Raw genomic sequence first — 112,319 nt, 5'->3', positions numbered from 1 at the left:
TACTCACCCTCTTTGCAGTCGTACTGATGATCCAATACAAGACACTGCGCATAGTGGCAATTTTTTTTTTTAATTTAGAGTACCCAATTCATTTTTTCCAATTAAGGGGCAATTGTCCTCGAACAATTATGTCCCTTCAATCAGAAAGGTTCCTCCAAGTAGGCCTCTTCTGAGCAAGGGTTTGCCAGGAATTGACGCTATGCTGCATTTCTTGAGGTAAGCCTTCAGGGTGTCTTTCTTTATCCTCCTCTTGTACTGGAACCTTCCTTGAGCTGGGTGAGGGTTTGTTTTGGCAGCAGGAAATCCATCTCAGACAGCATTTATTGGGACCGCTCCAGGGCCTTGAGGTGGCACCTGTACGTAGTCCACGTTTCTGAGCAGTATAGAAGAGTTGGGAGGCTGACTGCCTTGTGTACGAGGACCTTCGTGTCAGCACGGATGTCACAGTCATCAAAGGCTCTGTCCTTAGGCATCCGAAGGAAGCATTCGTGGATTGGACATGATATTGGATATCCGTATCAATGTCAGCCATTGGGGGTTGGTAAAGCTCTTTTCTTGAGGTTGAGGCCGAGACCGATTCTTCGGTTTGCTTCCGCAAAGGTGTCAATCACGGCTTGGAGATTCTCTTCTGAGTTTGGAGATGGCGATGTCATCTGCGGACTGAAGTTACAGGAGTGACTATACCTCAGAAATACTTTCTGAGACAGCCAGTGGTTCTGAAAAGCGCTGTGATTTTGAGCCTTTCTTTCTAAACTTAGCTGCCAGAATCTTGTCCCACATTAAGCCTGATCTCCTTTCTCACTGATCTACTCTGGTTCTCTGTCACCCAAAGCATGAGCCCACTCCAGTGCAGAAGGAGGCCATTTGGCCCATCAAATCTACACCAACCCTCTGAAAGAGTACCCTACCTAGGCTCATTTCCCCCGTCCCATCCCTGTAACCCTACGCATTGATAATGGTCAATTCACCTGGGAGGAAACCAGAGCATCTGGAGGAAACCCAGGCTGACATGGGAAGAATGTGCAAACTCCACGTAGAGAGTCACCCAAGGCCGGAATTGAAACCGGGTTCCTTTCGCTGTGAGGCAGCAGTGCTAACCACTGTGCAGCCTTCAGCCTTTTGCGATTGCCCCTATTCCCACCCCTTTTGACCTATCACTCGTGTCAAATCCTTCAGCTACCGCAGATATGCGGCTGGATTCTCCATTCCTGAGACTAAGTGTTGAGGCCGGGGCAGGATTCGTGGAGTTCCCCGACACCGAAACTGCCGCCACACCTGGACCGATTCAGCGACTGTTAAGGGGCCAGCAACAGCACCAGGTGGAACATAATCGATCCCAATGAAAAATGGTTCCGGATTCACCGGCTTCGCGATTGACACTCAGGAGACTGACAAGCTGCAGCCGCATATACACACTTTACTCCCCCCCCCCCCCCCCCCCCCCCCCCCCCACCACCAGCCCAGCCAACAAGATGGCAGCTAGGAAGTTGGCACCAGGCTTCACGGATGCCAAGCTGGGGCCCCTCCTGGACTATGTGGAGAGGTGGGCCACCTGTACTCCGGCCCGGGAAGGTGGCTGCCAGCCGCCGCGATTCGGTGTGCCTGGGCGCAGGTGGCAGAGGCGGTCTGCACCACCAGCCACACCATCTGAACTGGCCAGCAGTGCAGGAAAAAACTGCACCACCTCCTGAGAGCAGCCAGGATGAGTAGGCAGCACTGTGCCCCTGGCACCAACCCCCGTCACACACACCCGTGACCCCCCCCCCTCCCCACCCGCACCAGGAGAGCGGCCGGACACCCACCCTGCATCAATACAGGCCTCCATGGCCAGTTGCCACGGCCACTGAGATCACCAGAAACCCACCCCTGGGTTGCATGCATCGGACAGTCTAACACTAATTTTATGTTTCCCCCCTCAAGAGAACACCGTTCATAACCACTTGTAGCAGCTTGAAAATTGGAGGGGGACCGCCGGACCTGCGGCCCCTCTCAAGGCAGAGTAGCGGGTCCTGGACGTGATTGGCAGCCCTGAGGAAAAGGAAGTCACCGGGTGCAGGTCAGCCAGGCGAGGAATTGAGACCCCACTGAGTTGCGGTTCCATGTGACACGTGTGTTGACACTCTCCAACACCATCCCCACCCTCCCTCCTACTATCATCCCCATCCTCACCCCCACACTACCCTCACCTCCACACTACCCTCACCCCCCACACCACACTCACCTCCCCATCCCAGTCGGCGAACCTGGAGGCAATCAGAGCTTCTCTTGTGCGTTGGCCCTGGCGCACACGTCGTACGGCCTCCCGTGCCCCATGTCCTGTCCATCTCCCTCTCCCGCATCCTCCTCAGTAGACGAGGCGTGGCGTTCATCCTCCTCTTCCAGCACGTCGCCGCTCTGCTACGCGATGATGGCCTCCACGATGCGGGCTATCCTTCCAGCATCATACTGGAGGGCCCCTCCAGAGTGGTCCAAGCAGCTGAAGCACATCTTCAGGAGGCTGAAGCTGCACTCGGTCACGTCCCTGGTCGCTGCACGGGCGTCTTTGTAGCAGGTCTCCCTGTCGGCTGTGGCCTTCGTATGGACATAATCAGCCATGACTGCAGTGGAATACCCCTGCCACCCAGGAGCCAACCCTCCAACCTGGGGTGCGTTTTGAAGAGGCCGGGAATCATCAAGTGTGTCAGGATGAAGGCGCCATGCCCACTGCCCGGATATTGGGTGCAGACATGCATGATGCACAGCTGATGGTCACACACCAGCTGCATATTGATCGAGTGGAACCTCTTTCAGTTTGTGTAGAGTGGCCCGTCATCTGCAAGCGCTCATAGGGCAATATACATTCCGTCAATCACCCCCCCCCCCCACCCCCCCACCACCCCCCGCTGGACCCAGGGCATGTTGGTGATGCCAGCGAACCCCGCTGCCCGGGTATCTTAGAGGGCTCGGTCCACATTGAAGTGGATGTATTGCACGAACTGGGCATATAGGGCCTCCATGACAGCGCGGATGTACCTGTGCACTGAGCTCTGTGAGATCCCGGGCAGGACCCCACTAGGCACCTGGAAGTACCCCGTGGCATAAACGTTCAGAGGGACTATCACCTTGATGGCCACCGGAGCGGGTGTTCTCCCCATTCTCCCGCGGTGCCAGGGACGCCATGATCAGGCAGATATGTTGCACTGTCTCCCTGTTCAGCCGGAGTCTCCGACAGCATGCCCGGTCCGGCAGGTCCTCAAATGACCGCGCTGCCAATACACGAGGCCTCGTGCGGCACCTCCTATTGGGCGGCCAGCTCTCCACCTTCACGGCTGCCTCATGTTCCACTGCTACACGCTCCTCTGCTGCAGCTTCCTCCTCCTTGAGCAGTTCCAGCTAATAGAGCCGCAGGGCATCCCCCAGGGCTGCGGCGACTAGCGGGAAGGCCACCATTGCTGGTTGAATTCCAATATCAACTGTCTGCAGGGGGTGAAAGGCCAACATGTTAGCATGGTGCCTAGCCCCATGCCCAACCAGGTCCAAGAGGCTCCATGGTGCTCCCATTTGGCACTGTGGACTCTGACACTGTATGTAACCCCCACCCCCCACCCATCCCCACACCTCTGGCCCCGTCGGTGTCCAGCAGCATTGGGGGCCTCTAGCCCTGGCGCCCGTTCCTGCTGCCAGGGATACCATTGGCTGGAGTTGCCCTTGCCAGCAGTACGCTCCGCGGCATGGTTTGAGCCAGGGACAGAGTCTCACCAAGTTGAGTGTCCCTTCTTTAGTGGAGACATGGATTCTGATGGGGCAAGAGAAAGGAAGCTAGACGCAAATCCTCAATTCAAAAATAACTTGTAAAAATACATTTTGGTCAGAAGTATAAGGAGGCCACATACATTTTGGAAAAAATGTTTCGAAATGAGGACGTGGGAGAGGGAGATCTGGGGGAGATCTAGATACACATAACTAGAAGGAGCAATGCAGGTTACGGTGATCACCAAATAAAGAGCACTGGGCTTTATTTCCAAAGCTACACAGTTGATGGTCTAAGATATGTTAAACTTGTATAGAATCTTGGTTAGGCTATACTTGGGGGTTACTGTGAATAGTTCTGATCTCCATTTTATAAAAAGGATGGAAAGGCACTGGAGAAGTTGCAAAAAAAAAAAAAAAAGTTTGGGTAGCACAAGTGGATAGCACTGTGGCTTCACAGCGCTACAGTCCCAGGTTCAATTCCCCGCTGGGTCACTGTCTGTGCGGAGTCTGCACATTCTCCCCGTGTCTCCGTGGGTTTCCTCCCAATGCTCCGGTTTCCTCCCACAGTCCAAAGACGCACAGTTCAGGTGGATTGGCTATGACAAATTGCCCTTAGCGACCAAAATGGTTAGGAGGGGTTACTGGGTTACAGGGATAGGATGGAAATGAGGACTTAAATGGGTCGGTGCAGACTCGATGGGCCGAATGGCCTCCTTCTGCACTGTATGTTCTATGTTTACCAGAATGATAGCAGAGGTTATACCCATCAGGAAAGGTTTGCACAGGCTGGGGGTCTTTCTCTCATAAAAGATTGAGGGGTGATCAGATAGTGGTCAAAAGTGTGAACAGATTGTAGGGTTGAAGTAAAGATGTTTCCACTCGCAGGTGAGACCAGGGGGGGGTCCTAAACATTAGATGGTCATTAATAAACCAATGGGGAATGCAGGAGAAATGTCTTTGCCCAGAGAGTAAATACAATATGTTAGTGAGCTGAAGAGCAGTGGGAGGAGGTTCATGTGGACAATACACAATGGCATGCATCTGTTCACTGACCGGCCCATTTTTGCATTGCAAATATTGCATCACTTTGTAAATGTGTGAAGGAAAGCAGAGAAACAGCAACCTACATGAATGTCTTACAATGAGAAAAGTAAAGATTCACGAATGAAATTGGGATAAAATAAAAAGGGGACTTAAGTGCAGCTGTCTGAGGGGGTGATTTGATGTGCGAATTAGCATACCAGTGTAAACAGCAAGTGTTTACTTGTGTGACTTGGGGGGGAAATAATGGTGGATAGAATAGGTAACTTCTAAAGTGCAGAGATAAGGGAATTGGCACTTATTTGCTAAACAGCTGGATCCACAGGATTTGTAACATCAAAGGGAAAGAATAATGTATCCATAGCACAATAAATGAAGAAAGGGACACAATAGAAGCAGCTATCATCATAGCCAGACACCCAGATGCAGAAAGCAGGCTTTCCTGAAAACAAGTTGCTGCTAAAAGGTGCTGTGGAGAAATAACCTGTGGGTGGTAACTCCCTGCTGAATATATTTCAGAGTTCTATACTTTTGGATGATGTTATTTGGGAAAAAGGAGTGTTTCTCAGAGTTCAGGAAATGTAGGTAGTTGGGAACAAGGGGTAATTAATTTCATGAGATACCGTGTATCCAGCCACCAGTGTAGTTAAGTGTACTGTTGCAAAGCAGCCCCAACTTAATGGAGGAGGTCACCCTGCAATGGAGGGGGAGGGGGAGAAGAGGCAAATAAAATTGCAAAGAGGCCCCACCGTCAGCTGGTGCAGGCTTGGAACCTGCTTTTTGCCACAGGATCAGGGTCCTGACATCCGCATAAGTCCAAGCCATCACCTGCCCATCAGTAGAAATAAACAACAAAAGCAGGTGGGCCACCTTGCAAGTTGAGAAATTCTCCAATAAATTTGTGGGCAAGCTTTTATGCTCCAATCTTCCTCTTTGGAAAAATCTGAAGTTTTATTCAAATTGACTGAACTTCCAATGCAATTTATGTTTTTTAAAACACAACAGGCTAACACCATATTCAATTACATTTAGTCACATCTACAAATGACCATTTATAAGGGAACTGAAATATTTTGAATACTTTGAAAGTAGTTGATGGTACCCTGTTCCCTTTGCCCAATCAAATTTAAATGTAAAATTAATTTCCATTTTCTCCTGAAAATCGACATAAGCATTTTTACAGAATCAGTTGGACGAAAATCTCTTAAAAACATTCAAGTGTATTTTAAACTTCTTCCGCTCACCCAGCAGTTTCACAAGCCAAATACAAAGTGTTTTCTTCATTTTATGAAGCAGGATTTAATCAATCTCCAATTCTTCCATTTTACCCAATTCTTTGAACCCCTCAATCCCCACAATGTATTCCATCCATCAGTTTGCTTAGTTTCCGAGACTTTTAATCTTTAAAACCAAATGTAATATTCCAAGGATTGTCTTGACTTCATATGTCCTCCATATTTCTTACTCCACAATTGCAGCTGGCAGTCTACCAGTCACTCATGGCTCAGTCGGTAGGCACATTCACCCAAGTCAGAAGAATGTAGATTCAATTCCCACTCCAGAGACTCGAGATTCCACTCCTATGCATTAAGGGAACACTGCAATGCCAGAGGGGCTGTCTTTCATCAGATCTCTAATGGGTCACTCTGTGTGGAGTCTGCACGTTCTCCCCCTATCTGTGTGGGCTTCCCGGTCCGGGTGCTCCAGTTTCCACCCAACAAGTCCCGAAAGACATGTTTATTAGGTGAATTGGACATTCTGAATTCTACCTACCTCAGTGTATCCAAACAGGCGCCGGAGTGTGACGACGAGGGGATTTTTGCAGCAACTTCATTGCAGTGTAATGTAAGCCTACTTGTGACATAATAAATATTATTATTAGCAACAGAGTATTTGAGGCCTTTTACCAGAAACTTTAGCAATCAGAACCAGTGCCGGGGTCAAGGTGGGAAGGTTATTTCTGGATAGGTTGGAGTTTCTGAGAGTAAAGCAGATAAGTGTGCAGAGGCTAAGTGCCCCAATCGGGATGCAAGAGGTGATGACGTTTGTGGGGGAAATGCAGACTGGGAAGGCCCCGGGCCCAGCCAAATTCCATAAGCGGTCTGGGTTCCTTGGTGACGGGGATGTAGAACAAGGCGCTGGAGAAGGGCGAGCTCCCCCCCCCCCCCCCCCCCCCCCCCCCAGGTTGTCACAGGCATCTACACTCATCCTAAAGAAGGACAAAGACCCCTATAGTGTGGGTCATATCGGCCGATTTCGCTACTGAACATTGATGCGAAATGTTGGCGAAGGTGCTGGCTACACAGATAGAAGAGGGTTGTGTGACAGGAGTGATAGGAGAAGACCAGATGGGGTTTGTAAAGGGCAGGCAGTTTTGGCGAATTTACAGAGGTTATTGGATGCGATCATGATGCCTACAGTGAGGAAGGAGGTGGAAGTGGCGGTATATATGATTGCAGAGAAGGCACTTGACCAGGTGGAGTGGGCACACTCACTCAATCTGTTGGAACTGTTCGGGTTTGGACATGGATTTGTAGACTGGGTCAGATTATTGTATAAGGTCCCGGAGGGCAAGTGTCCTGACTAATGATGTCAGTTCAGAGTAATTTGCGTTGCAGCGTGGGACGAGACAGGGGTACCCACTCTCCCCATTGCTCTTTGCCCTTGAGATCAAGCCATTGGCTTTGGCTTTTCGGATCACTGGGAATAGAGGAGTGTTGAGCAGGGGGGGAGGGGGGGGTGCTGGCAGGATAACAGGGATCATGAGAGAATTTAGTACCTTCTTGGGATACAAACTTAATATGCCAAAACGGGAGGCGCTTCCGATAAAACACCAGGGGGCAGGATGCAAGTCCAAATAAGCTACCATTCCAGTTGGTGGGGTTGAGTTTCCATTACCTGAGGATGCATGTGGCAAGAAGCAGAGTTCAGCTCCATAAGTTGACGAGGCTTGTGGAGGGAATGAGGGTGGACATTAGGATATGGGATTTGATATCACGGTCACTGACTGGGAGAGTCCAGACAGTGAAAATGGCAGTCTTATGAAATTCCTGTTCGTGTTTCAAAATCTCCCAATTTTCTTCCAATGTCATTTTGTTAGGAAAGTGAATAAGATGAATGAGCTTCCTATGGGCAGGAAAGACACCTTGAACCAGGACAGTGTAAGGGAACCACGGAACATTGGTGTCAGCGCCTCTGCCGTTCTTGCCAGATACTCCTCAAATCCAATGGTGGTTTCTGCGCTGAGGGTGTGGAACCAGTGCCAGCAGCACTTTGGCAGGACACGTACATGACGGCACCAATCTGAGACAACTACAGATTTGTGCCATCAAGACGAGACACTAGGTTTCGAGCGTGGGACCAGTTGGGGATTGGGTGTTTTGGAGGCCTGTTTGTTGGGGGGGGGGGTTTGCGGACTTGTCAGAGCTAGAAGAGGGATATCAGTTGCCGAAGGGGAATGGGTTTCAAGTACGTACAGATCAGGGCCTTCCTGAGAAAGGAGCTGGGTTAGTTTCCGAGGACAAGATTGGGAAAGACAAGGTCTCGGACATTTATGCGGAGCAGAGTAAAACGGAGGAAGCACCAGTGGAGGAAATTCGGCAAAAGTGAGCGGAGGAACTTGGTGGGGTTGAGGGGGTCCCCACGCAGGATTAACGCATCCTTGTCATATGCAATATTAAACCTAATACAGTTTAAGGTGGTGCATAGGGCACATATTATAATAATAATCTTTATTAGTGTCACAAGTAGGCTTACATTAACATGGCAATGAAGTTACTGCAAAAATCCCCCAGTGGCCACACTCCAGCGCCTGTTTAGGTACACAGAGGATTTAGAATGTCCAATTCACCTAATAACCACTTCTTCTTCGGGACTTATGACGATGTCCAGGACGAGTCGATTCTTCCCGGGGGGTAGATGACCAATGTAGGCGATGTGCTGGGACACCAGTGAACCATACCCACATATTCTGGCCATGTCAGAGGCTGCTGGGGTTCTGGGAGGGGGTCACAGGAGTATTATCAAAGGTTTTGGGAGTGCTGGGAACATCAAGCCCGTGGGTAGCAATTTTTGGAGTGTTGAAAGATCTGGGTGCTCAGTTGGGGAAAGAGGCTGACGCAGTGGCCTTAGCCTCCCTGCTAGGTCGGAGGAGGATCTTTCTGAGTTGGCGGGATTCAAAGCCACCAAGAGTAAGGTCATAGGCGAGTGACCTGGCGGAATTTCTTCACTTAGAAAAGATTGAGTTTGCCATTAGGGAGATGGACGAGGGGTTCTGCACGTGATGGAAGCTGGTCATAGACTTCTTTAAAGTGTACCAAAACTTCAGCGGGGGTGGGGGGTCCTTTTTTCTCTCATTCTTTTCCTTGTTAGCAGAGGGTGGTGGTCAAAGGTTACACTGGATAAGAGGGGGTGAAGGATGTATGCTGGACTGTGTAAAGTTAGCGGTCGGCATGTTATTACATTGTTGTTGAGTAACAAGTCTGATTTTTCTATATATTTGAAAATACCTCCAATAAACTCTCTTTAGATTAGACTTAGGCATCGGTTTGTGATATCTTACGATCCATAAATTGGCTACCACATTTCCTACATTGCAACAGTAATTACAATTCAAAAGTAACTAATTGCCTGTGCACTGCTTTGGAATACCGTGAGGTTGTGAAAGGTGCTATGGCAAGAGCAAAACCACATGCTGCACAAGACCTTTATCCCACTGACAGCCCACTCTTCAAATACTTATATCGACGAATTGGTACAGTTCCCTTTGAATTCAAACTAGTTGTGGTAGCTAATAAAGTTACACCAATGTATTTAACACAAGTGTTGTAAACATTTATTTTGTTCTTTACAAATTCCCTTTCATCTTCAAATTACAGCAACTTTTTACAGTTTCAGGATTGATTGCCTCCATCTGGAAATTCTGGCTTTGGCGCTTCCAAATTGTTATTAACCCATCAAGTAGCCCCTGAAAAAAAAATCAGATAATTAAAAAAACATGATATCACATCAATATCATCCATTCCCTTTCTGTGGGGCGGCACGGTAGCACTGTGGTTCGCACTGTTGCTTCACAGTGCCAGGGATCCGGGTTCGATTTCCAGCTCCAGGTCACTGTCCATGTGGATTCTCCTCGTGTCTGCGTGGGTCTCACCCCCACAACCCAAAGATGTGCCTGCTGGTGAATTGGCCACGCTAAATTGCCCCTTAATTGGGAAAAACAAGAATTGGGTACTTTAAATTTATTTTTTAACAGGAGAGTCTGCCAAATCAGTAATACTTGGGATATTTGTACCATACAACCAAGCTCATTGGGAACTGGATGTGGCTGTCCAAGCTTGCTTTAGCTCAGATACTTTCATATAATTATATCATAACTTTCAACTTTGCTCCAACTGAGCTATCCTATTGGATGCTGAATATTTGACCAATTAACAGTAGAATACCCTATCACTCAATCCTAAAATTCGCGTGCAACAGCCGGCTTTTAATAATGCCAGCTGCGAGCGGCCTTCAAAATGGCCAGGAACAGAAAATAAATTTGGCTGCACTGCGCATGCGTGCCCGATCATTGGTGCGCATGCGCAAAACTATGCGCCCCGATGATCGGGCATTCATGCGCAGTGCGCCCGCATTTTTTTTTTTTTATATGGTCGCAGCCTTTTTTCCCCCTGGTTCGGGGGGCCAAAGGGACAGCCTGTGTGGGTCGCGAAGGTCGGCCGGTTGGTAAAAATAGGTCCCCAGAAAAAAAGTTTGAAAAACACTGCAAAACTGGATCCAATTATCCACTGCACCAAAGGTACAGAACTAACAATATCCTCCACAGTTAATTACTTAAGTATTTATTGTGGGGACATAGTCAGTATTTCCTGCCAATTGAAGCCTAAATTGGTCTTCACCTTAGCCTAACAGCATCTATCCAAACATTTGCACCGCTTCAATCTATAGATACAGCACCTAGCACAAACAGACAGACAGCCAACACAGAAACTCCTTCAAAATCCTATGTGCTTTGATATTTGGACTGGATGGGGAAGGAGGCTCTGTTGGCCCATCTCTCCTGTTTTCTCCACATTGGCTTCTCAAGAGGCAAATATTCTTATCAAATTCCTGGAGCAGATTGATGCTGGCAATCTTGCATGTGGTATTGTACTTTCTTTGTGGTTGAGACAATGTCATTGAAGACCACAGTGGCCTTAAAGGCTAGGGAAGTCAAGATTTCAGTTGGCTCTTCCATTTCTTTTGTGAAGTGGCAGCTGCTGGAAGATGATAGAGAGAGGGCACTGTGGTAACTTGACCACCAAAAGGTAGCTACCAAAAGTTCCCCTTCTTTAATAATATAAAAATAAAAAAGTTTAAAATATTGTATGGACTCAAAAATTGGAGCGGCTAGTTAAACATTGAAACAAGTTCTATGCCCGCTTTGAACAGTCAGCCAATGCATCAGTGCCACCTGCCCCAACAGCCATGGACACACCCATGTCCACTATTACAGCCTCGGTGGTAAGAGCTGCCTTCTTGAAAGAGAATCCCCGAAAAGCAACAGGCCCCGACGGAGTCTCTGGGTGAGCACTGAAGAGCCTGTGCAGACCAGCTGGCGAGTATATTCGCAGACATCTACAACACCTCACTCCTCCACTCCAAGGTCCCCACCTCCTTCAAGAAGATCACCATAATATCAGTACCAAAGAAGAACAAGGTCGCCTGCCTCAACGACTACCGACCGGTGGCCCTGACGTCTGTTATCATGAAATACTTCGAGCGGTTAGTCACTAGACGGATCAACGCCTGCCTCCCAGACGGTCTCGATCCATTGCAGTTCGACCATCATTGCAACCGGTCCACAGCAGATGCTATCTCCCTGGCTCTACAATCAACATTCGGTTACCTTGACAACAAGGACATCTACATGAGACTGCTGTTCATAGACTACAGCTCCACCTTCAACACCATTATCCCGACAAAACTTATAACCAAACTCTGCAATCTTGGATTTGACACCTCCCTGGATTTGACACCAGCTGGATACTTGACTTCTTCACTGACAGACCGCAACCTGTCCAGATAGGCAACAGCACCTCCTCCACAATAGTCCTCAATAGCCGCACAATGATGTATGCTCAGTCCTCTACTGTACTCCCTATACACACGACTGTGGTAAGATTTAACTCCAACTCAATCTATAAGTTTGCGGATGATACGATTGTGGTGGGACGTACCTCAAACAACGACGAATCAGACTGCAGAAGGTAGATAAATCACTTGTTTGCATGGTGTACCGAAAACAACCTCTCTCTAAATGTCAGAAAGACCAAGGAACTGATCATCGACTTCAGGAAGCGTAGCACGACACACACTCCCGTCTGCATCAATGGCTCCGAAGTGGAAATGGTCGATAGCTTTAGGTTCCTGGGAGTCACCATCACCAACAGTCTGTCCTGGTCCACTCACATTGATGCAATAGCCAAGAAAGCCCAACAAAGTCTCTACTTCCTACGGAAGCTAAAGAAATTCAGCATGTCTGCATAGACTCTCACAAACTTCTACAGATGTACCATAAAAAGCATCCTATCCGGCTGCATCACAGCCTGGTTTGGCAATTGCTCGGTCCAAGATCGCAAGAAATTGCAGAGTGTGGAGAACTCAGCCCAACGCATCACACAAGCTTGCCACCTGCACATTGATTCGGTCTACACCTCCCTCTTCCTCAGGAAAGCAGACAGCATTATCAGAGAACCCTCCCACCCAGGCTTTGCCTACTTCCAGACTCTTCCATCAGGCAAAGATACAGAAATCTGAAGACCCGCACATCCAGACATAGGAACAGCTTCTTCACCACAGCTACTAGACTCCTCAACGGCTCTCCCTCGGACTGATCGGTTCCCTGTAAGAACACTATTCATGACATCCTATGCTGCTCTTGCTCATGTATTTGCTTTGTTTGGCCCCTTGTTCCGCACTATAACCAATCACTTTGTCGATGTACCATTTGTCAATGCACTCTGTCGATTATTCTTTTTGTCTACTATGTACGTACGGTGTACATTCCCTTGGCCGCAGAAAAATACTTTTCACTGTACTTTGGTACAAGTGACAATAAATCAAATCAAAATAACAGTAACAGGATAGAATTAGAACTAACGGCAGTTAAATACAAATATACACAAGTAACAACTAATGACTTCACAGCACTTACTGATGACATGAGCAACAGATTTAAACAAGATGCAGCATAATAATAATGATTCTCTTAATGGAAAAGGATATCTCACCTCTCTTTATGGAGAGTATTTGAGAACCGCTACTGAACCCAGCAGGTCTCTCTAAACTAATAGTTAGGTTTGTGCCTACAAATCACCCAGGTGAAAGTTATACTGCCCAGAAATACATTACATGTAACCAATCAGTGTTACTTCTTTTACACAAACTTATCTGGCTAATTTTCCTTTAACATGATAAAAGTTCTAAGCTAGAAAAATTAAAATGCATTGAGTCAAAGGATAAACTGCAACATGTATCATCCAAAATAAAAAGGCAACTATACAGCAATTGGTAAAAGTTGGAAGACTACTACTTACGGCAGTTTCATTCTCATGAAGACTCTGGCCATAAAGAAGCTCAACAGCACACTGACGAAACCAATGAACAAAAGCAGGAATCTATTCAGTTTTGGAATGTTGGGGGCGTTTGAACGATCCAAGATTATGAATCCTAGTCCTCCCATTGTAAACAGAAAACTAGAAGCAAGACCTTCCATAATGTACTGTCCATTCACTCTGAAAGGGGAAAAGAAACATCTTCAGCTCCAATCTACTGTGGCTCCAAGACAAGAAAAGTATGGGAACAGGTCATTTTAAATGTAGCAGCAACTCTTAAAAGGACTTGCAAATGAAAGATTTAGGTGTGAAAGTAGCAGACCCATGTGGGCCCAATTTTGATTACAAATCACAAAAAAGGTTATTTTTTTCCGAATAACAATCTTACTTTGCAATATGCACAACGGCCCAGGCTCACGGACGGCATGGTGGCGCAGTAGTTAGCACTGTTGTCTCACGGCACTGAGGATCCGGGTTCAATCCCGGCCCCGGGTCACTGTCCGTGTGGAGTTTGTGCATTCTCCCAGTGTCTGCATGGGTCTCACCCCCACAACCCAAAGATGTGCAGGTTAGGTGGATTGACCACGCTAAATTGTCCCTTAATTGGAAAAACAATAACTGGTTACCCTAAAATTTATTTTTTTAAAACAAGGAGGCTGGGGAAATTTTGAAAAACTAGCAAAACAAAGGGGCAATGGGAAGGGGGAAGAAATCAGCTGCAATGATTTTACAACAAGGTGTTTCTTCACTGACCCAATGAGTTTATCAATCAATGCCCTCACATACGAACCAAAATAAAGGTCCAAAATTCACTGTTGGCCTCTGTGCCCTTGGGTAAGAAGAAAAATACAAGAGCCCTGCAAGATGGGATGTGTGCCTAGCCAACAGGCAAGAACAGAATCAGATAAATTGTGATGCCAATCTGAAATAAACAGCTGACACAAAATATTATAGGGTCATAGGATGTATATTAATCCATAATAGTCCAGTTAGGCAACAGGCATTAGGAAACCACAATCAAGCAATGGTTCAAAGTCTTCGGAGGAGAAAAGGGAGAAAACCGGGCAGCACGGTAGCATTGTGGATAGCAGAATTGCTTCACAGCTCCAGGGTCTCAGGTTCGATTCCGACTTGGGTCACTATCTGTGCGGAGTCTGCACGTCCTCCCCGTGTGCGCGTGGGTTTCCTCCGGGTGCTCCAGTTTCCTCCCACAGTCCAAAGATGTGCGGGTTAGGTGGATTGGCCGGGATAAATTGCCCTTAGTGTCCAAAATTGCCCTTAGTGTTGGGTGGGGTTGCTGGGTCGTGGGGATAGGGTGGAGGTGTTGACCTTGGGTATGGTGCTCTTTCCAGGAGCCGGTGCAGACCCGATGGGCCGAATGGCCTCCTTCCGCACTGTAAAGTCTATGATAATCTATGAAACAATTAAAAGGCAGTAGTGTCACTCAGACATACCTGTATGCTAGGAAAGCTACAGGCCTCTGGTGGCCATGTTCATCTGTCATTGATCCCACACTTGGAGGCTCCACAATAACATCATAAATGATACCTAATAAAGCATTAAATATTTTATAAACATAACAGCAATGTGCAGAGAACTCTATACACCCTTTTTGTGTATTTAAAATCAAAAGCAATATTGGGAGAAAACTTAGACTGACTTTCCCTGTAATTGAAAGCCAAATGATTCACAGCCCCAGTACTTAGTACTCTAGTATGCTGTGGAAATGTCTCCCCTCTGATCACACTGCTTCAGCAAGCACCAGCAAATCTTCATTCCCTCATCAAGAGATTGCAAATACACGTCTAGAGGTTCTTTGACCGTGGATGAGGAGAATACACTGAATCGCAGACAAGTTTAATTTATTCCTCACCCAGTGTGCAGACAGAAGTCCAGAGAAGCAGGCACCCTCTGCGCAAAATTATTATTTCCTGACCTTCACCCACGTTGAATCAGCTAAAACTGGCATAGTCAAGGACAGAAGTCAGGACCCTCCTGTTCAGCTATTCAATGCTTTAACCAACTAAGTCATCAACATCTCAAATACAATCACTTTAAAGGTCCCATTATAAATTGGTTTTCTCAAATGTGGAGCCAAAAGGAGGTTCTTAACAAAGACCTCCTCCAATAACTCATTTGGTAAAGACATTGCCCTATTTAGCTATCAGACCAGAATGTCCAAGGTTAAATCTCCATCTCTGCTGAGATGGTTGATCCGGGTTAATCGAGGGCCAGATTCACAGGTTGCGCACCCAGAGCTGGGAAAGGGAAAAGAACACTAATCAGTTATGGTGTGGCATTCAGCAGACAAGATCCAGCTCAGTTGTCAACTGTTTCCTCTTCTCAAGTTCAGCAGACTGTCAAAATGCACCATCTAGGCTGGCACCGTGAACTTTAGTTAAGCATCAGGCTGCAGCTTAATTTACACTCAGCCTTCATTTGATTGCTCTGTTAAGTAAAATAGTAAAGGTGGTTCCGACAGCAATTCTGTCTACGGGTGTTATTTGTATAGGCTTCTAGAGTGAATTTGTTAGTTGAAGCTCAAGGAATTGAAGATAAATTATTAACTGATTAGGGAATTAGCTGAATGGCTACTCTGGTAGGATGTGACAATGGTGCCCCACAAGAATCAGTATTGGGGCCTCAATTACTCACTTTCTACTAATGACTTAGATATGATAGAGGGCCACACACACCAACTTGTCAATGACAGATGGCATTGTGAGCACTTCAGCTGGAAGTAAAAAAACATAGATCATAGAATCATATAATCCCTACAGTGCAGATAACTTGATAATGGGCAAAACTATGGCAAATGGATTTCAAAGTAGGCAAATATGAAGTCATGCACTTTCAATCGAAAAGGATAAAACAAAGTATTTTCTAAATGCTGAAAAGCTACAAACAGTGCCCATTCACTGGGTGGCACAATAATTAGCACTTTTGCCTCACAGGGCCAGGGACCTGCATTCCACTCCAGCCTTGGGTGACTTTATGTGGAGTTTACATGTTCTCCCGGTGTCTACGTGGGTTTCCTTCAGGTGCTCCGATTTCCTCCCACGGTCCAAAGAAGTGCCGGTTAGGCAGATTGGCCATGCTAGAAAATTGCCCAAGTGTCCAATAATGTGCAGGTTAGGTGGGATTATGGGGATAGGGCAGGAGAGTGGGCCACAATAGGATGCTCTTTCAGAGGGTCGGTGCAAACTCAGTGGGCCAAATGGCCCCTTTCTGCATTGTAGGTATTCTATGGATCCAAATACATTTCAGAGTCCAGTTTTATATTTCATTAAAATGTCATAAACAGGTACAGAAAACGGTTAATGGGAGCAATCACCACATTGGAAGGTATGCACCATTTTACCATGGCTTTAACCTCTTCGCCCCCATTTTCTAGCTTATTCATCCACCGTGTTTTCCTTGTATAAACAGAGGCACCAAGTTTAATGATTAAGCTGAGCCAAATCTGTTGGTTTTCTCCTGTATTTCTGTACTCATGTCTGCTGAGGCGCTTGTGATGTGCTATGGCAGTTTTGAGTGTTTGTAACACTTTGTTAAAATAGAAAAACGCTAATAAAAATATTTAAGAACACTAATGGAATACATGCATTTAGATCCAGGGATTGGGAAGTAGTGGATAGAAGTCATATTCAGCTGTACAAAGCCCTTGTTAGATCATATTTAGAGCAGAGATGTAGTTCAGGGCAAAATATTTAGGAAAATGTATTGGCCTTTGAGGGCATGCAATACAGATTTAGCAGAACGATAGCTGGACTCCCATGGGCGAAATCATGAGGAGAAATTAAACAAACAAATATTGTAAATCCTGGAATTTAGATGGGTTATGAGGCCATTATTAAGGGGAACCAAATAGGCTTTTCACAGTAACTTCATTGAAGCCTTCTTGTGACAATAAGCGATTTTCATTTAATTTCATATCAGATAGAATCTACCAAATTGTGGAATCTAGGACAACATGATTACAACCTAAAAGTTAGGGCTCTCAGGAGTGAAATTAAGAATCACTTCTATACACAAAAGAGGTTTGGAAGTTTGAAACTCTCTTCCACAAATGGCAACTGGCTGAGGTAATTGTTAATTTCAAATCTGTGACCAAGATTCCTGTCAGGTGGGGGAGGCGCAGGGAAGAGGAGAGAGGAGGGGGTCATCACTCTCCACAAAGCACCTACAATGGTTAAATAAGTCACAGAAAAGGTTTGAATCTTTTGAGGTCTCATAAAAGACAAATTTAAATATTTCTCAAAAAAATTAAAGTCAATATCCAATCCTATAGCAAAACAACCTTTCAAGAACTAGCAATAAAGTTCCATACTGAATTAAGACACCATGGCACAGTGGTTAGCAGTGCTGCCTCAGAGACAGGAACCCAGATTAGATTCCAGCCTTGGGTGACTGCGCCGTTTGCATGTTCTCAGAGTCTGGGTGGGATTTCCTCCGGGTGTTCTGGTTTCTTCCCAGAGTCCAAGGATGTGCAGGTTAGGTGGGGTTACAGGGATGGGGGGAGTGGAATGGGCCTAGATCGGGTGCGCTTTCAGAGGGTCAGTGCAGACTCAATTGACTGAATGGCCTCCTTCTGCACTGTAGGGATTCTATGGAACTCACAAAGTAAGACTCCCTCCTTCAAGAGTTAATCCCCAATATAAGCAGTGTCAAGTCAGGTCTCAGCCCCAGGTTTATAGTATATACAGTATGCAGAAAATAAAATTGATTACATTAAAAACTAACTTTAAATAACACCAGTGTCAAAAAACTTCGGGACCGGCATCAATTTGAATCAGTTTAGTAAAATGCACTTCTATGGCAATCTTCACAAGAGGTTTCAACCCCCGGCTTCTCTGTCTTGGCGAACAGTGAAGGATGGGAAGGGTTTCAGAGCGGAGGGACTTAGTGGACACTGTTGCTGGGGACGGTCCCTGTGCGCTGCTGCTGGCTGGCTGGCTGGCTCACTCACCGCCGGTGATGAGGAAGTAGGAGATGATGACCAGCGCGTACACGGTCATGGCGGACGGCATGTGCAGCCATCCCGGCTTCTTAAGCTTCACATTGGGACACTCCAGCACTTTAAACGGCAGCCCGAACACCGTCTCCATATCCGAGCACTGACCCCCCCACCGCAACGTGTCCCGGAAACACCGACAATCAGTTCCGGTACGCTGCCCTGCATCACCGCCAGTTGGTGATCACGTGGGCCCGTCGGTGGCGATCACGTGATCTGCGCTTTACGACCGGGCGGGGCTGCCCCGTGATGACGTCACAATGGCTATTGACACTCCCTTCTCCGGCACTGAGCTGTCACGTGTTATCTGGGCTATTGGGTTGTTGATTCCAATCGTTATCAGATTCCATTCACAACCACAGGCAGGAAGATGTAAATTGTCCCAGGCTGCACCCCCTTTTTAGTTTTCTGAGAAATCTGTTACTTTTTGGCTGCACTTCAGCCTCACACTCCTGAACTTTGAGGGGAAGGAGGATGACCCCCTGGTGTGATTCCTCCTGGGCCTAGCCATGCTGACCATTAATAGGTCCAGGCAGTGGGCAGTTGAGGGGGTGATCCACCCCGACTGTCTCTTCCACAGCTATGTTCGCTGCTGGGTAACCCTGGAAAGGGAGCAGGCGGTGTGTCCTGGCACCATCGAGGCCTCCATGCCCAGTGGGTACCGTGGGGACTAGGGTAGATTATTTACCCCTTTCATGGCGTTTTGTTTTGATGCAAACTTCCATCCTAGCAGGGGTATGTTCAGAGGGGAGTCCATCGTACACCTGAGCATCCTCAAGACCTTGTGTGCCATTGAGGCAGAGCACCGCTGATTGAAGGCGATGGATGGTATTGGCCACAAACTGGATGCCCACCAACACATCTGTTCAAAAGGGGTCTCCGGTCTGCCAGCTGCGCTTTCCTGGTCGGCATGCCCTTGCCAGCTGCGGGATAGTCCATTCCCGCCACCTGACAAAGGGATTTCTCATTGTGGCCACCCCGCTGGGAGACCCGCGGGCATGGGTGCACTGCTGGTGCAACGGATAATCCCGCCCCACATCAGTACTTAGAAAATGCCTCACTCCACATGTTTTACCGGAAATACAATTCTCTTTAGTGACCTCAACGTTTTGTCATCACCAAACGTAAAGCAAGTAGTACTTTTATATTCCTTAACCCAGTATTAATCCTCCTCACTTCAGTGAATCAAGGTAATGTTTTAACCAACCTGTTCTATGTATTATCAAAGTGCAAGCACTATCGAACACTGCTCAGTTAAACAAGTCTGCAACTAACACATTCATCACAGGACTAAAACTTCTAGTGCCCAGCATAATTTGTTTGGGTTCATCATTATCTTCATCCTCTTCCTCAGTACTCTCTGTGTCATGTGACATTTCAAGGTCACTCGCTCTCATGTTTTGACAGTTCCAATGACACTTCAAGTCATTTCCAAAGCACGGATTAATTGTTCCTTGGGCATTCCTGAGACTCATTCACTTATGGCTGTACCAATTCTATTTCTGCCACTTTAATAAAGACATGGGGAGTCCACACCATGCAAAATAAGAAACAAAATTTTATTTACACAAACAAAATGAATAATATACACTCAGTAATCCTGAGCACTGAGATCAGTGCTTTACTGGCCGACCTTATATAGAGATCCTTAATTAGAGATCCCTTCCATATCAATGACCCTCTCCTCCATCATTCACCCCTGCTTGGAAGCTAAAGAGCAGTTCAGACAAAATCAGTGAAAAATCACTGCTTTCTCACTTACCAATCCCTTACACCAGCTGCCTCAGACAGATGTCTAGAAAGCAGCAGCTGTTAGAAAGTCAAAACACATCACAAGGTATTAAACCTTCTCCGATCCTTTGATCTGGATTGCTTCTATTCACTTTCAAAGATAAATAGCTTTTAGTAGGCTGCAATTGACAGGGTAATAGCTTCCAGACAGCCAGCGTCCAGATTGTTTATTTTCATTTTCCTTTACGCTTAAATGCATCTCAAGTACCCTGCTGTGAACCGAACCACAATGTTTATAAACATCTAGCTATGATTGACAGTTCCTGACCACATCAAAAGCAATTAAGTGCTTTCTGCTGAGAAAAAGTGGAAGCAAAAGCACTAAACTCCTAGATGTTTATAAACATTGCGGTTCGGGTGGCCTCTGATGGGGTGTCAGTTGGGGAGCGTGGAGTCAGGTCACTCTTCCGCATGTGTACTGTGGAAGGAATGACCCAGCATTTCCCGTAGTAAGGAGGGAGGATTCCCCTACTTGCCAATTGGGTGGGCAGGATTTGCACATTGCCGGGGGGGGTGGGAGAGGGTGGCGAGCTGGCGACCTGCAGCGGGCGCGCCGTACAACATGGCACCAACCGGGCGCAGACCCGACCCGCCATCTGCGACCCCACAGGCCACACCCTGGCCACCCCCTACAAGTCCCGCCCGTTCTCGCAGAAGTTCCCCCCGGCCAGCAGCACAGATCACGGCCAAGTGTGGCGGCACTGGACAAAGCCCGCAGCTGCCACAGCGGGTTCCCGGCCGCTGAGACCACACATGTCCCGTACCATCGGGAACTCGGTCCAACAGGGCAGAGCATCAAGGGAGGGACTGCCGATGACATGCCAACGCCGGTGCATGATGCAATTACGCCATTTCCAAGGGTGAAGAGGACTGCTGACCAGTGTCAAATCAGCGCCGGCCCCGATTTGGGCATTGGAGTCGATTCTCTGCCCGATCGGCGATTAGGATACGCCGTCGGGCAACGGCGAATCCAGCCCATAATCTCCCAAACGGAGAATCCAGCCCAAGGTGTGAACTTTACATTTACATCCTAAAAGGTAGAATGATATGAAGGCAATTAAGTCTGACCTCTGAAGAGGTTAGTTCAGATAAGAGAAGATCAAAACGGGAAAAAACGGAAAAGGTAGCTGTTTTGAGACCTCAGACAATAGCAGGAATAATTGTTTTAACTCCTAGCACAGTCATTTTCAAACCGAGGGCCGTGACCCAGGGGTGGGTCATGGGCAGGTGTCGGGAGGGTCGCGTGGCCATGCACTGTGATGTTCCTGATCACTGGAAGTAGTGCCCAACAGCCAGATTTGAAAATGCCAGCCGTCCAGCTCACGCATACCTCTCTCAGCAGTGTGCAGGCCCGGAGCCCACCGGAGCAGACCGCCTCCTCCACACATCAGCGTGCTGACAGGAGCAGGTTTTTTAAAAATCGATGCAGTCTTCCACTGTTCAGTTAAGCGTACTTCAAGTTGACTTTATTGTTCTGTATTTTATTGTTCAATAAACAGTTGGTTTTCCACACCCCCGCGTAATCACACCACTGTCAACGGGGTGTCTCGTTTTATGCATCCCCCGCTGCCAGGAAATCTGCGGTGGGTGTTCACCGTTGGCAGGACTGGAAGGTACCACTGTCGAGAACTGTCAGAAAATACTGGTCATTATGTTTTATTTAAAATCCTCACAAAATGTCTGGCACATCATTCTCTGGTTATCAAATCTTTCCTCACTTTATACCAAATTGCAAAATGCAGTTGAGGGTAATTGTCACAAGTTTTACTCTGGGATTTGGAATAACCTGATGTTTACCATCAGCCTTGTTCTTAACACTTGGCCACCACCCAACAGTAAAAGCCACCAACAAAAACCTTTCCATGGCATCTTTGCTTAACAACGCTTTCAAATATACATACTGAATAAATGCAACTAGTTTCTGTCTTGAGGGTACCTTTGCTTATCCTAGTGCTCCTACATAGTGCTCCCCCAGTGGCTCCAACATGGCTACTGGAAGGCTTCTGACTTTACCGAGGGAGACTGCAGATGACCTTGAAGAATTCCCTCAGGCAGCTCTGGGCCTTGAGGCTCCAACTGCAGATTGCGCCACCTCAGCATGGGTGACAACAATCTGGTTTGACTGGCTGCTTGTTAGGTAACAGCAAGGGCACTAACAGAATGGCAGTGGTGCAGTAAGACTGCAGTCATCCTGGAAGAAGAGAATACATTAGCACACCACAGATTACTGTCACTCATAGGGGTCGTTGAACAGAGATTGCGGGACTGCTGTGAGGGCCTGCATGTCCCTCTGAGACATCGGGTATCTTCCTCCTATGCTGCAATGGAAGCTAAGACTCTGACCTATCAATGTTACCCAGCACCTCGATGAGCAAATTAATAATAATATAATCATCTTTATTATTGTCAAAAGTAGGCTTACATTAACACTGCAATGAAGTTACTGTGAAGATTCCCAAGTCACCACACTCCAGCGCCTGTTCGGGTACACGGAGGAAGAATTCAGAATGTCCAATTCACCTAACATCACGTCTTTCGGGACATGTGGGAGGAAACTGGAGCACCCAGAGGAAACCCACGCAGACACAGGGAGAACGTACAGACTCCGCACAGACAGTGACCCTAGCTGGGAATCGAACCTGGGACCCTGGCGCTGTGAAGCAACAGTGCTAACCGCTGTGCTACATTGTCCTGTAGATCACCACGTCAAAGACTCCATCTGAATCCCCTGTAGCAGGACTCATCTACGATCTCACGCTCCATTAAGCTGTCATCCACTGCCATAGCTTATTCGTACCCTGAGATTCACCAAGTGCAGATTGTGACTCAATACTACCTTGAAACAGTTGCACTATTCCAGTACCTTGGCTGGTAGTGGAGAGTGCAATATCATGTGATGATTCTGCCTCATCACTGGTTTGGAGTTTCTCTCTCTTTTCTTCCTCTTGCAGTCATCCTCAGTGGTCTTGACAACACAAGATGGCACGGGCTCTGTTGCAGTCAGTCCCTTGATTTGCAGCACTATCTCCTCCATGGAGTCATGACTTCTCCACTTTGCTGCTGCTCCCTGTGGTTACTGACCAACTTGTCCTGTGAGAGAAAGGACAGAATGTCAGGGTGTGTACTGTATTTGGATGATGTGGCTGCCATTGTTGAATAGCTGGAGACATGTCCAGGCAGCAAGAGGTCAGTGTGAGGCTGCCAGCAAGCTAGAAAACATGAGGTGAGGCATGAGGTGCTGAGCGAATGTCACAAGATGGTGAGCCAGCTGATCGGGGTCAGTAGCCGTCGAGCAGTGAGAGGAGCAGGCGAGGGGTGACCCTCGGGGCTGAGGAGGGCAGGTCAGCCAGCAACAGTGAGATGAGACGCGAAGCGCCAGGCGAAAGCCACGGGTGAGGGTGAGCTAGCGGTCTGCAACCATCGAGCAGTGAACGGAGAAGATGATGGGCAACTCAACCCAGCCAGGGTTGAGGGCATGCTAGCCAGCAACAGTGGAGGCATGAGGCGCCGAATCAAGTCTTACCAGTATGAGGAGATGACACATGAGGCAGAAGGCTGCCTTGAAGACTCCAGGCGAGCGAGGTTAGTGAGACTGTGAGAATGGGAGACTGTGAGGAGTGGGGAAGAGACTGTGAGGGGATGCAATGAAAAATGAAATAAAAATCACTTATTTTCACAAGTAGGCTTCAAATGAAGTTACTGTGAAAAGCTCCTAGTCGCCACATTCCGTCACCTGTTCGGGGAGGCCAGTACGGGAATTGAACCGTGCTGCTGGCCTGCCTTGGTCTGCTTTAAAATCCAACTATTTAGTCCAGTGTGCTACACCAGCCCCAGCTGGAGAGGTGGAGGGGAAGAGTGTGAGGGAGGGTGTGAGAGGACCAGGGGAGGGAGTGTGTGTGAAGGCTAGGTATTTTGGAAGGAAGGAGACTTTGTGAGTTTCTGAGGTGGAAATGGGCAGGAGAAGAGTAAAGAGAGTCTTATGTGAAATCCAGGGCCACAGCTTTATAGTTAAAAGATGAATCCAATTTTTGTAGAGCTTGAATTAACAGGGGATTGATTGTGCAAAAGCCTGCTCTTTCAGAAAAGTCATTAAAATCAAGATCAGTTTCTTTCGCAATATGAAACGACCCTATCAATCGGCTGTCAACAATGCAGAAAATTGAAGGCAAGGCAAGAGGTCAAAGCCGGCAAAAAGACAGTTTGTCATTTCACATTAAAAAGTTCAAAATATTGAACAGTGCAAAACTGCACATTCATTGTCATCCACCAAAAGTATGGGTGAATTATCTGATGACAAGAAGTGGAATCTGAAATGGCAAGGGAACTACAAGATATTTCATCTGTTGAAGTGCGGGAAGAAACCTACCCCTGAGATATTGGGGCTGGTTTAGCACAGTGGGCTAAAGAGCTGGCTTGTAAGATAGAACATAAGCCAGCAGTGCGGGTTCAATTCCTCCCCGAACAGGCGCCGGAATTTGGCAACTAGGGGCTTTTCACAATAACTTAATTGAAGCCTACTTGTGACAATAAGCAATTATTATTATTGCCTTATGGCCAAAATCTGTTCCACTGATTATGATTGAATATTTCGTACGAAATAAACCAGAAAACAGATGAAAAGGAAAATTTAAGAAAAAAGTTTGAGGTTGGAGGCCGAAAGCAGGTGAGAAGTCTTCATAAGTCCCATTTTCAAAGGATGAAGAGAAATGGGATGATGGAAATTAGAAATTGGTTGCTTTTTTAAAAAATCTCTTAGGCAGTCTGCTGTTGTGTTTGTGAGTTATTCCTTGACCCTAGTAAAGGGAAACAATCATTTGTTGATGGGTACTCTAACTGGAGAAATGTTGGAAGAAATATTGCTGATCATGCTGAGTGGGCAGCATGGTAGCCTTGTGGATAGCACAATTGCTTCACAGCTCCAGGGTCCCAGGTTCGATTCTGGCTTGGGTCACTGTCTGTGCGGAGTCTGCACATCCTCCCCGTGTGTGCGTGGGTTTCCTCCGGGTGCTCCGGTTTCCTCCCACAGTCCAAAGATGTGCGGATTAGGTGGATTGGCCATGATAAATTGCCCTTAGTGTCCAAAATTGCCCTTAGTGTTGGGTGGGGTTACTGGGTTATGGGGACAGGGTGGCGGTGTTGACCTTGGGTAGGGTGCTCTTTCTAAGAGCCGGTGCAGACTCGATGGGCTGAATGGCCTCCTTCTGCTCTGTAAATTCTATGATAATCTATGATCTATGGAACTTCCAAAGCTCATATTAAAGCTATGTGTGCATTCATTCAAAGATGTAAATTATTTAGAATTGATGCTACATTATTGGCTTAGTTTCAAAAGGAGTGTTCTTTTTGGAGGAAAGTGCTGTTTCCTCAGTCAAACTGCTGTCTTCCTTGGGACTACCTCAAAGAGGACATAATGAGTCATCATTGTCAAGTCAAAGAGGTATTTTTTTAGCCTGCTTTGAATATCTCAGTGAATATTGTGACTCAGGGAAGACCAAATTTTTAAAACACCAAATCTACAATGACTTCATCATTATAATAGTAGAGCAGTTCAGAAACCAAGTAAAATATGTCAAATACAATTCCATAATAGTTGATACAACACCAGATATGAGTCACATGGACCAATTAACATTAATTTTAAGGTATGTGACAAGCGATGGTAAAATTGTGGAGCAACTTCTTTGTTTTGTCCAGCTACAATTCCACACTTCTAGAGACAACAATTTTGGAAATCATTGCAAATTTAGGTTTGGACATCAAAAATTGTTGTGGGCAGAGCTTCGATAATGCCACAAATATGGCAGGATAATATTCAGATCTACAAGCACTGAAAAATGAAAACCCTTGTGCATCATTCAACTCATGTTCCAGTCACTCCTTGAATTTAATCTGCAATGCTGCAGCTGAATCCTGGAAGGGAGCTGTCCAGTTTTTCAACTTTGTTCAAAACGTGTATGCCTTTTTGAAGATAAAGTGAAACAATTCATTCATTTCATTGATAATGATGAGCTCTGTGCTTCGAGATCAACAGCTGATTTGTACAAACTTGTACATGATGGTTTGCAGGAAACCTTTCCAAATGTGGAAACCATTTTGAAAATATTTTTAACAATACCTGTCACAAAGGCTTCCGGTGAACGTTCTTTTTTGTATTGAAACGAGTTAAAAATTATTTGCGAAGTACAATGACGCAGGAACATTTGACAAATTCAACAATATTGATGATTGAAAGTACATCTTTACAAGATTTTACCTACGATGATGTAATTGATGATTTTGGGAATAAAAGGTAGAGAAATAGTCTAACTTAGTCTAACTAAGGGCAGCACAGTAGCATTGTGGATAGCACAATTGCTTCACAGCTCCAGGGTCCCAGGTTCGATTCCGGCTTGGGTCACTGTCTGTGCGGAGTCTGCACATCCTCCCCGTGTGTGCGTGGGTTTCCTCCGGGTGCTCCGGTTTCCTCCCACAGTCCAAAGATGTGCAGGTTAGGTGGATTGGCCATGATAAATTGCCCTTAGTGTCCAAAATTGCCCTTAGTGTTGGGTGGGGTTACGGGGTTGTGGGGATAGGGTGGAGGTGTTGACCTTGGGTAGGGTGCTCTTTCCAAGAGCCGGTGCAGACTCGATGGGCCGAATGGCCTCCTTCTGCACTGTAAATTCTATGATAAATTGCCATGCCAGCAAGGGATGAAGCAAGAAAGTCTTAAAGATCTTCATATTCTCTTGCTTAAATTCAATTTTTCAAAATGGATCATTGCTGGTCTGATAAATTGGTTGCTGCTGGCCACATGCTGCTGGTTCTAACCACCATTGCTCTCAAGACTGGCCTTCTAGAACAAAGAACAGAATCCTGCAGACAGAGCCACTTATATTGGACTTGGACTCACTGGACACTCCACTCATTTATAGCAGTAACATCTTCGATTTTGTCAGGAAATGAGAAAGTAAAGTTTTGAAACTAAATGAGGCTCTAAAATATAGTGAATGGTACTGTATGCATCTTGTTGATTGGAGTAGTTGCTTCTGCACCGGACTGGTTCATTCTGTCCTGCACTGGCTTGTGCTGCAGTGATCCCGCCATGGCTGATGGTGAAATTTGAATTTTTGTTTTTCTTTTTTATTAGTTTAGTGTACCCAATTCATTTTTCCAATTAATTTAGCGTGGCTAATCCACCTACCGTGCACATCTTTGGGTTGTGGAGGCAAAACCCACGCAAACATGGGGAGAATGCGCAAATTCCACATGGATAGTGACCCAGAGCCGAGATCGAACCGGAACTTCAGCGCCATGAGGCAGCAGTGCGAACCACTGCGCCACCGTGCTGCCGGTGAAATTTGAATTCAATAAAAATCTGGAATTAAAAGTCTAAAAGGTGACCACGAAACAACTGTCAATTGTCGTAAAAACCCATCTGGTTCACTAATGCCCTTTAGGGAAGGAAATCTGTCATCCTTACCTGGTCTGGCCTACATGTGACTCCAGATCCACAACAATGTAGTTGACTCTTAAATGCCCTCAGGGATGGGCAATAAATGCTGACCCAGCCAGTGACACCCACATTCCATGAACGAATAAAAAAAGTGATGTCAGTGGCTGACTTTTATATCTCATTGCCCGTTGCAAGTTCCAAGCCTGCTCACCTCGAAACCCATATCACAATATCTTCAGAACAGTGACCACGACACCACACAACCCTGTCATGGGAATCTCTGCAAGACGTGCCAGATCATCGACATGGATACCACTATTACACGTGAGAACACCACCCACCAGGTACGCGGTACATACTCGTGCGACTCGGCCAACGTTGTCTACCTCATACGCTGCAGGAAAGGATGTCCCGAAGCGTGGTACATTGGCGAGACCATGCAGACGCTGCGACAACGAATGAACGGACATCGCGCAACAATCACCAGGCAGGAATGTTCCCTTCCAGTCGGGGAACACTTCAGCAGTCAAGGGCATTCAGCCTCTGATCTCCGGGTAAGCGTTCTCCAAGGCGGCCTTCAGGACCCGCGACAACGCAGAATCGCCGAGCAGAAACTTATAGCCAAGTTCCGCACACATGAGTGCGGCCTCAACCGGGACCTGGGATTCATGTCGCATTACATTCATCCCCCACCATCTGGCCTGCGAAATCCTACCAACTGTCCTGGCTTGGTACAATTCACACCTCTTTAACCTGGGGTTACCCCATCTCTGGATCTGTAAAGATTTAATCACCTGCTAATGCTCGCATTCCAAGCATTGTTTGGCATCTTTGAATTTGTCTATATATGTGTTTCTGGAACAGACCTCTTCATTCACCTGAGGAAGGAGCAGCGCTCCGAAAGCTAGTGACATCGAAACAAACCTGTTGGACTTTAACCTGGTGTTGTAAGACTTTGTACTGTGCTCACCCTAGTCCAACGCCGGCATCGCCACAATATTGACGATCAGGGAAGCTGATTTTCCTGGCGGGTTTTTACAAAAAGCACCGAAGCAGTGATCAATTTGTGTATTTTTGTGGCTTGCACCTTTGCGTTCTGTGGGACGAGGGTGGGCCGGGTTGGGTGTGCCGTGATGTCATGGGGTGGGGGGGGGGGGGCAGAACTGAAGGTGAACGCAGAGCCCCACAAAGTGTAAATCTGCCTCTGCCCCCACCAGCGTATTTGAAGGCAGTGGTGCTTATAAAGTACAGTGCATGGTCACCCCACTGCCTTTCAGCACACTCCGGACCTGTATCCCATATTACAGTGGCAGGGAAAGCCTCAGGCAGCCAACCTGCCGCTAAGCCTGTGGAGGCCTTTAGTGGCCAATTAATAACCACTTAAGGGCCTCATTTTTCTATCACCACTATTTTACCCCAGCAGGAATGGGCAGAGAGAAGGCGGATAGGCCGGTAGCTTTCACTGCGTGGGCTAACGACAGGCAAGATGGAGGTGATCACTTTTGTGGGTTACCCTGTGCCCATTTAAGGCACTGTTGCTCTTTTTAACCTTAGTCTACTTGCTCTGATTATGTGACCTTTGCTCATGAGTCGCCAGGTATCTTTATGATACCGTCACGTGGTTCAAGTTCAGGTTATGATTAATAATACAGCACACCGCTTAGTAAGGATTAAAACAACGGTCATTTATTATATACAACAAGCAATATTAATACCCTAATACTACTTTCTATATAATAAACCTATCACTACTGGCCAATACTTAACTTAGGAAGAGCCCACCAGGTCAGGGAAACAAATGGCTTGTCCAATCAGATCTGGCCCGCGGGATTCAAAAGGCTGCTACAGGTCGGTGGCTAGGTGTCTCTACCGGATAGCGATCGCTGGATTCAAACTTACTGTTGCCGGTTGCTGTTCTTGCAAAGGTCTCGAGCAGGCGAAGAGGAGAGAGAGAGAGATCTGAACTTGGCCCCTCACTTTTATAGGGCCCAGGGGCTTCCCGCCTCCCGGGGCGGCCCTTGACCCTGAGTCCCAAGTGATTGGATTTGTTCCCAATCCCTGGGGTCGATGTGTCCAATGGTTAGGCGATTCCTCGATCGGGGGGTGGTCGTTCACCTGTCTTTGTTTCGGCCACTGCAGGCGCCGACAGGTCTGGCCCGGTATTCAATTGCTAATATGTTGCAATTGTTCCTTGGGATAGCCGATTTAACTGCAGATGCCTGGATAGATGGGCTGCAAACAGTCCTGAATGTAACTGCAAATACCTGGGTTGATGGGCTGTTGATAGCCCTGAGTATCGATCTGGGCTAACTTCCCCAGAGCCGAATATGCAATACTGTCTGCAGCTGCCTGTTTGTGTCTTGTTAGCTGCTTTTCCCAGCAGTCTTTCGGGTTAGCCATTTCAAACTGGGTTTTGACCAGATTAATCAGAACGCAGCCATTTTACGTGGCTACAGCACCCTCCCCAAAGATAATATCCCCCTTTAGACTCACCCTCTGTCATCTCCAATCCAGTGACCACGGGTCCAGCTGCTACCCTGGACCTACCTTAAAGTCCAGCTCCGTTACCTCCTCTTGTTTGAGGATTGGCCGACAGCTCTCCAAGGCAGAAGATAAATGCTTTCACTTCCTCCTTTTCTCAGCAGAAAGCACTTAACTGCTTTTGATGTGGTGAGGACCTGTCAATTATAGCTAGATTTTTATAAACATTGTGGTTAGATTCACAGCAAGGCACTTGGGACACATTCAAGCATGAAGGGAAATGATGATAAACAGTCCAGACAGCTGGCTATCTGGAAGCTATTGCCCTGTCAATTACAACCTTGTATGACAAATGCAGGATTTTAGATATATTGGATGATAAGCATTTGGTAATTTACCAGTTTAAAGCCTGGGTTTAAAGTGTGTTTAACTGCAGTAGTCATGTTTTTTTAAACATGTTTCACAAGACCAGGAAGCTTTAGGAACCAGAGGTAAAATTGACCAGCGTCAAGGGCCTGGGCTAATGCAATATTATATATCTTGGGGGAGATCCTGGAGAGTTAATGTGTTTTCAGCCTGGGAAGTTGATTTGTTTTCAGCTTTGGGAGATGACATTGCTAATGTATTCAGACATTTTGAGAAAGCTTTTTGATGAGTTCTAATCTGGTTACCCTTTTAGACCACAAACAAAGTATTTTGCTCTCAATAGGATAGTTTAAAAAGAATAATAGTATTTAAAGCAGTGCCGACTTGTCTGAGGACAAGGTGGAAGCTGAAACAAACCAGTTGAAACAGCTTTTTGAAGACATCCAGCCAGAGTCTGCAGGGGTTCTAACAAGAGCCAAACCTGTTCTGGAAAGCAAGTTTTACTCTGTACCATTGGGATTTGTGATGGATTGAGAGCTGTATGTTTTTCCTTTCTTGTTGGTTAATTGGGAATAGAGATTGTAGTTCAGGGTATTGTATTTACTGTATTGAGTAGTATTGTTTATGGGGTAATTGTAAGCTATTTTTGGTTGTGATGTTAAAGATTTTAATAGTGTGTTACTAATAAAGTTTAGTTTTAAAATAACAAATCCCTATTTCTTTATGCAATCATTCCTGGACCGAAGTATTCTTTCATAATAATAATGATCTTTATTATTGTCACAAGTAGACTTACATTAACACTGCAATGAAGTTACTGTGAAAATCCCCTAGTCGCCACACTCCGGAGCCTGTTCGGGTACACAGAGGGAGAATTCAGAATATCCAAATCACCTAACAGGCACGTCTTTTGGGACTTGTGGGAGGAAACCGGAGAACCCGGAGGAAACCCACGCAGACACAGGGAGAACGTGCAGACTCCGCACAGACAGTGACCAAGCCGGGAATCGAATCCGGGACCCTGGCGCTGTGAAGCAACAGTGCTAACTGCCCCCACACAGACTTACAAAATAAATTAAAATATTGGGGTTTTGATTCAGTATCCTAGCTACTATTGGGCGCTGGTCCGGAATGTGATACTTGTAAAAGCTATTTCTGATTGTGGGATCTGATGGGGGGATCTGATATGGGGGTCTCTGTTGGGAGTCTGATGGGGGGTCTCTGATATGGGAGTCTGATGAGAGAGTCTGATGGGGGGTCTGAGTTGGGGGGGTCTGATGGGGCTCTGGTATGGGGGTCTGATGGGGACCATATGAGGGGTCTAATGAGGGATTCTGATAGGGGGCTCTCTGTTGGGTGTCTGATTGGGGTTCTGCTGGGAGGCTGGGGTGGGCAGGATTTGTGTTGTTGGGGGGGGGAGGATGGACTTTGGGGGCACCTATGTTACATACTTATCCCCTTGAACCACCACGCCAGTGCCACACTGGAAAATACTTGCACCAATCCACGCCCGTGTGAATCCCAGCTGAGAGGGCTGGAGCATCACAGAGTAATGGAGAATTGGGTTTCCAGCCTGTAAATTGGATGCACATGGGTTCAAATGACCCAGGCATGTAGCCCGCTGCTGCCAGTGGGGGGAGACCGGAGCATCGGAACTGGAACAGCGCCCAGTGCTGCATCTGGACCTCCGCTCCAGGCAGCGGGCGGCAGAGAAACGACCCCCCAATCTGCATTTGGATCCCATTGTAGAGGGGACTGCATCTGATGAGAGGTCCAGACCTGATGGTGAAATTGTCTTTCCACTGATATGCTTGACTGACCTGCAATTTCTGCCTTCATTTGAGATTTCCAGCATTTGCAATTTTGTTTTACTTGTTGTGGTAGTCACCACTGATGTATATATTAGGTGATTTGTGGTAAGGCCCTGTACTACAGGTAAGGGGGTAGTTCCCTGCCTGCTGGCTCCGCCCAGTAGGCGGAGTATAAATATGTGTGCTCCCCATACAGCAGCCACTTCGCCAGCTGCTGTAGGAGGCCACACATCTTAGTGTAATAAAGCCTCAGTTCATTCAACTCTCGTCTTTGTGTAATTGATCGTGCATCAATTTATTACACTAACGTTTTCAGAAGATGGACCTCCGCATCAAGTCGGATTGCCTACAGCTGGATCCGCAATCAGGCAACGCCAAAAAGGACTTTGAACATTGGCTAGCCTGTTTCGAAGCTTACATCAGGTCTCCACCAGACCCAATTCCGAAAGCTCAGAAGATTCAGATCCTCTACACGCGGCTCCAACGTCTTTCCGCTTATTCAGGACGCGCCGAACTACAATGAAGCCATGGCGCGACTGAAAGAACACTATGCTCAGCGGACTAACACGCTTTACGCCAGACACATCCTCTCCACGCGCAGTCAACTCCCTGGTGAGTCAGTAGAAGACTTCTGGCGTGCTCTAATTCCCCTACTCAGAGATTGTGACTGTCAGGCCGTCACAGCCTGGAATACTCAAACTTGCTTATGAGGGACACATTTGTTACGGGGATAGGGTCAGATTACATCCGCCAATGCCTTTTAGAAGGGGCCACGCTCGACCTCGCGGCAACCGAAAAGCTTGCGCTCCTGACGAATGTGATATAAAATAATCGTTTTAGAGATATTAGTTACTGTAATGTAGAGATAGGCCAGTCTCATTTTGGTGAGTTCACAGACAAAGGATTTCAGAACGCATGGCAAAGCAAGGAGGAGGTGTGTCCAGCTACGGAGGGGAAAAGGATGCTGGGTAATAGTGGGCCAGAGGAAGGGATTGGAAGTGAGCCAATTAGGATGTATGGCCAGGTCAGGAGGGGTATAGGATGACCTATGGGAATCGTGTATGTGAAACTTGATGCCATTTGTGTGTATCAGTAGAGATTCCTTTGTCCTACAGACTCACTTGATTCCGGAGGTACAGAAAGCAAGATGTGTTTTGTACCGCTGTGAATTGAGTCAGGCTTGCAAGTCAAATAAAATAACTAATGCTATACCTGCAAATCCATCTCGACTTTTATTGAGGCCAGACTGACGGGTAAAGAAATGTATGTTTTGTCACTCCCGCTTACGGTCGCCTCGCGCAACATCCAGGCCTACACCCCCGGCCGCGTGGCCCACCCCTCCTACGCATCGTGGACTCCGCAGACAGCCGCCCCATCGGGGACCCCACTCAGCCAACCCCACGCCTGTGCCACGTGGCAGCCAACCAACGCGGGCCCCAAATGTTACCTCTGTGGGCAGCCAAAACACCCCCAACAACGCTGCCCGGCCCAGAGCACCCTTTGCAAGGCCTGCGGCAAGAAGGGGCACTTCGCGGCGGTGTGCCAGGCCCGTTCAGTCGCCGCTATTGTTCCGCCCCCCCCCGTACAGCTAGTGGGCACTGCCATCTTCCCCTCCTCAGACCACGCATGGCCAGTGGGCACCGCCATCTTCCCCTCCTCAGACCATGTGCCGCCCGTGGGCGCCGCCATCTTGTTCAACCCCCACCACGTGCGGCCTGTGGGTGCTGCCATCTTGTCCTCCCCAGGAACATCAAGCGCCGCCATCTTGTCTCCCCCACGGCACGTGCGGCCTGTGGGCGCTGCCATCTTACCAGGACCCATGCCCCCCGGGCACCCCATTGTCTGCCACCATCGACGATCCAGCCGCGTCTTGCCTTGGTCACAATTGACCAGTCTCGCCCTCACAACCTAGCAACCGTGTCAACAAACGTGAAAATCGATGGGCACGAGATCTCCTGCCTGCTGTACGCCGGGAGCACCGAGAGCTTCATTCATCACGATACGGTAAGGCGCTGTTCCCTCGCGGTGCACCCCGCCAATCAGAGAATCTCCCTGGCCTCCGGGTCCCCCTCCGTGGCGATCCAGGGGTACTGCATAGCCACTCTCACTGTCCAGGGCTTGGAGCTTACCGGCTTCCGCCTATACGTCCTCCCCAACCTCTGCGCTGCCTTACTACTCGGCCTGGACTTCCACTGCAACATCCAGAGCCTAACATTGAAATTCGGCGGGCTCCTACCACCCCTTACTGTGTACGGCCTCACGACCCTAAAGGTCGACCCACCTTCCCTATTTGCAAACTTAACCCCAGATTGCAAACCCGTCGGCACCAGGAGCAGACGGCACAGCGCCCAGGACAGGACCTTCATCAGGTCCGAAGTCCAGCGACTGCTTCGGGAAGGTATCAGCGAGGCCAGCAACAGCCCCTGGAGAGCCCAAATGGTAGTGGTGAAAACTGGGGAGAAACACAGAATGGTCGTGGACTACAGCCAGACCATCAATAGGTACAGCAGCTCGACGCGTACCCCTCCCACGCATATCTGATATGGTCAATCAGATTGCACAGTACCGGGTCTTCTCAACTGTGGACCTTAAATCCACCTACCACCAGTTCCCCATCCATAAGGCAGACGGCCCATACACTGCCTTCGAGGCAGATGGCCGACTTTACCACTTTCTCAGGATTCCTTTCGGCATCACCAACGGAGTCTCGGTTTTCCAACGGGAAATGGACCAAATGGTCGACCGATATGGGCTGCGGGCCACTTTCCCGTACCTTGGCAATGTCACCATCTACGGCCACGATCAGCAGGACCTTGACGCCAAACCAACCTTGCCAAATCTCTCCGCACCGCCACTCTCCTCAACCTCACTTACAACAAGGAGAAGTGTGTGTTCAGCACGAACCGCTTAGCCATCCTCGGCTATGTGGTCCAGAACGGAGTTCTGGGGCCCGATCCCGACCGCATGCGCCCCTTCATGGAACTCCCCCTCCCCCACTGCCCCAAGGCCCTCAAATGTTGCCTGGGGTTCTTTTCTTACTACACTCAGTGGGTCCCAAATTATGCGGACAAGGCCCGCCCACTCATCTAATCCACTCTTTTTCCCCTAACGGCCGAGGCTCAGCAGGCCTTCAACCGTATTAAGGCCGACATCGCCAAGGCCGCAATGCACGCAGTCGACGAGACGCTCCCCTTCCAAGTCGAGAGCGATGCATCAGACGTCGCTCTGGCCGCCACCCTCAACCAGGCAAGCAGACCCGTGGCATTCTTTTCACGAACCCTTCATGCTTCCGAAATTCGGCACTCCTCCGTCGAAAAGGAGGCCCAAGCCATCGTTGAAGCTGTGCGGCATTGGAGGCATTACCTGGCCGGCAGGAGATTCACTCTCCTCACTGACCAACGGTCGGTAGCTTTCATGTTTAACAACACACAGCAGGGCAAGATCAAAAACGATAAAAACTTGAGGTGGACGATCGAGCTCCCCACCTACAACTACGAGATTTTGTATCGCCCTGGTAGGCTCAACGAGTCCCCCGATGCCCTATCCTGAGGTACATGTGCCGGACTCTGCACGCTAACCTTTGTCACCCGGAGTCACACGTTTGTGCCACTTCATCAAGGCCCGCAATCTGCCCTACTCCGTCGAGGAAGTCAGGGCAATCACCAGAGACTGCCAGGTCTATGCGGAGTGCAAACCGCACTTCTACCAGCCAGACCGTGTGCGCCTGGTGAAGGCCTCCCGCCCCTTTGAACGCCTCAGCGTGGACTTCAAAGGGCCCCTCCCCTCCACCGACCGTAACACGTACTTCCTCAGTGTGGTCGATGAGTACTCCAGATTCCCCTTCGCCATCCCATGTCCTGATATGATGTCTGCCACCATCATCAAAGCCCTCAACACCATCTTCGCTCTGTTCGGCTTCCCCGCCTACGTCCACAGCGACAGGGGATCCTCATTCATGAGCGATGAGCTGCGTCGGTTCCTGCTCAACAAGGGTATCACTTCGAGCAGGACGACCAGCTATAACCCCCGGGGAAGCGGGCAGGTGGAGAGGGAGAATGGGACGGTCTGGAGGGCCGTCCAGCTGGCCCTACGGTCCAGAAATCTCCCGGCCTCCCGCTGGCAAGAGGTCCTCCCCGACGCACTGCACTCCATTCGGTTGCTCCTATGCACTGCGACTAATGACACACCCCATGAACATCTCTTTGCCTTCCCCAGGAAGTCGACCTCCGGGGTGTCGCTCCTGACTTGGCTTGCAGCTCCAGGACCTGTACTCCTCCGTAAGCACGTACGACTTCACAAGGCGGACCCGTTGGTTGAAAGGGTACAGCTACTCCATGCCAACCCGCAGTATGCCTACGTAGCATACCCCAATGGCCGCCAAGATACTGTCTCCTCAGGGACCTGGCACCAGATGGTTCCACACACACACACCCCTACAACCCCGTGCCACCCTCCCCTTCCCCGGCGCACCCCACCGCAGCTCCCACCGCAACCCCCGCTCCAGGCCAATCCATCCTCCCCCTGCCCACGGCCGAAGATGACGAGGATTTTGGCACGCTCCTGGAGTCACCGGGGACCAGACCGACACCGGAATCACCGCCACCACTGCGGCGCTCCCAACGGCAGATCAGGGCTCCGGATCGACTGAAGCTGTAACTTGATCAGGACTCCATTTTTTCTCTGTACTTAAACATCTACTTGTATATAGTTCTCCACCACCCCCTCCGGACTCAATTTTAACAGGGGGGTGAATGTGGTAGTCACCACTGATGTATATATTAGGTGATTTGTGGTAAGGCCCTGTACTGCAGGTACGGGGGTAGTTCCCTGCCTGCTGGCTCCGCCCAGTATGCAGAGTATAAGTATGTGTGCTCCCCATACAGCAGCCATTTCACCAGCTGCTGTAGGAGGCCACACATCTTAGTGTAATAAAGCCTCAGTTACATTCAACTCTCGTCTTTGTGTAATTGATCGTGCATCACTTGTAACAACATTATTTACTCTAACTCTTGGAATTAGTTTCTTCCCTCAGCAGCCTATTTATATTGTGAGCTTTATCTAATCGGAATTGGAGAATAAACCTCTGCTGCCTGTTTACCTTTCCAGCTCTGTCGGACTAACTGTACAAAGTCACAGATTTCTCTGTCTCCTCAGCTTTGTTAGCTGCGTGTTTGTGGCTCCGCCATTCGGAAGGTGAACTTTGCCTAGCCCTTTCAATTCACTGGGGATTTCTAACAGGTGTTGGCTGGTGGCAGGTGGGAATCACAACAGAATAAATAACCAATTAGAATCAGCGTTGCCAGCAACAGCAGGCAAAGCCATTTTCTGAGGGTGGATCAGGGTGCACTGAAACTTGTTCAGAAACCCTCAGGTGTAGTAAACACCTGCAGCACAGGAAGAATCTCACCTGTTGTTACCTTGCTTTGGTTTCACTCAGTAACAGGCAGTGCCTGAACTGCTTCTGTATTAGCTTCAGTGCAAGCAGGAGGGGGAGGAATGTAGCATCAGCTCTGCTTACAGGTTGGCCATCGACGAAAATGTTGTAATCCAAGTTAAATATTAACCAGTCGTTTCAGCGTTTTGTCTTCCATTACACCCATCAGCAAAAGTAGGAGCAGCTTCACAGACAACAATGGTAAGCTTATTTAATTTGAATCAAAATATGTAATTTCTGGTCAAATCTATTCTTACCACAAGCGTTCCGATGGCTTTCAATATAGTGTACACACACAGCAGATTATTTGACGAAAAGGGTGAAGTGAAAGGTGGAGAAGCTGGGAACAATAACTGGACTGTAATCCAAAAAGGCTTGAGCTTTTGGCTCTACTTTAGTCTTCGCAGGGTTCGGTAAATTTTCTCATTGGTATTTACAAGTATGAAGAGCAGCATTGTAAAGTTTAAAGGACCCCTCACCTTGCCCAAAATATTTGGTAAGCACGTAGAAAATACGTTCAGCAAAGGCCTCACTGAGAAAATGTTATATAGCTTGGCTGCAACTTCAAACCCATCTACCTCCTCCGTCACAAACTATCGGGACTCTTTTCACAAACACCAACTGAATCACAATTTATCCCACTCTATTGTAATGCAATAAATGTCAAACTCAACAACAGTTATTGTTGCATTGGGAATTGCATTCTTTACCCAGTTTTGCTCCCCCTTTTCTTTCCTCTTCTTCTGAAGCGGGCTGATTAATACTGGGTGTGACTCCCAGTCACCAGCAGCCCTCCAGGACTTTGTCCAAGTGACTATTCTAGGTGACAGTAAATATCGGCAGGCTGTTTGACTACTGGCAGGATCACTTTCAACCCTGAGTTTGTGCTCACCTGAATTCCACACATACTTTCCAGCAGGTATTACTAAGTAGCGATAAGGGGCAGGAACTGTAGATAATTTGTTTTCCATCACCTGCCCTAGGGACATTGGTGCCAGAATGTCTCCCCACCCACAGACAATTCCAGCTGAGACCCGCTCAGCAACCACAGACTACGAACTAACGTGACTATTCTGTTCTATATGACCAAGAATCTCAGTACAGGGGGAGGTTATCACAAAGGCAGAGGGAGGGAAGGGCAGGGAGTTGATTTTTAAAAATCTACTGGTGGTAAATCCAACTTCCTGTAGGCTACACGGACCTCTCTGAAATATCTCTTTAAAAGCCATATCTGTTAAAATTGATTAAAAAGTGAGATTTCTCAATCATAAGTACAAACCACACCAGCAACATAAACATAAGCAGAAAGCTGTCTCAGTCACATAGACCACAGGGGCAGTTAAGTTAATGTGTTCTCTGTTCTAATCTCTCTTTCCCTACCTTTCGCTGCTTCTTTCTTTTATTCTGCATTTCTTTTTGTCTCTTCACGGTCTTTTTAAGTGCATGATTTGTGACATTAGAGCTGTAGCTCCATATACTTTCAATAGAGAACTTTCAGTATTACTATAAATGCTGGAATATCCTAGTTTTAGGGGTATCTCTTGCCTTTTGTCACTCTCCCAAGACCACGATGTAGGAGCGTTTCCAATGACTGAGAATTGAGCTAGCTTTTACGTGAGGTTCTTCTCTCTTAGTTACAGCTCAGCTGACCACGCAGACTGCAGACACATCAACTCCAGTTAAGACAGCTTTATTTTTCCAAGTTTGGTCCACGTGCGTGGGAGGGTGATCTGGATAAATGTCAAAATCACTCTGCTTGACACTGGTACAGACAACCCAAATATACAGTTTTCCAAGAATCAATAGCCCACCCCAGTTGGACTTTGTCCAATTCTTGGAGCTGTCAATTTTATATTGACCAGTAAAATTTACTTTAAGCAAAATGATGACTGTGATCAGCTCATGATTTAACCCCATCTTGCCACCTGTTGTTTATCAGGACACTGTATCCATTGTAAAGTTGTTTTTCGTCCATTCCCATCTTACTTATCGCAGTTAGTTCCTGCCCACCGCATTGTTCATTTAGGGGCAGGATCCCAAAGTTGATTCCTTTTTATACCATGGATTGTCTAAGACGGGCTGGATTCTCCGGTTGCCGACAACGAAATCACGTTTGGCCGGAGAATCAAAGTTCCTGACCAAATTGGGAGCGGCGCCGCTTTCGGAGAGTATGCCGCACCACGTATCGACGGCCTCAGGATATTGCGTGAGGCCCACCCCCCGATGCTCCGCCCCCGACCGGCCGGGTTCCCGATGGCATGGGTCTCACATAGTCTCACCCGTTGGGAACTCGGCGTGGCAGCTGTGGACTCAGTCCAGCCCCGCCACAGTTGGGGGAAGGCTGATCCGTGGGCAGGGCGGACTTCATCAGGGACTGGGGGCAATGAAGGGGTGATGGTCTGGGGCACGCGTAAAGAATTGACTGAAGTGCGGAGACATTTGAGGAAGTAAGCAGCATCTTCATGAAAAGTTGCTTGGGAAGTCTTCCATTTGGTGTGAAAAGAGCCAAATGAAGTAATGATAAATTGGTTCAATTTGCATCATTGCTTTATGTTTTTTTAAACGAGCCAAATAAAAAAGCTTTGACAAATGCTTCCTCAATAAGACAGTATTTCACAAGACCTTTGTCTATCTGTCTATCTTTCTTTCAAATATTGACATTGATCAATATAAATCTAGCAGCAGGGGTTTGGGTGCATTGAGAAACAAGTGAGAAATGCCATCAAACATTTCAGTATGTTTGGGGTTGGAAGTGGATGGGCTCAGAACTAGCTACTAGAATATAGAACATACAGTGCAGAAGGAGGCCATTCGGCCCATCGAGTCTGCACCGATCCACTTAAGCCCTCACTTCCTCCCTATCCCCGTAACCCAATAACCCCTCCTAACCTTTTTGGACACTAAGGGCAATTTAGCATGGCCAATCCACCTAATCTGCACGTCTTTGGACTGTGGGAGGAAACTGGAGCACCCGGAGGAAACCCACGCAGACACAGGGAGAACGTGCAGACTCCGCACAGACAGTGACCCAGCGGGGAATCGAACCTGGGACCCTGGCGCTGTGAAACCACAGTGCTAGCCACTTGTGTTACCGTGCTGCTAACTGTAGCCCCTTATTGATTTCCTCTTTCTTACTTTCTTTCATTTTGTTTTTAACCCCTCTTTACCTAGCCCACCATTTTTCAGCCCAGATGTCTGATCTAATCCTCTGCATCTAATAATCTGACATTGAGGAGAGAAACAGCAGCCACTGATCACGCTCCTTCACCTTTTTTCTTGCTTTTCCCTGCATCTATCAAGAGGGGCTGTAGATTTCATGAACCTTAACGACGCTGTTCGCAAGAGCAACTAACTGCACGAGGAATTGTGGATGTGAACCTACGATCTCTAGCAATGTGCTCTGTCACTGGACTGCCTTCCATCAGCAGTAATATAATCATACTTTAGTTTTGCACCACCATCCAGGAGATATCTTATCTCTTGAATTCTACCCTGACATTGATCCTACTTACACTCATACATGACTGACTTGAATTATTGATTAACTTCCATTAAAGTGACATCATTTCATTTTAACTTGACCAGCTGAAGAGCTGGTTTCTAATTTAAAATTATATATATTTTAAATAATTGATCTGTGAAAGAATCTTTAGTGATACACAGGATCAGTGTGCACACGCAGGCTTCTCTCTCTCACACTCACTCACTCTCACAAACACTCAGGGTGCGATCTATTGGCCGCGTTGTGTAACGGATGCGCAACACAGCAGGTAAAGGCCGGGAGAAACCTCCCGCAGCCAGTACGCCTTGCGAGATATATCCAGACCTTGCGAGGTGTTGCGATCAGTTCCTGCCCACAATGGCCGTGACCAAGCTTTGTGCACCTAAGTCGGTTTTAAACCCACTTAGGAATGCTCATCCAGGATCTACTGGGCTCCCAGAATCTAACGGCCTCCCCAGGGAGTCCCCAGCCAGGTGCCGTTCAGTACTGGTCCACACAAACATGGACTAGGCGGAATGGTACCTGGGGTGTCTCCAAGGCCATTGGTGGTCAAGAACAGGGCAGGGTAGCACCCTGGCCCTCCCCCTGGAACACGGGCACCTTGGCACTGCCAGGCTGGCATCTTGGCACTGTCACACTGACACTGTGAAAGGGTGCCCAGGTGTCAGGATGGCACCACCAAGGGCCAGGTTGTGGGGCAGCCATGTCCATGAAAGGAGGGTGGAAGCGGGTATGAAGGTGCCTCTGGATGATTTGGGGCGGGGGGGAGGTCCTGGAAGGGGGGTGCCAGAAAGGGGGCACAGGAAGGCCTGAAAAGCGACCCCATAGCGGAGTGTTATCACTTGGGAGGGGGGGGGGGGGGTGACATTGCCCGTGGGGGATGTGGAGGACCCACAAGCCCTCTTAGAAATCAGGGCACCCTTCAAAATGGTGGCCACAAAATCCAGCCCGAAGTGTGGTTAGATAGCGGTAGGGAACTCGCCGACAGAGCTGGCAGGAAACTCCCAGCAAAATCTGCCACAACTGACACTTAGAAACCTTTCTGTTTGACTGCACCCTCAGTTCATTCATTCACTCACTCTCGCTCTCATTAACTCACTCTCACACTCATTCACTCACTCTCGCATTTATCACTCAGTCTCACATTCATCACTCGCTCTCACACTCATTCACTCACTCTCACTCTCATTCACTCACTCTTACTCACTCACTCTCGCACTCATTCACTCACTCTCACACTCACTCACTCACTCTTGCACTCATTCACTCACTCTCGCATTGCCAGTGTTGTGGCTATATATGGATTTGATGGATATTGAAATTTCACACCCAAAATGATGCTATTGCCATCCTCAGTGCTTCTTCCCCGTGGTGTTCAACATGGAGAAGTACCAAGTAATCAGCTGAGGGAGGTCAGAAGGTGGTGATCTCTCGTAGATTTCCATGCCCATGTCTGACCTGATGTAATGAGATTTCATGAAGTTTGAAGTCAATGGGTGGAATTTAACGGAACAATTTCAAAGTTCATTTGTGGCGGGTTTTTTGGGGAGTTTCCCGTCAGCTCTGCCAACAAGTTCCTCACTGCTATCAAACGACACTTAGAGCAGGACTCAAGTAATTGAGAACCAAGCTCCAGAGGAAGCACATTTAGCTGCGTGTTTCCCAGCGCACACAGTGCCGAGAAACATATGGCTATTAAACGCAACACACGTTGTACAAGGGTCTTTAGCGGGGAACATGCGGTCGAGGCCAACATAGCCTCATTTTGTACACTCCACTTGCCAAAACTCCCCAGTGTAGTGAGAGCTCTCTGAGGCTCCCAAAGCGACTCCTGACCTCCTGACACCCCACCAACACCCACACAGGGCCCCCCTGGCCCAATCACACACATGAAAAAATGCCACCTTGGCACACACAGTGTCCATGCCAGCTGGCAGTGCCATCTGGGCATCTTGGCAGTGCAAGGCTGGCACCCAGGTGGCACTGCCACAGTTTCAGACTGGCATTGTCAGGGTGCCCAGGTGGCACCAGCAGTACCAGGCACCACCCTGCCCAAAAGGCATACAGCTGGGAGCCTCCAATCGCCTGGGGGACCCCCACAAGTGGCATTCTATCTGGTCCCCATTTGTGGAGGCCAGTGCTGAATGGCACTTGCCCAAAGTCTCCAAGGCAAAGGGGATGAAACCCAAAGCCTCGAGTACCTCGGGAATGTGCACATTAGAGTGAGACTAGCAGTCTCGTTCAAATATGCAAATTTGCGAAAACGTGATCCCGCCCACAATGGGCGAGATATATATCGCAATATCTTGCAAGATCATGCTGGATCTCGCGAGGCATTGTGAGCCGAGTACATCCCGGGAGCAGGGTCTCCCGACTTCCATCGGCCACGCTGCACCGCGGTGGCTGCTTTCCGAGCACAGCGTGGCCATTCGATCGTGCCCTTAGTCACTTTTTTGGGCCCTGGGAAGTTTCTCATAAGCTTAGCCCACACTTAGGTCGTGATTCTCCTGAAAGATTTCAAAGTGCTGTAGCGAGCGGGAAATGCTGCGGGTTTCCCGCCGCTCGGCCCAGCGAGGCCGGCATCGCTATTCAACATTAATTGGTCCACTTATCGAGGCTCCGCAGGCTTCTCGCCGCAAATGTCTCAACAGCCAATTCACAGGCTCCTCACTCGCCAGCACCCCCCCCCCCCCCCGCTAACAAGATCGAGCGGCACTTGCTCAGCGAACCCCAGCCAGCTCGCAACAATAGCGGTGAGAAGACCGGCCCCAAGATTCGGCAAAGCTCCTAGATGTGGAGGCCAGGAGAGAAGTCCTATTCCCGCAAGTGTCCAGGAGGGTGAGTCACAGATCTGCCTGGGACGAGGTGGCATCGGCTGTACACTCTGGGAGTGTGACCAGGAAGATTGGCCTCCATTGCCGTAAAAAAGGTCAACGACCTACGCAGGGCAGCACGAGTGAATAGACACCAACGCCCGCCCGCCACCGCACCCCCCCCCCCTCCCCAAGACCTTTCCGCTTTCCGCCCCCATGCAAATACCCTCCCCCCAACTCTCCATGCAGGCCTCAACCCGCCCTTCACACCCCCTCTCCCTTCAACCCCCTCAAACCCTTCAGCCCTTCCTTCACACCTCCCCTCCCACACGCGTGTGGCTAACGATGCCCTCCCGGTTTCCCCTCAGGAAAAGCTCTCATACAACCGTCGGGAGAGGGCAGAGACTGGCAGATGCATGTCGGACTTAAGAATCCTCACCTCCTTCGAGGAGTGGGCCCTGGAGGTAACTGGGATGGCCGAGGACAGGGTGGTCACCAATGCAGAGGTAGGCGGAAGCCGCAGAGGTGAGGAACCACTGGGCCCTTTCCAGGAGGACCTGTCAAACGTGAGTTGTTATTGCGTTACTGACTGACCCATCCCTCCCACTGACCACATGTCCATTCTCCTGCAGGTCCTCCAGCCGACATTGCCGGCCCATCCCGGGTGGCCCCCTCTCCAGCCTCCCTGGCGACAATCTCGGAGGGGAGCTCCGAGAAGGACACGATCGAGGCATCACAGTTGTCATCCCCACCCTCCACCACCGCAGATACATGCGCCTCGGTGGGAAACGTTAGTAGTCAGGCTTTTGGGGCACAATCTGGTGAGCACCACACAGTCGCTGATGCACATCAGGTGGAGGCAAGAATCCCCAGGTGGGACAGCAGTCGGCGGTCTGCTCGATCCCAGGACTCAGCTGGGTCACAGCCTGATGCTGAGCCTGTGTAAAAGGTATACCAGGAGCTGATGGAGACATTAGGGAACGGCCGGGACATTCAGAGGGAGATGTCAGCGATGCTCCAGCAGGTCCATAGCCGCTTGGCGGAGTCCCAGAGGCTACGGGCGCAGGAGGTGTCGCTGGCAATGCGTGGCACCGAGGCAAACAGTGCTAGGGTGACGACCGCAGTGAAGAGCCTGGTGCACGACGTCGGCACCATGAGTGAAGGTGGCCAAGGCGTTGCGCAGTCGGTGACGGCCATGGCTGAGGGTCTCGGCAGAATGTCCGACTCACTGGGGGCTGTCACCCAGTACCAGGCTGACCTTGAAGAGGTGCTGCATGGTCGACACAGGCTTGTGAGCCCTTGGCAGTGTCCCGCTGACCGTGCTGACACCTACCCTGCGAGGGTGTGAGATGGGGGTGGGAGATGGGTAAGGTATGACGACAGACCAGGCCATGTCCAAGTGAAGCAGGCGGGTATGAGGGCCTCCATGGCCCCCTGGCGTGCCGGACTCTCGCCGCTGCCACCTGTCCTGCAGCCTCCGGCTAGTTCTCCGGTTCCTACCTGGGCTCTTCCTCCAGCCCCTGCTGGTCCAGTACTGCCTCATCATCCTTCCCCTCATCCTGTTCCTCCTCAGAGGTGGCCACATGTTCCTCATCATCAACCTCCAGCACGCTGCCCCACTGCTGTACGAGGTTGTGGAGGGCACAGCAGGCTACCACAAAGTGGTTGACCCTCCGGGGGGTGGGGGGGTGGGGGGGGGGGGGGGTACTGCAGGGCACTACCGGAGCGGTTGAGGCACCGGAACCGCATTTTGAGTACACCAGTGCACTGTTCAATCACAGCCCTGGTGGCCTCATGGGCCTCGTTGTACCGGGTCTCAGCTTCGCCCTCCGTACTGGCGTCATTAGCCATGTCCTCAGCAGGTATTTATCCTCCAAGAGTCAGCCACCCGTCCTGGGGTGGTCCTCGATGAGGCCGGGGATGACCTACTGCCTCAGGATGTAGCTGTCGTGGACACTCCCCGGGACGTCATCATGATCTTCATGTGTTGGTCGCACATGAGCTGTATGTTGAGGGAATGGGGACCCTTTCGGTTAACGTAGGGCACTCCCAGATGGTCGGTGAGCACAGGGCAACATGCGTGCCATCTATTACCCCCTGGACCTGTGGCATCCCGGCGATGGCGGAGAATCCTGCTGCCCGGGCATCCTGTTGGGTTTGGTCCATGTCAAAGTTGAGATAATTTCCGCCCGATAAACAGGGCTACTGTGACCTGTCGGATGCACCTGTGGGCTGTGGCCTGCGAGTTATCAAACAGGTCCCCGCTCGAGCCCTGGAAGGATCCTGAGATGTGAATGTTCAGGGCTGCAATATCTTGATGGCCACTGGGAACAAATATCCTCCTCCTCCATGTGGTCCTAAGTCCACGAGGATGTGACAGAGGTGCCACCATGTCTCCATGTTGAAGCGGAGCCTCCTGCGGCACACACTGTCCGTCATCTGTTCAAACAACCAGCGACGCCTGTACACCCTGGGCCATCACAGGACTTCCCATTCACGACCCTCCCTGGCCTGATGGGTGGCCGGGTCCTAAGGATATGGGGGGGGCCCAGCACATGGGCCGCCGCCTCGAGCATCTGCAGATACTGCTGCTGCCACCATTTCCGGTGGCTCACACCCCGGGACCTTCAATGCCCCCACTGACCCAAACCCCCCCCCAATCTGAACATCCTACCCACACACTCCCAGCTGCAGCGGGCTCCCCTCACTGGACCCCAGGCCCTGTACCCCAGATGCCGACTCATGACATCACTGGACCGGGAGCTGGTCCCCTCCCTGTGGCACTGACACACCCTCCAGCCATGGACATGTCCCCGGAGCTGTGTTCCGATGTTGGTTGCTGCGTGTGTGGTGTTGCCTCCCGCAGTGTTCAGGCTCAGTGTCCAGGCATCAAGGTGTGATTGGGATGCTAGGCAATGACCCCCACATGCTACATGACCCGCCCACCCATGGGAATCCACTTGGGTTGTGTGAAGTGCCCACTTATCACGATTGGCAATTCCCTATCAGCAATAGCCCTCAGCTGCACGGCCAGAGGCCTCGGCATTTGGTGGAGGTAATGGGTGGTCAGTGGGCAGATAGGCAGGGACAAGAGTTGCCTCTGGAATGGATACACATGATCTAGGGGTTGGCATGATGGTGCTGCGTGCAGTTGCCACCCCCACACAGCGCCCCCCCAAATTGCCTCCCATGGTGGCCCGTCCCTGCCGAGGGTCTCCCACCCCCAGCCGAGGGTCCCCCACCCCCCGTCAAGCACTGGGGTGGCCAGTCCATAGCCTCCGGGCTCTTTGCGAGTGAGCAAAGATGGCTAATCACCTCCTCAGCTCCCCACAGAAGCCCTTCTGCCAGGTTCACGTCTTTCAAAAGGAGCACTAATCATCGCTTCTCGGCCTTTTGGCTAAGATCAACTGTAGTAGCCTTTTGGCTCAGATCTGGTATGTCTCTCTTGTGGGGACCATCAATTGGATACAATTTGAATGGGCTTTTGGAGCAGGCGAGGAGCTGGATTAGGGGTTAACCCCTGACCCACACTCTGAGCCCTGGCTTGGTAACTCAGAAAAAGTAATTTAAAAATAATTTTTTTAAAGGGAGCACTTATCGGCGCCGCGTGAGCACTTGCTGGGGAGGCCGCGGAATGACGGGAGACCGCTGGATATGGGGTGGCTCCTATTAGTTGTATGGAAATGAGGCTTAAGTGGTGAAAATTGGCTTCTCGCCACGCTACGGCAAGATCCCGATTTCGCCTGCGGGAGCGGGCCGGGTGCATCGCAAACTGTTTGGCATCTGGCACGATTCTCGTACCCAATTCATTTTTTCCAATTAAGGGGCAATTTAGCGTGGCCAATTCACCTAGCCTGCACATCTTTGGGTTGTGGGGGCGAAACCCACGCAAACACGTGGAGAATGTGCAAACTCCACACGGACAGTGACCCAGAGCCGGGATCGAACCTGGGATTGCGCCGTGAGGCAGCAGTGCTAACCACTGTGCCACCGTGCTGCCCTTGGTTCTCGCTTTTGGCCACTCTGGCTATTCACTGGCCTCATTTCGCTCGAGCGAGAGTGCAATGAGGCCGGAGAATCGCTACCCTTTTTAAAATTTTCTTTCAAATTTACACCCAATAATAAACAATAATCAGGAACGAATATGTCAATCCCCATATCAATAACAACGATCCTATCCTCCGACCAAACCCCCAAACATTAGCCCGCATGTTAACATAAACAAATGACAAAAAGGAATCAGGAATCACCCATAGTCACCATTAACACCCACCGCCCCCCTCCCCCCCCCAACCCTCCCAGCTCACCCCCCTCTAATGTTCAATGTAATCCAATTCTCGAAAGTGCCTAATGAATAACGCCCTTGAAGCCCATGAATTGTAGAACCCCTCTATCCTTCCCCTCAGTTCAAATTTGACCTTTTCAAGCATTAAGAATTCCAGCAGGTCCCCCCGCCACGCCAGGGCACAGGGTGGAGAGGTTGATCTCCACCCTAACAGGATCCGCCTTCGGGCGATCAACGAGGCGAAGGCTACAGCATCTGCCCCCGCGCCCGTTTCCAACCCCGGCTGGTCCAACACCCCGAATATGGCCTCCCGAGGGCCCGGGTCCAGTTTCACGTGCACCACTTTAGAGATTACCCAAAACACCTCCTTCCAGTAATCCTCCAACTTTGGACAGGACCAAAACATATGAATGTGGTTTGCGGAGTCTCCCCCGCAACGTTCACGCACAACTTCTACCCCCTCAAAGAGCCGGCTCATGCTCGCCCTTGTAAGGTGCGCTCTATACTCCACCTTCAGCTGTATCAGCCCCAACCTCGCACACGAGGTGGAGGCGTTCACCCTCCGCATCACCTCACACCAGAACCCCTCCTCCATATCCTCTCCCAACTCTTCCTCCCACTTTGCCTTGATCCCTCGTAGGGGTGCCTTCTCCTCCTCCAAAATACCAAATTAGCCCGTAAACCGCCGATACTACCCCCTTCTCCAGTCCCCCTGTCGTCAGCACCTCCTCCAGCAATGTGGAAGTCGGCTCTACTGGGAAGCTCTGTATCTCCTTTCTGGCAAAGTCTTGAACCTGCATGTATCTAAATATTTCCCCCTGCTCCAGCCCATACTTCGCTCCCAGCTCCTTCAATCCTGCAAAATGACCCCCCAAGAAATGAATCTTTTAGTGTCCTAATTCCTTTCTCCTCCCATCTCTGAAAATTTCCATCCCACTTCCCTGGCTCAAATCTATGGTTCCCCTGAATTAGCATTTCCCTTGACCCTGCCCCCAACCCAAAGTGCTGTCGAAACTGCCTTCAAATTCTCAACAAAGCTATTACTACCGGACTCCCTGAGTATCTCGCCGGGGCCGTCGGGAGCGGCGCTGTCACTAGCACCTTCAATCCCGACCCCCTACCCAAACTCTCCTCCATTCTGACCCGCAGGGAATCACCCCCTCTGACCCAGCTCCACACCTTCTCCACAGTCGCCGCCCAGTAGTAGCACATCAGGTTTGGAAGACCCAAACCCCCTGCCTGCCTTCCTCTCTGTAGTAGCACCTTTTAAATTCTGGACCCCCTCCCTCCCCATATGAACGAAGTAATCATCCCTTCAATCTCTCTAAAAATGCCTTTGGCAGGAAAATCGGCAGGCATTGAAAAATAAACAGGAGTCGCGGCAGCACATTCATTTTAACCGTCTGTACCCGACCCGCCAATGGCAGAGGGAGACCATCCCACCTTGCCAGATCAGCTTTCACCCTCCCACCAAACTAGAAATGGTGTACCTACAGAGCACCCACCCCCCCCGCCCTGCAGTCTCGAGCAACCTGCACCCGAGGTATCTAAAGTGAGTCACTGCCGACAGAATGGCGTAGAATCGCTCCCTTGGAATTTCTTTCAGCATTGGGGAGCTGAACTCAGAGATCGAGCCGTCATTTTGAGCCCCCCTCACACACCTGCGCACTCCCCCACGCACCCCCCCCCCCCCCACCACAAAGGGAGGACACCCTGCCATGGGGTCCCTGGGGGCCCCCCTTCTTCAGGCCCCTCTACACCCCTTACAGACCCCCACTTCAGGACCCCCAATCGCCACCCCACCAACCTTCCAGAGGCCCCTACTTACCTGCCCTGCAGCCCTCACATAGCCGTCTTATATTACTCGCGAGCTGCCTGCCCTTCAGAAAGCCTGTTTGATCTTCTGCAACCACCCCCAGGACACAGTCCTCTATCCTCCCCGCCAACAACTTAGCCAATACATTCACATCCATGTTCAGTAGTGATATGGGTCTATACAACCCACATTCCACTGGGTCCTTCCTCTTTTTTGGGACTAGTGTGATTACTACCTGCGTTATCGTCTCTGGCAACTCCCCCTTCTCCAATTCTTCATTAAACGCCCCCAACAGATGTGGTGCCAGGTTCGTCGCAAATTATAAAATTCCTCTGGGTACCCATCCGGCCCAGGGGCCTTCCCCAACTTCATACCCCTGATACTATCCAGCACATCCCTCAGCCCCAGGGGCTCCTCCTATGCCTGCCTCTTTGCTTCCTCCACCTGGGGAAACTCCAGCTCATCCAGAAACCGCCCCATGTCCCCCTCCTCTCCCCCTGGGTCCCCTTCGTAAAGTCCCTGGTAGTACTCCCTAAATGCCTCGTTCATCTTCCCCTGCTCCGACACCACATCCCCAGCCCCAGTCCGTATCCTCAATATTTCCCTGGATGCGGCCTGCCTACGCAGCTGGTGTGCCAGCATGCGGCTCGCCTTCTCTCCATACTCAGCATCCTTGAACGCCGGTCGTGGCTGACACTTTTAAAAGTCAGCTACGGCCATTGGGCACTTCTTCTTGCGATCATGAATGCTGTGACCCATCGCTCCGCGACCATCCAGACACTTGCCCACAACTCACCCGTGGATGGTGACTCTGAGTTTGAAAATGACTGGCCTAAAGGAACATAATAATAATAATAATCACTTATTGTCACAAGTAGGCTTCAATGAAGTTACTGTGAAAAGCCCCTAGTTGCCACATTCCGGCGCCTGTTCGGGGAGGCCAGTGCGGGAATTTAACCTGCGCTGCTGGCATTGTTCTGCATTACAAGCTAGCTGTTTAGCCCACTGTGCTAAACCAGCCCCTCAGAAAGTAGCTGCTGCTGAGAAACTCTAAAAACAGCTGTCGTCAAGGCTCAGACTTGCAGTGCTGGGACCAAATCAACAAAGGCTCAACATACTGTAACAAATGCGGTTCAGGGTCGATAAACAAAGGGTGAAGAGCTTACGGAAGATGCATATGAATGCTATGACAAAAATGAAGGTCAAAAGTATAAAGACAAATTTGGCAAGGATGATCAGAATGCATTTATCTGCTCCCTTTATAAATTCCAAACCACAAAGGAACAAGAAATTGTGGTGCATCTCAATTCCGGACCATAAGGAAACTCTCGAGTTCATTGGAAAGAATATTCAGTTTGGCAAAAGAGCTGCTGACTCCCTTCATGCATCAAGACTCAACAAGAATGAAAAGATCGCTGATTGTAAATAACGGTAACAGGAGCAAAAGGAGCCAGCACAGAATAATCATGAAGGATGTTTGGATGGGAGTTGCTCCAGATGACGAAATGTAAAGAGTTGGAGCTACTCGGACTGCAGTCTGCAACACCAATATTCCTTTCCTATTTCACTCTGTACAGCAGCATCTGAAGTACGATGAACAGACTGACAGCAAGAAGAATTACTGTAAACTGACCTTGCTTAACAAATCAATCGTAAAGGCTAAGTTTGATATGTTCTTAAAGGGTAAGAACCGTTTTGGAAATCCTCGGGAACAGCAACTCAGTAGGAGAGTTAGAAGTTGCATTCCAGAAACAAGATCTCAAACATGAGGGTGAATGCAGCGAGAATGAAACATCGAGGGAGAGATGCAGGGTGTGACAGCGAAACACCACAATCTGGAGAAGGCACCGCAGAGGCTGTGCCATGGCAGAGGGCAGCACAGTAGCACAGTGGTTAGCAGAGTTGTTTCACAACGCTAGGGTCCCAGATTCGATTCTCAGCTTGGGTCACTGTCTGTGTGGAGTCTGCATGTTCTCCCTGTGTCTGCGTGGGTTTCCTCCGGGTTCTCTGGTTTCCTCCTACTGCCCAAAGATGTGCAGGTTAGGTGGATTGGCCATGATAAAATTGCCCTTAGTGTCCAAAAATGGTTAGGTGGGGTTACTGGGTTATGGGGATAGGGTGGAGGCGTGGGGCTTAAGTGGAGTGCTCTTTCCAAGGGCTGGTGGAAACTCGATGGTATGAATGGCCTCCTTCTGCACTGTAAATTCTATGATTCTATGAGATTCAGGTAAAGGAGGCACTGTTCAGCCGTCTGGAGGGGCAACGGTTGGCAACTAAAAACAAATCAACAGGCTGGGGTAAGAACTAGCCTCTGAAGTGAATGATCTGAAAACACAGCTGAATCAGGTTTTGCAATGGGGCTGGGGCTGGGGATGTGGTGTCGGAGCCAGGGAGGATAAACGAGGCGTTTAGGGAGTACTACCAGGGACATTACGAGGCGGACCCAGGGGGAGGGGAGGGGGACATGTGGCGGTTTCTGGATGAGTTGGAGTCTCCCCAGGTTTTGCAATGTGATAACTGGGCTAAATGCCGTGTTTTTCAAAAAGGTCAAGAAGTATCATCAAGGAACTACACCAGTGAGTGGTCGATTAGCATAGACAGATCGAGGCAGCACGGTGGCGCAGTGGGTTAGCCCTGCTGCCTCACGGCGACGAGGTCCCAGGTTCGATCCCGGCTCTGGGTCACTGTCCATGTGGAGTTTGCACATTCTCCCCGTGTCTGCGTGGGTTTCGCCCCCACAACCCAAAAACGTGCAGGTGAGGTGGATTGGCCATGCTAAATTGCCCATTAATTGGAAAAAATGAATTGGGTACTCTAAATTTATTTTTAAAAAGCATAGGCAGGTCCAATTTCCTGCACTGTTCAAACTCGGGAGGGTGTAGTGTGGAGAAGGCACGCTGATCAACTTTTAGCAGCTAGTATAAGGTTGCCAGAGACGGAGCAAACTGAGAGTCCACATCAAACTGTACCAAGTGAAGGCCTAGACATTTCTGAGAACTGACAGTACCAGAAACAACTGTGAAAGACAATGGCTCTATAGGCAAGGCAAACAACAGTGTGGAGAGTGGACATCCCTCCCACATCCCCCGGCTCAGTCTGAAATACTCCAAGCTCACTCGGTTCGTCCGCACACTCATCACCGGCGCCTGGTACAGCAACTGGACCCAGTCTACAAAACCCTGCCCAAACACAAAGCGCCCCAGGACCACCCACAAATGCTTCCACTCCACCCGGTCGAAGGCCTTCTCCGCGTCCATAGCGACCACTACCTCCACCTCCCTCCCCTCGGAGTGCGTCATGATGACATTCAAGAGGCTTCTAACATTGGCCTTTAGCTGCCTTCCTTTGACAAATCCCATTTGGTCCCCCCTATCCACCCCCCCCCCCCCCCCCCCCCCCCCCCCCCCCGGAACACAATCCTCTATTCTCAAGGCCAAAACCTTGGCCAACAATTTGGCGTCAACATTTAGTCGGGAGATTGGCCTGTATGAGCCGCATTGTTCTGGGTCCTTCTCCCGCTTCAATATCAATGAAATCCAAGCCTATGACATTGTTGTGGGAAGAACACCCCGCTCCCTAGCCTCATTAAATTCCCTCATCAGCAGCGGGCTCAGCACCCCAGAAAGATTCTTATAAAATCTCACTGGGTATCCGTCCGTTCCTGGGCCTTGCCCGACTGCATGGCCTCCAATCACTCTACTACTTCCAAAATCCAGATCGGGGAACACCCCATTCACCCCTCTGGGTCCAAGACCATGTTCCCCCCTCCGTCCTTCACTCTTCTTTTCTCCCTGGCTGCCTTCCATTTCCTAAGCTGGTGTACTAACATCATACTGGCCTTCTCCCCATATTCATACACCACCCCGCTCACCTTCCTCAACTGCTCCACCGCCTTTCCTGTGCATATCAGACCAAAATCCATCTGCAGCTTCTGCCGTTCCTTCAACAGTCCCGCCTCCGGGGCTTCTGAGTACCTTCTGTCCACCTGGAGAATCTCCCTAACCAGCCTATCCATCTCTACCTGCTCCACCCTCCCTGCACCCTCCCTGTCCTCGAACTCGACCGATCTCAATGAGGACTTAACTAACCCTATCATCCCCCATCCACCCATCACTCTGTCCTGGCTCCACTCATCTTCATAAAATAAGGGGTGTCAAAAAGACACTCCCCTCCCACAACCACAAGGATTATAACACAATGACAAAAAGGAGTAAAACTGCACAGACCACATTTCAGATCAACTCAGTATGATTTTTGTTAGAACTGAATAACAGACACCACTCGCCCTCATGCTCACATCTCACATGCCCTTGCAGGAGAGAGGACAACATAAAATAATTAACAAAATAATCACAAGGGAATAGCTTGCAGGATTATAGAAGAATTGCAGGATAATGACATCATGTATATTGCTCAAGAAGGCCGATGCCAAGCCAGGGTCAACAAACATTTCTCGGGCAGCACACTGGTGCAGTGGGTTAGCCCTGCTGCCTCACGGTGCCGAGGTCCCAGGTTCGATCCCGGCTCTGGGTCACTGTCCGTGTGGAGTTTGCACATTCTCCCCGAGTTTGCGGGGGTTCCGCCCCCACAACCCAAAGATGTGCAAGGTAGGTGGATTGAACACGCTAAATTGCCCTTTAATTGGGAAAAATGAATTGGGTACTCTAAATTTATAAAAATGGCAAAATTAAAAAAAAACATTTCTCAGCATCTCTCAAGAATTCCAACAAACGAAGAACCTTTATTTCCACCATGTCACTGCCCTGATGCCCAGGCAACCCACAGCCTTGGGCCCCAGCTGGGACGATGACTGGAGGCTCGGCCACCTCCAACCCGTCACGGTGAACATCGACAATAGGACAATATAGGGCCAGTGGTCGTGGTGCCTAACCGACCCCAGGCTTCAAAGATCAAATACTCTGTGCTCCATTGAACCTGATACACCCAGCCTCCAATCAAGATGGCAGCCAGTTTTCAAACCCAATCGGGAACTTGCCTCCCAATTCTCACCAGGAACCAGGTTCACGGGCACACCTTGCCTGGCCCCTAGCGCCTGAACCTGTCAGGATAAAGAACACGCCATGCAGCAGGATCTCAAAGTCGCAATGTAAGTGTTTAAGGATAAGTGTTTTTCCGACTCCAACAACTGTCTCATGCATCTGCACCATTCGCCCAAGAACACCTCGCAAATCTTCAAAGTAAGCTCTAAAGACCTGCACCTCAGAGCCAAGATCTTTATCCAGAACAGTATTCTCAAGGGCAGCCATCATCCAGATAGACACAGCACCGCTAAAGTGCAAACCCGCTCACCAGCGACAAAGCCTCTCACTGCAAACTGGGACCCACCCCAGCCCACTCCAACTGCCATGGTCAACGAGAATTGTCTGCAATTTATCTCAGCTGCTCTTCGCAAAACACCAATCAGGATCCTCCAGGGACATAGCACAAGACATATATCCCAAGAAAAGACAAATATGTAATGTGCATCAGGATAAAATAAAGTATTACGAGATGAGCAGAGCCAGAGCACACATCACATGACCCTCAACATATATGGTTTAAAGGCTATTACCATCTCAAGGGTAATTTGGGTGGTCAACAAATATCATGCCAACGATGTTCACATTCCACAAATTGCCTCCATTGTTTTGAATTCAGTGGGTTTCCCCCACAATAATGTCAAATTTCCTGATTTAGTCAAAGAAAATGTAAGTAGAAAATAAGTTATCTTCTAATACAAATGTGTAATTATTTCACTGTGCTGCAAATTTGCATGTTTAACCAGAAGACTTACAAAGAAAATCTACTTAGGGCTAACAGTGTGGGGGAGCGAAACCAGTTTTTGAGCATACCGCCACCTCACAAACCCACTACCTTAGTATACATACAGAAGTGTTTCTCAGTACACTGTGGACGAACTGTTGGCAACATATTTTTATCGTCAGTGATTCAAAGGACTTCCTCTAGGACATCTCAATCTTTGTATCTCAAGTTTTCCTTTCTGAACTTTAAAACATTTGGGCTCCAAAATCCATGAACACCGGCTCCACTGGTACAAATACTCGGCATCTAACACCCTTGCCAGGCAAGCCCTGTCCAAAACAAAACACTTCTGTATGTATAATAAGGTTAACCTGTGGTGGGTTTGTGAGGCGACGGTATGCTCAAAAACCGGTTTCTCTTCACCTCTACTGTAAAGACTGTTAGCCCTAGTAGGTACAAATACAGTGGAGCAAAATTGCTATTCATCTTAACCTGAAGCTATAGAACCTCGGCCTTAAACACGGGGTCATTAACTGCCATTATGTCTGCAAAGCCACTTCAGTGCTGCTTACTCTAGTCCATCTGCAAGATGATGTATTGGTCCAATATTGCTCTACTAGAGCAAGCTCAATGCCTCCTCATTCCTAAAGAAAAAACACATCAAAAGGTCTTAAATTACAAGGGGAAACATGTACCTGTGTACCAGTCTGCACAAGACCTTTATGAACACTTCATTGGGCTGGCAGAACACTTCATTGGGCTTGCGTGGGGGCATGGTGCTCACCTACCCCTGGATTTAAAGGACCAATGCAAGTGGGGCAAAATCTTGGTGCAATTAAGCTCCAACCCATGTTGCTGCCACCCTTTCCCCACCTGCCCCAGGTGACAGAAACCAGGCGGTCCAGCCCCAGGCATCTCAGAGGTCCTTAATATTTATTGTTTTTAACAAAACAATGCTAAACAATGCAGCAATAATGAAAATAATCAAGGCTACTGCAAACAAACTCTTAAATTTAAACAGAGAGGAATCCATTTATGATTGGCTGTCCATTTATTGTTTCAACTTTATCCAAATTCATCAACTCAACTGGGGCAGGTTCACAGCATCAAACTTGTCAACCTTTTCCAGTCATTGATTGCAGATGGAAGATTTTTCTCATCCCTTTCCCCCAGTAGCCTTACATAAGAATATAAGAACTAGGAGCAGGAGTAGGCCATCTGGCTCTTCAAGCCTGCTCCGCCACTCAATAAGATCATGGCTGATCTTTTTGTGGACTCAGCTCCACTTACTCGCCCAGCCCTTAATTCCTTTACTGTTCAAAAATCTATCTATCTTTGCCTTAAAAACATTCAACGAGGTAGCCTCAACTGTTTCACTAGGCAGGGAATTCCACAGATTTACAACCCTTTGGGTGAAAAAGTTCCTCCTCAACTCAGTCTTAAATCTGCTCCCCCTTATTTTGAGGCTTTGCCCCCTAGTTCTGGTTTCAGTGTTGCAGAATGTATTTTTATACTTTGTGATGTTGCTAGTAGACACTTACCCTGGAAGTGACAATGGTAACAAACTCAAGTGTTCTGGTGGCTTCTTCCAAGATGGCAGATCATAAAATCATAGCTATTGCAGCATACAAAAAGACATTCATCCCACTGGTTACGTATCAACTGGTCTATTCTGAGCTGTTTGGTACTGTCAAAATCTTTAACACCCGAGTAAGACTTTTAGACTGAAAGAAGCGTAACAGATAACAACACAGTTAAAGTTAAATGATTTTACTTGTCACAAGGAGAGAGGCCGCTGGAATCAGGGGTTGCAGCAGGCACACTCTAAGGAACATGAGGGACGTAGAGATCTTAATACACAAAAGAACCCCATTCCCCCTCACAGGTGATACAGTGATAATTGCTGAGCCTTTCAGTTGGCATACACAGAGACAAAGGTACAATTCCGATACAAAGAAGAAGTGATCAGTGATGTCAATGTCTCCTGCAGTGATTTTACAGAGGTGAATACATATTAACAATACAAAGGCCGTGCTAATCGACTGACGTCACTGGCTCCGATGGTACTGTTTGAACAATGGTGTGTGCGTGTCACCATACAAACTGAATTGATCTCGTCAAGAGATCGATTAAACCCAAGACAATGTAATCAATTTACAAGGGGCCACTTGTCTGCTAACTGAATTAATGAGGTACAGAAAGCACTTTACAATGAGATTCTTTAACACATTATGTCATGTATCCCACGATGCTTCAGATGGTCAAGTTTAGGTTTCCACAGTAGCCATGATGTGGAGATGCCAGCGTTGGACTGGGGTGGACCAGTAAGAAGTCTTACAACACCAGGTTAAAGTCCAACAGGTTTATTTGGAATCACTAGCTTTCAGAGCACTGCTCCTTCATCAGGTGAGTCACGTGATGAAGGAGCTGCACTCCGAAAGCTAGTGATTCCAAATAAACCTGTTGGACCTTTAACCTGGTGTTGTAAGACCTCAAATTGTTTGGTGATATAGTTGTGCACACCAGATATCCTGTGCCATCAGCAAATACTGTTTGTCGCTGCCTTAAAAAAAAAGAGAACAAAAAATTAACATTAGTTTGTTTGAAATTTGTTGTCACCTTTGTTGAGTTTGTAGCACTCTGACTTCTGCTCCTATGTCTTATGGTTTTATAAAGGGGATCAGGGGTTATGGGGAGAAGGCAGGAGAATGGGGATGAGAAAATATCAGCCATGATTGAATGGCGGAGCAGGCTCGATGGGCCGAGTGGCCTAATTCTGCTCCTATGTTTTATGGTCTTATGGACTTGCGCTAGAAAAATGTGGGTTCAAGGCCAAGTTGGTTGGAGGTGTCAATGTCAGATACAACAACAAGCTGAGGCTCCCTCTATCTGCTCACATTGACACCACATGAAAAAAGGCAAAGAATCTCTTGTTCTCCTATCCAACATTGCACCCTCAGATAACACTACCAGTAAAATGTTATCTGATAATTAATTTGAAGTTTGTGGAACCAAACTGATAACTACTTGGCGACGGTATTTAACATTTACTACACTTATAAAGTAATTAATTGTTCTGCTGCCTTGATCATTTCCCTCCTGTGCCCTCTCGTGTTTCTGCCTCCCCTCACACCCTCTCCAAGTCAATCTTGACCTGAGACCACCTCCTGCTCCCTTGACTTTGCTTTCACTATTCTGCTGACATTGTCTTCCTTTCATGTCCTCTATGTTAGCTGACATTGTTAACAGTCGATTCCCCTCAGTTTTTTAAATTCTTTGATGGGATGTGGGTGTCGCTGGCAAGGCTTTGAACTTAGTAGCTTGCTCGGCTATTTCAGGGGCCATTTAAGAGTCAACAACATTGCTGTGATCTGGAGTCACATGTAGGCTTGTCCAGGTGAGAACAGCAGATTTCCACCCCTAAAGGGCAATAGTGAAGCAGGTGGGTTTTTGCATCAATCAATGATAGTTTCATGGTCACCATTATTAAGACTAGCTTTCAATCGCAGTCCACCTCCTCTTTAAACATGCCATCATCTAGCCCTTCTCAAAAGAACAATCCTTGACCCCACTGTCCTTTCAAATTCCAACCCCCCCCCCGCCCCCCCACCCCCCACCACCACCATTTCTTTACTTTCTCTCCAAACTTCTTGAGTGTAATGTCGGTTTCCTGATCCATGGTCATCTTTCCCATAGTTCCATGCTTGAATCCTCCAATCAAATTTCTGTCCTTACCACAGCACTAAAACAGTGCTTATCAAACTCTGGGTCCCTAGAATTCATTGGCACATCAAAATCAACTACTGGAGGAAGCCAACACAGTTCAGTGACAAGAGAATGTAGATTCTACTGCAGGTCCAGCTCAGCTTAGGGGACTTGGTATTTGGTTCATAGAATCATAGAATTTACAGTGCAGAAGGAGGCCATTCGGGCCATCGAGTCTGCACCGGTTCTTGGAAAGAGCACCCTACTTAAGTCCACGCCGGGAATCGAACCTGGGGCCTTGGGGTTGTGAAGCAACTGTGCCAACCACTATGCTGCCCGTGGTTCTAAATGGTGAGTTTAACATTCCCGCCCAACCTTGGATATACACGGTGGATAGACGTGGCATGGTGGCAGAGTGGATGCCACTGCTGTCTCACAGCACCTTGGACCCAGGTTTGTTTCTGGCCTTGGGTGACTGTGTGGAGTCTGCACATTCTCACCATGTCTGGGTGGGTTTCCTCTGGGTGCTCCAGTTTCCTCCCACAGTCCAAAGATGTGCAGGTTAGGTGGATTGGCCATGATAAATGCGCTGGGTTACAGGGATAAGGCGGAGGAGTGGGCCTCGATAGAAGACACTTTCAGAGGGTTGGTGCTGAATGGCTTCCTGCTGCACTGTAGGGATTCTATGCAGAGCATGTCAACAAATCTTCACTAGGGTCCGGTTACATGCCTCCTGTCCAGGTACCGATCAAAGGTACCGAAGGGAATAGAGAAATTAAACGTTTCAATGTGACAAAATTTAAAATGGGAAAGTAAAAACGTGCATGTATTTCTGCAACACTAGGACTATAAAAGGGTGAAATCGATAACCTCCAAAATATGAAGTTGCATGCTTTATCTCTGCAATATGTCACTGGTTGCATTTGGAAACTAGTAATATACGATTTGATATGATGAAAGTATCATACTGCTTAGAGAACTACGCAACAAGAAACATTTCAGGGTGGCATCATGGCGCAGTGGTTAGCACTGCCGTCTACGGCATTGAGGACCCGGGTTCGATCCTGGCCCCGGGTCACTGTCCGTGTGGAGTTTGCACATTCTCCCCGTGCCTGCGTGGGTTTCACCCCCACAACCCAAAGATGTGCAGGGTAGGGAGATTGGTCACGCTAAATTGTCCCTTAATTGGAAAAAAACAAGAAACATTTCTGAGGAACTTATCATAAATGCAAAGCATGTTAGCAATAAAGTGAAACATTCTACAGTATTCTCCTGGGCCTTGGAATCATGGAGTAGTATCAGGACCAGATCCATAAAATTTAGTCCAACTAGTATATCCCACTGTCCTTTAAGTTAATTGGGAGTATAGCTAATCAGAGACTGGCATGTGATTCTTGACATCTCACGTTAAAACCATGTCCGTATATTCCATCATTCCCAGCTTAGCTATTTCATTTGTAATTTGGTTATCCTTTTGCAAAGAATACAACATATTTTCTTACCGACATCGAATGAAACCATTAGGGTGGCACGATAGCACAGTGGTTAGCACTGTTGCTCCACAGCCCCAGTGTCCTGGATTCGATTCCCGGCTTGGGTCACTGTCTGTGTGGAGACTGCACGTTCTCCTTGTGTCTGCGTGGGTTTCCTCCGGGTGCTCCGGTTTCCTCCGACAAGTCCTGAAAGACGTGCTTTTTAGGTGAATTGGACAGTCTGAATTCTCCCTCTGTGTACCCGAACAGAAGCCGGAGTGTGGCGACGAGGGAATTTTCACAGTAACTTCATTGCAGTGTTACTGTAAGCCTACTTGTGATACTAATAAAGATTATTAATATCCTTATCCCAGCATATCAAAAGATGTTTAGACCAGATACATGGGGCTGGATTCTCCGGTCTCCGACGCCAAAATCCGTTTGGCAACAGGCCGGAGAATCCAAATTCCCGACAGAATCGGGGGCAATGCCTCTTCCACGAGGCTCCGCCCCCTCCAAAGCAGCTGTGGTGATATACATCACTGTTTATACACAAGGGATTCATGTAAATACACTACAACTAAGTATATACTAGAGGGAGCACCGGAGATGTCATGACATGCAGACATACAGCTAATGAACACATAGAATAGGACAAGACCAAAGGGCAGTCAAGACACCCAGAAGTGACACTACCACAAGGGGGGAACCCATATATAAGGACAGGGCACACATGCTCTGTCTCTTTCCACAGACAGACACGTAGAGAGAAGGACAGGGGCAGATCAGAAGCATCACACCCACCACGTGGCTTAGAGCAGACTGGTTAGTTAGACTGAGTTAATATAGCAAGATTAGCAGGAGAGTCGAACTCACAGAGAACTGCACTAATGGTTCAATAAATCACATTGAACTTACTTCAACGTCTGGAGTATATTTTGGTCAAAGCTGCATCAAGTTGCAGCCTGTGTTATCCCAGAGTACATAACACATCAGCAGCATAATTACAGAGTATGCCACGCCACGTATCCACGGCCTCAGGTCATTGCCTGAGGCCCGGCCCCCAATGCTCCACCTGTAGTGATCTGTACATCTGTACATACATCTGCACATACACCAGGCACTCCAGCACAGATGTAACAGCCACAGCATCACTAGAGGGCAGCATCAGAGACGGGTATAAAGGGTCCAGCCCAAGGGAGGATCCTCCTCTTTCAGAAGCACAGGGCTAGTGAGCAGCAGCAGACAGAGACAGCTCAGCATAGGCAGTTTACCTTAGCTTCACTGGTCAAACCTCTTGACTGTATTATATCTAGTTATGCTCTGGAAACAGAACAAACCCACTGAATAAAGTATTTGTGTTAACTGGAAGTCTACAATCTTTATTCAGAGAATAACATATCGCCCCCAATCGGCTGAGTTCCCAATGGCGCTGGACACGTGTAGTGTCACCCGTTGGGAACTCAGCGTGGCGGCTGCGGACTCAGTCCAGCGCCGCCACAGTTGGGGGAGGGCTGAACTGCGGGCAGTGGTGGACATATTCGGGGCTGGGGGCACTGTGATGGGGCGGTCCGGGACGCGCGAGCCGGCCAAAGGGGGGGGACTATTTTGTGGGCCGGGTCTGCAAACTGCATCTGCCACGAAGCACGGCACGGCCGCCGCCATGTGCATGTGTGGCCACGGACCCTGCAATTCTCCAGGCCGTATCGGCAGCTACAGCCGGGTGCTCCAAGCTGCCTGGCTGCTAGCCCCCAGCAAAACGGGGAATCAGTGCCCGTTTTGCAAAAGGTTTTCCTGCTGTTCCCACGTCGGTGTGGCGACATCGTCTCCAAATCGGAGAATCCAGCCCATTATGTATGTGAGCTAAGATAGACTTTAAAAATTCTCTAAACTTGTTGGTAATTAGTTATCGTTCACAAGGGACCATGGACATCTCTCTAGAGAGAGAGCATTGGATATACAGCTTGAGGAGCACCACTCCACATCAAGCATGGGGAAACGTAAGGATCAAGCCTCTGTGAAGCCAGCATGGGGATCGAACACGCACAGTTGGTGTCATTCTGCACCACACTCTAGCCAGCTAACCAACTGAGCTAACTGACCCAAACAAATAAAAGTAAAATCGCCATAGTCCCAGATGACCATAGATTGCGTTCCTCTTTGAGGGGGAGAGCTGACTGTTGGCGGTTTAACCTGAGGATCACCACACCTCAGGCGCGGTTGAGAAGGCGGGGCCTTCATGAATAACCTCAGCTGGTATGGGAATGGAACCCGCACTGTTGGCCTTGCTCTGCGTCACAAACCAGCTGTCCAGCCAACTCACATGTTTCATACACTCATTTCTTTTATAATACATGTTGCTAAAGGTATTTTTTTCAAATTCCTTAAATGGTTTGAACTGTTTGATTTACACCATAATATTTGACTTTCCATTGGATAAATAAGGATGATATGCAACTTAGTGGTATTGATAAAAATGGAAGTAAATGCTGCTGCTGATTGTCACCTTGCATTTGCTCTGGGTGCTCTAAGCCCGTCCTATCCCCAAAGCACAATGCATGTGAGATTCAGCGCCACCTCCTGTATGGTAGTTGTCATTGGCTGGCATGCTTGCGATCCATGAAATTTGAAATGATGCAAGATCCGTTTTTCTTTCCTACTTTGTTTTTAGCATCAGATTAACACCGATCTCTGGAATAATTAATTTAAAAATATTTCCCCACCTGCCCTCCCCTAATATTCTATGCCACGCTGTCCCGCCAATGATTATGTAACCGTGTAGTCATGGGAGGCACCTGGTTCTCTGAAACTTCTGCTAACTGTGTTTCAACAACAATCACCAGATTATGTGCTGGGGTGGTCAAAGATAGCTCTCATCTTTTCTCATTAATGCCAATAACAAACACTAACTAATGGGTTACTAACATCGATGTTGAAATGTGATATGTAACTGTGATCTGATTCCCGCCATTTCCCTGCAGTCTCACCAGTCTCTTATGAACTTATAGGTTCTCTTTTTATCATACCACTCTTTCCCTGAACACAGTATCTCTAACTATCTTTCCTTCTCTCAAATTACATTCTATTGCCATCCTGCTCAGCTTATTATGTTTTCTGATGTTCATAAGATGTCAAAACAAAAGCCATGAGTAATTCAACCAGATCATTTTCCCACTTTCATTAAAAGCACCTTCTACATACATTTTGTTTCGATAAAGCTTTTGAAACTTGACCTCTATTTTTTATCAAATAATATTGAAAACAGCTGAACAGAGAACGCTAGGAAACATATTATCAAAGGAAATTAGGTACACTGTGTGTACTCAAACTGTCTGGTCGTCAGGTAACTTTTTTTCAGTGAGTAAAAATGCTAGTGTCTAACATGAAGGTTTAAACAAAATATTAAAAATATGTCACCATTGTTCGATTATATTTATCCACTGAGGTAAAGTTTTGTAGGTTTTGGCTTCTCCTGAAAACCTAAGTCGCGATCTAACCAAATTGGAACACATTCCTGTGCAAGCACGTTTAGCCGGGTGTTACCCCGGTGCTGGCAGTGGCAAGACACACCACGCTATCTATCGGGACTCTGTTTTATTTTGGGGCCTCAGTGGGGAATTTCCCACCGAGACTGCACTTAGTCCCATTTTCTGCACTGAAGAGTTCCGCTCGCTGAAACTCCTCAGCGCAGGACGAGATCGGGAAGTTAATTTTAAACAGCGTCCCGATCTCTCGCACCCCCCCCCCCCCCCCTTCGATGCAGCCCCCGAACTCCCCAAAGCCCCAACTCACCTAGAAGAGGGTCCCCTCAGGCCTCCCTACACCCCACCTCACAAGCAGAGGGCACCCCAGTGCCTGATCGCTCTCACAGGAAAATATCAGCCTGGCAGTGCCACCTGGGCACATTCGTAGTGTCAGTCTGGCAGTGCCAGGGTGCCATCTTGCCCAGAGAGCAAGCAGGGGAGTCGATCAAGGGAGTGTATATTAGAGTGAGACAAGCTGTCTCACTCTAATATGCAGATTTGCAAAATAGTGATCCTACCCACAATGGGTGGGATTCAGATCACGTCTCATGAGGTCGCATTAGATCTCGCGAGGTGTGGCAAGCCGGGTAGATCCCAGAAGAAGGATGTCCTGGCATCTACCGATTGCACCGCCTTTCGGGTGCAACGCTGCCGGTAGATCGCGCCCCTAGACTTCGACTTACTATTTTTATCCACAACTGTGGCAGTGAGAGCTGAAATTGAGTTGGATATAAATGCAGTGTGCTCTAGCCTGCCCTTTGTTGTTCCTTGTCTGTCGCTTCCACTTATTTGTCCTCACCCAGTCCTCCTATTTGAAGCCTGTGCCGCTCATTACCTCCAGGATCTGTGCTGCTGCTAGTGACAGATGGTAGCTGCTGCCTTGACATTGCCGCCCACATAATCACAGTTCATAAGTCCAGGTCCAGCCAGTTGAATCAGCTGCACCAGCATGCTGGGCCACCACTTGCACCGGTTCACTCTGCGGGGTTATGTGACACTTTGAGCTGGAATCTCCGGTCCCCCAGCTGTGTGTTCCCTTGCCAGCCACCGGCCAATGGATTTTCTATTGTGGCCACCCCACACCACGGGAAACCCACAGCCATGGGTGTTCCAGCAAAAGGTAAATTGGTCATAGGACCAGTAGGGACGGCCAGTACCATGGATGCTATTACTCATACTGATCCAAACTTGGTTATTATTCCAACTTATCCAGTGGTCTTTATTGCTGGTGAATTTGGAATAAACATCAACAAATGTGAAAAAAACTGGAAGTACACAGTCCCTTTAAAATGTATATTTGTGTGCATGAAAATGATCAAGATGAATACATTGATTCTGCAGATCTGGAGGTTATGGCCTGATAAACTCTGAACAAAATGTTGCATGAAAACTATGCAAATCTTTTTGTGACGAAATGGCAATGATACATAATTAAAACACAGAATTGGCCCTTGAGAATAAGGGTTTCCATACAAATTGCACCAATTCCATTGTTGGAAAAAAGGAAACAAGCACAAATAGCTGCACGTTCTCACTACACTGCACTGCTGATTGAGTTTGGGTCAATTCTGATTTTCTGTTAAAATCCACAATCTTCTCCGTGATGTAATTATCCAGCCTGCCTAGCTCCTTCGAGATCTCCGCCTCACTCAACACCTTTGTCTTCAATCGATGGGTGAAACATGTGTCAGATGGGGAGGGAAGAGGAAAAATATGAGCATCAACTCATTGAAACCATTAAAGTCACAACTGAGATCACAATCGAGATGGCACAGACATCTATCGCAGGGAGAGGTGTGATGTTAAAACAGATGGACATCTACAGTGAATTCAATTTAAGATAAATAATGCTTTCAGAAGGCTACCTTTGAAAGTGTTCATCTTCCCGGGTGAGAGTGGGAATTTTGCTGTGTCATGTGTGCCAGTGTTTATGAAGCGTGGACCATATATGAAATGTCTCTGAGCGCATCTGACCCCCATCCATCAGTAGCCGGGGGCTGAACAAACAATGTGTCCTCTGGTCTGTAAACTTTGCCTATTGCCAATGGTGATCATCAAGTCGCCCTGCAATTGAACCTGTAAGGGAAATCATAGATTATCATAGAATTTACAGTGCAGAAGGAGGCCATTCGGCCCATCGAGTCTGCACCGGCTCTTGGAAAGAGCACCCTACCCAAGATCAACACCTCCACCCTATCCCCATAACCCAGTAACCCCACCCAACACTAAGGGCAATTTTGGTCACTAAGGGCAATTTATCATGGCTAATCCACCTAACTTGCACATCTTTGGACTGTGGGAGGAAACCAGAGCACCCGGAGGAAACCCACGCACACACGGGGAGGATGTGCAGACTCCGCACAGACAGGAAGGAACATATCTGTGCCTAGGGGCACTAAACTAGATGAGCTCCCAGTTTGTTATGATCGGTCCCTGCAAGTTCCCCTAAATTTGTTATTCCAGCCAAGTTCCCCTCGATTTTTTAAATTCTGGATGATATACCCCCAAATTGTTGAGGAGGGATGAACTGGTGCACTTTCTATATTCAACCCCTTCAGTTGGTCGCAATCCGATTATTTCAAGAGGATCCCTCCCCTTGCGGAATCCTTTTTCCAGTCCCAATATATTTATGTTTTAAAGGAGCCAATTTAACCAGGCTTTCTGGAGTTAAAGAAAGAGTGGGTTTATTAGCTACTAAACACAAGAAATAAAATTACAACACATGCACATTCATTCACACAGATTAGAGATGAGAATTGAGTCCAAAAATAAGTTAAAACAAAATATACACATCAGTCTTTGACTTGCATCTGAGGAGTAGGTGGTAAAATGTTGCAGCCACTTGAGATTCGTGATTCCAAAAGCACTGACGTCAGCAGTTGAGTAGCTGTTTGGAGATTCTGCCGTCCTGCAGTTTATCTGATAACTTGTCCTATTTCCCTTTCAGCTGTGATTGCTTCATCACAGAGAGAGCAAGACTTGTATTTGTACCTACTTTAGAGCAGGGATGACTACTGCTGACTTTTTGTTTCTGTGTCACACACTCTGGACACATCCTGCACTAGGGCCACATTGACCAGGTTTTGCAGCTGGTTTTTAATCGCAGTTTCTTGTGTATTCCAGAAGGCAAAAAAGACACAAACCAGTCTGGGACATCATTTACAGGATATAATTCCTGCTGAGATGATGATCAACTTCCATTATCTCCACAGGAGATGGCAGATAAATTTCCCCATGCCTTTCACGCCTTTGAAATGTCCCTGTCCAGAAAGAAGGCGTGATATTCTTGGGTACGATTCAACCAAAACATTTTGAAGTGTCATTTTTGGTGAGTTTGGTGGAGTGTTACCTGTCGGCTTCTTGGGTGAAGTCATGGCATGAGATTTAGGTGCAATTTACTCATTTTTGTGGGCCTTGCGGATTCTATTCCTGGTCTAGCCCACACTTAAAACTGTTTTCATTAGTGGGGAGCTGAATTCGCCAGCGGGAACGGCTCCTCAGAGATCGGGGCACCATTTTGAAAAGATGTCCCAATCTCTAAGTGAGCTTGAGAGTCCCCCACCCAAGGGCAATGCCACCTGCCACAAATATGAGCATTACCCCCCGCCCAAATCATGACATGCTGCTATGGAGTCACTGAGGGTCCCCCTTATCAGGCTCCACATCCCCCTTTGGGCCCCCCTCTTTCATGAACCCCATCACCATTCCAATATTTATGTGGCCCCTTCTTACCTCCCTTCAATCCCCACCCATCATACCCCCCTCATGCCCCCTTTCATGGGCTTGGCCTCCCTCAGATCCTGACACTTGGTAGTGCCTACCTGGCATTTGGGCACCATAGCACTTCCAACCTGGCACCCGGGCACCCAGGTCGGCATTCCACTTGTGGAGACCAGTACTAATCGGCGCCCGGTTGAGGCCTCGCCGGTGTGGGCGGTGACTCCCAGGCACCAGGTGAATGCGGCATCAAGATGGCCGCGCTTATTTAAATGAGCCTCATTTAAATATGATTATCTTGATCATACCCAGCAAGGGTGTGATCCAGATCCCGCCGGGCACCCTGAATCGGGTTACTCAAGCCCGATTTGGGCCTCTCCCGTGATTCACCCGTCGCACCTGACTCAATAATGGGTGCGACGAGGTGGTTGAATCACACCCCTTGACTCTCTCTTAGTATCACCACCACAAGGGCAATTCAGACAGTGATGGAGTTTACATTCTGAGAATTTGCATCTTCAGCCACCTTTGGATTGTATGTTTATTCTTAATGCAATTGACTTATTTAAATGGCCAATATATCTGAACACAATTTGCAGTTTTATCTCCATCATTGTGACAGTCACTACGAAGGGCATGATTCCAGGCTGCAACACATCTGCACACAAGGTTGTTGTGGTCCTCATGCTGCACCAGTAATCAATAAAAATAATAAATCTTCTATGATTTGCCAGCACTAAGATAGCTGTGGTATGTAACATGAGGGTTGCAGTTATATAAAATATTACTATGCGAATGTGGTGAGAAATTGATAATGGAGTCTGCAATTGTGCCTCAATAGATCCTCCAAACTCACTTTGGGGCCCTGATTAATCACAGAAACCGCCCCTATCTTCTACTGGAGGGCTGCTGTATATGTCTGCAGTTTCTGCTGGAGGCCTGCCTTCTCTGCCTGCAGTTTCTGCTGGAGGGCTGACTTCTCTTCCTCCAATTTCTGCTGGAGGCCTGCCTTCTCTGCCTGTAGTTTCTGCTGGAGGGCTGACTTCTCTGCCTGCAGTTTCTGCTGGAGGGCTGTCTTCACTGCCTGCAGTTTCTGTTGGAGGGCTGACTTCTCTTCCTCCAGTTTCTGTTGGAGAGCTGCCTTCACTGATTCCAGTTTCTGCTGGAGGCCTGCCTTCTCTGCCTCCAGTTTCTGCTGCAGAGCTGCCTTCTCTGATTCCAGTTTCTGCTGGAGAGCTGCCTTTTCTGCTTGCAGTTTCTGCTGCAGAGCTGCCTTCTCTGATTCCGGTTTCTGCTGGAGAGCTGCCTTCTCTGCCTCCCATCTCTGACTGGTCTTCAGCTCCTGTCACTGGGTGGGGTCTGCGACACCCTCCAGTGCATTGGGGCCCAGAAAGTGCAGCCTTTTGTTTTCACCGTGAGCCACTAATGCATCATGCTGCTCAGCCACTTGCACAGAACAGTATATGTTCAGGCAATCTTATCCTCTGTCAGGATAAAGGAATTAGATGTCAACAAGGTTTGATGTAAGCTCCTATCTCAGCACACACTTTAGAATGGAGGGTGTGATCCCCAGTGCCCTCATTGCACACCTTATCAAACCTAACAATATACACTTCATCATAGCAACGACAATTCTTGTACAGCCCAAGTCCATTTACAATAATGACCCACTCCCTTTTAAATGACAAACAGCCAATCATGTGATAGGCCTCTCCCAATGAGCATGTTTTTCACGCAGCATGAGAGAAACAAAAGCAGGCTAGGGCCTCTTGGACGCGAAGGGAATGATACTCACACTAAGGGAAATAAGAGAATTAAGGGGTATGGAGACCAAGCAGGAAAGTGTAGCCACGATCATATTTAATGGTGGAGTAGACTCAAACAGTTTGTATGTTCTTCTCCTGCTTTTATAATCTTTTAAAATAATCTTTTTATTATTGTCACAAGTGAAGTTACTGTGAAAAGCCCCTAGTCGCCACATTCCGGTGCCTGTTCGGGTACATGGAGGGAGAATTCAGAATGTTCAATTCACCTAACAAGCGTGTCTTTCGGGACTTGTGAGAGGAAACCGGAGCACCCGGAGGAAACCCACACAGACACGGGGAGAACGTGCAGACTCCGCACTGACAGTGACCCAAGCCGGGAATCGAACCTGGGACCCTGGAGCTGTGAAGCAACGGTGCTAACCACTGTGCTACCTGTCGTGTTGGGTGTTCTGGTTCACAAACAAGCCAACAATGCTGGAAGTGGTGTAATGCTATTTTATTAACTGGTCAACTATGCTAACATACTGTAAACGTGGGTATAAGCAATACCAGCTTAACTGTGGACACTTTCCTATCACTAGCTATGGTGAGGCACTCAGCACATGGTGAATGTCTGTGATGCAGGCTGTGAGCTCTGTGCTCTGAGCTGGCTGCTGCTAGAATCAGCGGGAACTCTCCTGTCCCCTGTCTTTATAGTGCGTGTGCTCTGACTGGTGATTGGCTGCGGTGTTATGTATGCTGGTTGGTCCCACTGCATGTCCATCAGTGTGTGTTTGTGATTGCACCATAATGTACTGATGTATATTATGACATCCCCCGTTTTTACAAAGAACATGTGCCTATGTGAGAATAAATAACGTGTAATGAGTGTATCTGACCATGTGTGTGCAGTATTTACATAACTATGTACATGAGGCTAGGCTATATACACGGGAAGGTGCCTGGTGCAGAGAAAAGAAAAACAAGGTGTTACACCAACAACAAAACTAATAACGAATGCTATAAACAAACGAGTGAAATGCTGAAACAGGACGAAAGAACAAAGCATTGAGTCCAACATTGTAAGGCTCATAAATCAAGTCTCTGAGGTGGGCGACGAATTTGGGTTGCCCGTCAGGGTGGTACACCACTCGTCGTCTGGATCAATGCTGTGCACCGACAGCGGCTGGTGCTTTCGATTCGGGGACAGCCTGTTCTTGGTTATGACAGCGACTCAAAAAGACTCCCTGTCCTCGGTGTCACTGGTCTGCATGAAGTCAGGATCGGACTCGGTGAAGGTGGGTTAGATTGTCCCAACATTCCTGCGAGGCTGGTTAAATCGTTGCAAGTTGGCAGGCTGGGCTGCTCGACAGCAGGCAGCATAGTGGTCAAGCCTGCCACAGCGTAGGCACTGTCGCTTTTTGGCAGGGCATTGCCGCTTTAAGTGGGCGGAGCCACAGTTGCCGCACGTCGTGACGTCAGTGTGTTCGTTGCACCACCGCGCATGCCCAGGCATGTAACAGTACAACAGTGCAATACAATACAATACAGTGGTTTACCACATTCACCCCCTGTTTAAAAACAAGAGTCCGGCAGGGGTGAAGTGGACTGGTTGAGTTATAGATCGAGTCTGTCGGGGGCTTTGACTTTCCGCTGTGACCGCCTCAGTCCCGGCTGTGGTGTGGATATTGGTGTCGGCTGTGGTGTGGATATTGGTGTCGGTTGAGGTGTTGAGGCCTGCGTGTCCAGGAGCATGTCGTCATCTGCGTCTCGTAGTAGATGAGTAGCAATGGAGACGGTGTAGGGTCGGGGGTAGTGGTGATGGTCACTGGGGAACCTGCGGGTGCCAAATCCTTAAGGGAAGCTGTGTCCACGTAGGCATATTGGGGGTTAGCATGGAGGAGAAGGACATTTCCGACCAGTGGATCCGACTTATGGCTTCTCGCATGCTTCCGGAGGAGGACGGGCCCTGGGACCGTCAGCCAGGACGGGAGCGAGACCCCTGAGGTGGACTTCCTGGGGAAAACAAACATCCTCTCATGAGGGGTCACATTGGTGGCGGTTCACAAGAGCAACCGGATGGAGTGGAGCGCATTGGGAAGGACCTCCTGCCAGCGGGAGACAGGGAGACTTCTAGACCGTAGGACAAGAAGGACGGCCTTCCAGACCGTCGCGTTCTCCCTTTCCACCTGTCCGTTACCCCGGGGGTTGTAGCTGGTAGTCCTGCTTGAGGGGGTGCCTTTACTAAGCAGGAACTGATGCAGCTCATCACTCATGAAAGAGGAATCCCGATCACTATGGATATAGGTGGGGAAACTGAACAAGGTGAAGAGGCCGTGCAGGGCCTTGATGACTGTGGCAGAGGTCATGTCAGGGCATGGTATGGCGAACAGGAAACCTGAGTACTCATCAATGATGTTGAGGAAGTACAAATTACGGTCAGTGGAGGGGAGGGGCCCTTGGAAAGAGCACCCTATTTAAGCCCACACCTCCATGCTAACCCCGTAACCCACCTAACCTTTTTGGACACTAAAGACAATTTAGCATGGCCAATCCACTGGAGCACTCAGAGGAAACCCACGAAGGCATGGGGAGAAGGTGCAGACTCTGCACCGACAATGACCCAAGCCTGGAATCGAACCCAGGTTCCTGGTGCTGCGAAGTAACAGTGCTACCCACTGTGCTACCGTGCCGTACTATGTACTCTGCTTTATCTCTACAGTACACTTACTGGAATATTGGGTAGAGCTGCAGTTTAGGTCTTGACAAGTTCATGTCTCACAGCACTCATCAAAACTACCATAGATCACGGCATTTAAATTGACCTCTGAAGCCTTGAAAATCCCTACCAAAAACAAGGGTTGACTTACACAAACATATGAATTTAGAGTAGAAGGAGGCCACTCGGCCCCTCAAACCTTCTCCACCATTCAATAAGATCATGGCTGATTTAATTGTAACTTCAACCCCACATTCCCGTTTACACCCGATAACCTTCCACCCTCTTGTTAACCAAGAATCTATCTAGCTCAGCCTTCATACTATTCAAAGACTCTGCTTTCATTGCCTTTTGTGGAAGAGAGTTCCAGAGATTCACAACCCTCTGACAGAATTTTTATTTCTCATCTCTGTTTTAAATAAGTGACCCCTTTTATCTTTAAACAGCAATCCCTAGTTCTTGATTCTCTGATAAGAGGAAACATCCTCTCCATACGGACCCTGTCAATGCTCCTCAGGATTGTAAAGGTTTTGATCAAGTTGCCTCTAGTGGATACAAACCTAACCTGTCCAACCTTTCCTGGTAAGACAACCCACACATTTCTGGTAATAGACAAGTAAACCTACTCCGAACTGTTTTTAAAAAATTATATTTCATTCCAAACGTATATAAAAAGATACAACACAGAAACAGTTCGGGAAACAAACTTCCCAGCACACAACTATACCGTTTATACAAATTTCCTCCCTTTTTGCACCCCCCCCCCCCCCCCCCCCCCCCCCCCACCGAATGAATAACTCCTCAAACATAGCCAGGAACATCCCCCACCTTGGATCGAAACCCTCCGCTGAACCCCTTAACTCGTACTTGATCTTTCCGAGCCGAAGAAAGTCATATGAGCACCCAGCCAGGCCGCGCTCTCCCCCCCCCCCCCGCCACCGGTGGCATGGCTGACCGCCACTCCAATAAGATTAGTCGCCAGGCAATCAAAGAGGCGAAGGCCACAACATCGGCCTTCCTTTCCTCCATCAGCTCCGGCTTCTCCCATATCCCAAATATCGCCACCAAAGGGTCCGGCTCGACCTCTTCCCCCACTATCCTTGCTAGCGCCGCGAACACTCCCACCCAGGATCTCTCCAATTTTTCGCAGCCCCAGAACATGGGCTGGATTCTCCAATAATGGGGCTATGGCCCCACGCCAGCGTAAAATCGCTGGTGTTTCACTTTGGATTTTCCTTAAGGAAGTCCTGAATGATTCTCCCATCTGCAGGGGGCTGGCAGGGCGCTGGAATGGTTCTTGCAGCTCAGGTTGCGGATACAGGGTTCCGCACTTCCGGTCGGTAGTCCACGCATGCGCACGGCGGTGGCCTGCGACGGCCGGCCTGTGCGACATGGCGGACCGGGATGGAAGAAGTAAGTCTCCCCGGGATCGCGCACGCCCGCGGATCAGTGCCGCCCGATTGCTTGCCTGACTGTCCATGAGGGCCAGGGACACCCCCCCCACCCTCCCCCCCAGGTGAACGTTCCCCCCGCCCCCCCCCCCCACCAGGGCGGCCACGGACTGAGTCCGCAGCCGCCACCCGACGTAGCCGACGGCCGATAGGTGGCTAGAACCACAGCGACAGGAACTCGGCCAGTTGCGAGCGAAGAATTGCGGGGGGGCCTCTGTCAATGACTCCTCAGCCGCGCCGCGTAGTTCATGTGCGTGCGATTCTCCAGAGACCAGGAGCGGCGCCAGTCAACATTTCGGGGTCAATGCCCATTCTCCTCCCCCATACCGAACGCGGTTTCGGCACGGAGGCCAGGAGAATCCAGCCCCATGTGTGTGTGGTTCGCTGGTCCCCACCCACACCTCTCACACTCGTCTGCCACCCCCTCAAAGAATTCTTGCCCGTGTCATATGTACCCTGTGTACCACCTACCCATTGACCTGGGGCTCGATCGAACTGCCCGCAGCTCTAGGACACAATTAAAATCTCCTCCCATGATCAACAGGTGCATTGCCAAGTCTGGGATTGCTGCCAGCAACCACCTTAGAAAACCTATATCTTCCCAATTCAGTGCATACACATTCACCAACACCACCAGCGTCCCTTCTAATACCCCGCTCACAATCACAAACCCTGTTTTCCGAATCATCAAAATTGCCACCCTCCGCAACGTTGAATCAAATCCTGAATGGAAAACCTGATCCACCCACCCCTTCCTTAGCCTAACCTGGTCCTTCACGCGGAGGTGCATCTCCTGCAGAAAGACCACCTCCGCTTTCAAGCTCCTAAGGTGCGCAAAGACCCGAGATCCTTTGAGCGGTCCATTGAGCCTTCGCACGTTCCACATTATCAACCTTATCAGGGGCTTACGCCTCCATTCCCCTCTACCGTACGCCATCCTCCCCTTTTGGCTCTATCCCCGTTATTTTCACCCTATACCTGACCCATCCAAGATGGCTCCTTTCTCTGCCCCGACCATGTTTCTTCTCCAACCTTGCCTCTTTGCATAACCCTCCCTTCCCTCCCCACCCTCCCCCTTCCCCTCCCTCCCTATGGCCACCTCTCTCAGCCTTCTCCCCCACCTCACTTCCATTCACCAGCATTATCTGCCAGCGTGACAACTTCAGCACACAGGCTCCTCCTACTGGCCCCACCACTCTCCCGTCTCTCTGCTCTGTGAAGAAGGCTGGCCTCCCCTCCCCCACCCAGACAAAGGCTCATCTCAAACCTCAGGTCACCTTCCCAAGAACAAACAGAAGGAAAAAATACAACCCCAGGCAGCAGGAGGGGGGATGGGGTCAGCCGTCCCCTTACAAACCGTTCACCCCTGCTACCCTTTGTCAACCCAATAGTAAAACGAAGAAAAAACCTCTCCACATCAGAAGAAAAGAAACCCCCCCCTCCCACCAACCTCCACTCCACCCGTATTCCCAATTATTTCAAAGTGCCAACACCTCAGTCTCCCAGAATTGTTCAGTTCAGTTCTCCCCCCGTTTATGTTCCTTGATAAAATCATTGGCCGCTTCTGGGGTCTCAAAATAGTATTAATGGCCTTCATACGTCACCCAAAGCTTCGCCAGGTAAAGCACCCCAAACCTGATCTGCCACCGATATAGCACCACCTTGGCTTTGTTGAGCCCCACACGCCATTTTGCCAGCTCAGCTCCAATGTCCTGGTACATTCGGACCTTGTTCCCTCCCATTCACAGTTGCGCTTCTTCCTGGCCCACTGCAGAACCTTCTCCTTCTCCACGAACTCATGGAGCCTCACAATGACCGCCCGCGGCAGCTCCCCCACTCTAGGCCTCTGCCTCAGAGACCTGTGCGCTCTGTCCACTTCAGGGGCCTTATCCAACACCCCCTCCGCCACCAGCCCCGCCAGCATCCTCGAAACGTACCTCGTGGCACTCGCACCTTCCACTCCTTCAGGCAGGCCCACTATCCGCAAATTCTGCCTTCTCGATCTATTTTCCTGCTCCTCCACCTTTGCTTTCAACATCTTGCAAAGGTCTCCTAAGAGCTCCACCTCCATCTCCAATGCCATCACCCGATCGCTGTGGTCCGACATCACCCTCTCAATCTCTCGGATCTGCTACCCCTGTGCCTCCAAGCATTTCTCCACCCTCTCCATCGAGCCCTTCAAGCGTACCACAGCACCTTCGATGGCCTTCGAGCGATCCTCCTGCATCTCCTTCCTCTGCTGGTGGAACTCTTCCTTGAGGAAGGCCATCAACTTTGTTCCATCTGGGGATCTGCTACTTGTACTGGGTCTTCCCTCTCCTCCATCCTTCCACTGGCTGCTGCGCCACAGGTCTCTTCCAACTCTTTGGCCAGGTCTTTTACATTCTACCGGGTTTGGTAACCAGCAGGCGTACCACTCCCGGGGGGAACTTCTCCTCCGAACTTTAATTACACTTTTCCATTGCAGATGCACCCAATTTCAGGGAAAAATAACTCTTTTCCATGCCTTCAAGCAGGAGCTGCCTGTGTGCGACCAGGCACACCATGGCCGCCACCAGAAGTCCCTCTCTGAACTGCTTCTAATGTATTTAAATATTTAGATTGGATTTGTTTATTGTCACATGTACCGAGGTACAGTGAAAAGTATTGTTCTGCGTGCAGCTCAGACAGATCATTCCGTACATGAAATGGGCAACATGGTAGCACAGTGGTTAGCACTGTGGCTTCACAGCGCCAGGGTCCCAGGTTCGATTCCCCGCTGGGTCACTATCTGTGCGGAGTCTGCATGTTCTCCCTGTGTGTGCGTGGGTTTCCTCCGGGTGCTCCGGTTTCCTCCCACAGTCTGAAGACGTGCAGGTTAGGTGGATTGGCCATGCTAAATTGCCCTTAGTGTCCAAAAAAAGGTTAGGAGGGGTTATTGGGTTATGAGGATAAGGTGGAAGTGAGGGCTTAAGTGGGTTGGTGCAGACTCGATGGGCCGAATGGCCTCCTTCTGCACTGTATGTTCTATGAAAACAAAATACATTGGGCAAAAATAAAATACACAATGTAAATACATAGACACAGTCATCGGGTGAAGCTTTCAGGAGTGCAGTATTACTCAGTGTACTACTCAGTGGAGACGATTTGTGAAGAGATCAGATTAGTCCATAAGAGGGCTGTTTAGGAGTCTGGTAACAGCGGGGAAAGAAGCTGTTTTTGAGTCTGTTCGTGCGTGTTCTCAGACTTTTGTATCTCTGCACGATGGAAGAAGTTGGAAGAGTGAATAAGCTGGGTGGGAAGGGTCTTTGATTATGCTACCCGGTTTACCAAGGCAACGGGAGGTGACGACAGAGTCAATGGATGGGAGGAGGGTTCGCGTGATGCACTGGGTTGTGTTCACGACGCTCTGAAGTTTCTTATGGTCTTGGGCCAAGCAGTTGCCATACCAGGCTGTGATGCAGCCAGTGAAGATGCTTTCTATGGTGCATCTATAAAAGTTGGTAAGAGTCAATGTGGACATGCCGAATTTCCTTAGTTTCCTGAGAAAGTACAGATGCTGTTGTGCTTTCTTGGTCATAGCGTCGACGTGGGTGGACCAGGACAGATTGTTGGTGATGTGCACACCTAGGAATTTGAAGCTGTCAGCCATCTCCACCTCAGCACCATTGATACGGACAGGGGTGTGTACGATACTTTGCTTCCTGATGTCAATGGCCAGCACTTTACTTTTGCTGACAATGAGGGAGAGATTGATGTCGTTACACCATGCCACTAGGTTCTCTATGTCTCTCCTGTACTCTGACTCATCTTTGTTCGGGATCCGTCCCACTACAATCGTGTCATCAGCCAACGTGTAAATTTTGCTACAGTTGTGTGTATACAGGTAGTATAGTAGGGGGCTAAGTACGCAGCCTTGTGGGGCCCTGGTATTGCGGACTATCATGGAGGAGGTGCTGTTGTTTATCCTTATTGATTGTGGTCTATAGGTCAGGAAGTCGAGGATCCAGATGCAGAGGGAAGAGCCAAGTCCTAGGCTTTGGAGCTTTGATATGAGCTTGGCTGGAATTATGGTGTTGAAGGCAGAGCTGTAGTCAATAAATAGGAGTCTGACAGAGGAGTCCTTGTTGTCGAGATGCTCCAGGAACAAGTGTAGGGCCAGGGAGATGGTGTCTGCTGTGGACCGGTTGTGCCGTTAAGGCAAATTACAGTGGATCAAGGCATTCTGGGATTATGGAGCTGATGTATCTCATGACCAACCAATATGGCAAATATTTCCTTAAATATGGAGACTAATACTGTACACAATACTCCAGATATGTTCTCACCGATGCCCTGTACAACTGAAGTATAACCTCTCTACATGTGTAATCAATTCCCACACAAGAAATGATAACATTCTATTAGCGTTCCTAATTACCTACAATATCTGTATGTCTTTTGTGATTCATGCACCAGGACACCCGGATCCCTCTGCACCTCAGAGCTCTGCAATCTCCCACCATTTAGATAATAAGCTTCTTTTTTATTTTTCCTGCCAAAATGGATAATTTCATATTCCATAGGAACCCTACGCTGCAGAAGGAGGCCATTTGGCTCATTAAGTCTGCACCGGCCCTTCGAAAAAGCACGCTGCCTAGGCCCACTCCCCTGCCCTATCCCTGAAACCCAGCTCATTGATCATTGCCAATCCACCTAACCCGCACCTCTTAGGGCTTTAGGAGGAAACCAGAGCACCTGGAGGAAACCCACGTAGATATGCGGCGAATGTACATACTCCACACAGTCACCCATGGCCGCAATCGAACCCAGGCCCCTGCCGTTGTGAGGCAGCATTGCGAACCACTGTGCCACCATGCTGCCCACATTATTTGCCCACATTATATGGCAAATATGAAATGTGAACTGTTGGTGTTGGTGCAGGTGTAGGTGGTTGTCATTTTAAAACATGGGTAAAAGCACCAGAAACTCAAATTAAGTCAACGTGACACATTTTATTTAATTAATTAATTTACAAGGATATCTCTAACCACAATCGAAAAGTTTCAACAATCGCCAAATTGTTTAGCATCCGACGCAAAGAGTTCATCAAATTCATTCTGAGTCACTTTGGCTATGGCATCATCAGAGGAATTCCAGTCTGGGTCAGATTTGACCCTTTGGTTTTAGAATCACCCCTTCGGCTTAAACAGTGAGTATAGGCTTAAACATGATTTTTGTCACCAAAGAAAATTAGATAATTTTTCTATATAGCAGAAATGACTTGGCTTCAAAATAATTTGTTGTTTGTGAAGGGCTTCAAGTGTTTTGTGAGAGATGTGGCAGATTTTGAAGTGTAAATCTTTCTCATTTCAGGCTAGCTACACCGTTGATCCAGGCCCTGAAAAGTTATCGAGCCTGCAAGGTCAGGTGAATGATGTGAAAGGCATCATGTCACAGAACATTGAAAAGGTTCTGGAGAGAGGAGAAAAGCTGGACGATTTAATCACTAAAACAGATGATCTCCAAGCATCTGTAAGTATCCCTTTTTCCCTGCATTACAGGGAAATTCACGTAAATAAAAAGATGAATGGGAAAAAGAAGTTCCTTCTGTATATTCGGCCTTGAAAATAGTTTCCCGAATATTTTTTATGTTTTTCTCTGCATATTTTCTTCAAGGTTATGGGGGCTATGGAATATCTCCATTTTGTTACACCTAATGTTCGCATCAATTATACCAAATCAGATGGAGCCAGTCAGATGCAGAGTAAAGCTCCTTCCATATGATCTCACCAATATAATTTTGGCCCCAATCCCATGCGGACAACATTTTTGGTTTCTGTACCAGCAATGTGTGTGACTTTTCCATGTGAAGCTGCCCATTTATATCAGTTTGCAAGCAGTGCAACTTTTGGGTGGAGAAGACCCCCATAAGCCAGCTATGGGAAAATTGTATTGTTGGCATGGTGTAGGCAGAATGGGCCCTCATTGTCAGCCAGAGTGGCAGCCAATATCATTGTCTGTTGTGACGTGGATGCTGCAACGTAGGGACTGTCAGCACTGCAACACTGTGACCTGAAAGAGATATGACACTGACATTCTGTGATTCTGTGATCTCAACAACCCAAAAGATCAAACCTCCACCACCCTGCTGCCCTATGACACCATTGTGAACCATGTGTTTTTATTTAATTATTCAAAACAGTGCACTATCTCCTTGAGTTTTGAGTGATGATGCTCACGTCAGATGTACGTGTGGATTATGACTGGTGGGTTGAGGACGTATTACATGAAAAGAAAGAGAGACAAACTCTGGAAGAGATTTGGTTTAGTCTAGACTTCTTAATTCGAATGGTCTATTAATTTGATTGGAATTGTGCAAAGAACACCCCTGTGCTGTGTTATCTTAATTGCTTAATTCAACTGTTGAATAATTCACTTTTTTTCCAGCAAACAAAAACTTTTAAATTAATAGGAGTGGATATTTCCTGACAATATTGAAAAGAGCAAATCATACATTTGTAGCAAAAAGTGGAGAGTTTTCTTAAAACACTTTCAAAATCGTTTCCTTATGCAGTATGTTGCATGTTCAACAAGGAAGTTGCAGTGCTAGATTGCATTCCGTGAAAGAAGAAGAATGGGATATCGTCTTCATAACTTAATTAGGTACACATTGCACAGTGGTTAGCACTGTTGCTTCACAGCGCCAGGGACCCAGGTTCGATTCCCAGCTTGGGACACTATCTGTGGGGACTCTGCACGTTCTCCCCGTGTCTGCGTGGGTTTCCTCGGGGTGATCCGGTTTCCTCCCACAAGTCCCAAAAGATGTGCTTGTTAGGTGAATTGGACATTCTGAATTCTCCTTCTGTGTACCCGAACAGGTGCTGGAATGTGGTGACTAGGGGATCTTCACAGTAACTTCATTGCAGTGTTATGTACGCCTACTTGTGACAGTAATAAAGATTGTAAAAATGGATAAAGATAAATGTTTTGGACTCGAAATTAATTCAAGTGAAAAGAAAAGGGACTTATCCCAAATGAATTAGTTGAGGCGAATGGCAGATGAAACATTAGACTGGCAGCGGAAAATAATTAAATATGAGGGTTCTAAAAGTCCACAGGGACACATATCGCAGCATATTTGAGAAGGTGTATGTTTCAAGACCAACACTACTAATCCATTTCTCTGCAACACTGAATTGCTAGTTGCAGTCAACACTAATCTGAGTGAGATAAACATCCCTAAATTCATTCACATAGAAGAGGGAAGTGTGAAGATGTCGGAACCAATTAATTAGATGAGGCGTAAGGCTCAATTTCGGTTCAGCCTCCAAAGATGTGAAGGTTAGGTGGATTGGCCATGCTAAATTGTCCCTTAGTGTCCAAAAAGATGTGTAGGTGAGATTAAGGGGTTAATGGGATAGACGGGGGAATGAGCGAGGGTGAAGTACTCTTTCAGAGGGTCAGTGCAGACTCGATGGGCCGAATGGCCTCTTTCTTCATGTAGGGATTCTATGATTTACCAGCCTTGGTTTTGTAACTCCTAACCTTGCATAACAAAAATCCATAAAACTCAAGTTTTGAAATTTTTTATTGGTCTCACCTCAATAGCTCTTTGGGGACTAAGTGCTGGATGTTACAGCCTCTTATTTTGCCTCTGCTTTCTTCAAGTCTAACAGGGGCATCAGTTGCACTATGTACTGAGTAGCCACAAAAGGTGGTCATGATTGTCCTAAGCAAATACACTGCTGCATTTTCCAAAGTATAAGGTGCCCTTACAATGACCAGCAGGTTCAATGTTTTTCTATTGCTAATTCCAAGTATCACCTCACATTACAAAGCATTGACGTGTGGTTTTCTGTATAAGCCTATGATGGGAGTGAGAAGAGGGCAAGTCTCCAGAACTTGCCGCATCCCTAGCCAAGCAGTTCCAGTACAGCTACAACACTGGCATCTAGCCGGCAATGTGTAAATCTCGCAGATATGTCCTGTACACAAGAATTAGGACAAATCCAACCCGGCCAATTACTGCCCATCAGTCCAACCTCCATCATCAGTAAACTGAGGGAAGGGGTCATCAGCAGCTCTATCAAGCAGCACTTTCTCAGCAATAACCTGCTCACGGATGCTCAGTTTGGGTTCCGCCAGGATCACTCAGCTCCTGACCTCATTGCAACCTTGGTTCAAACATGGACAAACCAACCTTGGTTCAAACATGAATGCCAGAGGTGAGGTGAGAGTAACAGCCCTTGACATCAAGGCAGAATTTGATCGAGTGTGGCATCAAGGAGCCCCAGCTAAACTGGAGTCAATCGGAATCAGGGGGAAACCCTCTATATTCTGTGGAACACTATGGTTTCACCTTTTATTAAGCAAGATTTCTGAGCTCTCCTCCTGTTGGGTTTATTCATTCATATTTGCTGCCATCTAAGCCTGGGAGGCAAAGAAGGAATATTAGCTACTAAGCATGAAACACACTCACTGACAGACCTGCCAAAGCTGCAGTTCACTCTTGGTGCCATTTAGTGAATATGCAGTGTGCAAGTAAATTATGAACCAGGACTTTTATGTGTCTCAGAAGTGAGGCAGTTGGGTGGGTTTACCTTGGCAGTTTTTCTTTAAACTGTGTCACCTTCTTTAGCATCTGTTCCCAAGCTCTGTGATTAATGCATACATTATTGAGCCTGGCTGGCTGCCACCTGCTGCCCAATTCTCCCCTGGGGAGATTGCTATGGAATAAACAGGGCAGCTCCCCTTACACACAACTTCAGCCAACGATGCTACCACTTCACTGAGGCAAAAACATGCTTTGAAATTATGTAGCCCAATTTATATCCCAGTTGCGACTGCCTACCTTTAATAATAATAATCTTTCTTATTGTCACAAGTAGGCTTACATTAAGTAATGAAATGAAGTTACTGTGAAAATCTAGTGGCCACATTCCGGCGCCTGTTTGGGTACACAGAGGGAGAATTCAGAATGTCCAATTCACCTAACAGCACGCCTTTTGGGACTTGTGGGAGAAAACCGGAGCACCGGAGGAAACCCACGCACACACAGGGAGATAGTGCAGACTCCGCGCAGACAGTGACCCAAGCTGGGAATCGAACCTGGGACCCTGTGCTACCGTGCCGCCGAGCTTGCTGAAAGAATAATGGTTAGGGTGACTTCAGAAGTTCTTATGGGGTCAGGCCTCACCCACTGGGCAACCCCAAGTCTTGCTGTAACTGCTTCTCATTGGTTCCACGTTTCAGGGGGGACTTCGTGGAACCTAAAAAGGTGGCAAGCGGGGGTGGGGGGTGGTGGCTGTATTAGGAGGAATTATTATTTCCCAATGGTTGGTTGCGAGAAACTCAGTGGTATGTTTAAGGTGTGTCCGGATTTCACACAGCCTGTGGCGGGTTCATACCAGTAATACATTTGCATGCCATGAATACTCATTATTGTAAAAACTTTAAAAAAGTAAATCCTGATGCACGATCAATTGCACAAAGACGAGAGTTGAATACAACTGAGGCTTTATTACACTAAGTTGTGTAGCCTCCTACAGCAACTGGCGAAATGGCTGCTGTATGGGGAGCACACATATTTATTCTCCGCCTACTGGGCGGAGCCAGCAGGCAGGGACTACCCCCGTACCTGTAGTACAGGGCCTTACCACACATCTCCTAATATATACAACAGTGGTGATTACCACATTCACCCCCTGTTAAAATTGAGTCCAGCGGGGGTGACGGAGAACTATATACAGAACAAGTTTTAATATACTGAGGCAAAAAAAATGTTGGAATCCAGTACATGGTGCTTTAACAGTCCCGAACCAATTACAGGTCTAGCCGGTCCGGGGCCTTGATTTGACGTTGGGAGTGACGCAGTGGTGGCGGCGATTCCGGTGCCGGTCTGGTCCTCGGTGACTCCGGGAGCGTGCCAAAATCCTCCTCATCCTCGGGTGTGGGCAGGGGGAGGACTGATGGTCCCGGGGGGGTTGCTGCTGGGTGCACCGGGGGAGGGGAGGGTGGCGCCAGGCCGGAGGGGTGTGTGTGTGGGGAACCTGTTGGTGCCAGGTCCGTGAAGGAGACAGTAGCCTGGCAGCCGGCGGGGTACGCTACGTAGACATACTGGGGGTTAGCGTGGAGTAACTGTACCAATGGGTCCGCCTTGTAGAGTCGTACGTGCTTACAGAGGAGTACAGGTCCTGGAGCTGCGAGCCAAGTCAGGAGCGACACCCCGGATGTGGACCTCCTGGGGAAGGCGAAGAGACGTTCATGGGGTGTGTCGTTAGTCGCAGTGCATAGGAGCGACCGAATGGAATGCAGTGCATCGGGGAGGACCTCCTGCCAGCGGGAGGCTTCTGGACCGTAGAGCCAGCTGGACGGCCCTCCAGACAGTCCCGATCTCCCTCTCCACCTGCCCATTTCCCCGGGGGTTATAGCTGGTCGTCCTGCTGGAGGCAATACCCCTGTTGAGCAGGAACTGACGCAGCTCATCACTCATGAATGAGGGTCCCCTGTCGCTGTAGATGTAGGCGGGGAAGCCGAACAGAGCGAAGGTGGTGTTGAGGGCTTTGATGACAGTGGCAGACGTCATGTCGGGGCATGGGATGGCGAAGGGGAATCTGGAGTACTCATCGACCCCGGGGTAGAGGGGTCAATTACTACTGGGGGGAATAGGTTTAAGGTGAGAGGGGCAAGGTTTAGAGTAGGTGTACGAGGCAAGTTTTTTACACAGAGGGTAGTGGGTGCCTGGAACTCGCTACCGGGGGAGGCGGTGGAAGCAGGGACGATAGTGACATTTAAGGGGCATCTTGACAAATACATGAATAGGATGGGAATAGAGGGATACGGACCCAGGAAGTGTAGAAGATTGTAGTTTAGTCGGGCAGCATGGTTGGCACGGGCTTGGAGGGCCGAAGGGCCTGTTCCTGTGCTGTACATTTCTTTGTTCTTTGACCACACTGAGGAAATACGTGTTACGGTCGGTGGAGGGGAGGGGCCCTTTGAAATCCACGCTGAGGCGTTCAAAGGGGCGGGAAGCCTTCACCAGGTGCGCGCGGTCCGGCTGGTAGAAGTGCGGTTTGCACTCCGCACAAACCTGGCAGTCTCTGGTGATTGCCCGTACTTCCTCGACGGAGTTGGGCAGATTGCGGGCCTTGATGAAGAGGTACAACCGTGTGACTCCCGGGTGACAAAGGTTGTCGTGCAGAGTCCAGAGACGGTCCACCTGTGCGCTGGCACATGTACCTCAGGATAGGGCATCGGGGGGCTCGTTGATATTACCGGGGCGATACAAAATCTCGTAGTTGTAGGTTAGAGCTCGATCCTCCACCGCAAGATTTTATCGTTTTTGATCTTGCCCCGCTGTGTGTTGTTAAACATGAAAGCTACCGACCGTTGGTCAATGAGGAGAGTGAATCTCCTGCCGGCCAGGTAATGCCTCCAATGCCGCACAGCTTCAACGATAGCCTGGGCATCTTTTTCGACGGAGGAGTGTCGAATTTCGGAGGCATGAAGTGTTCGTGAAAAGAATGCCACGGGCCTGCCTGCCTGGTTGAGGGTGGCATCTACAGCGACGTCTGATGCATCGCTCTCCACTTGAAAGGGTAATGTCTCGTCGACTGCGTGCATCACGGCCTTGGCGATGTCGGCCCTAGTACGGTTGAAGGCCTGTTGAGCCTCGGCCATCAGGGGGAAAAGAGTGGACTGGATGAGTGGGCGGGCCTTGTCAGCATAGTTTGGGACCCACTGGGCGTAGTAAGAAAAGAGCCCCAGGCAGCGTTGGAGGGCTTTGGGGCAGTGGGAGTTCCATGAGGGGGCAAACACCTCCACCCTATCCCCGTGACCCCACCCAACACTAAGGGCAATTTTGGACACGAAGGGCAATTTATCATGGCCAATCCACCTAACCTGCACATCTTTGGACTGTGGGAGGAAACCGGAGCACCCGGAGGGAACCCACGCACACACTGGGAGGATGTGCAGTCTCCGCACAGACAGTGACCCAAGCCGGAATCGAACCTGGTACCCTGGAGCTGTGAAGTAATTGTGCTATCCACAATGCTACCGGGCTGCCAATGAGAGCTCATTAAAATACTTTCCAACATTCATTCACATCGGAGGGATTTGAATGCTTTGTCTTTTTGAGTTTTGCGGGAAGCTAACTTCAAGGGGCCTCCATCCAAGTAGGTTTGATTTGTAGCTCTATCAGCCAGCCCACAGGGATGGAAAGGGGCAGGCGGAAAAAGACCTAGCTTCCTGCCGGGGGGAGGTTTGAAACAACAAGTCTGCAAGGGTGGTCAGTCTTTTGTGAAGGAAAAAGATAGAAGGGCCTTCGCTGAGGTTAGATTATGGGTGGATTAATTAGGAAACTTATTTTTTTAAGCTAAATCAGACAACCTACCAAAGGGCCAGTGGTCTTATGAAAATATATTGTCCCGCTTGAAGTAAATGACTCTCAGGGTAGCATAGTGGTTAGTACAATTGCTTCACAGCTCCAGGGTTCCAGGTTCGATTCCCGGCTTGGGTCACTGTCTGTGTGGAGTCTGCACGTTCTCCCCGTGTGTGCGTGGGTTTCCTCCGGGTGCTCCGGTTTCCTCCCACAGTCCAAAGATGTGCAGGTTAGGTGGATTGGCCATGCTAAATTGCCCTTAGTGTCCAAATTTGCCCTTAGTGTTGGGTGAGGTTACTGGGTTATGGGGATAGGGTGGAGGTGTGGGCTTAGGTAGTGTGCTCTTTCCAGGAGCCGGTGCAGTCTCGATGGGCCGAGCGGCCTCCTTCTGCAATGTAAATTCTATGATCAGCTCTTTGCATTTCACCTACTGTGAAACAGAACAATTTACAATTCAAACCAAACTTCACCTCATCTTATCTTAAGCACATCTGCATTGAATAGGTTTAAGAAGTGCACCTAATGGCATGAGTATCGAGTCCAATTTGCAAAAGGGACACCATTATTACACCCGAGTCCAACTATCAAACGAATAGAGCTAGGGTGTTGTCAGTAAATTCCGTGAAAGTAAGACATTCAGAGCACTTCTGAAAGCAATGGTGCCACAGAACCCAAGAAGGCATCCACAGGAGGCATGAATTTGCAACAGTGATATGGATCATTTACTTGTCAGCAAGATCCTTGCAGTTCACCAGCAACAAAGTGGATTCTGAGTAAAGTGTTGTGGACAAGATTTCTCTATCTGTACATTCTTGCTGGAATGTGGCCTTCCAAATTATTTGTTTTAGGGAGGCGGGATGAGGATTTGGTTGAAACATCTTACCGAAACATACTCGCTATCCTTTTCTCTCCACAGATGCTGCCAGACCTGCTGAGATTATTGCCCAGTATTTTCTGGTTTTGTTTCAGATTCCAGCATCCGCAATAATTTGCTTTTAATTTACTCTCTATCCTGTTTGATTTCAGGCCGACTCTTTTCAGAAGACATCCACAAAGATTGCAAGGAAGATGTGGTGGAAAAACAAAAAAATGATCATTATCATTGTGGTAATTGTGATTGTGATCATCATCCTCATCATTCTCTTTGCCACAGGCGTCATCCCAACATAGGGCCTTTGTACCTTGCACTGATGGAACAATTACTGGAGCAATTTCACTTTCTTGTATATAGTGTAGTTCTTCTCTAGAAATATGTATTAAATGCTATGAATAGAACAAATTACATGACAATCATATGTATGTAAAGATGTACATTTTATGTACAACAACTTTTAAAAAAACAAATGAATAATAAAGGAATTTATATTTGAACTTTATTTATTCCTATAATTTAAAATAGTTCTACCTACATTGTTACAAAGCCTATTTAATTGTATGTAGAACATATTTCCACCTTAGACCATAAGACATAGGAGCAAATTAGGCCACTCGGCCCATCGGGTCTGCTCCGCCATTCAATCATGGCTGATATTTTCTAATCCCCATTCTCCTGCCTTCTCCCCATAACCTCTGATCCCCTTATTAATCATGAACCTATCTATCTCTGTCTTAAAGACACTGTGAATTGGCCTCCACAGCTGTAATAATCCACAGGAGGCAGGGGTTCCGTCACCACACCAGTATTTATTTGCAATAACTTATATACAAGAGCAGCTCCAAACAGTGCTGCTCGCATTCCAGTCGACTTAAGACTGTCTCACAAAGCCTACACAGGTGCTTATATGGGCCCCCTCAATGAGCTATCATTGAGGGAGCTCATACTCCAATTGGCCAACCAATAATGCCAATTGGAGGTCATTACACCCCCCCCCCCAAGGTCCGAGGAATTCCTGCCAGCTGGCATCCCTCTGAGCTTCTCCTCCTGTCCGGGTCTGTCACCTCTGTGTCGTCCGCTGGGTCGTTCTCCGATGTGGGTGGGGTGTACCTTACAGGTGCCCGTCTTTTCCTTGGCGACCTCCTTGGAAGTTGTGCTTCCTCCTCCTCCTCGGGGAGGTGTCGCGGCGGCCTCGTCGAACGTGTCCATCTCCGACTCTTGACGACTGGATGACGGGGTCTGGAGAAATTGTTCGGGGCTGGGGTGTGCGTATCTTTCCCGTCTGAGCTATCCCAGCTTGAGGCAGTCCTGCTTCGACTGCCTCCAGGTGTGGTTCCGCTGCCCTTATTTAGTGACAGTGCGAGCTGCAACGCCCGCCTGCAGTCTAGCTGCGTTTCCGCCAACAGGCGCTTCTGTATTTGGAGGTCATTAATGCCACACACTAACCGGTCCCGAAGCATTTCATTTAGCGTTGGGCCGAACTCACATTTTTCCGCCAGCCTTCTTAGGCGGGTCAAGAAATTCGTGACTGACTCTCGGTCTTCCCGCTTCGTTGTGTAGAATCTGTACCTACGCAAAATGAGGGGTGGTTTTGGGTCATAGTGCTCTTCCACCAATTTCGTTAATTCTTGGAACGGTATCGTGTCCGGCGTATCGGGATAAGTTAGACTACGTATAATGGCGAAGGCGGAGGGTCCGCACGCCGACAGCAGTATAACCCATTTCCTTCCGTCCTCCGTTATCTCATTGGCCTGGAAAAAGTAACACATTTTCTCCACATACTGGGACCAGTCCTCAATAGTCGGGTCGAATGCATCCAACTTCCCAAAAAGAGGCATTTTTGAAAGAGCAAGGCTTACCCTCCGAATGCGGCAGCTAGTCTCCGCAAGGTTCTTTGTTTACCTCGTCGCCAGTGTAATAATCCACAGGAGGCAGGGGTTCCGTCACCACACCAGTATTTATTTGCAATAACTTATATACAAGAGCAGCTCCAAACAGTGCTGCGAGCATTCCAGTCAACTTAAGACTGCCTCACAAAGCCTACACAGGTGCTTATATGGGCCCCCTCAATGAGCTATCATTGAGGGAGCTCATACTCCAATTGGCCAACCAATAATGCCAATTGGAGGTCATTACACCAGCCTTCTGCGGCAAAGAGTTCCACTGATTCACCACCCTCTGGCTGGAGAAATTCCTCATCTCTGTTTTAAAGGATTGTCCCTTTAGTCTGAGTTGGTGGCCTCTGGTTCTAGTTTTTCCTACAAGTTCCTTCCTCCCAACCCTCTACAAAATCTACTTAACTGACAATTATTTTCTTATGTGATGGGATTACAGTTGAGGTTGAGGTGGATAAATGCTGCGAACCTCCAAGTGAACTGAAATAGTGACTTCTACAGGTTATTCAGCTGTGATCAACCATAATCTCACTGCACGTTATGTTTTCCAGCATGCGTCAAAGCAGTCAAGAGCACAGACCCTTTCTAAGGTGTCAAGGCCAATTGCACCAGCTCTATTGTTACCCCAGCTTGGATCAACTGAATTAGCAGATAGGATATCGTTCAGGTCTGGGGGCAAAGGGGGGGTACATAATTTGATGAACGTACTGTGTTTTTCTACAAAAATCTTTGCTTCCATCTCTTTACCCTTCGAGATATATGATGGCAGGGTTCCAGAGTGCTGTAACACAGGTTGACAGAGATGAAGAAGCAAAGGGAAACAAGAGTAGCAAAGGAAGGAAACAGCAAGCAAGGTTACATTATAACTATGAATCAAATTTTGTGTACAGAAGTAGGAACTCACCAAGAAAAGTGTGAAAGTGGCTTCATTGTTTCTGTAGTTTTCTTGGTGTAAGCAGTGCAGAATAAGGGAAGGGTGATGGTAAACAGGAAGAATAGGATATTGATCTGGAAGTATTTTATTTCAAACAGTTACACTATTAGGCAACACTGCTGCTTGTTTACTTTCCTCTATTATATGCCATACTGTACTTAGGGAGCGCTGCAGCATTTTCAAATGAGATATTCTATCAAGGTTCCATCTACCCTAGTGTCAGGTGAACATTTATACACATAAGTAATCCAATGAGATTATTTGAAGGGAATTTCTGGAGACCTAATCAATCAATGTTACTAAAACAGATTATCTGGTAATTTGTTTTATTGCTGTTGGTGGGGCCTTGCTATGTTTTACTATATTACAATGATTACAATTCAAACTATCCAATGGGCTGGAAAATACATTGTGATGTCCAGAGATCGTAAAGTCCACTACATATAGATGGCACGGTAGCACAGTCGTTAGCACTGTTGCTTCATACCAGGGTCCCAGGTTCGATTCCCGGCTTGGTCACTGTGCAGACTCTGCAGGCTCTCCCCGTGTCTGCATGAGTTTCCTCCGGGTGCTCCAGTTTCCTCCTACAAGTCCTGAAAGACGTGCTGTTAGGTCATTTGGACATTCTAAATTCTCCCTCTGTGTACCTGAACAGGCACTGGAGTGTGGCGACTAGGGGCTTTTCACAGTAACTTCATTGTAGTGTTAATGTAAGCCTACTTGTGACAATAATAAAGATTATTATAAACGCAAATTCTTTCCTTTCCTTAATTCGCCAATGAGGAAGAACTTATAATTTTCAGTCCATTTGTTACTGGTAAGTTAAAAGGATATTGCTTGGGAGTGGGATAAAGCATTATATCAAGTCATATTCTGTTACTTATTAAATATACTCCATGTGTAACAGTCTAAAGACTAAACAAAGTGGAAATTGTCGATGGGAATACACACAGTGAATGAGATGTCTTCAATAAAGTGCTACGTTTTGTCTTTTTCAGCTTTTTTTTCATAGAATCATAGAACTTATAGTGCAGAAGGAGGCCATTTGGCCCAACAAGTCTGCACCAGCCCTTGGAAACAGTACCCTACTGAAAACCACACCTCCACCCTATCTCTGTAACCCAATAACCCCACCTAACCTTTACAGACACCAAGGGCAATTTAGCATGGCCAATCCACCTAACCTGTACATCTTTGGACTGTGGGAAGAAACCGGAGCACCCGGAGGAAATCCACACAGACACGGGGAGGACATGCAAATTCCACACAGAGTGACCCAAGCCGGGAATTGTACCTGGGACCCTGGAGCTGTGAAGCAACAGTAGTAACCACTGTGCTACCATACTGCCCATAAACAAATGTAATTTGTTTATAGCACGTACAATACAAGACAGCATGCTACCAAGGAGAAACATACAGAACCAGACTGCATGATCACTGCTTCTAAACTGCATTCCTGCATATTTGTTTTAAGATAGTTATACCAAATAAAACAAAACTCTCAGCTCGCCTTAAAGGTAACATGGAAGAACTATTCATCAGCATCAAACTGTAGTTCAAATTCTCACCGGGAGCGTGGCAGCCCTATGCTGTCAGTGCTGTGTGAAAGATCCATAACAGCTCACCTGTGTGTAATAACACCTGAGACACAGGCACCAGTGGGATATTAGGCCAACATCTCCTATTAATTGACTTCTGCAGCAACAGTAGAAACATCAAATCACACCTTGGCAGCTCAGCCCTTCTTCCCACCCAAGGATAACAGAATAATGCAATTCTGTATGGACTGCCAGCACATGAAACTGCACTGAAGTCAGCCATAAATCCCTCACCCCTGCTCTTTCCTAATAACCCTGCAAGATTTCCCCTTAGTATTTATCCAATTTGAAAGTTACTACTGAACCTGCTTCCACCTTGCTTTAGACTGTTAATTCCTGTTCATAAAGAAGTGCTGTGTATGTTTACTTTACCTCAAGTAACCTCTGGTTACCAATTCATCTGCTACTGGAAACAGTTTCCCCTTATTTACTCCATTATAATGCTTCATGATTTTAAACATCTCTATCAAATCTCTTGCCTTTCTTACAGCCATCTCAACTTGTCCAGCCACTTTTAAAGCTTTGTGTCGACACGCCCCCAAGTCTCTCTGTTCCTGAAACCCCTTTAAAACTGGACAGTTAAGTTTATATTGCCTCTCCTCATTCTTTCTAGCTTCTATACACCTAATGATAATTTGATTCTTAAACAGTGCAATGCAAAGTGTATGCCAAGGCCTAAAATTTCCTTGAACTGCAAAAAATTACTGTTCTCCCTTTAAAAAAAAATCTGCACCTACCATTTGCCAGTGATGGGAGTTTCCCAGTGCGCAAATTGTCCATTGCAATGATTACAATTCGAACTATTGGGTTGACTGTAAAATGTTTTGTGATGCTCTGAGGGTAGCATTGAAAAATCTGCCAGTGCTCTGACAGAAGTAATGCGAAAGAAGCCCAGTTGTCCATTGGCATTAATGTCCCATTAAACTCAGCCAGTTAGCCACAGTGCATCATTAGTGTGAAGCCAGGAACCCATAACTGTTTTTAACTAACTCTCATTACATGTACAAGTGAGGCCATTGAAGACTCAGCAGTTGGATCACAGGAAGGTCAAACAGCACAGATAAAGTTTGGGGAAGCATTTTTAAGGTGTACAAGCAACAAAAAGTACTTCCACTTGGGTCTCTTAGCTAAAAATAAAATACAATACTGCTTTTATATTATTAGTGAGTAGAACACAGCAGAGAAATTCATCCACGTTTTCTACCATGATGCACCAATTTGAAAGTGTTTGATAAAGTTACACAATAAATAAAAGTTGATGTGTGAGCTCGAGACACAGCTTTGTCATTCAATGTTACATTTCTGTGTGGGTTGCTCATCAGAGGTCCTGGAGCTCACATCAGCACTGCTTTGTCCTGTTGCGGACTCTCCTGAACAGCTCACACCAGCACTGCTTTGTCCTGTTGTGGATTCTCCTGAACCCCTCTCTCCAGCAGGTTTAGGTGTGAGATTCTGGCCTGTTTGTGTCTCTGGCCCTCTCTTCCTTATTAAAAAACAATCCATTTTAAATTTTACAGTCCTGTTGCTGGTTTGCTGCTGACAAAATGGAGGAACTGCAATCGCACCCAGAGCACGTGACGTCAGTGTTCAGGGCGCGTGATCTGTTCTCTGTCATCGCTTCAGGCAGGAAGACTGCATTGAATTTTTAAAACATCTTCTCCTGGGTCAGCGCGCTGATGTCAGGAGGAGACGGTGTTTCTCGTGGGACTCTGGGCATGTGCACTGATGAGCGGGCACACATGTGCAGTGCGCCTGCATTCTGAAAGCTGGTCGCAGCTGTCAGTTTTAAAGCTGGTCGCAGCTGGCATTTTTAAAAGCCGGCTGCTGTGGCTGTTGTGCATTAATTCCCGCGATCAGGAACGCTGCGATGGATGGCTCCGCGACCTTCCCGGCACCCGCCCGCGCGACCCACCTGCAGGTCGCAACTCTGACTTTCAAAATGATTGTCATAGAGGTCTACAGCAAAACAGATATACCGGTTGGATACTGTAGAGGGGAATGACCCCCTCGAAGAAGCAGTAAAAGCCAAATTTGTTGCACCATGGGTTGGTTCTGCTGCAGAGGGGAGGAATAAACGTGTGGGAATACAACAGTTATAGGGAATTTGATTGTAAGGGAAATAGATAGGAATTTCTGTGGCTGCAAAAGTGGCTCCAGGCTGGTATGTTGCCTCCCTGGTGCTAGGGTCAAGGGTGTCTCAGAACGGTTACAGGACATTATGGAGGGGGAGGGTGAACAGCCAGTGGTCGTGGTACACATTGGCACAAACGACATAGGTAAAAAAAATGGGATGAGGTCCTGAAAGCAGAATATAGGGAGATAGGAAGAAAGTTCAGAAGTTAGACCTCAAAGGTAGTGATCTCATGATTACTACCAGTGCCATGTGCTAGTCAGAGTAGAAATAGTAGGATGTATTGGATGAATACATGGCTGAAGAGATGTTGTGAGGGGGAGGGTTTCAGATTCCTGGGGCAGTGGGACCTGTCCTGGGGAAGGTGGTACCTGGATAAACTGGACGGGCTGCACCTGGGAAGGACCGGGACTGATGTCCTTGTGGGGGCACTTGGTAGAGCAGTGGGGCAGGGTTTAAGTTAATCTGGCAGGGGGGTGGGAACCTATGTAGGGATTCATAGCAGGGGGAAATCAGGAACAAGAGAAAAAGACAGCAAAGAGAATAAGGAAAGTGATAGGCAGAGAAACCAAGGGCCTGTATCAGATAATAACACTGTAAAAATAGTAGGGACTGGACAAGGAACATTAAAAGGACTAGCCTTAAGGTTATGTACTTGAACGCATGGAACATTCAAAATAAAATAGGTGGATTAGTTGCGCAGATAGATGCAAAGGGATTTGATATAGTTGGGATTACATAGACATGGCTTCAAGGTGACCAAGGTTGGGAAGTAAATATTGAGGGCTATTCAGTTTTTAGGAAGGACAGACAGAAAGGAAATGGTGGTGGAGTTACATTGTTGATTGAATAAGATATTGATACAACACTGAAGAAAGATATTAGTATAAATGATGTGGAACTTGTTTGGGTCGAATTAAGAAACATCAAGAGGTAAAAAAACATTCACAGGGTGGTATACAGACAACCAAATTGCAGTGGTAATGTTGGGAATAGCATTAGACAGAAAATCAGAGATGCGTGTGATAAAGGAACATCTCTGATTATGGGTGACTTTAATCTGCATATAAATTGGGTGACTCAAATTAGTCACAGTACAATAGAGGAGGAATTTCCGAAGTATATACGGGATGCTTTTCTGGGCCAGGATATTGAGGAACCAACAAGAGAACAGGCCAACTTTGACTGGGTGTTGTGCAATGAGAAAGGATTAGTTGGCAATCTAGTTGTGAGAGAACCCTTGGGGATGAGTGACCATAAAATGATAGAATTCTTTATCAAGGTGGATAGTGAGTTAGTTGATTCTGAGACCAGGGTCCTGAACCTCAATAAAGGTAACTATGATGGTATAAGGCATGAGTTGGCTATGACGGACTGGGTTTTGGGGAAATTAATGGGATTGAAGCTGGACAAATCTCCAGTGCCTGATAACCTTCATCCCAGAGTACTTAAGGAAGTGGCCCTAGGAATAGTAGATCCATTGTTGGTCATTTTTCAAAATTCTTTGGACTCTGGAATGGTTTCTACAGATTGGAGGTTAACTAATATAATCCCGTTATTCAAAAAGGGAGAGATAGAGAGGAAACAGGGAACTAAAATCAGTGAGCCAAACGTCGGTTCTAGGGAAGTTGCTGGAGTCCATTAAAAAGGATTTCATAGCACAGCATTTGGAAAACAATGGTGCAGTTAGACAAAGTCAGCATGAATTTACGAAAGGAAAATCATGCTTGACTCATCTACTAGAATTCTTTGAAATAGAGTGGACCAGGGAGAACCGGTGAATGTGGTTTATTTAGACTTTCAGAAGGCTTTCAACAAAGTCTCACATAGCAGATTACTATGTAAAATTAAAGTGCAGGGGATTACGGGTTGTGTCTTGAGATGGATAGAAAGCTGGTTAGCAAACAAGAAGCAAAAAGTTGGAATAAGTGGGTCTTTTTCTGATTAGCAGGCAGTGACTAGTGGGGTACCCCAGGGATCTGTGCTAGGATCCCAACTGTTCACATTATATATTAATGATTTGGACAAGGGAACTAAATATATTATCTCCAAATTTGCAGATGATTCAAAGTTGGGTGGGAGGGTGAGCTGTGAGGAGGATGCAGAGATGTTTCAGTGGGAATTGGACAGGTTGAGTGAATGGGCATCTGCATGGAAAATGCAATATAAAGTGGATAAATGTGAGGTTATCCGCTTCGGTAGCAAAAATAGGAAGGCAGATTATTATTTGAATGGGTGTAAATTGAGAGAGGTGGATACTCAGCGAGACCTTGGTGTCCTCGTGCATCAGTCGCTGAAAGTAAGCGTGCAGGTAGAGCGGGCAGTAAAGAAGGCAAATGGTATGTTGGCCTTCATAGCGAGAAGATTTGAGTATAGGAAGGATGTTCTTGCTATGGAGGGAGTGCAGCACAGGTTTATCACGCTGATTCCTGGGATGGCGCGACTGACAAATGAAGAGAGACGAAGACGGTTAGGATTATATTCATTGGAGTTTAGTAGAGTGCAAGGGGATCTCATAGAAACTTACAAAATTCTAACAGGATTAGACAGGGTACATTCAGAAAGAATGTTCCTGATGGTGTAGTCCAGAACTAGGGGTCATTGTTTGAGGATAAGGGATAAACCTTTTAGGACTGAGGTGAGGAGAAATTTCTTCACCCAGAAACTGGTGAATCTATGGAATTCACTACCACAGAAAGCAGTTGAGGCCAAAACATTGTATAATTTCAAGAAGGAATTAGATCTGGCTCTTGGGGATAAAGGGATCAAGGGATTTGGGGGAAGATGGGATCAGGGTATTGAACGTGATGATCATCCATGATCATAATAGAAACATAGGAATTAGGAGCAGAGCCTGCTCCGCCATTCAATCAAATCATGCCTGGTTTGTTCCTGGTCTCAAAGCCACCTCCCTACCTGTTCCCCATATCCATTTAACCCATTTTTAAAATCAGAAATATATCTATCTCCATCTTGAAACCATTAAATGACTCAGATTCCATTGCACTATGGGGCAGCGAGTTCCACAAATTCACTACCCTCTGCGAGATGTAGTACCTCCTCATCTCAGTTTTAAATCTACCGCCTTTCAATCTATATCGGTGACCTCTTGTTCTAGAGGGGAAACATTTGGTCTGTTTACTTTATCAATCCCTTTTAGTATTTTATATATCTCGATCAGATCCCCTCTCATCCATCTAAACTCCAGCATATATAATCCCAAACTGTTTAATCTCTCCACATACGTCAACCCCTTCATCCCCAAAATCAATCTGGTGAACCTCCTCTGAATGAAAATGAAAATCGCTTATTGTCACAAGTAGGCTTCAAATGAAGTTAGTGTGAAAAGCCCCTACTCGCCACTTTCCGGCACCTGTTCGTGGAGGCTGGTACGGGAATTGAACCGTGCTGCTGGCCTGCCTTGATCTGCTTTCAAAGCCAGCGTTTTAGCCCTGTGCTAAACAGCCCCTTAAGCATTGAACTGCTTCCTTCCACCACATCCTTCCTCAAATAAGGAGACCAAAACTGGACATAATACTCCAGATGTGGTCTTACCAACACCCTATACAATTGCAACAATACTTCTTTGAGACAACAGTCCTTTTGCAATAAATGCTAACATTCCATTTGCCTTTCTTATTACATTTTGTATCTGCATTCGGACTTTCTGCGATTCATGAACAAAGACACCCAGATCCCTGTCCCCAGAATCTTTTTGAATCTGTTTTCCATTTAGATAATAATTTGCCTTTCTATTTTTTCTGCCAAAATGGATAACCTCACTTATCCACATTAAACTCTATTTGCCAAATTTTGGCCCAATCTCCTAGCCTACCTATATCCATCTGTAAAATTGATATCTCTTCACTGCCTGCTTCCCTACCTATTTTAGTATCATCCAAAAATTTTGCTATGTTACACTCTGTCCTTGATTGTAAACAGTTGAGGTCCGGGGACTGACCCGTGCAGCACCTACTAGTTACTGTTCGCCAGCCAGAAAAGAACCCATTTAACCCTACCATCTGCTTTCTGTCAGTCAGCCAATCCTCAATCCAATATAGTATTTTACCCCCAACCCCCTGCAATCGCACCTTCTGGATCAATCTTTAATTCAGCACTTTGTCAAATGCCTTCTGGTAGCCTAGATATACCACATCCACAGGTTCCCCATTATCCACCTCGCTGGTTACATCCTCAAAGAACTCGAGCAAGTTTGTCAAACATGCTTACCCTTCAAAAACCATGCTAACAATGGTGGATTCAGCTTTGTCTTTCCAAATGTTCAGTCATCTCCTTTTTTTATTTTTTAAAATAAATTTAGAGTACCCAATTATTTTTTCCAATTAAGGGGCAATTCAGCATGGCCAATCTACCTATACTGCGCATCTTTTGGGTTGTGGGGGTGAAACCCACGCAGACACGGGAAGAATGTGCAAACTCCACACGGACAGTGACCCAGGGCTGGGATTCGAACCCAGGTCCTCAGCGCCGTAGGCAGCAATGCTAACCACTGTGCCACCCCGTCATCTCCTCCTTCATGATTGATTCCAGCAACTTCCCCACCCCAGAGGTCAAGCTAACCAGTCTACAGCTTCCTACATTATGTCTCTCTTTTTGAATAGGAGAGTTACAGTAGGGGATTGTTTCAAATCCATAGGTAACCTTTCCAGAATCCAGGGAATTTTGAAATATAACCAATGCATCCCACTATCTCCGCTGCCACCTCCTTTAATACCCTAGGGTGCAGGCCATCAGGTCTCGAAGACTTACCTGCCTTTAATACCATTAATTTATTCAATACATTCTCCCCAGTGATGGTTATTGCACCAAATTCCTCTGCATTAACTACACTTCTTAGAAATTTGTTAAAATCCTCTACCGTGAAGACAGAGGCAAAATATTGATTCAGTGCCCCCGCCATCTCTGTGTTCCCCATTATTACCTCACCAGTATCGTCCTCTAAGGGGCCAACTTTAGCTATTTTCTTCCTCTTTATATACTTGTTGAAGCTTTTGGTATCAGTGTTTATTTTTTCTGCTAGTTTCCTTTCATAGTTCAACTTAGCTTTTTTGATTCTAATTAGTAACTTTTTGCTGACACCTAAAGTTCTCCCAATCTTCCAGCTTACCACTAGCTTTGGCAATATGGTTTGCCTTAGTTTTTGCCTTTGACTCCTTGACTTCCTTGTTTAGCCATGGAACTTTTTTCTCCCTTTTACAATTCTCTTCTTCTCGGAATATACTATAATTGAGAGGTGTTTAAAATCTCCCTGAAAAATCCGCCATTGTTCCTCAACTGTCCTACCCTCAATTATTTGTGCCCAGTCTACTTTGGCCAACTATTTCCTCAGGCCTGTATAATTACCTCTGTCCAACGCTAAAACTCTAGAATAGCTCTCTGTCGTCTCTCATTCAATCTATATTTGAAATTCTAACATGCTGTAATCACTCCTTCCAAGAGGATCCTTAATGGCAAAACTATTTATCAACCCTTCTTCATTACATAATACTAAATCTAAAATAGTCTGCACCCTGGTTGGCTCCATAACATATTGCTCTAAGAAACAATCCCTCATACACTATCAAATCTCCCTTGAGGCTACACTTGCCAGTTTGATTAATCCAGTCAACATGCGTGTTAAAATCACCCGTGATTAAAGTTGTGCCCTTCTCACAAGCCCTCATTAATTCTTGGTTTACACTATGCCCCACTTTGGGAGTATTGCTCGGGGGCCTGTAATTACTCTTACCAAGTTTTTCCCCTTGTTTTTTATTTCCACCCATATCGATTCAACATCTTAGCCCTTAATGCCAATGCCATTTCTTATTATAGACTTGATGTCACCTTTAACCAATAAAGCTACTCCACCTCCTGTTCTATCCTGTCTATCCTTTAGGAATACTAGTATCCTTGGATATTCAACTCCCAGTCGTGGTCCTCCTGCCACCCTGTTTCAGTGATCCCTGCCAAATCATACCCATTTGTATCTATTTGTGCCGTCAGCTCATTGAACTTATTCCGAATTCTGCCTGCATTTAGGTGCAGGGTTTTAAAATATGCCCCCCCCCCCCCCCCCACCCCACATTTGCTAGTTTAAAGTCCTTGTGACAACCCTATTTACTCTTTCCGCTGGAACACTTCCCCCAGATTGGTTCAGAGACTGTCCCAACGGTATAGATCCTTCCTGTCTCAATGCTGATGTGAATGCCCCATGAAATGGAGCCCCTCTTTTCCACACCACTCCTTTAGCCACATGTTTAGTTCCCTAATTTTCTCAGTCCAATGCCAATTTGCACATGGCTCGGGAAGTAATCCAGAGATTATAACTCTTGAGGACCTATTCTTTAATTTTGTTCCTAGTTCCTGATAATCCACAAACAGATCCTCTTTCCTGTCTTGTCTACGTTGTTTATCCCAACGTGGACTACAATAACTGGATCCCCCCCCAACCTCTCCTCCAATATCCTTTCAAGTCGGTCAGAGATGTGCCTCACCCTGGCATCAGGCAGGCAACATACCTGTGGGACTCTTGGTCCTGCTTGCAAAAGATAGTATTCGTCCCCTAATTATAGAATCCCCTAAGACTTCCGGTTGCGGCTATGCAGAGCTAAGTTGCACATTCGGCGGCTCCCGCAAAAACGGACTTTGGGGCTCTTTTCAGGGCTCCCAACGGCACTTTTCTGACGTTTCCCGGTGTGGGAAGGCATCTATAACAGCTCCCCGTCAGTATATGGCTTCAACTCAGAGTGGGGCGACAAAAAAGGTGGTGGTGGACCCGAAGAAGGTGCGAGGGAAGGACAAAATGGCAGCGGGCGGAGACCAGGCAGCGTGGATGCAGTGGGCGGAGCAGCAGGAGGGCATCCAGCACTGCTTCAGAGAGATTAAAACGGACCTGCTAGAGCCGATGAAGGCTTCCATTGATAAGCTGTTGGAGACACAGACGGCCCAGGGAGTGGCGATCCGCGAAGCTCGACAAAAGATCTCTGACAATGAGGACGAGATCTTAGGCCTGGCGGTAAAGGTGGAGGCGCACGAGGCGCTCCACAAGAAATGGCAGGAGCGGTTCAAGGAGATGGAGAATCAGTCGAGGCTTAAGAATCTGCGGATTCTGGGCCTCCCGGAGGGGCTGGACATGGGGGCCTATGTGGTCACCATGTTGAACTCACTGATGGGAGCGGGGTCCTTCCAGGGGCCCCTGGAGCTGGAAGGGGCTCATAAAGTGCTGGCGAGGAAGCCCAAGGCTAACAATCCTCCGCGGGCGGTGCTGGTGAGGTTCCATCGATCGGGAGTGTGTGCTCAGGTGGGCTAAGGAGAGGAGCAGCAGGTGGGAGAACGCGGAGGTTCAGATATACCAGGACTGGAGTGTATCAGTGAAACCACTTACCTTCCCAGGCTGCTGTTCAAAAATCTCCCGCAGTTCTGCTCCCGATGTTTCGGGTTCACCTTCTCCTAGTTTCACCTAATTCCCTGTTTTTCACCCAACTCTAAAGTACTCTTGTCCAGCCAAGTAGCACTCACAGTGCAGACTTTGGAGTTGTGAAGTTGTTGCTGCCGTGGAGAGTGGCTGCTGCTGCTCGCTCTCTGTTACTGTTGCCTATCATTTTACTGCCTGTTCCCAGTGCTTGTTTGCTGCTGAGCTGACTGGAGAAAGGAACGGACGGAGGGACGGAAGGAGAGAAGGCAGCAGCTTCCAGACCAAGGTCGGGGTGGAGCCTTCTGGATTGCTTTTTTGGTGGGCCCTGCCCAGCCTAGTTCTTCCACCTATCAACAACTGCCTTCAGCGAGGACATCAGGTGTGCTTGAACAGGGGGATCTAGTAGAAGGTGTGTTTGCTGAGCCCCTCCCAGGCTGAAGACCTCGCACATCAGCAGCATCCTCTTTGGTGTGGTCGTCCTCGGGTGGAAGTATGGACTGTGTGTTTGCTGGGCCCCCTCCCAGGCTGAAGATCTACCTTTACTCCCCTATCCTCCCACCCTCCAACTTCACAGGAGTCTCCCATCTCAGGCACCAATCCAGCCACGGTGCCCCACCCCGCTGTGCCGCTATCCTCCTACTCCCGCTGTGTCCATTGCTCTCTCTTCCCTTTCTTTCCTCGTTCCTCCACGTACCTTCTTAGGAGGAGAGTGCATTATCCCACCTCACTCTTCCCTGTCTATTTTGAAGACTAACCAATGTGACAATGTCCACATTGGGATGCACGTGGCACTTGCCCTAATGGCTACTCCACCTTTGCCAGTGGCGGGGCCATTCAGTCACCTGTGCAGGGGTGGTGTCCTCCTCGGCCTCCACTACCCCCACATCTTTGCCGCCATTCCAGTAGCTAAGCCGGAAGCGGAGGGTCAAGTGCTGCGCATATCCCGCCATGACCATAGATGCGGGCGTTCGCGCAATGGCCGGAGCTGTCGGCCCCTTGGCCATTGTAGCTGCCTCTCACATGGACCGGAAGGTCGGATCTTTCCTGAGGGCTGAGCGGGCGGCCCACCTCATCCTTGAAAAGAGGCTCACGGTGGGCAGGACCTACGTGGCGGCGCATCCTCTTGAGGCCACCGCCTAGAGGGGCATACTTTCCAATGTACCACCCTACCTCCCTACGATCTCCTCCTTTCCCACCTCCGACTACTGGGGGAGGAGCATTCCGAGGTGCACCCCTCAGGCACATCTACTCCTTCTGGCGCCATACGTTCGTCCACCTGGACCAGGAGGAGGTATTAGAGGGGGGATTCGAACTCTCCCAGCAAGGGGAGACTTACCGTATGTTTTTTGTCCGCAGATTGGGTGCAGTGCCATGCCTGCAAGAAGGTGGGGCATGTGTGGCAGAATTGGCCTACCTCCAAAGCCACGACAGACACCCAGGTCGCCATGGCTGGCACTGCCGCCCCGTCTCCCTCCACTGGCGTTACCAGCCCACCCCCACGAGGGAACATAACGCTGGCACCCACTGACAAATCGGCTGCCGGGGTGGAAGAGGGAGGGCATACGCCCGGCTGCAAGACCCATAAGAAGGCGAGGCGGGGATTGGCCCAGTCACGCCCGATCCGGTTGCCCTAGAGACCCCGCACCCTGGAGCCCCAGCTCGGGGGCCACTGACACACCTTGCCCCGCAGACACTACCCCTCATCCAGGGCCCATTGACAGCTCAGCGTCAGGTCCTGGCATCGTGTCAGCGCGGGGGACAGCGGTGATGCCCCTGAACTGAGCCGGTGCGTAAATCGACAAAGTCACAAACCAGAGTGTTGAGGGAAGTAGGGGGTGATACGAGGACGGAGGTTTCCTGAATGCACCCCCCATAGACAGCACCACTCCTTGGAGGGGAGAAAAACATCATAACCCTTCCGGTGCGGAGAGGGTGGCGCCCCGATCCCTGCCCCTCGACATCGCACCCAGCCCCTGCAGGAAAACGTACAGCACATCTCAACACCTAAGATGTCACAGCACCCCCGCCCCCTCCCCCCGAGCAGGATGCCTCAGGGCCAGATTCGTGCGAGGCCCCCGACGGCTCGTTCCACCCGGTGAAATTTTGCACCCCGGAGGCGTTCATTTTCACGTCGCCGGAGGGCTCCCTGACCTCAGGGTGGTGGTGGCGTGGAGGGCCGCCCCTCTCCGCCCCAACCTGACGCCGAGTGCCTCCTTCTCCATTCAGGAGCTTGACCCAGAATTGTTCCCGGACCTGACCAGTTGCCGGCGGGGGGGTCTGAGCCACCGCCTCCCTCTGGCCCGATACCTTGAGAGGAGCCCGTCTGTCGATGATCGGGGCCGGGATCGAAGCAGACCCAGGGCTGTTGGTGGGTCTGTGCCGTCCGCCACACTCAATGTGGCGGGGAACTCGGTCCCAGGCGGCGGCTGCCTGGAGATGTCTGCTTGGTGGGGTCACAGGGGATGGTTGAATTGATTTTTAGTGAGGCAGTGGACTCCCTTGTGCCCGACACCAAGTTGCCCCCAGGGAAACTCCACGATTTTCTTCATACAAACGCGGTGGCCGAAACCAAGTGCAGTTAGCCCTTGACCGGTTGTCAGACATGGCGCTCCTCTGCTCCCTCCGAACACTAAAAAGGTGACGGTGAAAGTGGCACTTTGCTGCTGGCATGGTGGCGATCATAGCCAGCCTCGACAACGGCAGCAGGGATATGCTCCGCAGGTTCCAGAACTTCTCACTCCTCCGGGATGGGAAGTATGCAGCGTGCTTCCCGCAGGAATCCCACAGCCCTCAGGGGGACGAATCCACGTGGGTCCTGGGATTGGGGGGGATTATATGAATCACCTGACGTCACGTTTGGACGGGTGGCTATCTTGTTGGCCCCACATTTTCAGCCGAAACCATGGGGGTCAAGGAGCCAGTGCCAGGCCGGTTGCTGCCCCTGATGGTCCGTGAGGGGGCGAGGTATTTCACTTTGCGAATGTCGGTGCTTCCCAGGTTGGCCAGCAGCAGATGACTTTCTTCGAGCAAGTGTCCATTCATAATAATAATCTTTATTAGTGTTTAGTGTCACAAGTAGGCTTACATTAACTGCAATGAAGTGACTCTGAAAATCCCCCAGTCGCCATGTGTTCGGGTACAGAAGGAGAATTCAGAATGTCCAATTCACCTAACAGCACGTCTTTCGAGACTTGTGAGAGGAAACCGCAGGACCTGGAGGAAACCCACGCAGACACAGGGAGAACGTGCAGACCCCGGCGCAGACAGTGACCCAAGCCGGGAATCAAACCTGGGACCCTAGAGCTGTGAAGCAACAGTGCTAACCACTCTGCCACCATGCCTTGGCACCATCGCCATGGGCGAATGCGTTGTCCTGGGGGGATATTTTAATTACACCCTTGAGTCAAAGCACCGCATCGGTGCCCAGTGTAGCTCTCGTGCAGTCGTGAAGTTAAGGAACCTGGTCGAGTTCTTTGACTTGGTGGACGTCTGGCGGACTCTCCATCCTGACTCCAGCACTTGCACCTTTGTGAGGCCTGGGGTCGGAGCATCCAGAATCGACCACCTCTACATTTCAGGGGCGTATCTGCCCCACATTCCGACAGTCTCTATAAAGCAAATGCCTTACTCTAACCACCATCTAATATGGGCGAGGTTCACCCAGTCTCGCCCCGCGAACTGGCATTTTAACAGCCTGCTGCAGGAGGAGCGGTTCCTGGGCGTATTTCGTGGCTTCTTGGCCGGCTGGAGAAGGAAGCAGAGAGGCTTCCCCTTCTTGAGGCTGGAGTAGAACATGGGCAAGAATCATGTCCGTACCTTCTGTCAGGAGATTGCGAGGGGGTCGACAAAGAGGCAGCAATCCAGTGTCAAGGAGTTGGAGAAGAAGGTACTTGACCCGAAGTCAGGTCTCGGTCGGCCCTGCGGCTGGTGCAGAGAGACATGCAGCTCCTGTTCATAGATCTGCAGGGTCTTCGTTACCCTCTGCAAGCGCTGCCTGCCTTTTACCAGGACCTGTTCAAAGTCTGGATTGTGGTCGCCTCGTACCAGTCTCTCTCTCTGTCTCCCCCCCGGGTCAGGAGTGGTGGCTGTCATCAGGGAGCCACTCCTCAGGAATCCGCATCTCCACCAATACCATTTTGAGTGGCTGGTGGAGAGCGAGCTGTGTCTGCCGGGGTGACCAGGATCGGGGATGTGCTGGATGACATCCCATGAGTTAGTACAATGGACGGCGTTGGACTTTCGGCTCGTGGCCAATGCCATCCGAGACCTCAAACCGGTCGTGCTCGGACTCGATGACCCTCACGGTCTGGAGGATGCGCAGGTGTGCGGTGGGATCCCGTCTGGGCGAACCCCTGCTCAGACAGAATTCCACATTGGCCCCCAGGCCCCGAAACCTCCCCACAATCCTAGCCACCTCACAGAAATGCCTTTTCGCACTGCAGAGGGGTTTCTTACCCTTACCCGTCGTCCGGACATGCCATGGTGTGCCTTGTTGCCATCCGGCGGGGGAGGTCCCTCTATGGAGGAGTCCTCCCCCCTCAATCTTGGGGTCACACCATCACCAATTGCACCAGTTCACAGACTCCCAGGAAGTCTGCCATTTTTGCAGCCTTGTGGAGTCCGTGGACTATGTCTATGTTACATGTTATTGAGAGTTTGGCTCAAGATGGGATTGGAACTTTGAGAAAAACAAAATGTTAGGTAAAGCTTTGTGTGAAGAAATGGCAAGACAGGCCTTCACAGGCTTCTGATAGCAAGCTGAGAAATGTCAAGATAGGCTGTCAAAGGCTTCTGATAACAAGTTGTAATTGTTGTTTTAGTACCAGACAAATTGCAGTCGGCCTTGGGAAGGGTTGCGCTAGGCTTGAAAATAATCATAAATTAGCTAAAAGGCACAGATGGAATGCAAGGGAGCTGCCCTCAGAAATGAGCCAGAAACTGTATAAGAACTGCCGTTAGATGTATTATTGGCTTTGGCTTGCTGGTGTAACTCTCAAGAGATACAGTGGTTTTAGCCCCGGCCGAGAAATAAACATATGTTAAAGTAACGAGGTGTTCGACTGATCATTTCATCCGGACTGGCTGCAAAAGAATCCTCATTATAGGCTGCACTCACTTTTAGTTTTCTGACCAATCTTTTGGTGGAGTTTTGTTTGCACTTCAGCCCCACACTGCGGGAACCTGGTGCGGAGAGGGACGGGGAACCTCCTTGTGAACCTGCTCCTGGGCCTGGCGAAGCGCGCCATTTATAGGTCCAGGCAGCGGGCGACCAAGGCGGCCATCTGACCAGACTGTCTGCCCCCCTTCCGCGGCTACGTTTGTGGCTGGGTATCCCTAGAAAGGGAGCATGCAGGGTCCACAGCATCTTTTCCTACAGATGCTGCCAGACCTGCTGAGATTTCCAGCATTTTCTCTGTTGGGATCAAGAGTGTCTCGTCCTGTTATATCTTTGGTGAAGACTATGCCTGTGGCACTCTCATTGATTCTGCAGTTTTTGACTGGGGACCGGTCAACATCCTGGGAGCTGAAACCGTTTGTAAGGGCGGCAGTTTTGAAGGTACGTGTGGCCATACGCTAAGTTTAAAAAAATTAATTTTAGGGTTGTGGGCTTTGCTGGCTAGGTCAGCAATTATTGTCCATCTCTAATTGCGCTTGAGAAGGTGGTGGCGAGCTGCCTTCTTGAACCGCTGCAGTGCATGTTGTGTAGGTACACCCACTGTGCTATTAGGGAGGGAGCTCCAGGAGTTTGACCCAGCGACAGTCAGGATGGAGGGAAACTTCCAAGTAATGGGGTTCCCATGTATCTGCTGCCGTTGTCCTTCTAGATGGTAGTGGGTTTGGAAGGTGCATCCTAAGGAGCCTTGGTGAGTTCCTGCAGTGCATGTTGTAGTTGGTACATTGCTGCTGTTGTGCAGGAAATAGATTGATTTCTGATTTGAATATGTTCAATGTTCCACAACCCTCGTGGTAGCAAATTCCAAAGATTCATTAGCCTCTGACAGAAGACACACCTAATCTGTTTTAAATGGCCTACCCTTTATCCTGAGATTATGTCCCCCAGTTGTCATTCAACCAGTCAAATTTAGCAAGTTTCAATAAAGTTACCCTTCATTTTTCAAAACTCTAGGCAAATCAGAGCCAATCTCCTCAATCACTCTTCAAAATTCCACCACCCCAGGGATTAGTCTGGTGAACTTCTACTGCACTCCCTCTTTGGCAGGTATTTGTCCCCTTAAACAAAGGGACCAAAACTCTACACAATACTTCAGATGAAGTCTGACCAAAGCACTATACAACTGCAGCAAGACATCTTCACTCCTGTACTCAATGTTCTTGCAATGAACACCAACATATTACTTGCCTTCCTAATTGCTTGCAGCACCTGCATGCCAACGTTGCAACTCATGAACAAGGACACAAGGTTCCTTTGAACATCAACACTTCCAATCTCACCATTAAGAAATATTTTGCATTTTTCCCCCCCAAAAAGTGAATAACTTCACTTATCCACATTATATTCCAAATGCCATGTTCTATCCCACTGACTTAGCATGTTAGTCCTCTTGCATCACCCTCAACTTACATTTGCAGCCACTTTGTAATATAGTGCATGCAGCCAAATTGTTTGTATAGTGTGTGAACAGGTGTGGACCTAGCATAGATCCTTGCAGTACCCCAGTAGTAACAGCCTGCCAGAGAGAATGATCCATTTATTCCTACTCTGCGCTTTCAGGCAACCCATCCTCGCATATTTCCATTCCCATGTGCTCTAATTTTATTTACCAACTTCCTGGGTGGGACCGGATCAAAAGCTTTCTGAAAACCCAAATACACCACATCCACGGGTTCTCCTCAAATCTTTATTATTGTTACAAGTAGGCTTACATCAATGAAGTTACTGTGAAAATCCTCTAGTCGCCACACTCCAGCACCTATTCGGGTACATAGAGGGAGAATTCAGAGAGTCCAATTCACCCAACAAGTCTTTTGAGACTCGTGGGAAGAAACCCACGCAGACACAGGGAGAATGTGCAGACTCCGCACAGTGACCCAAGCGGGAACCGAACCTGGGATCCTGGCGTTGTGAAGCAACAGTGCCAACCACTGAACTACCGTGCTACAATATCCTCAAAAAACTCCCCTCCCTTTCATAAATCCATGTTGACTGCCAATTTTACCATTATTTTCTAAATGTCCAATTATCATATTTTTAATAATCGATTCTAACATATTTCCTACTATTGACGTCAAGCAGGTGTGTAGTACACCATTCTTACATAACGGGGTTACAGCTACTTTCCATCCAGAAGCCGTTTCAGAATTCAGAGTTTTGAAAGATAACCATCAATGCACCCACCCACTAGGGCAGCACGGTGGCACAGTGGTTAGCATTGCTGCCTCACGGCGCCGAGGTCCCAGGTTCGATCCCGGCTCTGGGTCACTGTCAGTGTGGAGTTTGCACATTCTCCCCAGGTTTGCGTGGGTTTCGCCCCCACAACCCAAAGATGTGCAGGGTAGGTGGATTGGCCACACTAAATTGCCCCTTATTTGGAAAAAATTAATTGGCCACTCGAATTAAAAAAAAAATTAAAAATCAATGCATCCACTATCTCTCCAGTTACCCCCTTCAACACTCTGGAATGAAGCGCCTCTGGTTCAGAGGATTCATCAACCTTTGATCCACTTAGCTTTTCAACTATTGCCTGTTTAATAGTACAAATTTCTTTTCAGTTGCACAAATCTATTGATCGCCTATTATTTCTGGAGGCTTTTCTGCAACATCTTCCATGAAGACAGCACAAACTGTTTAGTTTCTCTGTCATTACGGTTTCCACAGTAAATTCCCGTCACCATCTGTAATGGACCTGCATTTGTCCTCTATCTTTCCCTTGGCACATACCCGAAGAAACCTTCACATTCCACTTCTATGGTCCTCATTAGATGCATACATATTCTCTTCCTTTTAATCGCTTCCATGGTCCTCTTTTGCTGGGTTCTAAATTGGACCGATCCTCAGACGTACCACTTTTTCTGTTGTTTAAGCCAATTCCGTTGCATTTTTTAAAATATTCATTAACCACAGTCTACTTACCTTTTGGGATTTATGCCTTAAGGAAGGTACATCTGTGGAGTGTCTTTAAATACTAGCAATTGCTCAGCTAACAAAACATTTCCCAATCTACCATAGCCAACCTGCCCCGCATACCTTTATTCTTTCTTCAGAATTAAGAGGCAGCCAGTATGCCAGAGATCCCAAATTAACTGCTATTGAATCAGAGACTGGGACCCAACAAAATTAAATAACAATGGAGTAAATAACTGTACTGAAAGGCACCAAACTCATGATGGTTTCCATTCCAAGACTTTACAGGGAAATACCTTAGAACCAAATTATAATCATCCAAAGTTTTGTTTTTAGTCCAAAGATTGCACCGGTCACTCCCCTAAGTTAATAGGGAAACCAATTTATACACTAGTTAGTCTAGCTGTCGTCAGGAAATTGCTATACTCTATAATTGAAATGACAAAACTAACGTGAGAATTTTCAGCTGATCAAGAAGAATCAGTATGGAATTATAAAGATAGTTCATAGCTACAAATCTGATTGAAACGAGAATTGACTTTGGTAATGGACAGGTGTATGTTTTTACCTTAAATGCCTTCTGGAAGTCAATGAAGTCCCTCAGCTAAGTTAAAGCTCATAGGTTTGATTCCAAGTTATTTACCTGATAAGATAAATTTGCTGAGCATGAGACAGTCAGGTACTTGGTGGGATGCAATTCGTGGTGTTCTTAAGGGTCTGTGATAGGATCCTGGAATTCGACAAATTCATTAATTACAAAACCACATCCAAATTTGCCCATGACAAGGATTGTAAGCAGCGGAAATGGAAAATTACAAAGATAATGTATTAAAAGGGAACAGATAGGGCAGGGAGATAAATTATTTCATGAGTCAGGGAGCCTAGAACCACAGTTGACAAATTCGAGCCAGGTGACAAAGTGGAATGATTCTGCAAAGAGCAACCGATACTAGATCAATTGTTATTTATACACAAGATTGGCAAGATTTTTGTTTAGCCGCCCTGCAGCAACTCCCCTCACTGGGAAGTCCTTTCAGCTCTAGTTCCAGCAGTGACCACTGCCGGGACTACAAACAGCCTGTGATTCTAAGCATAAGACCGTGACAATGGTACCTCCATGGGGGTCTTTGCAACAGGGGAGTCTAACCCAGGTAACAGTGAGGGAAAGGTCAAGAAAGCAGCCAGAAGTGTTGTACCCCCCACTACTCCCAAGGCTGCCATAGCAGGTTTACCTTGCAGACAGACATCACCCCAACCCAACGTCTTTGCATTCACTGACCTCCTCCCAGAAGCCTTAGAATTTGGGACTGGATTATTCGTGAAAGAGCCAGTGAAGATTTAATAGTCTGAATGTCTTCCTTCTACATCATGCTATTCTATGGCAAGATACAATTGCAACAAGCCTGAATTCTAAAGGCCCACAATCTGCATGTGAAATAGAAATGATTATTCAGTTCCTGCGCTACCAACAAGCCCCCATAGATATAAATGACAGTATAAATTTGCACAAGTGCCACCGTCACCTAACTTGAGGATTATTGTTGAATACCATGTTGCATTTGCAAAGGACCAACAAGTCAGTTTGTTAGTTCCTAGGTAGGTTGGATGGGGGTAATAGTGGAGCAAAGCATTAACCTATGGAAACAGATGGCTACATAATCTTAGCCCCAAAACTGGCTCAAGTCATTATAATTTTTAACTGAAAACACTTATTCATTTACCCAGCCTAGCCTAACAATGAAGGGATGATTTCTTAAGGATATTCTTTCATCGTCAGGACACCAACTCATACAATTGAAATTAAAGTTACAACATTCAATTCCTCATGTGGCCAACAACCACCCTTCTCAGCAAGGCCAATTATGCAATAATTAGCATTTATTGATTTGAGAATCTCAGTCAGTAAAGCACCCATGGACGGCAGTGGTTAGCACTGCTGCCTCATAGCACCAAGGACTCAGATTCAATCCTGGCCCTGGGTCACTATCCGCATGGATTTTGCACATTCTCCCAGTATCTGTGTGGGTCTCACCCCAACCCAAAGATATGCAGGATAGGTGAAATGGCCACGCTAAATTGCCTCTTAATTGGAAAAAGAATTGGGTACTTTAAGGTTTTTCAAAAAAAAAGTAATGCGCCCCTGACAACCAACTAATAACCGTTATTGAAACTATGCATTGCCAGGAATCAGGCCTAGCTGTCATGCTGAAGAGGCCAAACTCTGAGCATAGTCCCATCATAAGAGCAGTAATCAAGGTGAGTGGCAGGGAGAAAATACAAGGCAAAAGATTTGTCCTTCCATCACAATCTTGCACTATGGCGCAAAACCTTCTATTTACACAAGCAATACCTTCTTTGCCTATTCAGCCCAAGTTTTCAAACAATTTGCATTCCAGCTCCAACTAGAATTTAGCCATCCACCAACATGCCAATTGCAAAGTTCTCCATTCATAATGTCAAGTTCTCAATGAACAGTTGTCGAGTACTCAATGAACAGTTTTAAATGTAACAGTGCCAGATATCAAAACAACCAACTTTTATCTTTAGGGCTGCATGGAGTGATTAACCACCAAAAGCAGTTCTGACAATGTTGCGTAATTTATTCAATTATTCCTTTGAAGAGTATTGTATTAGCTTGCTGACAAGAAGCTAGTCAAGATTGGTGCCTGCAGGGAACTATGGCCAAACTGCACCCAGCTAATCTATGAACCCACTCAGGAAGTTTATACATAATTATCTTAACCATGCTTATTTTATTATACCACATTTTTAAATAACCCATATGTTTAATTAGTGTCAATCAGTTAAAGGGAGAAAATACACAGATGTTTCTATTATA

General features: G+C 48.1%; 3 protein-coding genes, 1 long non-coding RNA gene and 1 other non-coding gene across 7 annotated transcripts in view; 2 read left to right on the top strand and 3 right to left on the bottom strand.

Annotated features, from left to right (window-relative positions):
• Nucleotides 1–9,582: 9,582 nt before the first annotated feature.
• Nucleotides 9,583–18,530, bottom strand: ostc (oligosaccharyltransferase complex subunit). Its single transcript, XM_072496371.1, has 4 exons — nucleotides 18,337–18,530; nucleotides 14,822–14,915; nucleotides 13,350–13,547; nucleotides 9,583–9,739 (listed from the first exon to the last, which is right to left on the bottom strand). Exons 1-4 carry the CDS (start codon nucleotides 18,473–18,475, stop codon nucleotides 9,721–9,723), a joined length of 450 nt encoding a protein of 149 aa, XP_072352472.1. The 5' UTR covers nucleotides 18,476–18,530; the 3' UTR covers nucleotides 9,583–9,720.
• A 19,191-nt stretch (nucleotides 18,531–37,721) lies between these two features.
• LOC140408740 (vesicle-associated membrane protein 8) lies at nucleotides 37,722–87,927 on the top strand. Its single transcript, XM_072496370.1, has 3 exons — nucleotides 37,722–37,897; nucleotides 79,543–79,701; nucleotides 87,578–87,927. The coding sequence occupies exons 1-3, from the start codon at nucleotides 37,895–37,897 to the stop codon at nucleotides 87,719–87,721; spliced, it is 306 nt and encodes a 101-aa protein (XP_072352471.1). The 5' UTR covers nucleotides 37,722–37,894; the 3' UTR covers nucleotides 87,722–87,927.
• LOC140409696 (U2 spliceosomal RNA) lies at nucleotides 47,389–47,575 on the top strand. Its single transcript, XR_011940484.1, has one exon. It is a non-coding gene; the product is annotated as a U2 spliceosomal RNA (small nuclear RNA).
• Nucleotides 58,355–64,996, bottom strand: LOC140409535 (uncharacterized). Its single transcript, XR_011940373.1, has 3 exons — nucleotides 64,845–64,996; nucleotides 61,083–61,259; nucleotides 58,355–58,438 (listed from the first exon to the last, which is right to left on the bottom strand). It is a non-coding gene; the product is annotated as an uncharacterized lncRNA (long non-coding RNA).
• A 24,381-nt stretch (nucleotides 87,928–112,308) lies between the features above and the next one.
• The window catches only part of hnrnpd (heterogeneous nuclear ribonucleoprotein D), a 7,711-nt gene continuing 7,700 nt past the window's right edge, over nucleotides 112,309–112,319 (bottom strand). For all 3 annotated transcript variants that reach the window (XR_011940186.1, XM_072496369.1, XM_072496368.1), the window contains one exon: nucleotides 112,309–112,319. This exon is cut by the window's right edge and continues 409 nt beyond it. The gene's annotated coding sequence lies outside the window, so the exon portion shown is untranslated.

This window comes from Scyliorhinus torazame, chromosome 3, assembly GCF_047496885.1.
Source record: "Scyliorhinus torazame isolate Kashiwa2021f chromosome 3, sScyTor2.1, whole genome shotgun sequence".
Taxonomy (NCBI): Eukaryota; Metazoa; Chordata; class Chondrichthyes; order Carcharhiniformes; family Scyliorhinidae; genus Scyliorhinus; species Scyliorhinus torazame.
Note: the sequence above shows the minus strand (reverse complement) of the source record. Positions and strands in the feature narration are given on the sequence as shown.

Bases quoted from the DNA above. Each gene is read 5' to 3' on its own strand.
- LOC140408740 (XM_072496370.1), top strand. The intron at 79,702-87,577 runs GTAAGTATCCCT...GTTTGATTTCAG, and splicing joins CAGATGATCTCCAAGCATCT to GCCGACTCTTTTCAGAAGAC.
- ostc (XM_072496371.1), bottom strand. From the start codon at position 18,475: ATGGAGACGGTGTTCGGGCTGCCGTTTAAAGTGCTGGAGTGTCCCAAT. The intron at 14,916-18,336 runs GTGAGTGAGCCA...ATGCTTTATTAG, and splicing joins CTACTTCCTCATCACCGGCG to GTATCATTTATGATGTTATT. The intron at 13,548-14,821 runs GTATGTCTGAGT...TTCCCCTTTCAG, and splicing joins GTAGCTTTCCTAGCATACAG to AGTGAATGGACAGTACATTA.